A 144,179-nucleotide genomic window follows, 5' to 3' on the forward strand; every position below is an offset into this window, starting at 1 on the left:
CCTTTTTGGATTGCAGACACTATCAGAGATCAGGTCAAAGTGAATAGTGATTAAAAAAAAAAAACAGAATACAGAATGGTATTTCTTTCAATTTATTGCACATCAATGGTATTGATATACTGTATGTATATGTATGTATATATATATATATATATATATATATATTAATTATTCTTGGGACACTTCAGATCCAATTAAATATTGTTGTAAGATTGATTTACTTCTTACATTCTCCATCTGACTTCATCGCCAGCTCCTTTTTCCTGTATTAAAAAAAACAAGATATATTTCATTAGTAATTACATTGTGTGATACATGTCTAAACTTTGCCTTTGTATGACACTTTACTACACTCACAACTCATGCACTGACCCCATTTAGGACAAATATTAAATGTGTAATATTTTCAAATATAAAACCACTCCTGGCTCTCATCATTTTGAAAAAGAAAACTGGGACTTACAGTTTACCAAGTCCAAAAAATTGGCCCCATGCCTCTTTTTAGGAACAAACGCTATGATGTAAAGAAGGTGTTATGACTTTATTGCTACCTATTTTTCTTAATCCACGCACATCTGTTACCATAATTTCATTAAAATAATAATTAAAAAGAGCTAATATCCACTGAGAAATATAGGACACACAGGATCTATAATCTTTGAATGTTGTCCTTCTTCAATGCAATATTTTTTTGGCATGAAAACGTGTGAACAGAACCTAGATTTGAAACCATTTGATAACAAAAGCAAGATAACAGTACTGCATCTGACTTGAAGAAGCATACAGTAATAGATCTGAAAGCAAAGTGTTGTATGAATTGATGGAACTGCAATAACTTCACAACTGTTCAAAGTGAGCAAAAAGAAACCAGAGTAGAACAAAAGGGTTACTGCAACATTGGCCAAGTCCCTTAGTGCTAGATGACAAAGTATTGACAGTCTAACCATCTATTAATATATATTGTAATCTAATCTTCCTGGATATTTCAAATCATGTCCATTTTCTAACCTTTTCCTTTAAGTTCGGATAATAAAATTGCTGTCCTTATTGTACTGAAGCATCTTAATCATACTTGCCAACTCCCGGTAACAAGTTTGCGTCATTTTGGTCCCGCCCCCCCCCCACGATCCCGTGGTGGGGGCGGGGCCAAAATGACGCAATTAGCCTCGCCCCCCCTCCCGCCCTCCAAATTGGCGTGGATCACCGAGAATCGCGTCATTTGACACGATTTTCGGTGAAACCTGGGAAGCGGGAGAAATGTCAGCGACTGACCCGAATTTCGGGAGTCTCCCGGACTTTTCGGGAGAGTTGGCAAGTATGATCTTAATATTACTACAGTATGGAAACCTTGCACAAATTATTACTAGTATATACATCCAGAGACTAATAAGGAAAGGGAATGGTGTCCGTGAAGTATGAAGGAGACACCTTCTTCTACCATTTTCTCTGACCCTGTGACATTTTGTGTAACTTTGTTACAGAAAGAGAATGGACAGAATTACAGATTATTTTTTTTTACCAGGGATGTATGACTTTTATATCCACAAGTCATTTTAACTTGGAGATCCTTGGTGGTCCAATGCACACTCCATAAGCACATACACAACCTGTAGCTGGAGAGGAGGCTAATCACGTTTGAAATATCATGAGGGCATACTTGACATGTGATTTCAGTATTGAACTTTGTACCTTGCTTTTGAGATTGCCTTTCTTTTGTATAAATATGTATGTCGGTGACTGACAGTACAGTAGTACTATTTGTACCTGTTATTTATGTATGTATTTCCTGTACTCACATTTTCATAGCACCACAAAAACTACACTTATTGCCATACGTCTGATTGTCAGATCCACAGATTGGCCTGTAGTCCATAGTGCACATTAATCCATATTTCTCACATTCTTCCTACAGTAAAAAATGGTACAAAGAAGCAGACACTAAGTGAAAAATGTATCATATTGCTAATATACTGTACAGCAAATTCCATTAAAATAAGAATGTAAGTGTATAGTATTTAAGCAGAGTTGGTAACATTAAATATTCTGACAATAAATATGTCAAATATAAGAATTTATAGCAAAGTCATATTTATATATTTGTTTTTCTATTGATCAGACAGCAATTTTATTTGATCTTAGACCAATGTTTAGTTTTGTTACTGAAAAAATGGACCATTTATTGTTTTTAAATTGATCGTGTGTACTCAGTAAGACAAAATACTGCCAAGCAGCACAAAACTTCTGGTTCCAAAGAAAAACACAGGCCTCTTGCATGTGGCAAACACTGAGGACAGAGTTACTTACACATATTACAGGCATCGAACATGTGTCAAATTGATTATGCATTTTCAAGTGTTATTTTCAGAAGGAGCACTTGGCCAATGGAATTGTCTTAATCCATGAAGTGGCATTTGTGATTGGCCAGAAGGAACAGAGGCTTAATAATTTTTAGGCACAACTATAGATTATATTGTCCTATTTATTGCGAATTAGAACATTCTTTCTTCCTATATTTAATATTATGCACTTGGTGGGGAACATGATTGTTACAGGGTAGACTATTATGTTCAGCTCTGAAAACAAAATGAAACCTGAATGGTTTTTATTCCACAAGGGAGACACAGAGCTGTGCTGAAACATCAGTTGATATGTTACAATAAAAATGTTTTTATCTGCATGTGAAGTCTGTCTCTGGTAGCTGTTTTGTATTTAGTATTACTCAGTGGTCGAAGTCGAAATTTAGAAGTGGCAGTATGAAAAATGTAACAAGGCTCAGTACCAAGGGATTGGCGAATAGCAGATGTGGTGCCGTTGTTTAAAAAGGGGACGAGATTACAACCAGAGAATTATAGACCTGTAAGCCTGACATCAATAGTGGGGAAACTACTGGAAGGTATTTTAAGGGACAGTATTCAGGATTACTTGGTACGCAATAAAATTATTAGTGGGAATCAACATGGATTTGTGAGGGATAGGTCATGTCAAACTAATCTAATTAGTTTCTACGAGGAAGTTAGTGGGAACTTAGACCAGGGCAGGACAGGAGATGTGGTCTTCTTAGATTTTGCAAAGGCCTTTGATACAGTGCCACACAAGAGGTTGGTTTACAAAATAAGGGAACTGGGTCTAGAAATCAAAATTTGTACTTGGATCGAAAACTGGTTAGAGAATAGGGAACAGAGAGTTGTGATAAATGGAACATTTTCTAATTGGTCAAAGGTCTTAAGTGGAGTACCTCAAGGTTCCGTGCTGGGACCACTCATTTTTAATATATTTATTAATGACCTTGGTGATGGTTTAGAGAGTAAAGTTTCTATTTTTGCAGATGACACTAAACTCTGTAAGGTAATAAAATCAGAGCAAGATGTAGCTTCTCTACAGAGGGACTTAAATAAACTGGAGGATTGGGCGGCTAAATGGAATATGAGGTTTAACACAGATAAATGTAAGGTTATGCATTCAGGGATCAAAAACAAGAACGCAATCTATAAATTAAATGGAATTAATTTGGGAGAATCTGTAATGGAAAAGGATTTGGGAGTGCTCGTAGACAGTAGACCTAGCAATAGTGCTCAATGTCAAGCAGCAGCTGCAAGGGCAAACAAAGTATTGGCATGCATAAAAAGGGGCATAGATGCAAGGGAAGACAGTGTAATGTTGCCACTGTATAAATCGTTGGTAAGACCTCATCTTGAATATGCAGTACAGTTCTGGGCACCACTCTATAAAAAAGATAATTTGGAACTAGAAAAGGTTCAGAGAAGGGCGACAAAATTGATAAAGGGTATGGAGTCATTAAGTTATGAGGAAAGGTTAGCCAGTTTAGGCATGTTTACTTTAGAAAAGAGGCATCTAAGGGGAGATATGATTACTATGTACAAATACATTAGGGGTCAATACAGAGAGCTTTCATGGGAACTTTTTACCCCAAGGACCATACACAGGACACGTGGTCATCCCCTAAGGTTAGAGGAGAGGAAATTTCACAACCAGCAAAGGAAGGGGTTCTTTACAGTAAGGGCAGTCAAGATATGGAATTCATTGCCAGGGAAGGTTGTGATGGCAGATTCAATAGATATGTTTAAGAAAGGGTTAGACAAATTTTTAGCGGAAAGGTGTATCCAGGGATACGACCGTTAATTTAAAATAAAGGATAGTAGTGGATATAGGGTAAAAATTGGATTGCAATATTGAGTCTGGGGGGATTTTCAAAATTGAAACAGATGGGCGATTGCCTACTCTGGATTAATTTCAAATATAAGTGCAGGATCTCAGAAGATCCAAAATAGGTTGAACTTGATGGACTGGTGTCTTTTTTCAACCTCATCAACTATGTTACTATGTTACTATGTTACAAGAATGGAAGGGAATGTAAATAGATACTTTTACAATGAAGGCAGTAGGAGAAGTGGCGGTATGGCATACCACCATATACACCCCCACTTCTACCACTATATATACTGTATATATAATGTAAGTGACTGGAATGTGATAGTGTTACAATGAAGGCAGTAGGAGAAGTGGCGGTATGGCCTACCACCATATACACCCCCACTTCTACCACTGTATATACTGTATATATAATGTAAGTGACTGGAATGTGATAGTGTTACAATGAAGGCAGTAGGAGAAGTGGCGGTATGGCCTACCACCATATACACCCCCACTTCCTCCACTGGTATTACTTAGTTTATAAGCTTGAGCATACAATATTCCCTTTAGCCATTGTGATTTGACTATTGACTATTACAATAGCTTCATGTCTCTGAATATACAAATTCATTTCTTTTCAATGTTGTAATGCTAATACTTAACCAAACACAAGAGCTTTACACAGAAGAAACTATTCACCCCTTGCAGTAAATGCAGATTCTTGCTTTTAAAATAATTGACAAAGAAAACTTTGAAGGGGAAAGAGAGGGCTGCTCAGCGCTAGTCATATGCTGCCCTCTATGGCACTGAACAAACCCTCCTCCCCTACCACAAGTGGATCCCGAATCCATTGATTATGATTACTCATTAAATGTATTATGACATAATTTGTTATTTCATTTATCACCTTCCGCTCATTCATTTTATATGTATTTGCCATTTACAAACTATACTGATGATCGTCATCTATTGTTGGAAACATATGAGCTAATTAAACAATATACAATATGTAACAAAAATAAAACTCACCTGAATTGTGCATGCCTGTTTGTGCTTAATCCTGATGTCTGTTTTTGTCTTCCTGCAAAAAAATACAGAAGACTTAATATTGATAGGAAGTCTGTGTTATTTATTGTTATTAGTCTAATCTTAATCTAGGCAACATGAAGGCACAATGGTTAGCTTTGCCACCTCATAATGCTGAGGTTATGAGTTTGATTCCAACCAGGGCCCTATCTGTATGAAGTTTGTATGGTCTCCCCATGTTCGCGATGGTTTACTCCTACAGATCAAAAACCTACTGGTAGGTGAATTGGTTCCTGACTAAATGGACCCTAGTCTGTATATGTGTGGCAGGGAATTTAGATTGTGAGCTCCAATGGGGCGGGGACTGCTGTGTATGATTACATATCCTCTGTACAGTGCTGCATAATATGATTGGTGCTAAATAAATAATCTAGTTGCAAACAGTCCAGTTATGCCTCTTTAAAGAGCTAGATTCACCCTTACATTAAATAGCAGATTTCTGTATTTAAAAAAAAAATGTCTGAAAACATTTCACAGTACAAGATGTTCCAGACTATGACTGAATATGAGTTGGAGAATACATAACATGAACTATATTCTTCAGTCTGAAAACCCCTCTTGTTTGTGATGTTTATCCCAGACAACCACATTAAATACAGTCATCCGATATTACAAATAGCTTTTAATTTCTCCATAGGGCTAAACCCAAATTGAAGTTTATACTATTTTATGATTAAAAGGACACAAACATCAACATTATTATCTGTTGTCTATGTATGCAAGTCTATTTAACTAACCCTATATAATAGAGCTGTAGTTTGTCTTCATAGCCCTTTGTCTTCATCTCAAAGCCAAATAAATATATCTGTCTGTGTGTGGATACCTTTGTAAGTAACAAAAAAGTGATTTGTGATTCAAACACAGAATCAAGCTGTTTTTTTTTTTTTATTTTGTTTTTTTTAAAAAAAACCCAAAACCTCTTCTCTCCAGCATAACAAGATCATCTTATATCTTGAATGTCAAAAAGAATAAAGATTTACCTTAATGAACAAAAAAAAACAAAAGACAAGGTGCCCACCTCTTGTCCATAAACTTCTAGCCCTAGCCAACTTATACTGTTTTTTGGGAGCCGCAGTAAGGGCGTGCCAGCATCCAATTCAAGCTTAGTACATCTCTAAGGTACGTGTTTTTTAGATGCACCAGGTACAGGTCTGGTGTAAGTGCTGATTACTAATGATGACCAAGGAGCAACAAAACTAAATGTCCACACCAAAACAGTAAGACATTGCAATAAAATAAGATCATGTCCTTCAACCCTATATGATCAGTAACATCCCATCCAGTTAACAGCAAAACAAATGATCCACTGTCCTACAGCTACATGATGAACTAAAACAGCTAAAATGAAATAAAACTACAATAAATGTAGAGAATTATGTCCCTGCTCCTTATGTCATTTTTTTAAAAAAGCGAAGTGCATTTCAAATAAATATCTTGTGATGTGGACTTACAATTTGGCGGAACACAGCTCGCATTCATTTGAATAGGTAGTATAGTCTGTGCCACAGACTGGGTCATAATTCCTGGTACAGGGCAATCCACCCTCATTCACTTTTTGATGCAAATTGCAGTTAGGCTGTGCAAAGAACATAAAAATAATCATGTGTCTGATATGTTCAATATGACGTATTAATGTTTTGTGTAAATGTTGGGTCATACCGTATACTTTAACAAACCAGATTTACAATTTTGCTATGTGTTGTATAGAGAATAACCTCTTCTCTAATGGGGCAGTGACTGATGTGAATTAGGAAATATTATGTGTACAGAGCTGCATAACATAATTGGTGCTATATAAATAAATAATAATAATAATAAACTACTAATGTCTGTACGTCTATTAGCACTGACACTGCTTCCCCCTTTTTTATTAGCAAAGCCAATAAAATATTGGTTGTGCGGCGGCCCTTGGATGCATTATAGCAGCAGACACCCTTGGCAACTTGGCACAGCTTTACTGCATATTGGAGGATGGAAATGTAAAATAAATGTATAAAACTACAAAATATATTTTATCAATGGTTTTTCTAACAGGTTGCATCATACTACAGCAAAATGGACACCAAAAAAAATGCACTGCTAAGTCGGGGAAATATAGTATAAAAACTATACAATTAATAGAGAACCAGTGCATAATCTATTATCAGAGTTTAAGTTACTTAAACATCATTTGGACACATATATAAAAATTATAAATAAAATCAATACACACAGGATCTCAGTTGAGCCTCTTTCATCCACATTGACAGTACATGAAATAACAATTGTTCATCAGAAATATTCAATAAGCAAAATGTATATTAAATAGCTGCACTGCCTGAAGAAAATGATTGTTAAATGAGGTAGAAAGGATGATTTCAACTTTTAGGGCTAGATTTACTAAGCTGCGGGTTTGAAAAAGTGGGGATGTTGCCTATAGCAACCAATCAGATTCTAGCTTTCATTTATTTAGTACCTTCTACAAAATGATAGCTAGAATCAGATTGGTTGCTATAGGCAACATCCCCACTTTTTCAAACCCGCAGCTTAGTAAATCTAGCCCTTAATGTTTAAGAGAACGTAATCTGAAGATAAAAGGTATCAGTAAGACATAGAAAGCAATATTTTATGCCATTTGTTGCATAATTGCATACATACCTCATGTTCAGTTTCAATAGGGTTACAACAGACACCTAAAAAAAAGCAATTAATAAATAAAACTATTGGAACTCTCCAGTTACAAGATCTTTCATTGTTTTTACAACTCAAGTTAAATTGAAGAAAAAGGTTTCAGTATTCAAGAGGTCTGCAGCTGTGTCAGACTGCAGTGTCACAGCTGTGAATAGTGGTCAAACAAGACGGTGGTAGTGGTTTCATCCAAAGAAGAGTTATATTATTAGTGTACACATAGTTGCTAAGTTGCTAAATAATGATCATGTTGTGTCACAGGGCATATATAAAACAAATGCAGAAATAGAAACTCACAAAAGAGTGCAAACTATAAAAAGAGCATTATTATATATAAAGTGATTAAAGTTTCCTGACCTGAGAAATTGATAAGTGCAACAATAGCAACAACGATGACTCCCATGGATTTCATAGTAGAGTTATTGCTTGGTATCAGTCTGACCTTTGGATTCCTCAACAAATTATTGCTACACTATCACCGTGCATCCTTTTATATTCTGAGGTGATTTACTTAAGGCAGGGCTAATTTGGACATACAGTCAATATTGCACTAAATACATATATTAAACTCATAGCATATCTCCACATCGAATCACTTGGATTACATTCCACAAAAGCTGTAACATTTTCAAATATTAGCTTTCTTTGAGAGGGAGGATAGAGTGGAGAGAGAGATGAATAAGAGAGAAACAGAGAGATTCCCCTAACTATAAAGGAGAAATCCAGCTATGCAATTATTTAAAAAAAAAATCAGAAGTTGTGAAAAGCTGGCAGTGTTCTCAGCAAAACTCATATATTTGGCAATGTGTGAAACCACCTTTTATTAATCCTTATTTAAAACAGATATACACGCAGTAGCACATAGAATGAGCCAAAAAAGGGAACATTCGGATTCGTAAAGAGGTGCTACTTTGTGCACAACAGGGATATGGACCAGGCATGCTTTTCAAAATAAGAGATCATCACAAGTCCTTTGTCCCCCTTTATGTGTTTGTGCGCGCATCCCTGTCTCCTCTTTGAGGGTGTCTGTTCCTTCCTTTACCCCCTCTTTGTGTGTCTGTCTCAAATTTTGTATGTGCATCTTTGTCTCCCCATTATTCTCCCATTTGTGTTTGTGTGACTATGGGGCCCATTTATCATTTATCGGGAAAAACGAGAAATACTTATCAATCCTTATCGCATGGATAAGGATTGATGTATTTCTCAAATTTATTAAAAACGGATCACAGAAACAGCAGTTCAGAAAAACTGCTGTTTCTGTGATTAAAAATAATCATACTTACTCCCCTCTTCGGGATGCGCAGTCTCCGGATCTCCTACTGGTCCTCTTCGTTCCTCTTCTTCCTTCAGAGGCGCATGTGCAGTTCAAAGTTCATGTGCTCGTCGCCATGTATTAGCTGTAGAATTACCACATTTATCCAAGGAATGGGTGGAGCGATCAAATAAACCATAACTGATTTCATGATCCAAGGACAATTTCATCTTGCACCACTCTTCTTTTCTGCCACTGCTGTGTGGCAATGTTTCCTAGATGTGTTATGAACTGCTGTGTGTTAGAGTCATTGCTCTGTCGCTTAGCATCCAGCCAGGTCGCTGCAGTCTTTGTTTGAAAGTGTATGAAAATAATATTGTGACCTTTGAGATGGTCAAAATTGACTGCAAATGAATTAGTGTTATTGAGATTAATAATATTGTAGGGATAAAAAAGCAAAATTATGTGATCTTAGCAAAAAAATATTGCGATTTTAGAAAAAAATAAGGATCCAAAACCAAAACCAAAACATGCAAGGGCGGTTTTGTCAAAACCAAAACACGAAGTTAATCCAGATCCAAAACCAAAACCAGAACACGGGGGTCAGTGAACATCTCTAACCTAACCAATATTCAATTGAGATGTGGCTTCTGGATTTATTACTAACAATTGGGGACTTTTATCTGTAACTGATAACTATTACCAGCAGTGTGCAAAATGTTTTTTTCAGATATATTTAGCTATACATGAGTTCTTAATGTTTTATGAGAGTGTACGCGTGTATATTAACATTGTTCTTATTGTATTCTGTTATTTTGTTTTAACATTCATGTAATTATATTGTGCAACCTTATGGTTACAATATGACATAATAATCTTGTTGGGATATAGATTAATTAATAATAAAGACTATGGACCTGATTCATTAAGGATCTTAAATGAAGAGGTATCTTTTATTTCAGTCTCCTGGACAAAACCATGTTACAATGCAAGGGGTGCAAACTAGTTTTCTGTTTTGCTCATAAGTAAAATACTGTCTGTTTTTTCATTTAGCACATTTTCTGTGTTTTTGTGCTAATAAAAATAATGCAAAAAAAAATAAATCGAAACCTCACTTTATATTGCATTTTATATAGTTTTTTTGTTTACATACCTGGCTGATTGTAATGGTATAATATATGTAGGGTGGTCCATAAGTGTGGAAACACCCTTTTAAGATGGAAAAGAGTAAGGAAATATTGATCCAGTGTCTACACATGATCTGGGTGTGGTGTAAAACTTTTTAGGGCATGTGGCCAGTATGGCGGCCATCTTGAAGATGATCATCTTGGATGGAACTCTAATTTTTTAAAAGTAAAGGTAATCATGTCACATATCACAGGGACGCACGCAGGGAGGGTTTCTGAACTGGCACTAAACAGTGCCTCTACATAGCAGCACTGTACTGTACAGCAGCCGCCGCGGACGCTTCTTTGACAGCGCCACGGCTGCTGTACAATACAGTGCCGACGAAATGGAGCTGCTGCATCTCTCTCTATATTTTTCCCCCTTAAAAATCCTGCGTGCGCCCCTGATATCACGCAGATACATAATTTCATAAGAAAAACAATGGTGTTCCTTGTTTTAATGTAACTTTATTCATTCTTGATTTTTAACATTGGATATGTCATGTTGCAGTGTTAAGACTATTCTCTTTTACCTTTCCTGATGAACCTTGACCAACATCTGTGGCTGAATCTGAACAGAAGCATCAACAGTTCGTTCTTGCAGATGATTAAGATCTTGTATCTTCACAGCATAAACACGTTCCTTCAGGTAACCCTACAGAAAGAAATCTGGGGATCTTGGTGGCCACTGCACTAGACCTCAACGGCCAATTCACCTTTGGGGAAACTGCACATCAAGATAATCCCTGACAATGAGTCCCTAATGAGGTGGGGCACCATCTCAAAATGGCCATACAACTAACCTCACATTCACAAGACAGATGACGAGTGCTACATTCTAGGTTCATTGAAAATGATGCCAGCACAGCAGTCGTTGTTGCTTCAGCAGTTTTTGCTCGTCAACTTTTTGTTTTATCAGCAATTGATCCGGTTTGTTTAAATTTGGCAAGGAGTTTGGCAACTGCACTGTGACTAATGGGTGGCCTATTTGGGTGACGGTTGAAATCATTTGCTATAGTACATGTGCTTCGTTCTCCACATAAAGATCTGAACACATTCTGTTATAAAAGGGTATTTCCACAGTTATATATCATATTATAGCAATAGCTTATATAATAATGTTATATTACAGTACTGAACACAGTGGTCGATTTATAATAGTGCACAAAGCCCTTTGCATTTAAAAATAAATAATGCGTTTGCCAGCATAAAAGCTTCCACTTGAACCACTATTTTCAAATCCTCTGCTGATGGCTCAAGATTCACTCAGGCAATCTATATAATCCCCTTCACCCTTCCTTGTTCTCTTCTCCTGTCCCACAGTTATCTCTCCATAATTACAAAAAAATCTGGGTAAACTTACCTATAGTTATCTAATATATTTTATATAGAGCTGTTCACTGACTGCCATGTTCTGGTTTTAGTTTCACTTTTGACAATGGATTAACTTCACGTTTTGGTTTTGGCAAAACCACCCTTGCGTGTTTTGGTTTTAGATCCCTATTTTTTTCTAAAATCCCTATTTTTTTGGCTAAAAACACATCATTTTGCACTTTTTTTATCCCTACTATATTATTAATCTCAATAACACTAATTTCAAGTCATTTGCAGTCAATTTTGACCACCTCACAGGTCACAATATTATTTTCATACACTTTTAAACAAAGACTGCAGCGACCTGGTTGGATGCTAAGTGACACAGCAATGACACAAACACATGGCAGTTCATAGCACATCTAGGAAACATTGGCACACAGCAGTGTCAGAAAAGAAAAGTGGTGCAAGATGGAATTGTCCTTGTGCCTTCCCACCCACCCTTATGTAAGATATTGAAAAGGACACTCCAGCAACAAGCAGTGCCACTTTCGTGGCTGAAGTGCTTGGTTTGTTTGACCCCCACAAAACAAGCTTAGCTGCCATAATCCTAACAGTGCTGTCAATGAACTCTACATTATTAAACCATGTCTGCTCGTGCAGCATCTTTAATCTCCTTCTCTGTGAATACCTCCCTCTCATCCCTGAAGAACTGCCAAACTTCTGTAGATACAGGAATGGATATTACAACTGGAGTGGCATTAGATCTGCTTCAGACAGACTGTGACACTGAATATGTGGGCAGCATGGAATCTGTCATGTTGGAATACGCTGCATTGAACAGAGATTTAAAGCAATATATAGACGCAGTTGAGGAGGCCGTACTTAAGTTAAAACGTAACCCACCGGATGAGATCCTGGATTTAAGAGAGCTTCTAGATGAGAGATACATTGCGCTTCAGAAGAATAATACAGAGGAGGCCCTAAGGCAGGACGATAAATATGTCCAGTTTAAAGAACAGCTAAGAGACCGGAGAAAACAAATGGGTTTGTCACTGGCCCCTGCAAAGTAAGCTTCGGAAGATGAAGACGAGAAGATCGCCGTCACCCTGAACACATGGCCGATACAGTGAAACTGAGAATGAATCATGAAATCAGTTAGGGTTCATTTGATCGCTCCACCCGTTCCTTGGATAACTGTGGTAATTCTTAAGCTAATACATGACGACGAGCGATGACCCCGTCGGGATGCGTGCTTTTATCAGACTAAAACCAAGCCAAGGTGCCAGACAATACACTAAAAAGAGCCACTGAAATACACAGCAAAAAGTTCATCACTGAGCTTCGAATCAGCCACAATTCCCAAAAAATTATAATATAGCTAGGTACCTTTGACACAAAGTGCAGATTATAAACACTTTGTGCAATACTGATGAAATAGAAGCAAAGTGGAAGGTTTGAGTAATACATATACAGGTTAATGTAGACATCCATGCTTACATTACTTCTGCAAACAATATTGTTCTTTGTTAATTAAGCTGTTCTCTTTATACTGTTCAAAAAAATTAAATATAATCCTCCACCATTCTTTGGATGTTGATAGTTGATAGTAGGATCAGGTGGAGTTACAGCAGACATGTTAAAATGTTGTGCTGAGTCATCTGCATCATCCTTGGGTCTCTTGGGAAAGCAAGGTTTTTTCCTAGCAGCAGTTGAGTAAGAAACTGAAGTAGGAGACGCCATCCTGACACGTAACACTTGAGCTGTCATCTTACTCTCCAGGAGCTCCTTGCACATCTTGAGATCTCGGTCAGCTGGAAACGAAGAGAAGACATAGTTTTTAAACCTAGGATCAAGCACAGTCACCAAAATGTAGTGATCTGATTTCAAGATGTTGATAACTCTTGGATCCAGGCGAAGCGAATAAAGTACTTGATCTACAAGTCTGACATACTTGCCGTTATTGCTTTGTTTCATCTCCTCCTTCAGTTTCTCAAGCTGCTTTTCCAAAAGTCTAATTAAGGGAATCACTTGGCTCAAGCTAGCAGTGTCTGAACTCACTTCACAGGTGACTACTTCAAATGGCTTCAGCACCTTGCACAACATGGAAAGTATTCTCCACTGCGCTTGAGTAAAATACATCCTCCCTCCTTTCCCAATGTCATGGCTTGTGGAGTAAGCTTGGATGGCTTTTCGCTGTTCCTCCATCCTCAGAAGCATATACAGGGTGGATTTCCACGTTGTTACCACTTCTTACTTCAGTTGGTGGCAGGGGAAATTAAATGCTCTTGTAGCTGCTGGAATCTCCTACATGCTGTTGCTGAACGCCGGAAATGTCCAGATATTTTACGGGCCACAGACAGCATCTCCAGCACTTGCCTGTCATTTTTTAAAAAGCTCTGTACCACTAAGTTAATTGTGTGAGCAAAACAGGGAATGTAATGGAATTCACCCAGCTGTAATGCTCTCACAATATTGGTGGTGTTATCAGAAATTACATATCTTGAGGAGAGTCCGGGTTAAGCCATGTTGCAATAACATCACTTAGTGTGTATATAGGACAGAATTATATCAAGAATGGGCGCTGATGATATCACCAAAAAGCTGCCTAAGATCTACAAGAGAAGCCACTTGCTTCTCTAATAAGAACATACAACACACAGAAAGTATACCTTACAGCGCTGATTGGGTCACATACATAGGAATGCCAGTGTCATGAAAAAGGATAACTCATAATATAGAAAAAACATACAGCAGTGTAGTTCGAGCAAGTAAAACTCATAAAAAGTCCCTTGGGTGTTTATCCCTTTATAGTAGTGTGTCTAGAGTGGCCAGATAGATGATAACCACGTGAGGGGGTCCCCAAAGGTAATAAGCTTACAAGAACATTTCTTGCACCACAGCACATCTGATCATATCTGATATGGAGATGATCTTATCTTCCAAAATTTTCCAGCGATGAAATCATGATAACAAAGATAAAAATATCATAGCATAATACCATTATTAATAAATTTGTAATTTTAAATCCCGACACAAAATCTCAGAAAATCAGTGATTTTACAAAAATTAAGGTTGATACATTTACCGCCATGTCCTAAAATATAACCCCTCCTCAATGAATGACACACAAACTACAAACATATCTATATTATGCTAACCCAGATTTTTTTTTAGATTTTTTTATGTAAATGTTGTGTTTTAATGGATACATAAGTTTGAATAATGTGAAATAAATTGCTGCTTCACAGCACTGGGGTCATGGTTTTGATTCCAACCAGGGCCCTGTCTGTGTAGGGTTTACATGTACTCCCCATGTGTGTATACGTTTCCTCTGGGTACTCCAATTTCCTTCCACACTCCAAAGACATATTGATAGGTTAGTTGTCTTCTGACAAAATTATCTCTATTGTGTGTGTAGTAGAGAATATAGATTGTAAGCTCACAGGTTCTGATGTGAATTATTCCTTGTAAAAGTGTGTAATATATGGGTGCTATATAAATGTCTGATAATAAATGAATGTTTATCAAAAAAGAGTGGTCTTCTTGTACACACTCAAGTATTCCCAAATGAGAAAACACGCCTAACAAATAATGGATAACAAAACTGTACTGTAATATAAGAAAGCTCAAAATCTATAAATATTTTTAATTGTCCTCATTTGTTTGCAGTGCTCACTCAAGGGTTCCTCTTCCCACGTTTGATGTTTAATATGTGTTAGGTCCCATAACCAAAATATACGTAACAAGAAGTAATATCACTATTTCACATGATTACTATATTTACCAGTTCCTTAGTTATAACATATAAACCTTTATTAAACAGTGTTTACTGACTTAGAGGAATATTTTGATAGAGGGATTACTGTAGTTGATTTAACAGTAGATAATGTTTACAATGGCTAATAAAAAGATCATAAACTGGTTATCTGACCCTGGAATAAACTTGATAGAGATATAAGTACAGAAGAAACAATTCAATAATTTTAAAGAGACACAATAGCTGCCCATAAATGCAGATATTTGCATGCCCAATTTTGTCAATGTTTTACAAATTTGTGCTCAAAACAAGCAGTACACTGGATCAATCAAAATTGGTAGGAAATCCTTTCAGCCAATAACCACAATCTGACAGTGTGTGAAGTCATCAGCTGACCATAACAAGTGATTTGCCAATTTTAAAAATCCAGGGCCTGATTCATCAAGGAACAAAAAAGAACATATTGTGTATTAAAAAAATAAATGCACATATATCGGTCATACTCACATCCGTAGGAGCGGATCTGAAGATGCTTCTGTTGATGAGTACAGGTCTAGGTCCACTCTGCTCTAACAGAAAAAAACTGCAGGATATATCTAATGCATATGTGAAATATAAAGTCACAAAACAATGCACAGAGCAAATAAAAATATTCAATTAATGTCACGCGATTAATAATATAGTAATTAATGACAAAACATAATAATAATATACTATATTAATGACAAAACATGCTTGAGCGGGCATTTGCGTAGGAGAGACAAGGATAGTCAAGGGCCCTCACATTTCATCCTCAGTAGTGCTCGTTCATGCCTTCATTGTGCTATGCAGTTCTGAATTTAATGAAAATGAATGAGTAACAAAGATTGCTGTGACCCTTTTAAAAAACCAAGTGGAGCAGAGATTGGAAGACATTGGACTATAAATATTAGTGGGTGGGGGAAGCCAGATTTTAAAGCTAGTTTTTAACAAGCGTGCATTTGCCTGACATGTAAGGTAAGTGGAAACCTTATTAAATTAAATATTTAGTAATTTATGCAAACAAGCATTATCATCAACTACATCAGGCTATTTTACCACCCATAACTGCATTTACATACTCCTTTAACACTACACATCTCATTTTATATCAGCCCAAAAGCATCCAAAAATTAGAATGAGTATCCTCCAGAGACCTCTTTCCTTGTGCAGGTGGGTGGCGTGAAGCTTGTGGATACTGAATCTTAAGAAACACTATATAGCACCACAAATTGTCCAGTGTCTAATGGCACTCTTCTGCTGACGCTAAATTCTGGCTATATATTTGTCACGAGCCGCGGCGGTACTCACAGCCGCCGCGGCTCGCTTCTGGCCCCCTCTGGGGTCCCGGCTGTCACCTTGACGACCGGGGCATCACTTCCGGATCCTGGCCGACCGTTGCCAAGGCAATGGTCAGAAGCTCTGTGCCCTGCGCTGCGTCCCGGCAACGGAGGAAGCCGGGTCCGCATGCGCAGAAGGTAAAACTTCCTGTGGCTTGATGTAACAAGCCTGTGGGCTGATTAATGCCTCATACATTAATCAGGCAGGTGGCTGTGTGTGATTCAGAGCTAGGCTCTGATTGGTGGCCACTAGTATTTAAGGCAGTGAGGTCTGCAGCCTCCCTGCCGGTTATAGCTTCTGTGCTCCAGTCTGCTGACCTGCTAGTTCCTGTTCCTGTATTCTGATACCACTACTGACTCCCCATGTATGACCCTTGGCTTTGAATTGGACTTCGCTCGTGTTTCCTGTGACCCTGATCTCTGGCCTGCTTACCGGTTCTGCTATTTGCCTGTGACCCCTGACCTCAGCTTGTTTACCGATACTGTTGTCTGCTGCCAGCCCTTGACCTCTGCGTGGACCTGACTCTTCTTGCCTGGGTTCTCCCCAGCCAGTACACACTTCACGACCCTCTTTCAGTCTGCGGCCCAGTCTGTCCCCACCATCAGGGGCTCCAGTGAACACCTGATTGGCAGAGTAGATTCCGGGTTGTGTTGTGCTGGCTGGAGGGGTTCCTAACAATATTGAGGCTGAGTGTATTGCTCTGACATTCCTTTCATTGCTCCTATGGCTCCCTAAGCATCAATGGCCCACTGTTATTAAAAGTCCCACCATATTGTAATTCTCTTTATCTATCTGGGACTATGCTAATAAGTTAGATGCTTTAGCCCCTACACAGTCACCATTAATCCTAATTTGGGACAATTCCCCTCCTGGGAAACAATCATCTTCCTTTGGCCTGATTTTTTAATTATTTAGTTCCGTTTCCCTGCCTTTGTTGATGTCCAAAATCAATATGCTATATGCAGTAAGATTTTGTCAATATTTAAAACTATGATGCTATTTTCAAGCTATACTCTACTATTATAAGTAGACATCTGATACACTGTGTCATAGAGATATTAGAAATCTCTGTTCCCTCCGCCAAACACCATACACAAAGGTAATAAGACACATTTATTCTGCTACATGTCAGGTGATTGGAAGTCTCCCTTATCTCTCTTGCACCAAACAGAGCTAAATATAAAAAAAAGTATGTTGCTAAACATAATATGCTGTTGTACCAAGTTGTACCATTGTCCCCAGTAATGTGGTACACTGATAAAAATTTGTAAGTGGACATACAACAATTTATTTTTTCTGATTGCCGAGGATATTGGGACCAGTTTGAAGCTTCTACATGAAGTTCATAAGCATTTCAATGGCATGACAGAATAAAAATGAAATAACTTTGAATCAGCAATGATGGCCTGAAGGTGGAAGAGGACAGGAGGATGTGTACAGTAAACTAATCTCTAGGCCAGTGATGAGCAACGGGCAGCTTTAGGGCTGCATTAAGAACTGGCTCTGATTAAGCTGGGGGGGCATATGCCACAGTGGGATACCTTGGGCTGGGTCACTGGGCTACATACATTTATTTTCCCCTAATAGGCTGCTGAGCCGAGACTCACCCCCTCCCCCTTTCCCCCCGGCTAAACAGAGAAGGCGACCACATTATGGTATCCAGAAATAAATGCCTTTGTGCATCTTCCATACGAATGACACATTACTTGTCTTAAATCAAAGCCATCAAGGTATGTTTACATATCTCCTTTGATCTCTGCCGCAGGGCCCTGTCGAAGTCGTATAATTGGATGAACGAAAGCATATTGGTTAATATTGTTTTATCGTGCAATTGCACTCAGTATGCCACGCTACACGTGGCATGGCGCGATCACGCGGTAAAATACGCATGCACACACTCACACTACAACATTTAGTTATTTATATATTTCATATTTATATTGATTCCAATCTACATTGATTTGTGAGCAGATAGTATTTTGTTTATAATTAGTTTATATATTATGATTATATGTACTTTAGTGCTATTTAAGGTTCAGGTTACAGGAAACGTGTCATGTCTGGTATCATTTTAATCCCCTATTCATCAGCAGTTGCCCGGTTGCTTCGCCGAAGAGATCGCACATTGCATACTCTAGTTAGCGATGTTAGGGAATAAATGTTTAAAGAAATGCTGACTATAAAATGCTAATAGGCTAGTTGTAACTGGATTCTTGGCGGGAAAGTCAGAGCACAACCCCTGGAGAGATGACCCCCACCTTTGGATATTTTGGTTTAACCTGGCCTATGACCTGCAGCCAGGGCTGCCGAGAGGGCGGGGAGCGGGTACTAATTACCGGAGCCCTCGCGCCGACTATTTTTTTTTATTTCTTTTTCTTTCAAAACAAATTTTTTTTCAAAGCTATTTATTTATTTATTTATTTTTCCGGCGATGGGGGAGGTAGGGGGGGTGGGCTCGGTCGTTGGTGGGGGGAGCAGGGTAGTTTTTAACAATATATAATAATACTCACGTGAGCGCGTCCCTCCTCTCTGCTGCTCTGCTCCATTCAGACTGCATGCCGGGCGTGATGTCATCATGTCACGCCCCCAGCAGTCATTCTGCATGGAGCAGAGCAGCAGAGAGGACCAAGAATGAAGAGAGAAGAAAAGGAAAAGGTAAGTAAAGGGGGGAAAATGAGGGGGGCAGCACAGAGGGGTTAAAAAATGAGGGGGCTCCAGCACAGAGGGGTTAAAAAACGAGGGGGCCCCCAGCACAGAGGGGTTAAAAAACGAGGGGGGGGCCAGCACAGAGGGGTTAAAAAATGAGGGGGGCCAGCACAGAGGGGTTAAAAAATGAGGGGGCCCCAGCACAGAGGGGTTAAAAAACGAGGGGGGCCAGCACAGAGGGGTTAAAAAACGAGGGGGCACCAGCACAGAGGGGTTAAAAAATGAGGGGGGGCCAGCACAGAGGGGTTAAAAAACTAGGCGGGCCAGCACAGAGGGGTTAAAAAACGAGGGGGCACCAGCACAGAGGGGTTAAAAACGAGGGGGGCCAGCACAGAGGGGTTAAAAAATGAGGGGGTCCCAGCACAGAGGGGTTAAAAAACGAGGGGGCCAGCACAGATGGGTTAAAAAACAAGGGGGCCCCAGCACAGAGGGGTTAAAAAATGTGGGGGGGCAGCACAGAGGGGTTAAAAAACAAGGAGGGCCAGCATAGAGGGGTTAAAAAACGAGGGGGGCCAGCACAGAGGGGTTAAAAATCGAGGGGGCCCCAGCACAAAGGGGTTAAAAAACGAGGGGGGCCCGCACAGAGGGGTTAAAAAACGAGGGGGGGGCAGCACAGAGGGGTTAAAAAACGAGGGGGCCCCAGCACAGAGGGTTTAAAAAACGAGGTGGGGCGGCCAGCACAGAGGGGTTAAAAAACGAGGGGGGCAGCACAGAGGGGTTAAAAAATGAGGGGGGGCCAGCACAGAGGGGTTAAAAAACGAGGGGGGGGCAGCACAGAGGGGTTAAAAAACGAGAGGGGGGCCAGCACAGTGGGGTTAAAAAATGAGGGGGGGCAAGCACAGAAGGGTTGAAAAATGAGGGGAGGCCTGCACAGAGGGGTTAAAAAATGAGGGGGGCAGCATGGCACAGTGGGGTTAAAAAGGGGGGAGGCATGGCACAGTGGGATTGAAAAAGGGGGGGAGCAGCATAGTATAGTGTGATGAAGGGGAGCCAGGTGAAGGGGGCAACAGCAGCATGGAGGGCGCATAAGGCATGACGATGATGATGGGGCACATTATTGTAATGTTGGAGCTGGAGGAAGGCCTAATTATTAATCGTGGGTGGTATTGATTTAACGCCAGGGTTGTTTGGAATTATCTAAATGTAGCCATTTTTTTTTCCAAATAGGACCCCCAGCATTCCAGGATCCAGACAAGCCGCAACTAAAGAGACCTGCAGCCACAGGTGGTGAAAGTGAGAAGAACAGGTAGGAGAGAGCAGGACATTATGTGAAATGTTGTGATTCTAGTAGGGACAATGGCAATTTTTGGTGAGTGTTGTGTCCAATGTAAGGTGCAGGCCAAGACTGAACTCTTTGTGTACACACTGCATTCTTTGTATACTACACTGTGGTGCTAGATGTCCTGAAAGTCAGGAGTGCTTGGACAAATGTGACGCTCTGGAGGATTCAGAGGCTAGTGATTTTGATTTGCTAGCCACGTCCCAATGGCGCATTTCCCACGCCCCCAAATGCATGACCACACCCCTGAAAAATTTTGCGCCGCATACTCGACTATAAGGGGGGCCCCATGAATTTGTTGTACCGGGGCCCTGAATTCCTCTTGGCAGCCGTGCCTGCAGCACTCTGGATCTTCCTGATACCTGGGTCAATAGAAGCAAGCCACACCATCTGCATTGTTTTCACTGTAACACTGAGTGTATATAACACAGCTCTAACTGGCACTGGCACTCAGTCTTCTCTGACCACAGTATTCTGGAGTGAAATACTGTCCGCTGGTACCAGTGGGAGCGCAGCTAGCGCAAACGAGCGCAGCGGTATGTATTTATCTTTTGGTATTGGTTGTACTGTATTATAATTATGTATTGAACTGATAGTATTTGCATCTGCTAAAATAAATTACTTTGTGCTTTGGAAACACAATACAATCGCTTGGGCAATGCTTATTTGAAAACGATAAAATTACTTTAATAGCCCACATTGGTCCATCCTGATCAAGTGGACTTTATCCCAGGCCGCAGATAATACGAGGCGGGCGATTGACTTGATTTCTACAGCTAACATTCTACCCTGCTCCAATTGTGTCTCTAGATACTGAAACAGCCTTTGATAGGGTTTCCTTGTACTTTATGAGAGGTACTCTCAAAGAAATGGGCTTTCAAGGTCGATTCTTATGTGGAGTTGCTGTATTGTACCATAGCCCTTCTACTACCGTCCTCCTTGCTAATGGTGCCTCCTCAGTTCCATTCCTTATTGAGATAAGGTTCCCGTTGTCGCCTCTTCTGTTTGCTCCCTTGATGGAGCCACTGGCATTTAGTATCTGCAATAATCACAATATCACTGGCCCACAAGCTGGCCATGGAGAATATAAGCTTTCCTTGTGTGCTCAGATGATATCCTCTTAACACTAACAAACCCTCTCATTTTATCACTGTTACAACTTCGAAAGGTACCTGTTTCAATCCCAATAAGCACTAGCAGACCAGAGGCGGATTCCCCGGTACTCACCAAGAACCACTGCTAGGCAGAATGAACTGTCAGGAACCCGCAGGTCGCAGCCCTCTGGAGAATTCCTAGAGGTGAAGCTGAGACCACTACAAGGAGTGAAATCAGGAAGACACAATAATCGGTAGAGAGCAGTCAAAGAGGCTAGGATCTGGTACATGGGTAACCAGGCAGAGAATAGTCAGACAGGCTAGGATCTGAAACTGGTACACGGGTGGTCTGGAAGAGACAAGTCAAGTTCGGTACACAGGTGATCCAGTAAAGTGTAGTCAGACAAGCCAAGTTCGGTACACAGGTGATCCAGCAAAGTGTAGTCAGACAAGCCAAGTTTGTTACACAGGAGATCAGCTCAAGGTCAGACAGGCAGGGAACGGTACACAGGGAATCCAGCAGACTTACACTCACATCGAGAAAGGAAGCAAAGCAGGAGTTTGGCAAGGAAAAGAGTCAGACGCACAGCAACAACGCTGCACTGACACGGGTTGAGTGTCAATGTGTTCATCTAAATAGTGAAGGCCATTTAAGACACCCGTTCTGACAGACGGATCATGTGACCCACTACCCGGAAGTGCTGATATCGGCACGTACGGGACGGTGCTGGAGTGTGGAGCAGGCAAGTTTGTTGTAATAACAATCTGTTAATACATTTTGAGCATTGTAGAGTTTTCTAATTTGTTCTGGTTAATGAGATTTTATATTTTTAAGGAAATATTTGACATGTAGGTGTAGTACCAAAAAAAATAAAAAAATTATTCTGGGTGCAGCCCACCTTCGTCTATCTAGCACACATGCCAGGTAATTCATAGGCAAACTACTCTTTTCTCTAAAAAAAAATTCTCCCCCCCTCATGTGCAGGTCGGTGAAATGTTTCACCTCATTGTGTGAACAAAGGGGCACTAGATGCAGGTGAGGATGAATAGTTGATATGTCATTCTCTTGTTGCATTTTTGCCTTTTACACTAAAACAAATAAAATGTTAAAATACATTTTGAAAAATAAAAGATTTTTTAAAGAATTCCTAATTCAAAAATGTTTTATATAAACAAAGCATTTTTTTCATTGATTTTCTTCTGCTAGTTTTCCTGGGACAAGTACCATTGCGATCCATTTAAGACCACAAAAGACACATGAGGGTAGCTAAGGGTACCAAGGGGTAAGCTCAATTGTGGTAATTCCCTCATTCATAGTTTGTTCATATACCAGGAAGAAAGTATTGTCTACGTCAGCATTACTGTACAGTAACCGCAGCACCTAAATAGAGTAGAGGCAGAGCTGCATATCACGGTAAGAGTGCTGTGGAAGTGCAACATGTATGGAAAAGACAGAGACATAGTCAGATAATCTAGGATCAGGACAGGCAGCAGAGGATGAGATCGTTAAACAAGCCAGGTCAATATCCAGGGGAGAGTGTTATGGCAACCAATGCAGCATAAACTTGTAGAACTTTAAGTAGAAGAGGTCTTCACCTTTAGCAGCCACCTTTCCCGTAGAGACTAGTTATGTTCACAGGTACTCGGATGCCCACTAGTACAAGTTTATGTTCACATGGCAGCGCACATGTACAGGAAGTAATACACGGAGAAGAGACAGGCAAGAGATCTACGGACTGGACAGAGCACGGGTGGAGACGTCAGGCACAAGCAGGGTCTGGGTCAGAGGCAAAGGTTCAGAGTCCAGGTGCAGGCAAAAGGTCAGGGTCACAGGCAATGGTTCAGGGTCCGGGTACAGGCAGAAGGTCAGGGTCACAGGCAAAAGGTTCAGAGTCCAGGAACAGGCAGGGGTCATACACAGAGAAATCAATCCAAAGGTTCAACACCAAAATAGCACAGGAGCAGGCAGCAGTACTGTGACAGGACGCTATAACCGGCAGTAAGGCTCAGTCCTCACTTCTTTAAATGCAAGAAGTAGCTAATCGATATCACCCCCAGGCACTTGATAATTAATTGCTGGGATGGTTAATTAGCCTGCAGGCTGTGGGGGGTCCCTGTGCATGCGCCCGTCTGCCCTGTGTTGCCAGGGTGTACATACCTGAGCGATCGGCGTCCGGCCATTGCCATAGCAATGTTCGCACCACAGACTGGAAGTGACATCCCAGTCACCAAGCAGGCGGCCGGGACGCCAGGAGGAAGTGGGGAGTCGTGGCGGTGCCCGCGGCTGCCGCAGCTCCTAACAGAGAGCTGGCAAACTTTAGCCCGGGGGGCAAGACTCGACTCAGCAGCCTATTTTATATGAACAAAAATGCAGCTGGCCTAGTGACACAGCCAAAGGTAGCCCACTATGGGACCGGCACGGAGGGGGGCAAATGCCCCCTATCCCCCAGTCCAGCTGGTCCCTGTCAATAACACAAGATCAAACAGGATTGAGGGGGTCTATTCACCATTATGACCCCCTGCTCTGTAGAAAACTATTGTTTTTTTATCACTGCTCATCGCAGCAATGAAAAATATGTTTTCTTCGGGATTTAACAAGCTCTTCTTGTTGGGACAGTGACAGTGAAAACTGCCTTTCGCTGCTGTGTTTCTCCTGCATACCTGCTGTACGATCCAGTTGACAGGACATAGATCAGTTTTTTATTGTACCAGCATAAAGTAACAGGTCAAAAAATAAATATTTTATTAACCAGATGAAATTGTTGACTGTCACTCACCGGACTGTAAGCGCCTCTTCTCCCGTTGTTAGGAACCGTGGCCGCCCGCCATCCTGACGGTCTGCGCATGCGCAGCCTCTATGAACTCTTCAGAGCTGTTGCTTTTAGTTAATTGGCTGATCAGGCAACACTCCCTATTTAAAGCACCGGTGGTCAATACCTCGTGGCCTGTTCTTGGAGTCTCATTCCCTGTGAGTCTCTGAAGGTGTTCCTGTGTTTCCTCGTGTCTTCAGCTCCAGCTGATTCCTCGCTACTGCATTGCCGGTTTCCAGACCGCTTCAACTCTCCTGTGTTTCATCGTGTCTTCAGTTCCAGCTGATTCCTCGCTACTGCATTACCGGTTTCCAGACCGCTTCAACTCTCCTGTGTTTCATCGTGTCTTCAGTCCTAGCTGATTCCTGACTACTGCATTGCCGGTTGCCTGACCGCTTCAACTCTCCTGTGTTTCATCGTGTCTACTATTCCTGCTGACCTCCGCAAGAATCATCATTGCTCCTCTCGTGTGATGTTCTCTGTCTGTGTGCTTCACAGACACGGATTACCGCTACCACTCTCCTGTGGTCTCTACTCGTGTCGGCGTTCAGCCGCTCAGCTATCCCTGTGTTTCTCTCGTGACAGCCTGCTCAACTGAATCGCGGTATGCTTATCTTTTATTGACTTTACCAGCTTATTGCATATCCGCTTGTACTGTGTTTTGCTCATCTACGGAGTCCTCTATCTCAAGAAGTTATAGATGCTATTGACTTTGTCTCATATGTCCTGGATCTCAGTAGTGCCTTTGTATCTCCAAGCAGCGCTAGTCATTTGCTATTGTATTATATATACCATTGGAATCAAGTTCCTTGTGCTCTCCGTGTTACCTTTGATGCTCCATTCATCTACCCTAGTGCCTATCCTCACCTATATATGCAGTGGTACAACTTGCTGAACGCAGACCACTGACTCCGTTTCCTATTGGCACCAGTTACAAGTTTCCTCACTATAAGCAGTGGTACAACTTGCTATACGCAGACCACTGACTTCCCCGTTACCTACTTGCACCTGGAACCTGTCCCATCCCTACAAGCAGTGGTACAACTTGCTGTACGCAGACCACTGACTTCACTACCCCCTATCTATCCCTGGACATTCCTCTCACTATAGCAGTGGTACAACTTGCTGTATGCAGACCACTGACTTTCCTCACGTCTTCACGTCCATCAAGATCCTCGTGTTCATATTGTTTAACTCATAACCTGTTACTGCTAGTCATAGACTTTCCTCGAGCATCCTCTCACCATCTGCTGATTCTCCTGTTCCGCTAGTCACCCTGCTACCAGAAGACCACTGTGTGCATACACTACTCTGGTAAGACTACATCTGGTGATATCCTGGGCAAAGACTCCTAGTGCCCGTGACATTGACACACATTTTATAATGAATAATCACAACTATTATTTTATCATTGTAATACAGAGTCTTAAAATTTGAATATATAGTTGAACAAAATGTTATATTTATATTTCTTTGTATATAAAGAAAAAAAAACTATCATTGCTTAAGACCGTGACTTCAAACAACAGACAACAGAGTTAATGCTCACTGTCACGAACACGCTCCCAGCTGCCGTGACGTTGGGGTGTTTGCTGTATGAGGTCACACACGATTTCAGCCCGCAGTCTCTCTCACCTATCACACAGGTTCTTAGACCTACGGAATCTTTCATTTTTCCCCCAGAAATAGTCTTCTCAACAATTATGTCCTCTTTAAAATCAGCCTCCTCCAATAGCAAATTCTGTGCAGCATCTGGTAGTATGCTGCTAGCATCATCAGCTTCCCCCAGCAGAGTAAATGGGACCTCTGGATGCAAAATCTCGGTAGCATATTCCATGTTATCTGTAGCTGGCAGGGGTACCTTTTCCTCGTGGGCCACACCGACAGGCTGGGTGATTACTGCTCCAGCTTGTGAAAGAAGCTGCTGCAGGCGCTGCCTTTCGTCAGCCACCCGACGACACTGATCTAGCCAGAATGGGGTATGAAGTCCACCGCTGAACGATACCTCTTCCTGAGCATATTCAAAACTCTCCTCCAGGTAGTCCAGCCATTCCATAAGACTCATCATGTAGCCCGGAATAAGGACCATCATGCGATACTCGCTGAAAGGATGGATCGGGCTTTCCTCTTCCCAGTCGAGGTGTTCGATGATCTCCCTGTGTGTTTTGTTGTGGCAGTAGAAACCTCGCAGCTGAGCTTCTTCAATTAGCTCTGCCATACTCATCATGACAAGTGGATTCTTTGGATTTATGAAAATGTACCTACTTGGATCCTCTGGTTCAGTGACATTATCCACACCTTGATCCTCTGGTTGTGTCTTGCTCCCCAGCTCAGGTTCCATATCACATTGCTTCTTTGCATCATCCTCCAATAATGCGTGAACCAGCTCTTTTTTAGTTTTATCTGTCCAGTCGAGACCTCGCTGCTCACACAGGGCAATTAAAACTTCTTTGGCTTTTTTCTTGTAAGCAGCTGCCATCCTTGCAGTCACTTTGCAAAATAAAAGATAGAAAAGAAAAACAAGAGAGAAGGGAAGGGAACTGCTTTGCACGTATGTCTTCAAAAATTATAGCCCTGAGTTTCGTCCTTGTAAAACTATTGTATTCCTCGCAAGGTTACAATCAGTTTATAAGTGCAAGGGTTAATTGCTTAAACCATGCACTTAATACTCTAAGAAATTAAATCATCCCACCGCTATGCCACCAATTTGTCACGAACACGCTCCCAGCTGCCGTGACTTTGGGGTGTTTGCTGTATGAGGTCACACACGATTTCAGCCCGCAGTCTCTCTCACCTATCACACAGGTTCTTAGACCTACGGAATCGCCCCCAAACACAGCTCTCTCACACCCCCAGACACTTCAGGTACAGCCACCACCTATTGGGTACGGGCAATAGGACCCCAATATACTATCCCACACTGGCACACAGGCTCCTAGTTCCACAAACTAGCAAGACTCACACCAGCACACACAGGGTTAACTCTTCACACCTTCAGACTGTTACACAAATGTACATACAAGCACACACAGCTTGTTAATCAAATGTATCAACAAATCACACACTGGCATTCCAAGGGTTTACCTGGACGAGCAATCTCCTCTACAAAGGCTATGGATTATTTAGAGTATCAAGGACGCAACTTATTAAATTTTAGATTTAATATACAAAAGGTACAGGGCATTCAGATAAAAAGAAAAATAATGAATAAACAAATAATATATTTGACATAACAAGCAAAAACAGTTTAAAATAAAAGAGATAACCTACAGAGCATTACTTACATATAATAATCTGTATGCCTGGGGCAGGCAGAAATAATGGACAGTCCTTCAATTAGATTGATCCCCAAAAGTCTGACAATTTGTTCCCTCAGAACACAGATTTTTAAGCAACCTCAAATGGGTGCAGCATTCACAGGGGCAGGGTTAATGCTAATCGGGGTTGTGTCCTGGGACACCTTTTCAAACCAAATTTACCTGTTGCCTGATTTATTAACCAATTCTACAATGTGATATATTTGTCCTGGACAGCGTTACATCGATCCAATCTTATCATTAACAAATCCCCTATGACTTTGTTCATCTTTTCATATCAAACATGCCTAAGTACAGGGCATTCGCAGAGCTTCCACTCCTTTTCTTCATTTCTCTGTGGGGCAGAATTCTTAATTTACCATATGAGCTGCCCTTCATCATGCTATTGAGGAATAGGTGGTTGATCTCTGCTTTTATTGATTTTAAGTGGCATAATTTAAAACTGAATTCTTTCTGTCTATACAGTACTACATATAGGCTATGTTATCCCCTGGCCTCATTGAGCCAGGCCACATGCTGAGCGGTACCTACAAGTCTATTCAAGTGTCACAAGCAAACAGTGCTATGTCCTGAAAGCTGCTAAAAGTGGCCGGCTTATCTCCTCACACTGGGATGTAAAAACCTCCAAACACCATTACATCAGACGCTGCGTCTTTAACTGTTACACTAGCTTATCAATGGATTCATTTGATACAACCTATTTACCCTGCAGTTATGAATTATCCCTTGTAATTAAATGCAAGCTCTCTAATTTACACCTAGGGGTTAGTTTGTGTTTATACTACCTATTGAAGGGAAGAACTAGCTAGGGAAATACATGATCAAATACAATGGATGTCTGTGATCTGCATATCTAAAGCTGGTCTCTGCACAAAGGGTTTACCTAACTCAATTACAAGTTCTTGGCCTCATTTGGTCACACCTTTATCTGAATTGACCATCAGGTTAATTTAGGTATTCATGCAAAGATTTATTTGGGTCCTGACATCCAATAATCTATTTCAGCATATCAGATCTATGCTTTATCCTGACACTCACTTTTTTTTATTACTGTTCACAGCAATAAATTTCATGTATTTGAGAATGAATTAAGTATCTGCTGCCCTCCAGTGTATGTAATCAGCATGGCAATAAAATAAAATAAACCACAAGTTTTTTTTTTCTTTTTGTACGGGTGAAGCAGGAGCATTAGCAAATAGCAAAGGCTATGTCTTACTGAGCCAAGTAATATATATGAAATACTTGCTCCTGGAAATGCAGGCACCCTCACTGATCCCAGCAGAAGTAGGGCTTAATGACAAGAATTGTGTAATCAGGCCCCACCGCCAGCTCTGTGACACAGTGAATAGCAAAACTGCACACCAGGGGGCAAGGCCACAGTGGCATGATTGCATCACCATGCCCGTCCCTCCTGCTATTGCCACCTGACCTATCCTGGAGGGGAGGTAATAAAAGTTGGCATGTATGAAATAATTGGAGTGTTTATACTTAACTAAATATGTTCAGAAAGGTCTCTTTCCCTTTTCTGAAGCAGCATGCCATGCTAGGAGGATGGTTCTTCTCTAAATAAAAAGCAGACAGTGACTACTATGCAAATTTTGCAGTGTGGATTGGTTGCTTCATACACAGGGGCAGGGGTATTGACGTCACAGAAATGCAGCCTCAGCTTTTGGACCTGTATCACATCCAATCAGCACACTATTGTAACATTGTGGGAGGAATTGCAGCAGTATGCAATGGAGTGAGGAGTTAGTACTATACTTATTAACAGCTGCAGTGAAATGTAATATTAACTGTGGATGTCAAGCAGAACTATAATGGTTGTAGTAGGTGTGATTGCTATGAGGCTCGACGGAGTAGAGCCCAATTTGAAAGCTTATTTTGACAGGAAAAAAAAATAGAGCTTGAGTTTTGCTCTAGGCATTGTTAATGATCAATGATCCTTGTATAAAATGGGATGGAGATATCAAAAATATTGGCAAGGTAAAAAAACAAAACCCCAAAAAACTCATTCCAAATAAAATCAAAATTGCACATTATATTGTGAATTTTGTTTTAGTGATGTTACAGCTACCAGCTATTATCATAAGCTTGAAGAACAAGCGGCAGAGGTCTTCACCTATAGCAGCTGCGGCAGAGGTCTTCACCTATCGCTGGATATGCTCACAGGTACTCAGATGCCCCCAGGTCTTAAACTCAATGTAGTGCAAGCTTACGAGTAATGCCGCAGCGTGGAAATAGGAGGAGATGACAACAGGCAACGAGGTCAGGAAAAAGCCAGGGACCAAGGGCAGGAGAAATCAGCGAAGTGAGGTTCAGGCAAAGAGCAGGGCTGGCAGCAAACAAGGGTATCCAAGTGACAAGCAAAGGTCAGGGTCACGAGAAAATAATCAGAAGTTCAGAAACTAGCCAAAGGTCATACACGGAAAACCAATCCAGGAATAAGCACAACAGGGGAAGAGCAAAAAAGCAGCCAGGAACTGACACTATAACAGGAAGCGAGGCTAAGCCCTCCCTGCCTTAAATACATGAGGGAGCCAATCAGAATGGGAGGCGTGAATCAGCCCAGGAGGCAGAGAATAAAATAATTGTCCCCCAGCACATGCGCCCGGCTGCTCCATCTGCCAGGATGCGCCGAAACAGAGCTGAGCATCCCGACTTTTTGCCCTAGTAACGGCTGGGAAGAAAAATGGAAGTGACGTCCGGTAGTCTCCATAACGACCGGTGATCAGGTAAGCGAGTAACAAGTAGCTCATTTACCCTTTACTATTATATGCACCCCTATATTTTAATGTATATTTTTTAATAGACCAGTGTGCTGCCTTCCATGAGTCAAAGCAGAAATTCAAGCAATGTGATGGACTGATCGGCCATTACTGTAAACATTTGATTGAAATCAATATTAAAGTCTTGGGGGTAAATGTATCAAGCTGAGAGTTTTCTGGTGGGTTTGAAAAGTGGAGATGTTGCCTATAGCAATCAATCAGATTCTAGCTATCATTTTGTAGAATGTACTAAATAAATGACAGCTAGAATCCGATTGGTTTTTCAAACCCGCTGGAAAACTCTCAGCTTGATACATTTACCCCTTGGTTGGGTCAGATGGGGATTTCATTCAGACAAAATCATTAGAGAACAAATGTTTGAAGGAGTTAAGATCTTCTAGAATTCAAGCAGTGTTGAAACTACGCATTACCTTTGTGATACATCCTATTATAGAAACTGATCCGAACAGATATCAGTCACAAACACTAAAAACAGGATTTTGTACCCCTCCCCCAATATCTAGAATAAAAGGACAAATGGCAAGATCACAGCACTGTTGAAAAAGTGCTCGCCAATGTCAAGAATAAAAGGACAAACAGCAAAATTACAGCACTCAGGTGCGCACCCAGGGGGGGTTTCCTAGTCCCCAAAAACCCCTGTCCTACCTGGGGTGTTGTATGCTTACAGTGGCTGGCCCCTCTCCCGGGACCAGCCACTACTGATTGCAATACTCTCCCAGTCAGTCCCCTGCTGTGAGAGCACAGCTCTCTGCCAGCAGTTTGGCTCCGCCCCTTCCTCCCACGGGACCAGCATGGGTGTTATGCAGAAGGCAGCAGCAGAAGAAGGTAAGATTGTGTGTGTGTGAGCCTGTGTTTGTCAGTGTATATGTCAGCTTACATATTTGTGTGTTTATGTATGTGTGTGTATGTGACAGCTTACATATCTGTGTGTTTATGTATGTGTGTGTATATGACAGCTTACATGTTTGTGTGTTTATGTATGTGTATGTGACAGCTTACATGTTTGTGTGTTTGATCCTGTGTGTGTGTCTGTGCTTGTCTGTGTATGGGACAGTTTACATATCTGTGTGTTTGACACGGTGTGTGTTTGTAGCCACGCCCCTACACATATTGGACACGCCCACTTGTATCATGGCGCGGAAACCCCCCTCCTCGAATCCTGCGTTTGCCCCTGGCACTGTTGAAACACCATTACTTGCCTTTCTTACATCCTCTTTCCCTGCTTAACCCTTTCTTACACTTTCTCAATCCCTAGAAAAGATTTGGATAGCTGCACAATCTTCCTCTCTGTGTGTCTGTGAGCACCCTTGTGGTTGAAATACACATAGGGCATTATTCATTAAGGTAAGGAAAGCAAAAAAAAAAAGAGTAACTTTGCACCTTGGCAAAACCATGTTGCATTTAAAATGTGATGGCAGATTTATAGTTGGGGTAAGGCATGTCCTAGATCAACTTTAAGGGGGGTGTTCAATTGTCAGCGAGTTTTTCTTTTCTCCCACAGCGTTAAAAAAAAAAATCTCCTGCGGGTTTTTGACGGCAATAGCGATCGTTTTGAGTTAGCACAGCGGGAAAACTCGTGCAATTCAATTGAAAAAGAGGGAACGCTGCCCCCGCGCGTTAAACATTGTGTTTGCGAGTTTTAATGCAGTCATGTATAACACAAAAAAAAGGTTTTGCATACATTTCCATACATTAGATTGCATTGCACATTGATAATATCTACATTACAGTACTTTCTTTAGCATATTTTTTAATTAAACTATTTTTTACCATAGAATCATTTATACCATGTCAAAACACATTGCTACATTCATATTTGTACCAAAAACATATATAAATATAATTAATTAGTGATTTTATTTTTTTTATGTTTATTTCATTATTTTTTTGCAAGAAAATCAACTTACACAAGTTAGGCATAAGTGATAAACAGTTTTACTTTTTCCCCACATTATTACATGATTTCAAATACTCTCTCGCACAATAAAACTCTCCTCTGGTCTACAAACTTTCAAGCTTTCTCTGAAAACCCACCTCTTCAGACAAGCTTATAATATTCCTCAACCACCCTCTTAACCTCACTACATTACCCTATTACCACCCGTTACACAATTTCACACAAGTCCACTACCCCCTGACCAACATTGTTGTGCGACAGGATCATTTAGCTTACGAGTCAGTTTTACCTTTGCAGTCTGGCTGGACCAAAATGCAAAATGTAGACTTAACCTCATGTATCAAACTCCCATTGTTCCTTGGATTGTAAGCTTGCGAGCAGGGCCTTCTCACCTCTTTGTTTGTTTTATCCAGTTTGTTTATTAGTTTACTGTGTTTGTCCCCAATTCTATAGCCCTACGGAATATATTGGTGCTATATAAATAAATGATGATGATGATACTTTTCAGAGTTTTTTTTATTTTTAACACACCCCAAAGAGGTGCGAAATAAAACAACAGCATATTTTCCTGTTTAACACGCCACGTTAAAAAACAATTGAATAGCTTTTAACGTGGCTGCCTCTCGCACACCCTATACTTTCAATAGACCTTCTACTGGAGCGCAAGAGGACCGTTTCATGAAAAAAAACTGAGCGTTAAAAATGGCATTGAATCGCGGGTAAACTCGAAAATGATAAAAAACAGTGTTAAAATGACTTAATGCGGTCACAAAAAAAAAAAATCGCTGATAATTTAATACCCCCTTAAATTTCATATACATATAAATCTATCAAGAATTTGTGTGCTACATGAAAAACAGCCAATATTTATCTTATGTGCAAATAATAAACTAATTTCCACCCCTTGCATTATAACATGGTTTTGTCCAGGAGAAAACGTACTCATTTCTTGCCTTAGTTTCCTCAATGAATCAGGCCCCTTATGTTTACCCATTAATTTAGTTTCCTCAAAGGACTCCATGGCATCCCTGAAAAATAGGTCCGTTGGTTGAGCAAAGACAGAAAAGAAAACAGCTCTGAACATATAGTGTAGCTCCTCATGCTCTTTGATTAACTTCCCAAGCTGCTTTTGAAACATTTAATACACAAGGGTGAGAATATTGGGGCTTCCATGGAGTCCTTTGAGGAAATTTAATTAAAAGGTAAACTTAATTTACTTTGTGTTCAGACTCCCTGGCAGGTCCTGACAAATGGGATATTCCAAAGTGGAAAAAACATAGGGTGGGCAAATAATTAATGACAACATTGTTAGGAACCCCTCCAACCGGCACAACACAACCTGGAATCTACTCTGCCAGTCAGGTGTTCACTGGAGCCCCTGATGGTGGGGACAGACTGGGCCGCAGACTGGCAGAGGGTCGTGAAGTGCGTACCGGCTGGGGAGAACCCAGGCAAGAAGAGTCAGGTCCACGCAGAGGTCAAGGCCGGCAGCAGACAACAGTATCGATGGAAAGGCTGAGGTCAGGGGTCACAGGCAGATAGCAGAACGGGTAGACAGGTGAGGGATCAGGGTCACAGGAAACACGAGCGAAGTCCAATTCAAGCCAAGGGTCATACACGGGGAGTCAAATAGAGATATCAGGATACAGGAACAGGAACTAGCAGGTCAGCAGACTGGAGCACAGAAGCTATAACCGGCAATGAGGCAGCAGACCTCATTGCTTTAAATACAGACAAGGACCAATCAGCAGTGGAAGACACTCCTGCAGAGTAATTACAAGTATCCAGCAGGGCCAATCAGGGCTTGACCCTGAGCTACCCAGTTGCAGGCTAATGCCTGATAATCAGCCCTATAGACTGACTATTAATGCGCATGCGCCCGGCTACCAGCACCGCTGGGACGCAGCGCTAATGAACTAGCGTCCGCCCGTTGCCCTGGTGACGGCCGGACAGGAGGAGGAAATGACGTCCCGGTCGTCAAGGTGACGGCCGGGACGCATGGGAAGCGAGCCGCGGCGGCTGTGAGTACCGCCGCGGCTCGTGACAGTACCCCCCCCTTGAGGAGGGGTCAAGGAACCCCGACACCCAGGTTTTCTTGGAAATTTCTTGAAGAACTCCTTCAGTTGTTTGGGAGCATGGAGTTGTCTCCGGGGAACCCAAGAGCGTTCTTCTAACCCGCGGTTCCTCCACTGTATCAAAAAGTGCACCTTTACTTGCACTTTCTTGGAATCCAAGATTTTCTGAACACTGTACCTCTGTGGCTTGCGTGAAGACTGGGCTTGAGCTGGATAAAGTACTGGTTTTAACAGAGAACAATGAAATGTGTTCGGAATTCTTAACGAGCCTGGAATTTTTAACCTAAATGCGACAGGGTTCACCTGCTTGATGATGGAAAACGGCCCGATGAACTTAGGGCCCAATTTCTTGCAAGGTTGTCTGAGCCTGATATTTTTTGTAGACAGCCAGACTTTCTGGCCAACCTTAAGGGAGCAGGTGGTACGGTGTTGGTCCGAATTTTTTTTGCAACAAGTGATGCTTGTCTTAAAGATGAGTGTACTTTCTTCCAGATAACTCTGAGATCCCTGGCAGTGGAACGGATCTCCTGGATACCAATAGACTGGAGTGAATGCAAAGAGTTAGATCTGGGGTGGAAACCATAATTGCAAAAAAACTGAGAGGTTTTGGTGGATGAGTGACAGGAGTTGTTACAGGCAAATTCCGCCCAGGGCAACAAGGAGGACCAGTTGTCATGAAACTCCGATGTGTAGCATTGCAAGAATTTCTCCAATGACTGGTTAACCCTTTCAGTCTGCCCATTTGACTGAGGGTGGTATGCAGATGACAAACTGATCTTGATTCCCAGGAGGGTACAGAATGATCTCCAGAACTGCGCTATGAACTGAGAACCTCGATCGGAGACGATGTCCGTAGGGAGTCCATGGAGGCGGAAAATGTGTTGAATGAACAAGACGGCCAAATCTCGAGCAGTAGGAAGCCTAGTTAGCGGAATGAAATGTGCTATCTTGCTGAACCAGTCTACCACGACACAAATGGTATTGTGTCCCGCAGAGGGTGGCAAATCAACCATAAAGTCCATGGACAGATGTGTCCAAGGTTTAGCAGGAGCGGCTAACGGAACTAACTGACCTACCGGGCGAGTCCTGGGAACTTTGTTCCTGGCACAAACTTCACAGGACAGGACGTGACTCTTGACGTCAGCAGACAGAGACGGCCACCATACAGTACGGGAAAGGATTTCCAGTGTTTTGTAGATTCCAGGATGCCCAGCAGTCCGACTGTTGTGTGCTTCAGCAAGGACCGTCTTCCTTCGATGAACTGGGACAAACAAACATCCTACCGGAGTGTTATCAGGAGCCAACCTCTGGAACCTTTGTAAGGTACAGCTCAAGTCTTGAGTTAATCCAGCATGGATCATCGACACAGGAACAATAGGCTCTGGGCTAGTGACCGGAGCATGATGTGCCAGGAAACTTCTGGACAGGGCGTCCGCTGAATATTTTTAGAACCAGGACGATAGGTGATAATAAAATTGAACCGAGTGAAGAACAGCGACCACCGAGCCTGTCGGGGGTTCAGGCGTTTGGCTGACTGGATATACTGCAGGTTCTTATGATCCGTTATAACGGAGATCTGGTGTGCAGCGCCTTCCAACCAGTGTCGCCATTCCTCAAAGGCCCATTTAATTGCAAGCAATTCTCGGTTTCCCACGTCATAGTTAGTTTCCGCTGAGGAAAATTGACGGGAAAAGAAAGCACATGGATGTAAGCGATGGGTCTGGGGATCCTTTTGTGACAAGATAGCCCCAGCCCCGTCGTCAGAGGCATCTACCTCAAGAATAAACGGTACCTTAGGATCCAGGTGTCTGAGGACCTGAGCAGATACAAAAGCTTTCTTCAGGGTTTCGAATGCATTTATGGCCTGTTGTGACCAAAGAGCTGGATCACCTCCTTTGCGGGTCAAGGTGACGATAGGAGCCACGATATCAGCAAAGCCGCCAATAAATCTCCTGTAATAATTGGCGAATCCCAGGAACCTCTGGACCGCCTTGAGGTTATTGGGTTGTACCCAATCCAGAATTGCTTGGACCTTGGTTGGGTCCATGGAGAAACCTTCTGAGGAGATTATATAGCCCAGGAAGGATACCTCCTGGACCTCGAACTCGCATTTCTCGAGTTTAGCGTAGAGATGGTGTTCCCGCAATTTCTGTAGGACTTGACTGACATGACCCTGGTGCACCGACAACGATTTTGAATATATGAGGAAGTCATCTAAGTAGACAACAACAAAGTGTCCCAAGAACTCACGTAGCACCTCATTAATCAAATCCTGGAAAACGGCAGGAGCATTACTAAGGCCAAACGGCATGACCAGATACTCGTAGTGGCCCGAGAGCGTGTTGAATGCCGTCTTCCACTCATCACCTGCTCTAATGCGTATGAGATTATAAGCACCACGAAGGTCAAATTTTGTGAAGACAGTTGCTCCTCTTAATTGGTCAAAGAGTACAGAGATGAGAGGAAGGGGATAGGTGTTTTTAACCGTAATAAGGTTCAGTCCTCGATAATCGATACGGGCTCCGAGTCCACCGTCCTTCTTGGCCACAAAGCAGCACCCTGCTCGTACTGGAGACTTGGATGGCCTGATAAAGCCTTTCTCCAGATTTTCGTCAATGTACTCCTGCATGGATTTGGTCTCTGGACCGGAGAGAGAGAGTACAAGCGTCCCTTGGGTAGTTTAGAACCTGGAATTAGCTCGATGGCACAGTCGAATTCCCGGTGCGGTGGTAGAGTATCAGCAGCCTTTTTGGAGAAGACATCCCATAATTCATGATACTGTGAGGGAAGCTGCTCCGGAATAGACTGAACCACACGCAGAGGTAGTGTCAAGCAAGACTGTGAACAATAAGAGCTCCACTGGACAATCTCTCCTTTTGCCCAATCTATGACAGGGTTATGGCGGGATAGCCAGGGGTGGCCTAGAATCAAAGGAACTGACGGGCATTCGATGAGACGGAAGACTATGGATTCCGAGTGGAGAGCCCCAATGTTCAATTGTAGTAGTGGGGTCTCCCAGGTAACCTTACCGCCTGGCAATGGAGTACCATCTAAACCACATACTGTGATGGCAGATTTGAGTTTAACCCGCGTAATTCCAGCAGAGCGGGCAAACTCGAAGTCCATGAAGTTGCCTGCAGCTCCACTATCAATGAAGGCCGACAGACCCACAGAACAAGCACTGAACGTGAGCTGTGCAGGGATCAATACCGAATTTTTCGGGGAGACAATTTGCAGACCTAAGTGAACTTTCCCCTCGTTCCCTAGGCATGCTCGTTTCCCGGCTTATTTGGGCAGGAACGGGAGAAATGGCCTCTTGTGCCACAATACAGACATAGGCTTTGTGATCGTCTCCTGTCTCTTTCCTCAGGGGAAAGACGATATGCTCCTAATTGCAATGGTTCCTCACCATCCGGGGAAACAGGAACGAAGGGGGATGGAGGTGATGATGTCTCCTTTTCAGTTTTCCGCTCCTTATACCTCCTGTCAATTTTAATGGAGAGGTGCATCAGATCCTCTAGAGAGCTAGGAGACGGGTATTGCACCAAAGAATCTTTGATCTGTTCCGATAGGCCGAGACGGAACTGACTACGTAAGGCGGGGTCGTTCCATCCACTATCAGGTGACCATCTACGGAATTCAGCGCAGTATTCTTCTGCCGACCGCCGGCCTTGTTTCAAGGCCTGTAGATGAGCTTCCGCGGAGGCACTTCGATCCGGGTCATCATACAGTAGACCCAATGCCTCAAAGAAAGAGTCTACGGACTGCATGGCAGGACTGGTCTGTGGCAAAGAAAACGCCCAGGACTGGGGGTCACCCTGTAGAAGGGAAATAATAATCCCCACTCTTTGCTGCTCTGAACCGGAGGAGCGGGGTCTCATCCGAAAATAGAGCTTGCAGCTCTCCCTGAAATTCCGAACGGGGTTCTATTTCCGGAGAACCGATCCGGTAAATTCATTTTGGGTTCACAGATGGGATCTGGAGTAGGTTGTGAAGATTTTGTGGCTTCTTCTTGAACAGACATATGCTCAGCCAATCCCTGCATCATCTGATACAAGGACTCAACATGGCCTGCTAGGGTTTGTGCCGGAGACGGTGTGGATCCACTTGCATCCATTCTGACCTCGTCTCCGTAAGTGGGCCGGTTATAATGTTAGGAACCCCTCCAACCGGCACAACACAACCCGGAATCTACTCTGCCAGTCAGGTGTTCACTGGAGCCCCTGATGGTGGGGACAGACTGGGCCGCAGACTGGCAGAGGGTCGTGAAGTGCGTACCGGCTGGGGAGAACCCAGGCAAGAAGAGTCAGGTCCACGCAGAGGTCAAGGCCGGCAGCAGACAACAGTATCGATGGAAAGGCTGAGGTCAGGGGTCACAGGCAGATAGCAGAACGGGTAGACAGGTCAGGGATCAGGGTCACAGGAAACACGAGCGAAGTCCAATTCAAGCCAAGGGTCATACACGGGGAGTCAAATAGAGATATCAGGATACAGGAACAGGAACTAGCAGGTCAGCAGACTGGAGCACAGAAGCTATAACCGGCAATGAGGCAGCAGACCTCATTGCCTTAAATACAGACAAGGACCAATCAGCAGTGGAAAACACTCCTGCAGAGTAATTACAAGTATCCAGCAGGGCCAATCAGGGCTTGTCCCTGAGCTACCCAGTTGCAGGCTAATGCCTGATAATCAGCCCTATAGACTATTAATGCGCATGCGCCCGGCTACCAGCACCGCTGGGACGCAGCGCTAATGAACTAGCGGACAGGAGGAGGAAATGACGGCCGGGACGCTGGGGCGCATGGGAAGCGAGTACTTCCCTTTACAAGGTAGCGCTGCTTTAAATTTAAGCTGCGAAGACGCCGATCTCCCGCGAGTTCAGAAAACCGGGGTATGATACATTTACTCCCATGTGTCTGGATGAATCTGAAAGCGGCTGAGATCATTTGCAAATATGTTGCTTTTACCGGCTACATGAAAAGCTTTGAATTTATGTTACATTTTGCCCAAGTCATTCTTTCATCTCGTCTTCTCTAGTGTCAGGGTAGTCAGTAATGTTAATTGACTACCACCCCTTGCATCATAACTGCACTCCTTGTTTGCTCATGAATGCGACCACTGATTGTCCTAGAGATGCGTATGCTGTAAGAAAATGCATCATCGCTTTACAAACTACTCAACATTCTAAGATATTTATATGCAGCTTTCGTTCATCTTGAGACCAGGTACCTTGTACCATCTGCAAGTTCTAATGTGCCCCAGCCTTTAGTGTTAGAGTTTGTTGTTAAAATTAGCCATTCTGGTTCTGAGATGGTATTCTCCTAATCCACTGATACATTGATAGATTCTTTTCACTTGATTTTCTGATGCAGAGACTCCCATCTCTGACCCCATTATTTGAGTAATTCTAGCTGCATACCTCTCATGTTCCATTTTGCTCTCCTATGGTGGATACCAAAATACCTAGAGACAGAGACAATCTCTTGTTGAAGGATCCTGTTGAGCTAATGTAAAAATAACAACCATCCTATTTTGTCTATACTTTCCACTGAGATAGTCACTTTGCCCTCTGCTCTATCTTTATAGACCTAGGCGCCATCAGTTGTGATGGTATCAGATGACTTTTCTCTTTGTTCATGATGCACCTGTGGTTTTGCAAAGTCATTACTTTGTCCATTCTTTAAGATATTTCTTCTGATCTTCTTACCACCAAAATATCATTCAGGTGTGGCCAGACCTCTGCTTTCTTTGTGCCGCTATTAGAATCACCAGCACCTTGGTGAATGCTCCTGCAGGTGTTTAAACGCTGAATAGTAGACACGCAAATTGAAAGTGGTGAACACAATATCTGACAAAACAATGATTTAGAACTGCTACTGGGATATTTGGATAGGTATCTTGAATGTGCTTTACTTTTATAAATTTGCTCAATCTTCTTAAATCCAGTACTGTGCTGATGCTCCTGACTGCTTGCGCAATCACTTATCACCCTACAATCCAACTCTGCATATCATTTGATATTCTGCCCCTACCAGACTCTTGGAGCGAGTTCATCTTGAGTCATCGGGATTAATTGGCCGTTTTTTGCTCCTAGGATCACAAAAAAGTAATGCCTACAGGGCAAAATCTTCTAACATACCTAAACTCTTGACAGTCACTTCAGCTCCGGTGGTAAATGGTGGAATTTACCCCAGTCACTTCTTGTACTATCGAATCCAGTTTTACTCCAGACAGTAAAGAACCTTGAAAGGGAAGCATGACCAATTTAGTATTTAAGGATCAGCTGTCCAAGGCCGCAGCCAAAAAGCGCTTCTGGCCATTATTGCTGAGGCTATAGCTTTTGCAGAGAGCGCAACTATATCTAAGGAAGCTTCATATAGAAAATCAATACTCTTCTTCATAGTTTCCATACATCAATAAAACAAAAAAAATCACCAAAAAAAACTCTATTAATCTTGTCTTGGGTATTGTTATACAATTGCCTTCCGCTCCTGCCTGTTAACCCAAAAGTATCCTCTTCTTATGATGTGGTAATCACATCTCTCGTTCTGCCTCGGCTTAAAGTCAGAAGATTGCCCCTGCTCTCTATGACCAAATGGTGATATATGGTGGTCCCGGGGAGTCAACATCTGCCTTGTGTAGCTCCCATCTGCAACATAACCCAGACAACCACCAGATCCTTTTCCAGGCATCCATGTAAGTCACATAGCAAAAAATGAAAAAACATACTACCTATACACTTGGCCTACTCATTTGCGCTAGACACAGGGAAGATGAGTAGGAAATTAACCCATTTGTCAGTACTGCCATAAAGCTTGAAGAAGAGGAAACATTGGACAGCAAATATTTAATCCAAAAATAAGTTGCAGGTCTTACATTTGAGTGAATTTTGCTTGGGGAAAACGGGTAACACCTTGTCAGCAAGCTGAAATCCTACAAGATTTTGTGGCCTGAAGCAAAGCAGAGATACTACTCGGCAAATACCTTAGACTTCCAGAGCTCTAGCTCTACCTTTTTAATATAAATCAGAACTGTTGACTTTCTAGATTAAAATCTTTCTGGGTTTAATCCTGGACTCAGGAGATCAAAAGACTTACTGAACAATCAAGAGTGACCAAACTTTCAACAGATACCACTTGTGAAGATGAACCCTCAACTACCAGACTGGGGATGACAATACTTTGAAATATGACAACACCTAAATCAACTATTCCCTTGTTGCTATTTGAAGATCGGCGCTGAGACTATTCTCTTGTTGCAACTACATATACAATCTCTGCAGCTAATAGTCCTTCAAGCCTGGGACAGATTCTCAGTCTTTGAATGCTACTACAAATATCTCCATTAGTAAGGCCTCTCTTATCTTGGTGGGCCAGATAAAATGTGACCGAGGGAATGCCATGGATATTACAAGACTGGATCATATTTACTACCAGTGCCAGCGAGAGAGGCTGAGGGGTCTAGTTTATAACAATCTGCTCAAGGGAATAATCTCAGCAGGAGTGTACTGCCATCTAGCTATTTAAAACTAGTGGAGAAATGGAAAATACTGAACATTATTATTATTATCCTTTATTTGTTAGGCGCCACAAGGTTTCCGCAGCGCCGTACACAGTACAAACAGTAGACTAAACAGGGTAAAACAGTACAAAACAATAAACAAAAATACCGATACTTCAGAAACTCCAGGCTGGCTAATGCAGTAAACACGGAGCAGAAGAACAGGTAGGGAGACAGGAGGCAAGAGGGCCCTGCTAACATCCTAAGGGATGGAAAACAGAACAGGCACAGGGGGAGCCAGATGAGGCAAGGGGGAGAGCGAGTGGAGGAGATGAAAGGGTTATGTGGATGATTGGTAGGCTTTAAGGAAGAGGTGGGTTTTCAGCGCACGTTTGAAGGAGCACAGAGTAGGAGAGAGGCGGATGGAACGAGGGAGGTCATTCCAGTGAAGGGGGCAGCACGGGAAAAGTCTTGGATTCTGGAGTGGGAAGAGGTGATAAGAGTGGAGGAGAGGCGTTGATCATTGGCTGAGCGCAGGGAGCGGGCAGGAGTGTGAATGGAGAGGAGGTTAGAGATGTAGGGGGCAGTAGAGTGGGAGAGTCCTTGTAAGTCGTGGTGAGGAGTTTGAAAAGGATTCTGCAGGGGAAGGGAAGCTAGTGAAAGGCGAGGCAGAGGAGGAGCGGCGTAAGAGGAAGATGAGTCTTGCGGCCGCATTGAGTACAGAGCGGAGGGGAAGAGATGGGAGTGGGGGAGGCCGGTGAGGAGGTTGCAGTAATCCAGGCGGGAGATGATGAGTGCGTGGATGATAGTCTTGGTAGCATCCTGAGAGAGAAAGGGACGGATGCGGGCAATGTTGCGTAGTTGGAAGCGACAGGCTTGGGCAAAGGAGTGAATATGGGGGGCAAAAGAGAGAGAGGAGTCAAGGGTGACAACCAGGCAGCGGAGTTGGGTGACAGAGGAGATGGTGGTGTTGTTGACGAAAATAGAGAGGTCATGGTGGGATGGGAGTCTGGACCGAGGAAAGACAATGAGTTCGTTTTAGAGATATTGATTTTGAGAAAACGCGCAGACATCCAGGGGGAGATGGCGGAGAGGCAGTCAGATACACGAGAGAGGAGGGTGGAAGAAAGATCAGGGGAGATGTAGAGTTGAATGTCGTCAGCATAAAGGTGATACTGAAGACCGAAGGAGATGAGAGCACCAAGGGAGGAAGTATACAGTGAAAAGAGTAGAGGGCCAAAAACAGAGCCCTGCGGGACGCCTACAGGGAGAGGATAGGGGGAGGAGGAAGAGCCGGACGTGGATGCAGAGAAGGAGCGGTTAGCGAGGTATGAGGTGAACCAGGCGTGGACAGATCCGGATAGGCTGAAAGAGAGAAGAGTTTGCAGCAGGAGGGGGTGGTCCACGGTGTCAAAGGCTGCGGAGAGGTCAAGGAGGATTAGTAGGGAGAAGTGACCCTTGGATTTGGCCTATAGGAGGTCATTAGAAACCTTGGCCAGAACAGTTTCGGTGGAGTGAAGAGTACGTTAGCCGGATTGGAAGGGGTCAAGGAGGGAAAAGTCCGAGAGGTGTCTGGCGAGGCAGCAGCAGACAATCCGCTCAAGTAATTTGGAGGCATAGGGGAGCAGTGAGATAGGGCGATAATTAGAGAGAGAGGTGGGGTCAAGATTGGGTTTTTTAAGGATAGGAGAGATAAGAACGTGTTTAAAAGAGGAGGGGACTACACCAGAGGAGAGTGATAAGTTGAAGAGGTGTGCAAGGTAAAAGCAGACAGTGGGAGAAAGAGAGCGAAGGAGGTGGGAGGAGATGGGATCGAGAGGACAGGTGGAGGGAGGAGAGGAAAGAATAAGGGAGCGAACTTCTTTCCCTGTTGTGGGGCAGAAGGAGCACCAGGGAGAGGGCGGAGCAGAAAGAGGAGAGAATGAATTTAAAGTAAAGGAAGTCAGCCAGGGAACGAGATTTCCTCCAGAGGCGTTCAGCAGTGCGAGAGCACCTTTGAAGGAAGCGGGTGAGTTTGGAGTGCCAGGGTTGAGGAATAAGGCGGCGTCGGCGGAGGCCGGGGCAAAAGCATCAAGGGCAGTAGTGAGGGAGAGATTGTAGAGAGAGGACGCCTGGTCAGGACAGGCCAGGGATGGAAGAGGTGATAGGAGAGTTTCAAGAGAGGAGAACAAAGAGGAAGGGTCAATAGCATCAAGGTTGCGCCTAGTGAGGGTGGCTTTAGGCGAGGCGGGAGTAGGGGAGGAGGACAGAGTGAAGGAGAGGAGATGGTGGTCAGAGAGTGGGAAGGGAGAGTTGGAGAAGTCAAAGAGATCACAGAGATGAGAGAAGACAAGGTCGAGGGAGTGACCAAGACAGTGGGTGGGGGAGGAGGTCCACTGAGTGAGGCCTAGAGAGGAGGGGGAGGAAAGGGCGAGAAGTTTGATGGTGGCGGGGTCAGAACAGTTGTCAACGGGGATATTAAAGTCGCCAAGTATGATGGAGGGGAGGTCAGAGGTGAGGTAGTGGGGGAGCCAGGCAGCGAAGTTGTCGAGGAAGAGGGACGTGGGCCCCGGGGGACGGTAGATGACGGAGACATGTAGGTGGATAGGGGAGAAGAGACGGATGGAGTGAACTTCGAAGGAGGAGAAGGAGAGGGAAGGTAAAGTAGGAATTACCCGAAAAGTACAGTTAGGGGACAGGAGGAAGCCCACTCCACCTCCTGGGCACTCCTCCGTTCTGGTGGAGTGAGTGAAGGAGAGGCCCCCATAGGAGAGAGCAGCAGGAGAGGCAATGTCAGAAGAAGTAAGCCAGGTATCAGTGATGGCAAGAAGATTTAGAGAGTTGGAGATGAAGAGGTCATGAACGGAGGTAGAATGGAGGATAGTCTGGATAATAAGATATTAAACAAGCAGTGAGTTAATAAGATTTTAATGATTTATCTAGCTAGTCAAAGCTGCCCCTGGGTGGAGATCAACAGTACAACCCTATCAGTTATGTACATCAGGGAGAAGGAAAATTCAAAATGTCTTTGAGCATATTATGGACAGATGGGATCATCCCTAGGTTGCTCTTATGCACCAAGTGGAAAGTGCCCTGACAGTGGTATACCACAGATACAGCCAATACAGAAGGTTGTTAAGAAAGTCTTTCAGAACAAGAGTTTACTTAGCATTGTAGTGTTTTACTGGTTATGGAGAACAGGGTTTTCAAACCTGACAGTGTTATCAAACTCCTTAGACTGCCTAGAGAGAAAGATCCTGAGAGACAGGGTCAACTCCAGCATCAGAACGTTAAAACATCAGGGCATGAAGTGCTTTGGAGAGTTCTCTCAGCTTTATCCTTCTAGATAGAATTCTAATGTAGAAAGATCTCAGGAGTCTGCGCATGCTCCGTACATCTGTATAGACTGACTTCAGTCAGAACGTACACAGTGGAGGTACCTGGCCAGGAGCAATGATAACATTACATGTGGCCGATGTACAGCACATTCACATTTGTATAATGACATCATTGCATCGGATTTGAAAAGTGGGGATGTTGATAACTAAATTCTGAATGGTTGCTATAGGCATCATATCCACTGTTAGGAACTTACCTTGTCCCCGTTCCGCTGCGCTGTCAGCGGGAGCTGACAGCGGTGTCCATGTCTTCAGCGCTGCTTCCGTTAGCGCTGCCGCACTTCCTGCTTCTCTCTGCTGCTGATCATGTGACTCCTGGGCGGGTAATTCAAACTCCTATATCTTCCCTGCTCTGACACGCTGCCTGTGTCAGAGCAATGTGTTTCCTGTTCCTGGCTACAGTTCCTGTGTCCTGACTCCTGTGATCCTGCTCCCAGTTAACCCCTCTATTCCTCCTACTCCTGTGTACCTACCTGGCTGTGTGACCGACTATTCTCTGGATCTCCCTCTGGCACCGTATACCTGATACCTCCTGTGTACCGACCTGGCTGTGTGACCGACTATTCTCTGGATCTCCCTCTGGCACCGTATACCTGATACCTTCTGTGTACCGACCCGGCTGTGTGACCGACTATTCTCTGGATCTCCCTCTGGCACCGTATACCTGATACCTTCTGTGTACCGACCCGGCTGTGTTACCGACTATTCTCTGGATCCTGCCACGCACCCATTGCCTCCGTGGATCTACCGGTTTCTGTTCCAGACCTACTACGCCTGGAATTCACGGCTAATCTGGGGGCCGCGACCTGCGGTTCTTCGGCAGCTAAGCCCACACTACCTTGCGGTGGTTCTCCGTTAGACTCCGCGCCCTAGGTAAGCCTGTGCTAATACTGACTAAGGCATCAAGATCGTAACATCCACTTTTCAAACACACCGGAAAATCGCAGCTTGATACATGTACTCCTATGGGTACATTAGATGGATATGTAGATTTTGTGATGACATACACATGGGACTCTGGAGTTTGTGACAATATATGTAAGGACTCCAGATGACAGCGGTCAGAAAACAATTCACAATGACAGCTAGAAACACCTTCTTTAAACTCCTGTATTCTCTACTATGATAAGAGTAGCAATCTAGCTAGTCACCTCACCTGGACTACTGCACAGCTTTTCTTTAATCTGCAACCAACCCTTCAGTGAAAAGGTCACGTCAATCAGAACAATTTATCTCACCTGTTTGTAGTCTTTATTAAGTCCCTCAGTGTTAGCAAAACTTTGCAGGAGCAAAGATTTGTGTTGCATTAATCTGCTTATGATTTGAAGAAGGCTTGTTATTTTGACTGTACATCCCAAGTCTACCTTCTCCAATCCTTTAACCTTGGCTTGTACCTCTCAGGACTAAGCGGATTTATTAGACATGGTGTGTCTCCGGTAGCTACACCAGCCACGTGGTTCTCTTCTGGTAGCTGCCAGCACCATGACAATATAGATACAGAACACTGTGGTTGCATATATGGATCATATGGGACAACTGTGGATGTGGAACTGTGCGTAATAATAGCGTTTTGTACAGTACATAGTTATGTATTGGAATAGTATTGAACTGTAATTTACAATGGAAGTAATGTTGTAGAGCTGTGCACAATGTAGTTATATACTAGCAGGGTGATAAAAGTATTAGGACAGCAGTGGTGATATTAGGACCCTGTATTAAATTACTATACTGCTTATAAGGAATATGTGCTAGATTGTGATATAGTTGATATCTCTGTGCTAGATGGGACTGCTGAGCTAAAGTTACTAATATATATATATATATATATATAGCAATTATTGTACAGGGAACTCTGTGAGGGTTGTATGCTATTTAATGTGGCGAGACTTAAGTAGCTGGCTTACAAGAAAAATAATGTAAGTAATTAACAAGATGGTCTAGGAACCGTGTATGGAAATAGCAAGCACATAGTATTTAATATGTCCTATTCTCTTTAATGGAGACATATGCACTACATGTTGATTTACAATTAATTCAAATGCATACTGTATCCCTATATCTGTAAGTATGCAGGCTTGTACCATACAGTTTAACAAATTATGAGCATTTCACCTTTTTGGCAATTAATGCTTGACCAGACAACCCTAGCTGACGCAAAGAAATATCAATACACAAGTCCGAGAGGAGTGTCATACATTTATTTAAGCAATTTGCTGTGAGTTTTTGGCACAGAAAGCAGAGTTTAATATGGCTTTCCATTTCCCCATGTTCCTCATTTGCATACACAAAGGAAATTAGCTGTTATTGGCTGCACTGGTTTAACAAACTCCATTTGCCTACTGAAAAAGTTTTCTAATGGAGTTTACTCGAACTGTTAAATAGAGTAATAGCAACCAGAGCATAGGTGGCACCTGGCAGTAGTGGACAAATAAACTGTTGGGGTTCATTTAGAATTATGGTCTTCATAGAGTACTGGTCATTGAAATGGGATCTGTTGAGATCATCATATGAGGCAAGGCATTGTAAACTGATCAGACTTGAAAAGGGTGTAACTGACTGCAGTTCTTTGAGACTGCACTTTTTAATAGATTTCACTAGTATGTTAAATTGATACCCCCAACCTGATGGCATTATATTTCTCCCTAGTTTATTCACCATCATATTACTGTCCTATTTATTTAAATATTGGGCATGCAAACCATATTAACATTTATGAAATTCAGAAAAGGCCTTTTTTCCAAAGCCTTTATGTTAATTTTTAAAAATTAACATAAATCACTTTGACATGCTATAAGAATGTTAGTATTTACTATTTTCTTTTGCATTTTTCTTCAGATTTGCTATTAATGATTTATAATTATGTAGGGTTATTTGACTATCATGGCAACCAGTCACATGGCATGAAAAGGCTCTGGAATGTCCCACTATCTGTTTGCACTGTGACATTCTCCCCTGCCTTCCCACACTCCTCTGCTATTACATGACATGCTGAGAGCCTGTAGCAGCCATATTTGAGTGCCCTCTAGAGAGATTTTAAAAAGGAGATAAGAACGATTAATAAAAACTGCTTAAAAAAAAAAAAAAAAAAGAAAGTACTGAATTTGCAGTTTAAAGATGCAAAAAAAATATTTTCAAGATAGTAGCTTTAAATACAACTTTAACTATAGAGAAAAATTTAAATACTCTCATACTTGTACCAAAAGCCCAACATTCAGTCTAATCAGGCTTGTTTAAGAGCCGCACTTATATGAATAATGTGTGTGCTGTATATTTAGCTACAATCATCATCATCATCATCATTTATTTATATAGCGCCACTAATTCCGCAGCGCTGTACAGAGAACTCATTCACATCAGTCCCTGCCCCATTGGAGCTTACAGTCTAAATTCCCTAATATATACACACACTCACACAAAGACAGACAGAGAGGGAGACAGACAGAGACTAGGGTCAATTTTTGATTGCAGCCAATTAACCTACCAGTATGTTTTTGGAGTGTGGGAGGAAACCGGAGCACCCGGAGGAAACCCACGCAAACACAGGGAGAACATACAAACTCCACACAGATAAGGCCATGGTCGGGAATCGATCTCATGACCCCAGTGCTGTGAGGCAGACGTGCTAACCACTAGGCCACTGTGCTGCCCAACAATGCAGGATACTTATAAATACTGTATTTGTTTTAATGTGTCATTTGTACATTTTAATGCTAATTTGCCCCAATAAGTACGCTTTTCCACATAAACCCAATGTGGCTTGCGCAAAATCAATCCCATTGAAAGTTTAAGCCAATTTGGGATCTCTGGCAAATTTTTACCCTGCAAAACAACCAGACACCTACATAACCATAACTTCACCCTAAATGTGCAATTTCCAACTCCTACAACCTTAGTTATAGAACTTAACTATGTAACAAATCATAGAACAAATACTTGTTTTTTCATGTTGGCACAACAAGCAAGACAACCCACCAAGCTCATGTCATGAAAAACGTTTCAGCTTCATAAATCACCTTTTAAGTGTAATATATATGTAATATACCTACAAATAATGTAAAAGGCCACTCACCAGCGCACACAATGCTACAACTGAACACACTCTATTCAAAAGTAGTTTTGAGAATGGAATTAGAATTAAAGTAAATGTTCACTCAAATAAAATATTTCATGCTAAACTCCCACACTCCATGCAGCAGAACAACATTACTAACCATAGAGCTCTCTGTAAAAGTGGTTTTAGGCTATTGCAATAGGCAAATAATAATCATTTAAAATTCTACCACCCTGGTATGTTGAGTGGAAAGCCAAACAGTGGCAAAAAAAAAATGGGCGATTATGTAACCAACGTTTGCCTAGAGAGGAATTCCTCCATCTCCGGAGGGTTCCCATGAGAAACAACATCAGCAGCCGGCAAAGCTCTCACTCACACACAAACACAGCTGACGTCACATGCTCCGCCTTTACACGCCGACTACTTCTAGCCTTAAACCACCCAATCACCGCGCCACTCCTTTACAGCGCTTTGACTATTGCAGTTGAGATCTTCTCTGCTATTGGTCATTCCCACACAGACCGTAGATTGGATGTTGACAGAGCGAATGGCTAGGACTCAGTCAGGAAGTGTTTGTCTGGGTTGTATGCACTCTGCTTCCGGTACATACAGAGCCACAGCTGGGGAACGGCCCGGGGCCAGCTTATACCCTGCAGCTGGCATAGAGGTAATGGCAGGGTGACTGGCAATGGGAGCCAGCAAAACAACACGTGTCCATATTAGTAGAATAAAGTGTTCAGCTCACTGACATATAGGTGACATGGGAATTGACTTGTAAGACTGTTGCTGGTCCAGTGTACACCTTTCCTAAAGGCAGGTATCGCGATTTCCCTTTTTAACTCATTATTAACGGGTCCCATATGGTCATTCTTTCAATGTTTTATATTAAAGAAATGAGCAGTGCTGAATTTTTGTACAGGGTGTAAACTATAACTACGTTTTATTTATTTATATATATATATATATATATATATATATATATATATATATATATATATATATTATACACATACACTCACTCTGTCACTATGTGTGTTTATTACATGTGTAACCGTTTATGTTTTATTTAATAGAATGATGACCTTTAGTTCTTTAACTTTTGAGGATAACACCTGCTGAGACTTCTTGCTCCAAAGCAGTTGGAGAACCAGAGGTCTCCAGTTTCTTTTTTTTTTTGTTCTTCTATGTTTTGAAGAAAAAGCACTACACCTAAAATCTGCTGATCTGGTACAATACAGTAGACACCTGTGTAGATGAAGTTGCCATTCATTTTATTTGGGCTATTTCTTCACTCCTTCAGTTGTAAGAAGATTGATTACTACTGATTATATTTTCAATATGGGACCTCGACGGAAATCGGTGAAACCATGCAGGACAAGCATTGAAGGTATAGAAAACAACAATTCCAGCGATCCTAAGGATTATATGAATCAGCTCTCCCATGAAGTGCTTTGTCATATATTTAAGTGAGTAAGCCAATTGGTATTTCTTGTTAATGAGGTGAATGCAATTTTTTTTTAGCATTTCTTTTTAAGAGTTGCTAATTGGTCAATTATATTTAATCAGCTTATTGTTATTAACTTTGCTGTTGATTTCTGGCGGAAAAAAATAAGTATTTATGTTTATAACCTATCATATTGTGAGCTGGGCATTTCAGTTAATGTGTATCAATTCAGTTTTAAAGATAATAGTCTAAGCACTGCCATCCCCCTTCCTTTCCTGTTTACTACAGTAGATCTTGAAAGGCAGTGAGGACTACTTTTTAAACTTCCTTCTCCTTTAACAACTTTTATTTAGGCCCTTTATTTGCTGTTAGCAAGTAAATGTTTCAGAAAAAGTAGACTAACACATAAGTGCATGTTGTATGTGCATAATTGACAGGCAGTTGAAATGGTAGCAAGGGGAAACGCTGCGTAGAGGACATCTTTTATATGCCTTTGGCTATTTAACCTGTATATTGGACTCTAGCATAACGCAAGATGAGTAGACTTTTTGGTGTTTTTTGTCTATAATTTAAAAATAATTTTACTCTATCACAGTAGGTATGGTGGCAAAGTGGTTAGTATTTCTGCCACACAGTGCTGGGGTCATGGGTTTAATTTTGACTAGGGCCCTATATGTTAGTTTATATGTTTTCCTCTGTTTGCAGGGGTTTTCTATAGGTGATCTGGTTTCCTTCCACAGTCCAAAAACAATCTGATACCTTAATTGGCTGCTAACAATATATGGACACTAGTGTACAAATGTGTGTGGTAGGGGGACTTTGTGAGTGACTAAATATTTCCTGTACAGTGCTGCGTTATATGGTGGCGCTTTATAAATAAATGATAATACTGCATTAGATGGTTGACTTTTCTGCAATAGGGAAACTGATGTGCTGCATAGTACTTAATTCCTATGCTACTTTTGTCCAGTTGTTCATATAGTGCATTTTTATAAAAAATAAAAATAAAAAATATTTGATATAGTAGACATTTTTTTACATACACAGATAAAGTAAGGTTGTTACAGGCTTCTGGTAATATTATCAGACCCTTTGCTGACAGACTCCATCTATAAGTCATCTTCTGCCCAGCACTGCTACTGAAGGATAACTGTTCTGTCAGTAAAGTTACAGCAAGGCAATGGATTACACAAATACTGTCTATTTTCAATTATGTAAACTAACTAGTACCTATGGGCTCCATAAAGATTAAAGCAGCAATCTTGTGAGAAAATGAGGTGCGCTGTTTAAAGTAAATCACTGTGTCAAGCTATAAGTAACAGCTTGGTAATTACATTTTTACTTAATTTGTTTGTTTATTCAGACTCCTATTAATGATTTGTAATTATGCATACTTTCCACATTATAATGTAACTACCATGCAAGCACAGTCTTGTCACGTTATGTAATAAGCAGAGAGGCTTTGGATGCCCGTCTGAGCTCTGTTTTCACCATGACAATCTTCCCCATCCTTCTCCCACTCTGCCATCACATGACATTATGAAAGCCACTGTCTGGCAGCCATACTTGTTTTCCTCCAGAGAAATTTTGAAAAGGAGATAATGATTTGTAGGAGAATAGCTATGAAAATTGACAGATGCATGCTTAAAATGTTCTTAAATGGCAATTTAAAGAAGAAAAAAACCAGCTTTGTGGTATTACTGCTTTAAATGTTAAGATATAAGTAATATAGTATATGCGTTTTCTGTGCAGATACCTGCCACTGCAGGACATCATGTGCATGGAATGCTTGTCACGGAAGCTGAAGGAAGCAGTAACTCTGTACCTGCGTGTTGTCAAAATGGTTGATCTTTGTGCTGGACGTTGGTGGGAGTATATGCCCACAGGTTAGTGCTTCAACAAATTTATATTAAGTATTTTTCTTTGAGTTGTGTTGGTTGCATTTGTTTATTGTTCTTATTGCTAGACTTGGACTTAGCTTTTTTATAGCAAAATATTACATGGTGCTGGAGGTATCTGGCAGAGAACAGTGTGATCAGTATCGAAACTGTGCTTGTTTGAATAATTCTGTAAATTCTGTTTTTAATTATATATCATGTTCGGAACAACAAAATCTTGTCATTTAACTTTTTTTTAAAAAAAAATCTTATTTGCCGTTCCTAGTCTTCGTGGTGGGTCCAGCAATGTCACTATTGGTCCGAGCTGGAGATCCTCTCTTGCTTTGAGCTGGTCTTTTTCAAACTTTGTACTATTAGAGATATCACAGTACTTGTTCGAATGGGAGAGAACAAGTAATACAGTTTTAATATTTTATTGATTTCTCTAAAGTTTTACTTTAACGTTGATAGTTTGAAATGTAATTTTGCCAGTATAGGTACCTGGGTATAGTTGCACACAGTATTGTTTGTTTTAAGTTGAAATGATAATACATATAAATGTATTAATTCAAGTATAAATATGTATGTGTGGCTTGCCCAATGTGAATATGAATTTAAGTGTGCGCCCAGAAGCAAAGACTTTCCTATATCTCAGAACAATACTATTCAATTGAATCGCCATGCTTTATTCATCGCAGTATTGAACGCTTATAATATAATAATTGTACACACTTATTAGTATTCAGTGTACAAACAAGAATTGTAAATTGCATTTAAGGGAGTTACCTGCCCTATATTTAAATTATAAGCAACCACAAATTCTGCAGCGCCGTACAGTCAGCCATATAAAAACCGAACATAATACAAATAACTATTGAGGCAAGAGAACAAACAATTTAGAACATAAAGAAACCTTTAAAAGAGGACAGGGAAGTGAGGACAGAAGACTGGCGGTAGAGAGGGCCCTGCTTGTGAGAGCTAACAATTTACATGGCAAAAAAACTAACTATGGGGTTGGTGGGAAACAAGTAGAATGGGCAGGTGGAGTGTAAGGAGGGAGTTCTCTTAGGGTGGGGCATGTCTGGTCAGGAAGGGCAGGGAGTACCATGGAGTTTCAAAGGTGGGAAGCAGAGTGTGCGAAGTCCTGCAAGCAACAGTGTCAGGTGGTGTTAGAAGAGGAGGAGAGACGAAGGTCTTAGGTGAGATGAAAGAGTGTTTAGGGGAGTATTTCTTGATAAGGTTGGAGATGTAGGGAGAGAAAGGTGTTCAAGAGGGCTTTATATGTGAGGGTAAACAGTAGAGAGGGCAGGTTGAAATGGTGGTCTAGGTAAACTGGAGATGGACGGCTGAGGGGGGGGGGGGGGGGGTGTTAGGTTTGACCGAGAAGAAATTTGATGGTGACAAAGAGGAGACAGCAGTTATGTGCCAATTGTAGTAAAATTACTTTTATAATGCTTTGCTATTCTTATATCATCTTCTCGTTTATATCCTAATGCAGATGTAGCGGTTCAATGCTGCCCCTTTCTCTCAATCTTGATTTCTTAATATATTCCTGTAGGTTTCACAGATTCAAGTTTCCTGAAATTGCTTAAGAAGATGCCAGATATTGAACAGCTTTATGGCCTTCACCCAAGGTATTTGGAGAGGCGCAGAGTTCGGGGCCATGAGGCCTTTAGCATTCCTGGTGTGTTAGAAGCTTTGCAGTCCTGCCCAAATCTCCTGGTGAGTGCCTCTTAATGCTATCCAAGAACATTGTAGCAGACATGGTGTCACATTCTGTTCCTGCTGTGAAGTCATCTGTCAGTTCTGTTCATAGATGTATTCATTTCCAAATTAAAAATACCATTAAATAAAACTTGTATATCTTAAGCAAATGAAAGTGTTTAAAATAGTGATACTCTTCTGTAGCCTATTTTCTACTTCTATGCCTGTCACAAATTGTCTTTTCTGTATGTGTTTATAATTGCAGAAAATCAAAGTTCATGTGATTCAGCGTTTGGAATTTCTCTGTATTGTTTGATTCTGATATATATTTATTTCTCTTTCAACCAATCTGGGGGACAGTGCTACTATTGGATGTAGGAGGGGAGTGTGGGAGTTGGCACTTAACTAGTTAACTTGGTAATTCTAAACATGTTGACAGACCCCCTCCCCTCTGCAAACCCCTTGTAGTTCCTCAGTGTAGAGGAGTTGGGCTTACTACTTTCTCTCTGACTAGAAAAGATAATAGGACTTTTATTTTATTTTATTTATTTTCTTTGATTCTATTTAGAGAGTATCACAGCCTGCTTCAGATACGTCTGTGTGCGATTAGAAAACTGCACACTATACAAAAAAGCATGCTGTGTAACAGCTGTCATCGGATGAGAGTCGACAGGCTCTCACTGGCAGTGCAAATCTTCGCAGTGTGACCACAAACTAGGTGGTCCCTTAAGATCAGCGCTACCTCTGGGTAAAGAGTGCCCTGATTCAGCTCTATGTCGGTCGCCATCTTCTGGCCTCTACTGCGCTTATATAATAGGAGCAGCATTATTTTATGGGCTAAGAGAAATAATGGCAGAGAGCAATGGCTGGAGGGGAGGAACTGGATAAAAGGGCTCCCCCCACAGAAGATTGTAAAATGGTATTTCCTGCTGCATCTGTACTAGTCTGGAGGTCTAAGTACCACTGTATATATTCTTTACAAATATGCATTCTGTTATAAATCATAGGTTTATTCTATTGTTCCAGTTGTGATAGCAGCATATACATTGAATATCTGCATCACACATTCTTTCTGGGTTATAATAGATACAATTTGTATACATATGTCGCCATGAATAGTTCTATGGGATGTTGAATACTTTTGTGTCAAAAAAGACAAAAGTATTATCGGAGTGATACCTTTATTGGCTAACCAAAATAAATTTTTATATTTGCTAGCTTTCAGAGCACAGAGGCCCCTTCATCAGGCAAGTTTACATTTGAGAACTGGTGGGCACTCTGGTACAGCTACTCGGTTGTCAGGCAGGAATTGCGGCGCTGTGTTGCAGGTCCCCCTTCTACCTCGGTAGCGGGGGCACCCCTTACAGCGCTAATACCACAACCAGTCAGTGACTGTCTAGATTTAGAAACAGCTGGGCCTTCATCTTATCTTGCTCTCCAGAGGCCCCGTGTAGGTGAACCTGCATGATCCACATCCTTAGTTAGAGACACAGACAGACTTAACAGATTTTTGGACTAACTGAGATCCCCTCTGTCCAAAAACAAATGGCAAAGGGCAAGTCATCTTCTTCTTTCGGTCTCTGATTCAGAGATATCATTCGAAGAGGAGGGGAAACTCTCTAACAAAACAGACTCCCCACAGGTCACGGATCTCAATGAATCTCTTAGAAGCCAGGGCATTGAGGATCTGGTGGAACTTGGACCTCTTAGACATAGATGAGCCCAGAGCAGCAGACAGGGTCTATTTAAAAAATATTGAGAGACGCACGTTCTGCTTTCCTCCTCCTACAGTATAGAGGGAAATTGCGGAAGCAGGTCGGTCACAGTTGCCGGTCCACAAGGTAGTAATTTCAAGGAGATTCGTGGCCCTGTACTTCTTACAGGCAGATAACGTTGCCCGTTGGGAGCAGGTGGACACTTCCATGGTACGGCTTGCACTCCACAACACTCTACCAGTTTCAGGCACAGCTTCCCTTCAGGATGCTACTGACCGGAAAGTTGAAGGATTTTTAAAATCCACCTACGTGGCGGTGGGAGTCTGATTTAGATAATACATTTAATGCATTAAGAAAGGCAGTCTGCAGGCTTAATAGGAGACGCACCGTAGTCAAACTCTTACAAGCACTCAGGAGGCTTCCTGGATGCTGCAGACAGGGAGGAGTTATTCTAGAGCTCCTCCTGTCTTAATCGGCAAGTTGGTTTCTTCCACAGGGCCAAAGCATGGGCTTGGGAAGGAAACTTTGCAGTCAAACTCAGACAGAAGTCTTGGCTGCTGCTGGACTCCTTCCTGCCTGCTCAACATTAGCCTGGACAGGCTAAGTATTCATTTTCTATATTACACTGTTCTTGCTCTATATGAGGAAGTATATGGTGTTTTACAAGAAATATAGTGTTGTGGTTACATAATTTAATATATTGTTTTCTACTCACTAAAATGTATGCATATGTAATTTGTTTATAAAAAATAAATAAATCTGAGATACTACTGGTGACTTTGTCAGGGATTAGTAGTATTCTTAGGGGTCGCTCTGTGCTTGTGTTTGTATACTATACTTTCTATCCTGTGTTGTTCCTCATCAGTAATTATGTCTGACAAGGGGAAATCTACCAAAGCTAAATTTTATAATTGTTCAAAATGTAAAATAAAATTTCCTGTGGGACAAAGGGACCCAGGGGCCTCTGTGTGGGCTGTGAGGCGAGGTCCCAGGCCGCGCAGGCTCAGGTTACGGCTCCTATAGCCATGGAGGAACCGAAGTGGGCAATGTCTTTACAACATGAAAGGGACTTCAGTGGCCGAACACCCTTCTACCTCGTTGGTAGGGGTAGTCCAGACAAAGCTATTGTCCCAACAAGAGGAGAATGCAGGGGTAGGTCTAAGTGGCCTTCCATTCTCCTTAACTCCTTCAGTCCTTTTTGAGGGGGAACCGGTTTTTAGGTTACCCAAGACCATCAGGCTCTAGAAACAAGAGACACAGAGTGAGCTATCCTCTCTTCTCTGTCTCTGACTCTGAGGCGTCATCAGAGGAGGAGGGGGAACTTCTGCATGAGTCAGATTTCCAGGACAGGTCTTAGACCTGGATTACTCAATCGGAAACCAGGGTATTGACGACCTGGTTCTGGCAGTACGGCGTGCTTCAGACCTGGGAGATATTGACGAGCCTAGACCAGGTAGCTAGGGATTATTTAAAAAGGTTGAAAACCCATGATTTATTTTCCACCTTCTACGGAATTAAGGGAGATTGCCCATTACAGCCAGATGACCTAGCTCGCTGGGAACAGGTTCCTAGAGTGGATACACCGGTAGCACAACTGATGCGCTACATTTCCTGCCCGGCTTTAGAGGTCAGAAAAACAAAGGTAGGTCTTCTGGGTTTAGAGGTCTCTCCCATGGAGGAAGGTCCTCATCTGGCAGCAGGCGTCAGACAGACTCCTGGGAAAACAGGCAGTCTGACTTACACCCTCCTCTACTCGCGGCGCGGGAGTGCGGGGTGTCTGCGACTATTCACAGAACAGTGGATAAAATCCTCTCCAGATCCAGGGGATCATGGCAAGGGGATTTGTCATAGATCTTTTAAGTCAAGCCCCTCATCGTTTTTTTGCAACTGCCCTGCCCCTCGACCAAAACAGAAGGCAAGCGATGGTGCACTGTGTAGACTCTCTTCTTTTAGTGGGAGTAATCTGCCCGCTCCCAGAAAATCAGACGCCAGGGATTCTGTTTAAATCTTTTTCTGGTCTCCAAGCCGGACGGTTCCTTCCATCCCTTTTTGAACTTAAAGTCCCTAAACCTGCATCTGAGAATAGACAGGTTTCGAATGGCGTCTCTTCTTTCAGTGATAAATGGATTGGAGGGGGGAGAATTCCTGGCGTCCGTAGATATGCAGGACGCATATCTTCATGTACCTATCTTTGAAGGTACCAACCATTGCTCCGCTTCACGGTAGGAGCAGGCCATTACCAATTCAGGGCGCTTCCTTTTGGCCTGGCCACAGCGCCCATTTACAAAACTCATGGCAGTAATGGCCTCCCATCTCCGTTCTATGGGGATGAGCATAGTGCCCTATCTCGACGACTTGCTGATCAAAGCACCTTCAGATCTGCTTCTTCGTCAGCATTTACACCTCACTATAGAGACTGCAGCTTCACGGTTGGTTGATAAATGTCCAGAAGTCCCAGTTAATACCTGTCAAGAGGATGGTTTTCTTAGGTCTCATAATGGACACCAGAAGGCAGAAAATTTTCCTTCCACAGGACAAGGTTTGCTCGGTACAAGACCTAGTTACCAGGGTCCTAGACAGTCACAAACCTTCCATGCATGAGGATACTGGGCAAGATGGTCTCGACCTTCGAGACAATCCCCTGTGGAAGGTTTCACTCAAAATGTTTCATGGGGGTTCTCCTAAAGAAGTGGTCAGGTTCAGCTCTCCACTTGGAGCACCAGAGTATACTGTTGTCTCCACAGGCCCGTCTATCTCAGCTGGTGGAAGAGTCAAGAACACCTAATCATGGGCAGAACCTTTGCCCCGTGCTCCTGGATCATCATAACAACGAATGCAATTCTAAAGGGCTGGGGTGCAGTGGTGCTACATGTGCACCTTCAGGGTCTTTGGTCGGAACAAGAAAGTTCCCTTCCAATAAATATCCTGGAGTTGAAGGCCATGTTTATGGCTCTAAAAGGGTCTCGGTCCCTAATTCAGGGATTCCCAGTACGATTACAATCGGACAATGTGTCAACAAACGGGGGGACAAGAAGTCCAAAGGCAATGGGCATAGCAGCCCAGATATTTGCTTGGGCAGAACAGTTTGTCCCATATCTGCAGCTGTATTCATTCCAGGCATTCTAAATTTGGAAGCCAACTTCCTAAGTCGTCACACAGCAATGCCAGGGGAATGGTCACTCCATCCAGAGGTTTTTCAGTGGGGCCTTCTGTATCTGTATCTGATGGCGTCCAGATACAATCAGCAGGTTACCAGGTTCTGTGCAAGAGCAAGGGACTCGGTGGCAGTGGACATAATGACAATGCATTGGAGTTTCCGGCTAGGGTATCTTTTCCCTCCCATTCCAATGCTCCCCCGGGTACTCCGGAGGGTCAAGTAGGGAGAACTCCCAGTTATACTATTGGCTCCCCATTGGTTCTGCAGGGTATGGTATGCAGACATCCTTGTCATGGCAGTGGGACAAGAATTTCGCCTGCCTCTTCGCAACGACCTCCTTCTGCAAGGTCCCTTTCAGCATCAGGACCTGCCTTGGCTGGATTTGACGGCATGGTTGTTGAAGCTAGCCTCTGCTGGTCAAAAGGGTTTTCCTCCAGGGTGGTGAATACCCTGTTACGGGCTAGAAAGCCAGTGTCAGCCCGCATTTACACCATTTAATGTAAATGCACCAGATTCTATGGTAAAGACCGTGTACACAATACAAGTAAATTTCATTTGCCCTGGCTGTTAAGTTTGCTTCAAAATGGTTTTGATGTAGGGCTCCGCCTGGGTTCCTTAAAGGTCCAGGTCTCGGCCCTTTCCATCTTCTTCCAGAGGTGTCTGGCGGACTTTCCGGAAGTCTGTACTTTTTTTGCAGGGGGGTACTGCACATTCAACCTCCCTTTGTTTCTCCCATGGCACTCTGGGATCTGATATTGGTACTATCTATGCTTCAGGAACCTCCTTTTAAACCCTTAGTCAGTGGACCTTAGATTTCTGACATGGAAGTTTGCGTTCCTGCTGTCCATAGCGTCGACTAGATGACTGTCTGAGCTTGGAGCCTTTCCTGGTCTTCCATGATAACAGGATGGTGCTTTGGACTTTCCCTTTCAACCGAAAATAGTTTCCGGATTTCACATCCGTCAAGAAATAGTGGTTAAAGTGTTCCAGGATGCTTCTGCATGTTCTTCCTTAGAATATTTAGATGTGGTCAGGGTATTACGTATTTATGAACTTCAGATATACGACGTACGGACTCTTTGTCCTAATTGATTCCCAAAGAAGAGGTTGGCCAGCTTCCAAGCAAACCATTGCTAGATGGCTACCTTTACAATAAAACAGGTGTATCTTTAGGCTAACCGGACTGTGCAAACCCACATCACGGCACACTCCACCAGGTCTGTGGGGGCTTCCTGAGCTGCATGTAATGGGGCCTTGGCTGATCAGCTATACCGAGCAGTCACATGGTCCTCGGTCCACACATTCACCAAATGTTATCAGTTCAGTGGGTTTGCGTCCTAAGATGCTAACTTCGGCAGTAGCGTGCTACGAGCTTGGCTTCCAGGATCGTTTCTCCCTTAGGGGGGCTGCTTTGGTACGTCCCCATGGTAGCAGTGTCCCCCAGATAGGATGAAGGAGAAATGAGGATTTTTATACTTATGATAAATCCCTTTTTCTGATTCCATCTGGGGGACACTACGTTCCCTCCCTTCTGTTCTTCTGCTGTTTGCTTCTTGTTTGGTTCGATTTCCTTTCCTTTAGGGGTTTAGAATTACACTGACTAGCTACAGGGGGTTGCAGAGGGGAGGAGTCTGTCAGCAGCCGCAGTTTAACTAGTTAAGTGCCAACTCCACACTCCCATGCTACAACCCCAATGGTAGCATTGTCCCCGGGATGGAATCCGAGAAAGGGATTTATCATAAGTATAAAAACACTTTTTTTTTTTTTTTTTTCTTCCTACAAAATCAGTTTCACTATTTAACAATGTCATCACCAGGGTGTGGAGACGTCACATCTGGAACTCGTAGAAGCTATTTGGACATATATGCCACAGGTTCATATTTTAGGGAAATTTCGGAATCGCAATGGAGCTTTTCCAATTCCACCAGAGAACAAGCTAAAAATACCCATTGCTGCCAAAATCCAGACCTTACATTTAGTGGGTAAGCATTTCATCCTTGCGGAAATTGTTCTGTGTGCGTCCTTTTTTTGTAATTCTTTGATTAGGTTTTTATTTTAATAACTCATTGTCTCTATCCAATCTGTGTGAAGGAGTGAATGTTCCTGAAATTCCCTGCATCCCAATGCTGCGTCATCTATATTTGAAATGGGTGCGCCTAACTAAACCTCAGCCTTTTAAGGACTTCCTGTGCATCAGCCTACGAACCTTTGTGATGCGAAATTGTGCTGGTAAGAATTAGCCAGGAGAATTGACTGGTTTACCATTGTACAGCACAGCCGTTCTAACTTTTTTTTTTTTCTTTTTTAAATGTTCTTAAAGGGAAATGCTGATTTTCTGCAAATTTAACTAGTTTATTACTGAATGTAATACAATTTTGTTTTATTTATTGCACTTATGTTTTTTGTTTTTTTCACTCTTGTTGAAATGATATGTAAGTGGCTTAGTATTTTTTGTGCAGAAGGGCCTGGCAGTTATATAGCTATTTCGCATTGAAACCCCTTTTTTTTTTTTTTAAATTTATTTATTTTTTATTCTTTTAAATCCACTGCCGCTCTGTTGGTTGCAAACGGCGTTCATTTTTTTATGACGGAGCTTTCTTAAATAGTGTGTTTTCTTTTAAGAACAAAGTTGAAATGTCATAGAGAATGTCTGCTTTGCATGAAATGCATTATTTTCAGGTATAATATTTACCCCTATTTCATTATTGCTATGTACAGAGAAATAAGGCAATAAGACATTATTTTTGCCTTATTACTTAAGTTTTTGGGATATTTTTCATTACATCTCAACACTCAAGCAATGTTTACTTATATTAGATCCATGTTATTTTTCATCCTTTTTCTTTTCATATGATTCCCTTTTACCTACTTTTTTTTTTTTTTTTTTTTATGCTGAAGGGCCCACAAATTCCCTAAAGTATGTACCACTGGTCACTGGCTTGGCTTCCGCTCGCAACCTGGAGCATTTAGAGCTTGTTCGAGTTCCTTTTCTAGGGGGACTTATCCAACATGTGGTGGAAGACAGCTGGCGGTCTGGTATGTTTGTAATACTCTGAACGGTACATGGAATATGAATAGTGCTAACTCCCTGAAATTGTAACACTATTTAGGTTAAAAACAAAATTTATCTTTAGAGGATGGTTTGGGATCAACATATTTTACATATTTGATTTAAAATAATTGCAACCAATCATTTTTAAGTATTTTAATAATTCTACATTTCACATATATGTGACCTAGTCACAGGCTTATGGCAGCACTATTCACAGCGTAGAGTTGATTTTATTTATGTCTTCCCATTTATGTAAAAATTAATTTTATTCATTTAATTTTTGTACTTCTTTGTTTTACCAATCTCTTAGTTGTCTTGGTAAACAAGGATGAGTATGTTGGATAGAAAAGGAATGGAGCTTGTAGGGACGATATTCACTAATTAATAAAGGGGCTCCAAAATGCCAAAAGTAGTGTCAACTCTAAATACAGCCCTGTGTAAGATGATTTATTTTGTCGGTCAATTAAACCAGTTGCCGCAATGTATTAAAGACAAGTGAAAGGTTCTTTATAAAGTTCATTTAAATACCTGCTATAAAGATACAAGCCTGGGTCAGGCTGTGCTATAAACAATGACTGAATATAATGTGTGTTCTGGTCCATCGGATTTTGACAACAGGTGCTCACCCTGAATAACCAAGTCAACTCATTTTATTTTAATTTTATGTGATTCTAGTCTGGACATATCACATGGACCCTGCATCATTCGGTATGGGCACAAATGCATAAACAATTATAAAATAGTGTTTTCTATTTTCTGTTTGACTCCTATTTTTCATATCTTGGACCTTGTGCAGGGGGATTTCGGAATTTGCACACAATTGTTTTGGGTGCTTGCAAGAATGCTCTGGAAGTAGATCTTGGCTACCTCATAATCACAGCTGCTAGAAGGTGAGTTTTCCACTTGTGCTTGAACCAAGGTTTAATGTAAGGGCACAGAAACATATTTTATTCAAACCTGTATGCCATGTGTTTTAATACAAAAACATCATGAGCCATCTGCAGAATACAGAATAATAAAAAAATGTATTTAATATTATTTTCCTTTTTGGAGTAAGTGCACAAACATTGGTGTGTGTACCTGTCTGTTTACAAACGCACAGACGAAGTATGAAACTTCTCTACATCCTTTTCCTGACTGGTCAAACTCCTTGTGGGTACATTGATACTTCCTGATGCCATCTTATGATTTCCCCCACAGAGGAAGCATCTGTAAATCCACATAATCACCCCATGCCTCTCTGCCTAGGCCTGGAATTTCTCACATTTAACTGTGGGAAGTCAGTTCAAAGTTAAACTTTTTTTTGAGAAAATAGTTCAGAAAGTTTGTAAAAGTATATAAGTAAAGCAGATTTAAGAAAAATAAAAAGTAAGCGCAGGAGCAGTTTTGAAATGTATTTTTGCACACATGCACTAATATCTATCTCTGTTCTGTGCAAGGGTTAGATTTTCATGCCTCATGGTATTTACACTTTTAATTTGTTGTTGTTGTATTTGGCAATGGTAATCCATCTTTGCAAGATTTTTAATTTGCATAGCCTAACAGATGTAAAAATTATACCTATGCTTCTATCAAGGTTACATGAAGTACGCATCCAACCTTCCCTGACTAAAGATGGAGTGTTTTCGGCACTGAAGATGGCTGAGCTTGAGTTTCCACAATTTGAAACCTTACATCTAGGATATGTGGATGAGTTTTTGTTACAATGTAAGTGGAAATAATTTTTTAAATCAATGTTTTGCTCGTGTACTAGGATGTTTGTTTGTATCCTTTATTTTATACCAGAGGTTATTTTACAGTCACAAATCTGGATGTTATCTTAGTGACCCATTAATTGTTTGTTGAATTTTTAAGGTCTTTCTTTTAGTTTACTATTGTCTGCATGATGTATAGTATACTTATTGTAATGAAAGTAACACATTAGAACGTGCATACAAAAAAGGTAATTTCTGAGGAAACTTATTTCATACTCTTTATTTGCCTAGAAATCAGTTACATGTGGATTTTAGGTTGAGGACTGTTTAAAATATTGAGTATTTTCTGCTCATGATTTTGTTCGGCAATATTGGTTTGTGAGACTTTGTTCTTCTCCAATTCAAGGCACATCGAAACTGGGAGTGATTTTAAAATTAATAATACATTGTGCATATGGTGTTATGTAGATCATTTTAAAAAATGTTAATGTTGAATAATTAACACTGACTTTAATTTCCTGTACAACTGGCAGTTATTTACAGCAAAGTCACAAGTGATTTCCACCATTTTTTATTTTGGCTATAAAACTCTATCACTATTTTTGTAAATTAAATATTACATTATACCTATTTTCCCCTCTGTATCTGTTTAATCATTAAATGTCATTTTAGTATGAATGCAAGTTGATGTGTATATATACGCAATTTATACTCTCCAATAACTTCATTTTCTTGAAGTATAGGGCAGCTGTAATAAATGGTATAATCCTTAATTAGATGAGTAGAGACGAGAGCAAAATTTGACACCTCCAGAAGGTATATAGTGTGACTCCCCCTCCTTTTGTTGTCTTTAAGTGACTTCCCAAGCTGTAGTATGAATGTATGTATGTGTGTGTATATATATATATGTATGTATGTGTGTGTATATGTATATGTCAAACAGATACTCCCAAACTTTCTTTCTCATTTTCATAAGATGGCTTAGGACAAATGGGTGGAAGTACAATTTCTTGATTGAGTGCACTTCTTCATCAGTGTACATGTTCAAAAATGGTTCCGTACTCCATAAAGCCTTTAATTGCCACTAACAATAGTACCTTCAGTGTAGGTCATTTAAGAAGTTTAATATAAGTGTTCAAATGATTATTATACTAGACTGTATATAAAAAAAAAAGTATATGGATACCAGCGCAAATTTAGGGAAAATTCTTTCACACATACACACACACACTTCAATTTATTTTATTAATCATTCAGAGTGTGTAGCGAAGGAATACTGTAACTATCACTACATAAAGTCTTGGGCAAATAATGCACCATTTCTCTTTCATCCATCTGGGGGACACTGCTTAACCATGGGGTTGAGTAGGGAGGGGAGGAGTCTGGCACCTAAAGAGTTAACTTTCTTCCTGCTGACAGCATATCCCTCCCACCAATTCCCCACATACCTCAGTTTGAATTGGGTGCCCTAGGAGAAGGACTGTGCATCAGAAGATCTCCGCAGTGAACGCTGTTCACTGCTAATAGGTTTTTTTCTTTCTTTTCAAAGTTTGTTTTGTTGAGAGGAGTGAGAGGCTCTGTTTGCAACAGAGCTGACTCGTGGGAGAAGCGCCTGCTAGCGGGGGTGGCCCCGCAGACAGAGGACGGAAAGCGCTTCTCAAACAGCGGGAAGCAGTCGACAAGAGACTCTCCCCGCTGATAGCAGGACGGGCGCTGCCATTAGGCAGAAAGTGCCATTACTGCTGCCGTTCCCCGGGAGCCAGCTGGAGTGTACCAAGTCCCCTCCTCCTATGGGAGGATAGGAGGAGCTTGAAGGATGGCGCGCTAGTGATAGCGCTGTGCGGGGAACACATTCTAACAGGATTTCCCCTAAATACAAATAGGGCAGATCGCTGTTAATGAAAAACACAAAAGGAGATTCCAGTGGTAGGGGAATGTGTTTGAGGAACACCTCTCCCCCCCCCCCCCCTGCTGAGTGAGCACATGGAAGATCCCTTTTGGCGCCAAAGTTCAAAAGGAGGACAGATGCAGCAGTCATTTGGAGAGAAGTGTACTGTTGACACATATCTTCCACGCTAAGTATCACTTTGTTTCTTCTGTGTATGCATGTGTATTAGAAGACAATGAGGTGTTGAGAGAACTGTGTTTAAGGAAAACTATAAAGCTCTCCAAACCTGTCTTATTTAATCAGAAATACTATGATATGTTAAATAACCTAGTCTGTATTTTCTGATAAAGGTTGTGGAAGTGTTTGGGCGTGCCAAACATATTGTCTGTTCCAAATGTAATGCTAAATGGGCCCAGGTGTTCTGTGCTAATTGCAGTCATTACTGAAAAACCTAAAAGGTCTGGCTAGATTTCTGCCTTCTTACAGTGTGGTTTAGAGGCGGAGCTTAAACTAGGAACCTTAAAGGTTCAGGTATCGGCTTTGTCAGTGTACTTTCACAATAAAAATGAGGACAGAGCAGTTTAAGGACTTTTCCGTCCTTTCTCCCTAAGGTGGTCTCAGGTTCCATATTAATCAGGAAATAGTTGTTCCAGTGTTCAAAGAGGAGCCACAGTCTCCTGGAACGTGAACAAATAAATGTTGACTTTTCTAAGCGGGGATGGCCAGCATCTAAGCAAACTATTGCCAGATGGCTTACCCTGACTATCAGGGAGGCTTATGTCCGTATTAATCTCCCTGTGCCAAAGCGTATTGTTGCCCATTCTACCCGTTTGGGGCGTCTTGGGCGGCACGGAATGGAGCCACGGTGGACCAGCTGTGCAGGGCAGCCACCTGGTCCTCGGTCCATACCTTTACGAAATTCTACCAATTTAATGTATTGCGTCTGGGGACGCCTTCTTTGGCCGTAGTGTTCTACGTGCAAGGAGATCAGAGCGGTCCCACCCTTCAGAGGGATTGCTTTAGTAAGTCCCCATGGTTAAGCAGTGTCCCCCAGATGGATGAAAGAGAAAACAGGATTTATACTTACGATAAATCTTTCTCTGAGTCCATCTGGGGGACACTGCGGTCCCCCCTTTTTCGTTGTTTTCTCTCCACTCCCCCCTCTGTTGAGGGGTGTATCTTGGTTGATTGGCCTCTTGTCCTAGGGCTTTGGTAATCAAACTGAGGTATGTGGGGAATTGGTGGGAGGGATATGCTGTCAGCAGGAAGAAAGTTAACTCTTTAGGTGCCAGACTCCTCCCCTCCCTACTCATCCCCATGGTTAAGCAGTGTCCCCCAGATGGACTCAGAGAAAGAGATTTATCGTAAGTATCAATCCTATCAAACAATTAAGGCGTGCCTCTGGTTACAGGTGAAAAATAGGCCCTCAATGCAGAGGATCTAGCCGAAGCGGTAGAGGCTTTGTATGTTCTAGGAAGATCTCACATGCTAGTGTGAACCATGGCCAGCAAGGCCAAAATGGAAGAACCACTATTACTTTCACTGCCTCTCGTGATCTTCTTCAGTGTGCACTCCGTGAAAGCAACAGAAGTGAACACATACCCCATTTGCAGTCAAAGCATTTTTTACCAAGGTCTTGTTAGAGCAGCTTTTCCCTCTGCTATGGAATATTTGTGACATGACAAATGACAAGTTGTTATCCTTGCCTGCTATGTGAAGAGCTGACAAAGTTCTCCGATTGTTTTCTGGCCATGATATGATTGTTCATATCCTCTGCCATCATGGTTTTGCTCTTGGTACTTCCTTGTTGGTTTATGAATGACACTACTGTCCAGTTGTCTGTAAATATCTTGCAATGTGTGTCTTGTAAATGAGGCAGAAATTATATATTACATACCATACTGGCCTTGCTTCCAGAATGCTTACATGCACTTTTTATTTTTTCGTTTGAAGCCATGCTCCTTGTACAATATCTGTGTGCAGATGAGCACACTGACATTTGGAGGTTTAATCTGTCATTAACACAGTCCATTCTAGTTCCTTTTAATGCTGGATCCTTGTGCTCTCTAAGTCTTGTAGTCTTTTCCTGATATTCTGGACTGTGATCCCACTGATCGGGTACCTCTAACTGAAGATTTCTCATGTCCCATATCGCTCATGGTAGGATGCCTATGGTTCAGGAAAGATAGCTAATAGCTTGAGACAATACTTTATTGTGCTTTGTTACTGCCACTGAATATGTTAAGTTAAATGTTCTCGAGTCTTTCATCTGACACTGATGCTTTGTCTTTCTCTGTGTATCTGTATTCTCAGATACTGCAGCTGTTGAGAAGGTTCAAGGTCACTTTTGTTATGTGTAGTGTTGCAGTGCACCTCCTTCTCTAGCCCTGGCTATGTCCTGGGCGTGGATATAAATGACCAGAGGGTCCCTGCATATACAATTATTTATGCAAAGTGTCTTTAAAGATGTTGGGACACAATGATGTAACTTTGTGGTGCAGTGCAATCAGATGTCTCGATAATTTGGGCACCAGACCATATCTATATTGCAAAATAAACTAAAAATGTGCTGGAGTGAAGGCGTGTTAATAAACGGTTAAAATGATGAATCCGATATGTACAGTTCCTTTCATAAATCTCCCGTCTCCTAGTGCACAGTTCGTAACGGCTGCACAGATAGAATATTAATGGGGAGGTCATACATAAAATTGTCTTTTTAGCTTGCATTCATCTCTCTCAGCACTCCTCTGCAGGGGGGGGGGGGGTAATCTGAGGGATAAATGACCTCAGAATGTGGCTGGATAATATGAAGGAGACAGCACACATTGAAGGGGTTGAGAGTGAGCCCATTCAATGTGTGCTGTCTCTTTACTATCATCCTGCCACATTCTGTAATTTGTCCCATTTCAGTACTATTCTGTCTGTGATGTTGTCTTTTGGCCCCTCGTGGCAGCAGGCCATAGACCCAACTCCCCATAATACAAGGAGGATCCCAGGACCTCCTCCCCCTCATCCTGGGTCTTTGGCTGTTACTTCCTCTCTATAGTCCCTGATCCTCTCATACCAGCCTTAAGATGCTGAGCAATACTTCTGGTGCGTCTTCTCTGGTTCCTAGTACCAGGCCCACACATTGTCACTGGGAGGTGTGAACAATAACACTAGAGGGGGGGGGGGGGGCGTGTTACTTGTATAAAAGAAATGAATTGTGTCTTGGTTAGGGCTTTGTGTTCAGATTTCCCTATCGCCAGAATTTCATACAGATAAGGCCAAACTGCAATTTCTTGCTTCCTGAGAGCATCTGTAAGAATCCCTTGTACCTTTGTAAAAGTTCTGTGATATGTTGAGAAACCAAAAGGCAGAGAGAGTAAATGGTGACCTATGTTGAAGAATCTGAGAAAACTATAGTATTGCAGTACAAATAAGCACCTCGTAAATCTATTGATGTAAGGAAATGTAATTTTTCTATTACTTGGAGAATAGAGATGCAACTAAAGAGCTCTCCTAGCCCCCACTGCTAAAGCTACATTTCTGTCAAAACATGTGATTGTATACAGTGTTGCCTCTCAGAGCAAGTCAATTTCTAATTGCATGTTTTGTTTTCTATATACTTCAACAAGTGTTGCCTTCTTACCTTTTCATGAATGTACCTATTCAGATTATCCATCCCGATTCTCAGTGCCCGTGAGACTGAAACCATGGCTACTACAGATTTATTTATCATTCCTGCGGACATATCAATCGTTTATAAAACATTTTTTTAATTTTCCTATCCATTATATCTCTTAATGGACCTTCTTTTTCTAATGCTATAGCAGTTTTTGCAGAAAGACATGCTACTGCAGCCTCAACTTTCGGTACAGAGTCCCGGTTAGCCTTTATTCCCCTTCAAGAAATTTAAATCACAATCAAAACTTTTCAAAAATTGCGTTGATCCCATTCATTATCCAGAATTTCTCTAATCACCCAGTATTTTATAAACCCTCTACATTTGTGCTGCTGATCTCCAAAAAAAGCATTCTGTAATGAAGCTGGGACTGGCATATTCTTTATTTCCATAGCCTTATTAATTTGTCTAATCAGTGCATCCACTATTTCAGGGTTAAATGTCATGTTCCTCTTTAGATTCCCCTTCTTAATTATCAGATTTGTCTTCACAAAAGGAATCCATACATCCACATGAAGAAAATCTTGTATACTCTCCAAGTCTATACACATCTGACACCTTGTCCTATTAACCCCTTGACATACTTGAAGCTCTCCTTTTGATAGAAAATATTTCATAAGCTTCTTTTGTTTTTGGTGTTTCTATGAGGGTTACAGTCCATTCATAAAGCCTTTTTATAATCAAGATGAATAGTTATCAAGATTAATACTTAGTACATATGCATTTTTGAGTCCTACTAGGGAAACTAGGACAAGAAAACAAACTAATCTAACTCTGAACAAAACACCCTTAGCTAAGGACATATCCTCTAGAACAGGTGTCTTTCAGCCTTTTTCAGGTCTGCTTCTGGATCCATGCTGCAGGCTGAGTACTCAGCAATGCAAGCTACTATCAAACTCCTCTCCATGGAAGTGATGACCTGGTAGTGACATCCTTCGCTCTGGTCACATTATCTAGTGATGCAACGGCTGCTCATATCTTTTGAATTTCTGTTGTTGGGCAGAACACACATTTACTACCTAATGATAGTAATGAACATCCCAGGTAGCCACCCCTCTCCGAGTGAGCATACCCATAGTGATTGATCCTCGAGGTCTTACAAGGAATCATAGATAAGTCCCCATATACAACAATACAAAAGATCTTACTACACTCATTGTTGCCTTACTCTGCTTTGAAGATACAGAAAATGGAAGGAAAGAGTTGCGGGTGTAAATTTTGTTCCTGTTTCTACTCCACTGCTTAAGGATTAACCTATTCATTAGGACTCCCATGGAGTATGAGGAGGAACAAAGAGCTACTAGTAGCATTTACAAATATATGTATAGAAATGTCAGGCGCTTATAATACAGAACTATATATTGAGATAAAATTTACTCCTGTCAACCTATTATGATGGGCTTTTTTTTTTTTTTTTTTTTTTTTTTTTTTTTTTTAAGGTTGTTTTTAAAGCAGTGGTTTCTTACTTGCTTCAATTTAGTGTGTCCAAGACTGTATTTCCCCTTTAGTTGCACTCAACTGCTGTCATCTCTGTTGAATATATTTTACAATAGTGGTGCTTAAGAGTGCAATAAAATTCACTAGTTTTACTAGATACCATTAAAAATATAGGTAATTTTTTAATGCAAGTACCAGCTTGAAAGCAGATCATCTTACTTCTGTTACCTATTTACTCCTATGAAACTTGCTTTTCTATGATTATCATTGGTTTTTAATGATCATAAAATGCTTTTGTATATGCTTTACATTATCAGCAAATAATATTTACCTAAGCTCCGTAGTTGCACCTCTTCTTATCGTTCAAATTATGTCTGTCGAGGTCTGGCAATACTCTATTCGCTCATGTTGAGTCAAGCTCTTACCATAGAGACAGCATATGTTGATCAACAAACTCACGAGGTAAAGGAGTAAAGCATCTCCAGACCTCGACAGAGTAAGAAATTTATTGTAACCCCCCCCTCTTCCCCTCCCCTCTTAGCTTTGGGCAGCGTTATCTTGTAAATCTATAAACTTCATTTCACCTTCACTGTAATGTAAATGCCTTTGCTTGCTCAGGTAAGATGACCAATGCAGATCTAATGAAGTATGGCTTGGCAGATGTGGCTGAGAATCCTGGCATTATCACTGATATTGGGATGAAAGCAGTAAATGAGGTCTTTTCCTGCATCAAGTACTTGGTGATCTACAACTGCCCTCACCTTCACAATCCAAAAAATTGGATCACAGGTACTAAACAATAACTGTTCCACTGATATACTGATGGCTACACTGGCCAGTCAGTCCAAACTTGTATGTCACAGTACTAGGCTGGAACTTTCAAAAGAATTTATAAGTAATGGAAAATCTATTGATGAAGATTCGAATGGAATGGTATAAAATCTATTACCCTACAGTCCTACTAGTGGCTTAAATATTTGTTTAAAAATGGCTTACTATTGTATTCCCTAAAAACTTAACATTCTCTTGTGAATTGCTTGTTCTACATGTTTATGTTGCAGAGATAATTTTTTACTCATATGGTCTGTTTCTCTATGAAACCTTTTGTTAATAACATTTAATTTCATACCACTCACCTGGTAGAAAGTGCATACTGCCATTTTGTTACTATTAGTTACTTTAATATACAGCTGCATGCATAATGGAAGTTAAATGGATACTGTTAGTGCCCCCAAATAGTTTTTTTTTTTTTAGACTGTTTATTTTCGCCATTTAATTCAGTCTAAAAATTGTCATTGAGAAGACATGACCACACCCACTTTTCTGTCACATCCTGAAAAGCGGCACTAAGCCACATTAACGGTGGTATTTCTTGCATTGTCACTTTTGTGAATTGGTATTTTTTTTTCGACCAGTACATGATGAATCGGGTATTATTCAGTACTGATATTTATTCATCATTTTGATTTTATTTATTTCAGTAATTTAACAGTGACGTGTCTCAAAAAAAATGAACCATATGGCATCTGTATCAACAGGTGTGTCCTAACACCAAAAAGGTTGGGAACCACTGGACTCAACACCCACTCTTTATGTTCCCTGGTATTATGTGACTTAACTTTATGTAGCATATATTTGGATAGGTAAATAATGTGTATATATTGTATTATTAGGTGAAATAAAACATCTTCATATGAATTGTGTATCCACATTTATTACTCCCTCTGCTTCCTTAAAGATCACTCCCGTTGGAACCGTCTGGTTGATCTCAGTTTGGTTCGTTGCCATGCCATAAAGTTGGAATCCTTCAGTCAGTTTGTTGAGTTACTTCCCAGCTTGGAATTTATCTCGCTGGACCAGATGTTTCGGGAACCTCCTAAGGTGAGTTCTTATGACCGTAATCTTTGCCTATTTGGCTTGTTGCGCTAATCACCTGCAGCTATCGGGTAATCAGTGAGTAGTTTAGATTGAAACACTTTTGGTCTATAACTTGTTTATAGATTACTTTGGCAGACTTTCCATAATTTTATTTGCCTGTTATTTCTGCTCAGCTCATTATTTTGCGAATGTCTTATAAATTTCTAACTTTCATGACAGCTGTTAAGCCTTTTACTAAGATGTGTGATTTGTGTTAAATTTTTAAAATTGCAGCTCATAAAACAAATCATGATAAATAAACCTTTTTTGAAAGGACAACTAAACCTGTATTTGAAACATGAACATAAAATGAAATCTTAATCTTACACTGTCTTTGTCAAAGTGAAATGTAATTGTTTCCTCACCACAAACTAGCATTACCGCAAAATAATTTTTAATTTTTTGTCATGGTCTTAAAGTGATGCTGATGTTCCATAAATTCTCCTAATGATGGGTAGTTTCCATGACAACAAGGAGTTTGGGACTGGATTTATTTACCAATTTCACTCCACATGTGCTCTATCAATTTTCCATGTCATGAACAAATTAAAATAAACAAAACATTTATGACTTGGCAGTAGACAGTAGTAGAGCTATATTTTGCACATAGAAGTATATAATGGAAAACGGTGTATATGTGGTGGTTTTAAGGTTATGGCGTCATAAATGATAATAAATAGCAAAATAGAGAGCCATGCTTTCAGCGTCAGTTGGTATTGGTCAATTATTAAAGAGTTGTAAGGTAAATCTGGCTAAACGTTTAAAACATTCTTTGAATATGAGACATCTGTTTTTCAGAAACATAGCATTTCAAGATATGTTGACTACATGCACAGAAAATAGAGCTGTTGAGTCAAACTGTCTGATATGTATAGCAAGATTCAGCACTAATATTATTATACTTTATTTATATAGTACATATTACACTGCTTTACTGTCAAAGAATGTTTATTCATATCTGTCCCATGCTTACAGCCTATTTCCCTAACACAGACAGATACACTTGGACCAATTTAGTATGACCAATTAACCTTCCAGTGTGTATTTTTGGACAATAGGAGGAAGCCAGAGCATCTTTGATAAACTCGCATGAACAAATCCGTAGTGCAAGCGGGGCAAGAATGCTTAAACACCTAGCAGCCATGCTTCCTACATATGAAAATCTGTACACACATAGAATACATTATTATATTACTTATTTCTCTGAGACGAGTTGGACACGTATATCTACAGGCGAACATAATAATTTGTGATGTATATATGTTCACATATCTGGACTGAAGTGTACTATGTCTGTAGTGCAGATTAGCTGGACTTTGGTCCCAAAGACAGCTCTGTTTTCAATGTTCTGTGTATGAGGTCCATGCAAACACACTGCACCACATAATAACACACTTATGTGTAATATATAAATGGGGCTTCCGAGCGTGGTTTAGACCATGCTAAAGGCTAGGTAGCCTGTTTTGCACAGGAATTATCTCAGGGTCTGGTAGACATACATCTCCTGGTGCAACTGAAAGAGTTTCCTACCTCCCCTTTTTTAGTTGGTCCATTTATTTCTCTTCTGGCAGGAGGGTCTGGAAGTCTTTTTCTATGATTTATTTAGTTATTTTTTATTTTAATGTATTGTATTTTTTACTTCCGTGATTCACCTGGCTTACATTGGGGGGCATGTAAGCCTGTCTCCAAAAAATGCGTTGACACATTCTCCTAGGTTGGTGGATGCTTCCTGGGCTTTGTTGGGCGGCCACTTGTTCTTTGGTACACATTTACTTTAGTTCTGCCAATGTAAAATTTTTCATGCAAAGATGCTAGCTCTGCACAGTAGGTGTTATGCATCTCAATTTTTGACTATACCTTCCCTTAGAGACAGCTTTGGGATGTCCCAAGGATATTCAGTGTCCCTTCATGGATGAACGAGAAAATGGGATTTTTGTACTTGTGCTAAATCCTTTTTTTTCCAATTGGGGACCCTGGACACCCACTCTTAAAACTCTTTGTTCATTTCTTGTTCTTTACTGTGGGGATTAATGCAAAAAATTAACCTAATGCTTCAGGCGATATATTTGTAGTATAGCGCCAAAATATAAAGTAGGAATCAGGAACAGCAACTCCAGCCATGGACATTAGGCTCACTGTACGGATTGTTGCGCAAGAATATTAAACTTAGATTAAATATTGCATATAACTACTGTAATACGCTGCCTAGTTTTTAAAAGATTTGCTTACTATTTTTCTGAGCTGGAACACTTAGGAGTTTACTTACACTGATTTATTCTGCTTTTTTTTTTTTTGTTAAGGGTTGTGCCCGTGTAGGTCTTAGTGCAGGGACAGGGATTGGAGTGTCTTCAGCCCTAGTAAGCAATCAGAACTCGAACAATGAGAATGAAAACAACAACAATCACCAAAATAACAACAACAACCTGCAGCACAATAATAACCAACAACCACACAACATTCCTCCTCCACAACAAGAGGAGGGGAACGACGAGCCAGATGTAAGGCCAGAGAACCATGTAGAGGAACAGCATATTGCTGCTGAGGGTGAGATTTACCTGTGTACTTATATACGAAGTTGACATGTCACAAACATTTTATTATAATGTATGTTGTTTTAGTTCTAAAAATAGTCTGTTTTTCTCTTTAAGCCAAGGGACTGACATGTTCGCACTGTGGGTAAACACCACACGCAGGAGACGGGGCACTTGATTAGCAAAAACAATGCCCCTCCTGTCCCTAATTAGCCCCCTTCTTACGACTATTTCTATGTCATCTTTTTAGTGGAGTTTTCTTCACTCAGACCCTGTCTGAGTCTGGAAGCATGGCAGGAGAAAGACTGTCATCATTCCACCAATTGCAAACTGTGCTGGATTCATGCTTTTATCCCACTTCCTCTAGGGGTAAAGCAGGACTGTAAGGCCAAGAGAGATAACAGGGAGTCTGTATCAGTTGCTTTGCAGTACATTATAAAGACCTGCTCATCTGATGGCCACCAGTCCTGCAGACAGCTGATTGGCAGCCTACTCCCTGTCCTGCTTCCTCTCTTCCTAGATGGAATCAGGGCATTCCATTTATCTCCAATGCACTTCAACAGGGAGAGGTGGTGGTTTTAAAGGGGCTGTTTTGGTCCCCTTTCCTCTTATGTGGACCAACCCTGTTCAAAGGAGTCTGGTCTGCTGTCAGTCTACTTGCGAAACTTCGGCCACACGTTCTACTCGCATTCATTCCTTTAATAAGATTCACAGCAAGTGTCTGAATCCTTGCTTGCAGCTGACTTCATGAACTGGGACTTCATCATCATCACCATTTATTTATATAGCGCCAGTAATTCCACAGCGCTCACAGAGAACTCGCTCACATTAGTCCCTGCCCCATTGGAACTTAGTCTAAAATTCCCTAACACACACACAGACAGACTAGGGTCAATTTGTTAACAGCCAGTTAACCTGTTTTTGGAGTGCGGGAGGAAACCGGAGTACTCGGAAGAAACCCACGCAAACACGGGGAGAACATATAAACTCCTCACAGATAAGGTCATGGTCGGGAATTGAACTCATGACCCCATTGCTGAACTTGAGCTTTTTCCTGCAGCAAGGTTGCACACAGCACCAGTCACAGTTCTAGAGGAGGTTACACACTCAATGGACCCTCGGGTTGGAAGAACCAAAGCTAATTTTGCCATTTGAGTTACTTTTATAGCGCAGGGGCAAACAGATTACATTAGATACCCGTTTTAAGTGACCACTAAGAGAACATAGATAACATTTTACTAGTCTTTTATCTATGACACCCAGGTTTTACTTTCTTTTAGCTGAATCTCTTTTATTGCTTGTTGCCATGTGATAGAGAGAGAGCCAATCATTCATCATCACTATGTATGTTTTCTAATATATCAATAGCTAATATTTCAATCCATAATGGATATGTTGTTTATATATCTGTTACCACCCAAATTAAACCAAATATATACGTACTGAGCAGTGCACCCTTGTACACTGATTACAAATTTAGTCCAAACAAGTTTAGAGAAAATAGTAATGAGATGGGACACTCAATGAATGTATATTTAATTACATTAAAATATTCGATTTTTATTGTCAAATTATTATAAAATAGGCATGCCTTGACAAAGTTGTATTCCAGTGAAACTCACGTTGACGTTTGCCGGCAGTACTGCCTCATATGCTCCCAATAAGAATCTTTTTATGAATGAGTGGGAATATCTATTCACATTATTCATTTAACAGAGCTTAGAATCTGACAACACAAGGCAGGAGAGCTAGAATAGATGTATGCATCGTTGGTGCTGTGTTACCACTTCTATGAACAAATTGAATCGGAAGGATATATTGAGGAACAATTGAATTAAACAGGGCGCAGAATATGCCAACACATAGCAGGAGGGCTATAATAGGTGCTTGTATGGTCAGTGCTACGTTACATGCTTCCATTTAATACATTGAACTGTAAGTATGTTAATATAAGTATGCATGCTATACTCTTAACATGATTTTATTTAGAATCTGCCAATTGGCAGGAGGCCCAGATTAAAATCATTATATGAGTGCTGATGGATTGGTGAGTAACTAATTAAAATAAACAGCAGTTACATAATTTGATATCAGGTGTTCCGAATACTCATGAGCCCCATAGCCTGATTAAGTCAACTGTACTTTTAACTAATATATATATATATATATATATATATATATATATCTCCTGTACTGATTTATGAGATGCATTCTGAAAGAACAGCTCTCTGAGTCGTAAGATATCTAAAATAAAATGTAATTTCTGAAGCAGAACTATATTATCTTAACTTAATATTATGAGTAATACTTCTTTAATATCATAGTTACTTCCTCATTGTTAATAAGTTAAGGATATTCACACTCAATGAATAATAAAATGTTTAATAATATTTGATTTATAATGCTCCCTATTCAAATGTATGTATGTGTTATCTGTGTAAATTACAGACAGCACACAGCATTGCAGTATAATCTGAAATCTTAATTTCACAATCATTATATTGTACACATAGTCACATTGTCACCATTTTTTATTTTTTGCTGTCTACTTTAGGAATATTGAGACACTGATACTAAATATTTTTAATAAATTGACAATAAAAATCTACTGTCTTAATCTAATTAAAAATACGTTCATGGCGTGCCCCATTTAATTATACTTTTTTCCTCTAACTTTTTTGACTAGAATTACTTATTGCCATGTCTGGCAATGAACTCTCTTTTGGAATGAGGATCCTTACTGCTTATGGGCAAACATTTCAAAGGAAACTGACAAGATGGGCTTATTCTGCCACGTTGTCTGGTGAAGAGGTTTAACAGACTTGTCTTGGTGTGTTACTGACTACTCCTACTGGTGTTTCTCTGCCACCAGTAGGTACTTCACTAGCATCTGGAACTGTCTGATTCTGTGTGTGTCACTGCTGCAGGACTTGTTTGCTGCTGACTGTGGCTCGTTCCTCCTGACCACTTACTTTGGATCAGTGATGCACTGCAGAGTTGACTTGGGGGCCTGGGTACAATACCCAGGGCCCATACTGTGGGATTTATTAGAGTGGCAGCTTGTATCTGTAGGTCACAGTGGGGTAGTGTGAAAGGGGGGAAGTAGAGGTTAGTTAGAAGGAGAGCTGGCAGACTTTGTAGAAGAAGGTTTTTTTTTTTTGAGCCTATTTGAAGTCTTTTAGAGAGGTGGAGAGCTTAATTGGAGGAAAAAGTGCATTCCAGAGGAGGTTGCAGAATGTTTTGAAGGTGGAAGCACATTCTTGAGACTGATTGAATGTGGAGAGTAAAAGAGAGGGAGGTTAGAGGGGTAATTCTTAGGCAGCGAAGTGTGGGACTGAGGAAATGGTAATGTCAACGGTTAGAGCGATAAGGGGAAGACACTCGGGAGAGCGAGAATATGATGATTTCAGATTTAGACAAATTAATTTAAGGTTATCTTAGACGAAGGCAGCAGAGAGGTTCAGAAGGATGAGAGAATCACCTTTAGATTTGGTAGCAGAAGGTTGTTGGTGACCTTGGTGAGGACGGTTTCTGTGGAGTTGAGGTAATGAATTCCAGATTGAAGTCGGTTGAGGAAAGAATGGTGGTAAGATAATAGTAGACAATCCACTCAAGGAGCTTGGATGAGAAGAGGAGCCTGATGGGAGGTGATGTACTGACAAATGATCCGCTTTTTGGGTGTGAAATGGGCAGAGAGGGAGGAGGGAATTAAAGGTAGCGAAGAGGTACGAGGGTTGGAGAACTGAGAAGAGATCAGAGACTTGAAATAGGTCTGTTTAGAGAGCGTACATTGCAGAGGGATAGGAGTGTATGAATTTGAAATGTAGGAAGTCTGCAGGTGAACAGGAACTCCTGCAATGCCGCTTAGCCCTATGATGACATTTTTGAAGGTATATGGTGCGTTTGGAATGCCTGTGTTCAGGCTTGTAGTGACAGTCAGGGCAGAGGTGAGGGTGCTGTTGTAGAGGGAAGTGACATGGTCAGTGCAAGAGAGGGGTTGGAAATGGGGGAGAGAAGTGAGGCCATTGAGTAAGAGAATGTATGGGGGTCAATGTTCTCAATGTTACGCATGGTGAAGGTAGTCTGAGGAGGAGGAAGGAAAAGGCTAAAAGATTGGAGCTGATTGTCACAGAAGGGGAATGGTGACTTAAATCGGATATCACAGCGGTGTAAATACCAGATTGAGGGAGTGGCCACTGGAAGGAGGTCCATTGAGAGGCTGAAAAGCTGTGAGAGAGAGTAGTTTAGAGGTAGCAAGGTCAGTGGGGACGTCGGTCAGTATGTTGAAGTCGCCAAAATGATTCTAATAGAAGACCTTTGTGAGCTAACAATTCTAAGACCGCATAGATTTCCATTCTCTGTATAGGGACCCCCAATTTGAAAAAGGTTATCTCTCGGGCCACTTGGGGGAGGGTACCTTTTTGACATAGAACAGAACTTGTCACTATCTTGTTCAAAGTCCAGTTTCTTTTGTAGCTTTTTGTGCAAAATATCAGCAGAAGTAAGCTCAAAACAATCTCTATACAAGCTGACATAAAACTTCTTTGGTAATTGAAGAGAGCTGTGGGTTTCTTCATTATTGATCCTTGTCTGGAAATCTGTAGAAATTCTTCCTTGAAGTGGTGGTTGACATTTGCCCTTCTTTTAAGCAACTTGTCTAGCATGACTTTATTTGATCCTGTCGGCTTTCTTTGGGCCATTGTTAGAGGTAACCCTGAAGGTTCCCGCTCCTTTGTGTAATATGTTCTGCCCATGGATCGCAGTTGGTCGATATTATCCTCTGTTTCCTCCATAATTTTCCACAAGAATAAGGTGGTTTTGAAGATTAATCCATGTTTTCTCCAAAAGGTGGTTCTAGAATTTTCATATCAATCAGGAGATCATTAACCCCTCCTGCTGTTCGGGACTTGCTTCAAACGTTGTGTTCCGTCTCCACCTTTTGAATGTACCAGACTCTCCTGCTGCTCCAAGTTGCTCTTCGTTTTGTTTGGCTGTCCAGGTAAAGGTAAGGCAGGCTGTTTGCAGTCCATCTCTGGTGGATGTGCGAGACAATTTTATTTGCCTGCAGGGGGTTGTCAAGTCGCCTTTCTTCATGATCACAGCTCACTCCACATGTTACTTTAGGAATGGAGACTGAGCTGAGCAGGTGTGTAGAGCAACCATATGGTCCTCTTTTTCACAACTTCACCAAGTTTAACCATGTGCCCAGTCTCTCAAGGAATGTGTCGCAGGCAGCGATTGTGATTGATTTCCCGCCCATAACGGCTTCATTTGAGATATCCCCAGTGTGAGTATCTTTGCCACTTGGGTAATGGTGAAAATAGGTTTTACTTATAGTTATGTGCCCAGAGGGATACATAAACCATTATGATGTCTCTACCTTATGCCCTGTTAGGAGTTGTTTTTTTTTTTTAAATTTCTTGTTCATACATGGTGTTTTGATACAGTGTTGTGCCTTTCTTGTCCTTGGATGCTGTATGAAAAATTTGAGCTCACTTGCTGGAGGAGACCACGGTCTCCCCTGATATTCTTTGGGAGCCTGGCAAGGCGTGACTGAAGAAATCTGTAAATAAACAAAGGCAAGAAATTGGCACTAACCTTCTTGTCAAGGACACTTAATAAATGGATACCTCTGACTGTAGAAGGAAATTAAGCAGGGATAGCAAAAGCATTTTCCTTTGCTAACCAAGTGCCCTGGCTCCTTTTGTGTAGTGCTTAACCCCAATGTGTACCAGTATTGGTCCCGGAAAAGTGTTTTCAGATATCCCTTACTGCTCTTTGATATCACAATCTCTGAGTAATATGGGCACCTGTGCTGCTCACTGTTAGTCATATAACAGCATGTGGAACATTTTAAGACCACACGCTCTTTTATCCTACTTTTTATGGTAGAACTTGCATTTGTGCCTAGCGTATATTGCACTTATCCCTTAACATTAATTCTGTTATCCTCAAATGCACAGCTCTGAACGACATGGAAGATGTGTCACAAGATGAAATTAGACCAGCTGAACTAGAAAATGAAGTTGCAGCCCCAAATTTGGCTGTTATACCAATGGATGTGGATGAGGAACGGGCAGGTCTTGTAATTTTCATATACGTTTCTGTTACATTTACAAATAACATATGGAAAACCTTTTCTCCCATGCAGTTTTAATGTGTGGTCATAAATATATGGCCAATATAGTATACGCTTGTGATATTAATATATGCTAAAACATTTGTGTATTACTATATAAACAGTGAGTTTTGATGTTATTGCTTATTGGTAAGTTCTGATATCACGTAAGTGTTCATTAAGAAACTTTGCATATTCTAAAGAATAATGCACCCTCTTTTATAATAATTAGGATAATACAAGTCATTTTAAATATTTGTATAAAAGCATTCTGTCTTCATCTTCATGCGTTTTATGGTCAGTAAACTCTTTCTTGACTTAAAATATTGATATAATGTGTACAACGTGTATAAGGCTTGTGGCGCTTAGAAAAAATTCCCAGTGAACAATAGACACCTTGACACGTGTCATATAGACAGACAACATAGAGACATAGAGCTGCCTCCAGTTAGTTTAGCACCAGCCTGTTGGTGCAATACCTAAAAAGAAATTTAAAAAAAAATGAACAAGGGGCATCCAACATAGTGTAGTAAGATATAGGGAAAATGGATCTTTTAATATGAATAGGGTGGCTGCATACCAAAGATCATATATAGTTAAGCTTATCTGATATTTCCGTTCGAACACCAGAAGTAATCATCCCACAAACATTAACCTAGGATCAGGTTTTGGAGCCTTATCCTTTTACTTAGAGAGCGATCTGATTCAAATCTCAGACAGACCCTCAGAGATCAAAGATATAGGACATAGTGTAGTATGTCTACAGGTGTTTACATATATCGTATGAATTTGTAACAAAAATGATAAAGAAATCAGTACTGTATGTAAAACTTTAATAAGTAAACCAGTACATAAATGCTAGTACATTCAGTTAAAAAGGAAAAGCTTATCTGGATCCCTTGTGGATTAACGTTGTTACTAAGATGTAGTCTCTGGCCAAGAGATCCTGCCCACAGGAAAACCGATAAGTAACAGATAATTAGGTAATTCAAATATCTCACAACAAGGCCCTGATGTGTTTCATCCATAGGACTTCCTCTTGGAGTATGAGACCTCCATATATTGTTTAAATACGTAAAAAGTTCATTAGCCGACATGTGGGTCATTCCACATCATATCGCCCAAAAAAACATGAAAAGTCCACCACCCGTCTCAGATTTTTTTGAAAATTTTTTAGTTGAGAGGAGGTCAAAACAACTATTTCTGCCGAATATCTAGACTGTCTAACAGTTAGTTGATTAAATATTGATTTTTCAATTTATTAAATAATTTACTAATCGCGGCTTCATTATCCAGTTTATTTGAAGTACTGTGGGTGTTTATTAAGGAATCACCACAAAATTTGAACCCTTAAGGTAACTCTTCCTCCCGAATCCAAAAATCCAAACCAAATTACTTCATCTGCCTCATGCTTTGCATTACGGCAAAAACGCACATTTCTCTATCCTACCACTGGGGGACACTGCGTTACCTTGGGGTATAGTAGGTGGGACTGGAGTTATTCACTTATAAACTTGTTTGTTTCCCTGACTTCTCCCCCACTATGCCCCTCCTCTGTAGCTGACTTCAGTTGTTGTAAGTGCCTTCTGGAGAAAGATCACTTCTGTATAGGCTCCTGCCTATACTTAGTTTAGCATTAGGTTTTCCTGTTTTTATTTTTCTTCCTTTTCAGGTGCAGCGCTGGACTCCATGCCAAGACCCAGAGGAGTGAATAGTCCTGGGGATTAATTCACTCTGAGTTCCAGCGCAGGTAAGCAGCTCTTCAGCACGCTTCCCTCGCACCTCTGCCGGCAGTCTACCATTAGAAAGAACGAGCAAAGGGGCCATTGTTTATGTAATTTATTTTAAAGTATGCCTTTAAAGGCAGCTTTATTCGGGGCATATATATATTTATTAATTTCGGCCTTATAGGCGGCCGCGGCCACGTTTAAACAGGCGGGCGGGAGTGAGGGTGTCTCTGCCTCTCCTCCCCGCCCGCAAACTTGCCGGAAGCCTCCCCCCCCCCCCCCCCTCCTCCGCCCCTAGACAACGAGCAGCAGCGGGGGAGAAGGACAAGCATCGCGCTCTGTAGAGGCGATGAAGTCAGTGAGACCGCACGCACCCTGGGCATGGCAGCGCGGCGGTTCTCACTTGCTGCAGCCATATTCTGTATATGGGCTGAGCGGTGGTGCGCAGAGGCGGACATGTTAGGAGAGGGGAGTGCACCTCCCCCCCCTCTCTCTCTCTCCCTAATGGCGCGAACGGCGGCCATCTTTGATCCGGAGCAGACACATCAAGTGCATGCTGTTCCAGACTCTGCCTCTCTTCACTGGGTAATGTAGTATCGTTTTTAATTCTGTTTTTAAACAATTGTCAGCCTGTTTGCCACACAGTCAGGACCTTTATTTCAGGATCCTGTGACTGCTGTTTATATTATAGGATTACCTATTAGACAATATGGTAGTTTCCTATTCTCCTGTGACATATTTTGCTTTTCAGGCAGATGTACATTGATATGGGAATACATATCTGTATAATATTCCATATGGTGACTGTGGATGGACTTTTGCCATAAGTCTGGGAAAGGGAGTTCCGTATATATACACAATCCCTTTGGCTACGTATAGCCTGTGTTCCCAAGTATTGTGGTTAACTTTTATAAAGTTTTCCAAATATGCGGTATGTCTGAGGAATTACCTGAGGGGTAATAGACACGCTGTTTTATATGCTCTACATTATTTATGTGGTACAAAAATAATATACAGTGTTATCCCGTGGTAGGCTGGTTGGCCTGTATTGCATTGTGTATATGTGGGCATAAATGTATATATGTATGTGTACATCAGGAGCTGGGGCTCATCTGAGATATACGCTGTTTTGAATACATGGTGTTGTGGGTTCAGTCTCCCTAATAGCACATGTATATATTACCTGTTTAAAAGATAGAACAGATTTATTCTGTGTCTTTTTACTTGCTGGTGTATCGGGTTACAATAGGTGAGTCTTCCAGGAGTAGAATACTCGCTGGTTGGCATACTCAAAATATGTATGTATGTATGTATGTATGTGTCTTCAAATTAATTGTTAGACAATCTCATTACCTGTTACTTGGCCTACCATTTCCTTATGTTTTCTAATGGATCAACTGGGAAATAGGAGTGACATTATATATGTGCGAAATGTAATTTTTAAATTATCTTTTCCACAGCTTAGCCCAAATGCCTCGGCACAGACTGCAGGGCTAGGGTCTACAAACAGGGTGCTCCCATTTTGGTGTCAGCTGTTTTGCAGAAACAGGTCTGGTCTAAATCACTATCGCTTCTGGTGGCCGAATATATTAAGGTGATTTTTAAGTGCGAAATGGTACGTGAGTATACCCTTTTTCATGCTTCTACACAGGTTTACACTGTGCTGGTTAAGTACCCACACAGCTTATATCTGTCCGCTAACACAGAAGCGGCATTACGCTGTTCAGGTATAAAACCATCCGGACAAAGATGCACCATCTTCCACAGATGAGAGGATTTTATCTTGGACTGTTGCCACAGTCAGAATAAGGATGTAGTTTATTCCTCACCAGAGGATGTCTATCTCCATCTTCTTTGACTGTCAAGAGGAATGTTCTTGCTGATTAACCTCTCGAGGTGGATAATCCCAGCTTAAACTGTACACAGTTTTCGCAGTTGCAAGACAACAGTCTATACTTGGTTTTCAATTTTCAACCTAAGCCTTAGTGACATCCTAGTTGGGAAAATGTTTTTCCTCATATCTTAGACTCGGTGTCGGTCTTTTGTCAAAGACCAGGTAAACAGTAATAGACTGGCTATGTTTTCACCTCCCCTAACTCTCCAGACTCAACACAAGGGAGGTAATCCATGTTGGTGACAATTCTGTGGCTCTTCTGTTCTCTTGTTCTGCTGTCCCCAGGGGGAGCAGACAAAGAAGTCATCCTACACACAGCAGGGGCTGGTAAAAGGGTTTTATCTAGTGGCTTTCGGACAGAATAAGTGCTCTAGCCTTTATTCACATTAAGGGTTAATGGGGTGGTTTGTATTCATCCTACAGCATCATAGCTGGTAGGCATACAGCTATTCAGCTATGATACCTATTGTTAGCCACATGCTTACAGCACTTTGTTCCAATATCGGAACTCTCAATCTGCACTATTACAAATGAGTATCCAAAGGCTTCTAGCGGTAGGTGTGCTTTCTTTTTTTATGTCAGCGACACCAGGCCATGATGTTTACGTGTTCAATCCGTTGATCCTCTCTGTTGATCTGAGGTCAGGGTGCCACATCCCGAGTCAGGCTTAGCCTTACAGGGGTGGTTATAGTTTATGTGCTGTGGAAATCAGGTAAACATTCATAGGTTTGGGGACACTCCCCGTTGGTGGAAGTTATTTATTACACCCAACGCTTAGCTTACAGCTAGACGTTTTCAGCCAGAATTTTATACTTTCACTCTCTCAGCAAGAAGCAGGGCTGCATTATTGGGTTCACAAGTGGTCTCTTTGAGCCTACCCAGGTCTTCGCTTATTCTACCACACTAGAAACATTGGCTTAGGCCTTATATTCTAGTTTGGGGTTTTCAGTAGCTTCCTACCGAAGAATACTCTCATCTCTCTTCTACACAGTTCCAAAATGCTCCTGGCAGAATTTCCTTTCAATAACAGGAGTTTCTGTTTTGCAAAATAGGATACCAAGTTTCTACTTGTATCTTTGGCTCTCCTTATTAGTAACATCTCCCATGTCTCAACAGGGAGATTCTCATCAAGGAAGGCTGCTTTCATTGTTTTGGACGTGCATAGCACCCCTTTGCACTGATTCACTAAATTACCTTTCGGGTGGTGCTTAGTCACAATGCTTTTATTAGTGTGTCAGTTGCTCTTCTTGTACAGAAGATCAGAAAACCTGTAGAGATTGTCTCAAAATTCAGTGCTGTTGCATATTTGTAGCACTTATGCAATTCCCGTATCCTAATGCAGGATAAGGGTCGACCTGTGTATGGTCGGAGGGGTGTTCCTTGTGTACTTCCTTGGATAGTAGGCACTTCCGTTACACAGAGGACGTGCATACAAGGAACAAAACACTTATCTCTTGATGGCCAGGACAGCACATTTGTTGATTGGTTTCGTTTCATGGAGTGTACCAGCATATCTTGTTCCTCCTCATTACATTGAGTGATATACCCAATGTGCCAGATATTATCATACACTGCTGCTATGTATGTTCCAGGTTGCAGATCGCTTTTGCCCACATTTTTTATGACTGTGGTGATAGTGACACTAACTTTGGTTTCTCCTGTCTTTATGTCGTCAGATGACAATCGATATATGTGTAGCTCATCATTACTAATAGGCCAAAATCTGTGATGAGAACGTGTTCCTGCCACAGTGTTTGCTGTTTCTAGACGGCTATGCAGCTTGGTTTTGCAGTCTTGTATTTCGTTTTGTGACACGTAAAAAGACTGCATGCCATGTACATTTTCATTTGCCCAGGTCCAAAGGCGTCAAGATGTGATGGGTTTCCACTGCTTGCAGACTGGTGCGTGTGGCTAGACGTTTATCTGTCCCACCAATGCCATCACATGGGCTCTTACCATGAGATGTGGCAAAAAATTCATTCTGCTTGAATGTTGAAGTCATCCTTCTAAGAAGCATAAGTTAATAAAGTTTTTGCAGTTCTTGAATTGTGCACTAGCACCATCACTAAAGTGGTAAATATACTCCAATAGTTTTGGTAAGTGTTTCATAACTACCGTAATGAAGGCATGCACAGTTATAGCTACATGGTCATGGGTATCGCTAATAACGCACAGGCTCACATAGTTTGTCAGCTTGTTGTATATTTTAGGCATGATTGTGACACTTCAGTCACCATGTTCTTTGGTCCACCTCAGTGAAATAACTTTTAAGCTTTTTCTGGCTCCTTTTTTGTAAGACAATAAAGGATTACTGCATGTTTTCTGAAATGTTTCATGTCTTAGCAGCAGAAGCTTTTCATGATGGTAGCAGACTGAGGTTTCAGGATCATTGGTTACTGCATTTGAAACTTTAGTTCTCAGAATCAAAAGATCTTTTTCTTCATCTGTAAAGTGGTCCCAGCTGTGTACTTCAATGGTTTTTGAGTAGATAGTAATATGGCAGTCTGTATTTAAAAGACTACCAAATGAGCAGCTGCCATGATTGACTCTTTCTGTGTCTCCCTCTCTCTTTCTCTGGAAAGTTTCAGTTTTGGTCTCTCTAAAGGGAATCCCCTTCCCATCAGTTTCTGTTTGTTTCATTTCCTGTAGGAGTTTTATCAGATTGCCTCAATTTAGTTCACTTTTTTGGTATGGTTTTTAACAATGTGTAAAATTATGTATGCGGTACAACAGTAATCGAACATCAACTTTTTTTTTTCTCCACTAAGAAACAGAGGACCTGGCTTATTTTTTTTTTTTTTTTTGTGGTAGTAATGTATGCCTTTTTTAACCCCCCCCCCCCCCCCCCCAAAAAAAATGGGATCCCAAATGTCAATTGAACCTAGCGTTTTTAATTCTATTAGAAAAACGTGTGTTTTTGCCGTAACGCAAAACATGAGGCAGATAAAGTAATTTGGTTTGGATTTTTAGATTTGGGAGGAAGAGTTACCTTAGCGGTCTAAATTTTGTGTTGACTCCTCAATAAACACCTGCAGTACTTCAAATAAACTGGATATAGAAGCTGCGATTAGTAAATTATTTAATAAATTGAAAAATCAATATTTAATCAACCAATTGTCAGACAGTTGAAATATTTGGCAGAAATAGTTGCTTTGACATCCTCTCAACTAAAAAATGTTCGTAGAAATCTGAGATGGGTGGTGGACAACCCTGGTTGAACTGACATGGAATGACCCATTTGTCAGTTACCACATAGCATGGAGGTAACATAATAACATAGTTGATGAATTTAAAAAAAGACACCAGTCCAAGTTCATCCTATGTTGGATCTCTTGCGATCCTGCACTTATATTTGAAATTAATCCAGCACTTATATTTGAAATTAATCCAGAGTAAGCAACCGTCAATCTGTTTTCAATTGTGAAAATCCCCCCAGACTCAATATTGCAGTCCTATTTTTACCCTATATCCACTACTATCCTTCATTTTAATTAACGGTCGTATCCCTTGATACACTTTTCCGCTAAAAATTTGTCTAACCCTTTCTTAAACATATCTATTGAGTCTGCCATCACAACCTTCCCGGGCAATGAATTCCATATCTTGACTGCCCTTATTGTAAAGAACCCCTTCCTTTGCTGGTTGTGAAATTTCCTCTCCTCTAACCTTAGGGGGTGACCGCGTGTCCTGTGTATAGTCCTTGGGGTAAAAAGTTCCCATGAAAGTTCTCTGTATTGACCCTTAATGTATTTGTACATAGTAATCATATCTCCCCTTAGACGCCTCTTTTCTAAAGTAAACATGCCTAAACTGGCTAACCTTTCCTCATAACTTAATGACTCCATACCCTTTATCAATTTTGTCGCCCTTCTCTGAACCCTTTCTAGTTCCAAATTATCTTTTTTATAGAGTGGTGCCCAGAACTGTACTGCATATTCAAGATGAGGTCTTACCAACGATTTATACAGTGGCAAAATTACACTGTCTTCCCTTGCATCTATGCCCCTTTTTATGCATGCCAATACTTTGTTTGCCCTTGTTGCTGCTACTTGACATTGAGCACTATTGCTAAGTCTACTGTCTACGAGCACTCCCAAATCCTTTTCCATTATAGATTCTCCTAAATTCCATTTAACTTATAGATTGCGTTCTTATTTTTAATCCCTAAATGCATAACCTTACATTTATCTTTGTTAAACCTCATATTCCATTTGTCCGCCCAATCCTCCAGTTAATTTAAGTCCCTCTGTAGAGAAGCTACATCTTGCTCTGATTTTATTAGCTTACAGAGTTTAGTGTCATCTGCAAAAATAGAAACTTTACCCTCTAAAACATCACCAAGGTCATTAATAAATATATTAAAAAGGAGTGGCCCCAGCACGGAACCTTGAGGTACTCCACTTAAGACTTTTGGCCAATTAGAAAATGTTCCATTTATCACAGCTCTCTGTTCCCTATTCTCCAACCAGTTTTCGATCCAAGTAAAATTGTTGTTTCCTAGGTCCATGATTTTGTAAACCAACCTCTGGTGTGGCACTGTATCAAAGGCCTTTGCAAAATCTAAGTAGACCACATCTACTGTGCTGCCCTGGTCTAAGTTCCCATCAACATCCTTGTACAAACTAGATTAGTTTGACATGGCCTATCCCTCACAAATCCATGTTGATTCCCACTAATAATAATATTGCGCACCAAGTAATCCTGAATACTATCCCTTAATATACCTTCCAGTAGTTTCCCCACTATTGATGTCAGGCTTACAGGTCTATAATTCCCTGGTTGTGATCTCTTCCCCTTTTTAAACAACGGCACCATATCTGCTATTCGCCAATCCCTTGGTACTGAGCCTAATATCCAGTTTCCAAGGGATAGTTTGTGGTGTTCAAAAGGAGACCAGAACATACAAACACTGAATGGGTCTCGTCATATCACTTCTGGAATATCGCAAAGGAGCTCTTTCAAAACATTGGGCACCATTTTCGTGGAGTTCCAGTGTTCATTATAGAAGCTGAAATTTTTTAGGAGCCAATTAACATCCCAGTATATTTTTGAACTGTGGGTGTTAACTGGAGAAAACCCACACAAACATTGGACTTTTTTGAATGTGCTGGGCTGCTTATTGTTTTGAGACTGGAGTACAGAACTTAGTCTGTCACAGTAACATAGGAAGCCAGCACTCAAAAATTCAGTATAAAAAATATTTATTACATATAAACAGCAGCAAACTGTAGAGCAGAAGTCAGAACACGGATACAACCATGGACTGTTTGGTGCTCCTATGTCATGTCACCTTTTATCATAGCTCTTGATTAAGGTTATATAGATGCACTCAAACTGCCGTTGGGTATATCAGTGTACAAGTATAGTTTGAGATATATTGGTATGTGTGTGTGTGTGTGTATGTATATGTATATGTATATGTGTGTGTGTATGTGTATGTGTATATATATATATATATATAATTTTTTGTTTCTCTTGCACACTTTCTATATGAAAGACTGTGGAAGAAATAGAATTAAAGGTGCAATGTTATCTTTTATGGGTATGGGAGACCTTTTGTTATTTGTCTGTTCTGCAGGACCTAGTGGTTTGCAACCTGTTGTAAAGGCCGCACCAATCACAGTCCACGATTCTGATAGTGAGGACGAAGATGATATTGTCGGTGGTCCCAATGTTGGTAGCACTTCTGTCAGTTATCCCCATGAGGAAGATAAAAGTGACCAGTTGACAGAATCCCAGGACAACTCAAGTGAGTATGGTAGATTTTTAACATTGCTTTGAATTTCTTTCCTTCATTCTACACTTCTAGGAAAAGTGGACCTGCTCCCCATTTGTTTATTTAGTGTGGACATTATATAGAATAAGTAACTTTTTTTTTACAGAACACAAAGCACTTTGGGAGTGATGATATAAACATCTGATTACAAAGATATCCATTGCTAGTAAATGGGTAATCAATTTAAATTTGTGTCTTTGCATTGTTGGTGGATGGAGTATATGTATGAGAATAATACTTTTTACAGCAGCACCGCTGGGATAACAGCAACTCCTATGCAGTGAATGTGTATTTCCGTCTACAGGATCTTGTGCCTGTATTAAAGACTGGTTCAGCCTGCCACAGCAGTCATTACAGTCAGCTCTCATCAGTCCAGACTTCTTAGGGCGCACAGTTTAACTGGCAGGGGGCAACAGAATATTGCTTTTTTAACATAAAGGGTTTCAGAAACATGCAAGTGTTGCAACTTGTCTTTAATGGCTTAGCTTGATCATTTACACAGACAACATGGCTTTCAATTCTGCCAGATTAGCAGCCAGATCCTCTGTCATTTTGGTGGTGAAGCATCTGTTTCAAATCTTGGTCAGTGGACAATACCTCCATAAAGGTCATTGTGTATACTGCTTTTTTTTTTTTTAGGGAAAGCTATTCATTCCTTCCTCAAAATAAGACTCAAATGAGTTAATTTCTGCAGCAAGAGTTCCTTCTCTTTGTGGGTTAAATACAGTCTTGGTTCTGTTTCTTGAGGGCCCAAATGGACTACTTGGTAGCAGCACAGGCCAATAAGATATTCTTTTCCTTCATACAATTTATTCATTTCAGAGACCTGGAGCAGAGGAATACTATTCACTTAACCTCTGTATCCATCAACCCTTGAATGGTTGTTTGTCCTGGATCATAACATATTGCAGGTTTTTACTCCAACCTCTTTTTGGTACCCAAGCGGTACAGATCCTTTAGATCTAACCAGTGTTGGATCTAAAGGCATTCCACAGATTCCTTCCACAAGAGCAATTCAAGAATCTCTCCCATCTGTGGTTCAGGCCTTGAGGGATGGTAATTATCTGGCAACCCTTGATATCAAGAGGACCTCTGCTTTATTTTCCTGGATGCTTTCTTTTGATCGAACATCCGCTCGACAGATCTTTACCAAGGTCAAGCTCCTTGTGTTGCTAGGTGGTCAGAATTTTGTTTAGGATCTGTATGATGCCCTAGTAAAGGCCCGATTCAGGGAGCTGGAGATTCGCCAGCTTGCTTTCCAGCTCCTAGAGTCGCATGTCTAAATTATCATTATCAATAGGCCTAAATTGTTTTCAATCTCCATCGTATACCTGGACTTCATCCCTTGATGCGGTGCTTTAGAAAGTCTTGTTCCATGGAACAAATTTCACTTTATTAGAGGTAATTTTCTCTTGTCTGACCAACCTGTGCACTGCCATGCAATAGTGCTTAAGGACAGCACATCATAAGGCATTGACGGACTGAGTTTGTAGTATAATTAACTGCTCGTCCCATTTCATGAGCCATAGATGCCTCAGTTGGCTTATTTCTATTTCGTCCCCTACCATTAGATTTGCACTTGTTTTCAGTCATCTATTTGTATTTTTGTTTTATCATTTTTTAATGGAAATACAAACCATTATCCTCCTTTTATGTTGGGTTTTCCAATATGTGCACATATTTATCTTTCCTATTACATTCTCTTCCTGGAACATGTATAAGGATTACATATAGCTTGAACCACTCTTACTGATTTGTGTTTATATCTTAAAAATGTCATATTTTATTTGAGTCCTTTCAAATAATCCAAACTACCTGCTTTTCACAAAATTTTAAGTTAAAACAATAGAATAGGGTACTGTGGCTAAATAGAATGCAGTGAAATTCTTCTTACTCTAATACATATCGGTGGTAGTCACATTAGCGATACTCAGATTGCTATCCGTTAATTTCTACAAAATATTGCGATTATTATCGGGCTTATTACAATGAAATGTAGATTTAACTTAAAGACGCAGTAGATCCCCCGACATGGCTGGACTCCGATATTTTGAGGTACTCTGTCGGCAATGTAAGCATCGGTTTTACCCAACCCATACATATATTAATCATAGTACTATAAGCAATACCCTTTCTCATTGTTTGTATTCTCCCTATTGTTTGTATTCTCTCCTATGTCAATATAATTAATGTTCTAACAACTTGTTTGTTATGAACTACCTTGTTGGCTAAAAATGTCTTGTGTTCTAACTCGCACCTTATAGTGTCTATCCCAACATTGTTTCTAATTTTATCAAAGTAGTATTTAAGCAACATTCATTTGTGTGTGTGTCTATATATAGACACACACACACACACACACACACACACACACACACACACACACACACACACACACACACACACACACACACACACACACATATGCCCCTCTCTCCCTCCCTTCCCCCTGGTGGCTTCACATTGACCACGTCGGGTCTGGTTCGCAGACATTCAAGTGTGGCGTCTACCACTTTGCAACGAACTGCTACTACAGGGCCTGTTTCGGTTCCAGGGCCTTCATTGGCTGGCTTTAACGGCGTGGCTATTGAAGCCAGTCTTTGGCGGGCAAACGCTTTATCCACCAGAGTAGTGGACACTGTGTTGCGAGCTTGGAAGCGAACTTCGGACATTTGAAGACAGGTTCCGTCTGTGTTGTTGCTGGCTTATAAGAGAGGACGGCCGGCTACTAAGCAGACCATCGCCAGGTGGATGACATCCACCATTAGGCAGGTCTATGTCACGACAGATCAACCTGTACCTAGGCATATTGCCGCCCATTCTACCTGCTCAGTGGGTGCTTTTTGGGCTGCACGAAATGGAGTTTCAGCGGATCAGCTTTTCGGAGCAGCCACCTGATCCTTTGTCCATAACTTTACTAAGTTTATTGTTTTTGCGTCCTTTGATGCCAGTTTTGGCAGCAGTGTTTTGCGTGCCAGGCTCTCAGACCAGTCCCTCCCTTAGTTGGCTACTTTAGAAAGTCCACATGGCAGCAGTGTCGCCGAGATGGGATGAAAGAGAGAGGAGGATTTTTACACTTAATAAATTCTTTTCTCTGAGTTCATCTGGGGGACACAGCGTTCCCTCCCTTCTGCTCTTTTCTTGGTTGTCTTGCCAGTCCTTGGGGTTTTATAAATACACTGAGGATGCATGGGGTTGCAGAGGGGAGGAGTCTGTAGGTTAATTAACTGTTTGAGTGCCGACTTCTAGCACCCTTCATAAAACCCTATGGTAGCAGTGTCCCCCAGATGGACTCGGGAGGATTTTATACTTGTGATAAATCCTTTTCTCTGTTTACAGATTATAAAAATAAAAAATAAATAAAAAATAAATAAAAAATAGATTTTTTTTTTTTATATAGCCGTGTGGGCAGCATGGTTGCTCAGTGGTTAGCACTTCTTTGTCACAGCGGTTGGGTCATGAGTTTGATTCCCGAACAGCACTTTATCTGTGTGGCGTTATTATTTTCTCCTTGAGTTTGTGTGGTTTTCCTCCGAGTGCTCTGGTTTTCTCCCACGCTCCAAAAACATACTAGTAGGTTAATAGGCTGCTGACAAAAGTAACCTTAGAATGTGTGTGCGTTAGGGAATTTAGACTGTAAGTGCCAATGGGACAGGGGCTGATGTGAATTACAAATATTGTACAGCGCTGCAAAATTGGTGGCACTATATAAATAAATGGTGACTATATAGCACCAATAAATTTATAGGAGAGATAAAATACAATGGGGCAGCTTCTGACTTTACTTTTAATATGTAGGTATATTCGTTTAAGCGCTATAATGTTTGCAACTTTGTTGGCAAGATGTCTATCATTTTCATAGATTGCAATATATTAATCAGTGTCTGCTTTTGTCTTTTGCAATAGCATTTTGCATCTGTGTTGGTTCAAATGTTAGTGTTAAAACTTTGTTGCCAGTGTGTCTATAATTTGGGCCAGTCACTTCCTTGTGCAATGTTCCTGCCTTTTACAATACCTCAGTATAGGCATATTTGTTCAAGTGCTGTAATATTATCCTCCTTTTCAATCTACAGCTGCACGTCAGTGATGTTTCTTTTATTCTTTCTCTGCTGATTTTTAGACAGGTTTTAGTTTGTGTGTTCATGGCCTAGGTATCTGGGCAATTCATCTTGGTGAGCTCCATGGTGACTTGGACCCCTTTTTACTTCTATGTGCTACTGTAAGTTTTGTCCAATGCCCAAGATTTAATCTCTAATACAGAGGGCTCCAAACCCTCCATATTCAGTGTGCATACCTAATCTGTGCTAAGTGCATGATGAAATTTCCCTTGGGAGAGCCTGACTTTGCTCTATACACCGCAGCTGCCAATTGCACCTTCACGAGCTATATACCTTGCAGTGGTACCGGAACTATTACTTCTCGTCTTCTCTGTTTCTCATTGCAGATGTGGGGAGAAGGTACTAGCACAACTAATCTTACCGATTATGCACCCTCCTGGGAAGATCATTGGGCTAGTCTGATTCAGAATTTTCTAAGTTATGGAAGGCCTGTAGCTAAAGAATAAGCTTTCTCCCACTCCAAAATTATTAGACTTTTGAAGAGTGTATTGGATGAATATGAGGGTGATGAAAACAACCAGAGATGAGGGGGAGGAAGCTATAGTTAATTCAGCTGGTCCTTCGGAGTCAGACAAGTCTTTTCTGTTACCTGATTCAGTGAACTATATGAAGACAGCAGTGCTTATGTCTTACATATCGAGGCTGGGCCTAATCTTTGCAGTCCTGACTAACACCTTTTTTAAGAAAAGGACATATCAGTTGGCTTTCTTCTGTTTCCCCCCCACACTCCTCCCCATGCTTTTTAATGAGATTGTTTTGAAGGTACAGATGCTGTGCATTGCACTGTTCCTGTGCACTCTATCTCTTTGCCCAGGGATATCTGGAGTTATGGGAGACTTCACCCACAGTTGCCTTTCCGGTATCTCACTCCCCTAAACAATGCTACAACCCCTCTTCTTGTTTTGACATCCTTCAAGGACTCAAATGAGAGCTTGAGAGAACTTCTCAAAAACCTCATTCTGCTTTGGACTCAGCACTTGGTTCAGACTGACCCAGAAGCTCTTGGAACTGATTGACTTTGTCAATAATTCCCGATGGCTTCCTATTCTGCCAGACCTGAGTTCTAAAGATATCTTGGGGTTTGCAAGAGGTTTTTCAACTGGTAACCTTCTTTTTTTCCTGAATGCTCATCTGCTAATATTGTGGCTATATTTGTGTCAACACTCTCTCCGGAGGTTAAAGTATTTGCATTAAGTGGTCCATGCCAATAATTTTTTGCAATGTTAACTTTGTCCTGAAGGCCCTAAAAGGTGTCCTATTTGAACCTCTACATTAGGACCCCTTGTCGTTTTATGCTTGAAATCTTACTTTTTGCCTTGCTGTTGTTTTTGCTATGCGTGTTTCTGAGTTGGCATCCCTGTTGCACTAATCCCCTTCCCTATCATTTCATGAGGATAAGAGTTTATGACCGTTTCTTACAGCCTAAAGAAGTCTACGTTAAGCAGGAGTTTGATGTTGCTCTGATGGAGGCATCAGATTTTTACAGCAAAGACATAGCGCTTCACATCTTGCATGGGGTCCAGTGATTGCAGATATACAACTCCAGTACCCTGTAATGATGCATACAATTTTACACCTCTTGGACAGAAAGGAGGTGTATGTCTCCATTTGTAGCAGGTGGATTTGTTTCATGGATTGAGAACCAGTGCCCTCCAGGTGGTTTCCTTTTCCTGGGATGTGCGTCATGAAACTTTGGCAGTATATAGGTCTGCAGAGTGACCTCCTAGTAGTCTCTTCATACTTTTGCCAGATTTTAGTAGGTGCCTTCTGCTGTAAAGTTCTCAGATGGCCTTTTTGACCTTCAGCATTCCTTCCCTTCCATTTATGGCTGGGTTTAGGACATCCCACCCTGTGAGATTGTATTATATACTGTTAAATTGTTTTCTCCGATGCTTGCAGGGGGACACAAACTGGCCCACCCAAACGTCAGAAAAAAGTATTTAATGGTAGAAAAAAAAACTGCTTGTGCAAATTCGTGGTTAAAAGAAAGTGTAAGACTTTACAACTCTTGCCATTTTTGTGTCAGTTTTTTTTTTATGCATTTTATTTTCTTACCATATATTAATACTCTTTACAGCTGTAAGTGGTAAAGGGAAAGCTCCCTTGCGTAAAAAGTGTAATGTTGCAATCAAGATTCCGACCGAGCAGACGGTGCCAAGTGAAGAGAGTAGCTGCGAGAAAGGCTGTCAAGTAACCAGTGAACAGATTAAAGCTGACATGAAAGCAGCCAGTGACCCTTCTGAGAGGATCAAAGGTAAAGATTGCTCCAGTGAGGTAAGTGCAGCTGGCGGAGTAATAAATGCCAATGACCCTGATCCCCAGAATATGGACAGCTATCAGTCTTTGAATGAGCGTCATGATGCTGCTGACGAAGAAGATTTATGTACATGTAATAAATCAGAAGACTGTGAGCTCAGTGCTGCTCAAGGACAAGAACCTGGTGTATTTTGTCCCCATTGCTCTAAAAATATGAATCAGGAACAGTCCGAAAGGCGAAACAGTGGCAGTTGTGAAGGACAGAAGCCCTCAACTAGTCAGTCCCCTCCAGGAAATGGATGTGAATATACACTCAGGACTCCACAAAGTGGGGCACACAGGACTAATTCAGGTATAGGGGTGGATTCTAGTGCATCACCTGCATGCTGCCGGACAGAGCAGGACGTACAGAACTTGCAGAGGCCTCTCACAAGAGCTCGGACAAGACTTTCTCAGGTGTCACTGATGTCTGATGGGGGTGAGCTTCTTACTTGTTTAACTATTTAGCAGAAAACTTTTGGCAGTGTATCTTGATTTATTTATTTTTTCTCCTTTAAGCGTCTATAATGCAATTTAATTTTTAATATTCTTGTTTTTTTCCAAGAATCAACACCAAGAAGTAGAAAATCTGTGAAGAGAAAACGTACAGCAGATAAATCCACAAGCACCAGTGATCCAGTCATTGAGGATGACCATGTGCAGGTAAGATTGTTTCTAAGCAGTATAAATTCCTTTCAGCTTAGCACATTTTGTTATTTGTTATAGAATACAGCACGCTTACCATGTATGCACTATCCTACTCACAGTGGAAGTGCTTATGTAGCACTAGGTATGACACATGCACTTGTACTAATCTTTTATAATAGGTTCCCTATGCTTCTACCTCCGGTTCTCTTTAGGCTTTCACTGTATAATGTTAATAGGTTTACTCTATAGTTGAAGAGATCCAAGCAAGGATTGCTAAGAGTAGTATATATTGTGGCATCTAGGTTAAAAGAATAAATAGTAATAAAAAGATTCACTCACGAAAGGGGTTTTTTTTTGTCTGGGGGGAAAACATGAAAATCAATTGCTCTCCTGTCCTGCAGCGTCTTTATGCTCCCTTCGTAACCCAGATATGTCTTCTTTCTCTTTCATCCTATCTGGGGGACACTGCTACCATGGGGTTGTGTGAGGGGAGTGGGGTGTGGCACTTAACTAGTTAACTTTGTTAATGCATGCTGCTGACAAACCCCTCCCCGCTGCAACCCCCTGTAGCGTCTTCAGTTTTAGTTGAGTGCCCAAACAAGTTACTCACTTATGCTAGATTGAATTTTTTTTTTACATTTAATATGCTTTATTTGACTTAAAAATTTTATATTTTTTTTTATTCCCTTTCGGAGGTGTGCTCTGTCCTTCACACAGAGCACACTCATTTACGAAAAGAAGCAGCTGTCAGATAGCCGGACAGCTCTCACTGACGGCAGACAGTTTTTTGTTTGTTGAAGCTCAGTCTCACTGCCGACAGGTGGCTTATATAAACCGCTGTCACACTGATCGTTACTAGGTTACCGGTGCTGCCACAAGTGGTAGAGCTCCGGTAACCGCTGGTGTCGGAGGCTGCCATTGTTGGACTATACCAAGTCCTCTCCTCAGAAAAGGAGGGGGGGGACTTGGGCCTTGTTTTCAGCGGCCGGCTGAAGCGGCGATTACTGCTTAGAAGGAAGCAGTAGATCGCCTTTACAGCCACGGTGTTATAAGATGGAGCAAGTGCAGGATGGGGAGAGCTAAGATAATGGAGCTTCCCCGCCTGCAGAGAAACTTTGGGCTCTCCCAAAAGTGCCAAAAATCTGCCTGGAAAAAAGGCAGCAGATTCTTCTCAGAGAATACCAGAGCTGCTGACAGACCTTTCCTGCTTCAGACAGCTTAGCTTTGGGAAGGCCAAGTGCCAATAATCTTTTTATATACTCACTATATAGAGATAGGGGGGTATTATCCGTACTATCCTCTCAAGCACCTCCTACTGGAGAACCGGCTTGATCGACATCATTGTTCAGGGGGCCTAGATCGGTTAAACTATTTCTTAGAGGCGCTAAGGCCTTTACCCAAGAAAAAGCAACACAGACCTGCTAACCCTCTTCTGTCCCTCTCTTATTCGGAGAGATCCTCAGAAGAGGAGGGTGAGGTATTAGAAGACTCTGATCCCGCACAATTTATGGACCCAGAGGAATCTCCCGGATATCAGGGGATTGATGACCTGGTGGTAGCAGTACAGCAGGCACTGGGACTTCTAGACCTAGAGGAGACTAGACCTACAGATCGTAATCTTTTTAAAAAGGTCAGAATGCAGGCGATCCGTTTTCCTCCATCTGTGGAGTTGAAGGAGATTGCAGAAGAATCCTGGAAACAAACTCACGCAAGGTTTGTTATTCCATGAAGGTACCTGGCTCTCTACCCACTGCAGGAGGATGATCTTAACCATTTGGAACAGGTCCAAATGGTTGATACGCCAGTGGCACGGTTATCTCGCCACAACACTCTCCCTGTTCCAGGGACAGCCTGCCTGCAGGATTCCACTGACTGGAAGATGGAGACTTTCTTAAAGTCCACCTACATGGCAGCAGGTACTTCATTTAGACACATGTTTTCATCTGCCTGGGTTGCCAGAGCTATGGAAACATGGGCTGATCAGTTAGTTACAGGTCTGCAAGATTCAGACTTTCTTCCCCTTGCCCTTCATCTCAAGGAGGCTTCGGGGAACGTATATGAGGCTGCCCAAAACGCGGCTTCCATCTCTTCCTCTTTTTCCGCAACAGCAGATGCGACCAGCCCTATGGCTGAGATCCTGGGATGCGGACACTGAATCTATGAAATCTTTGGAGTCTCTCTCCCTTATTCAGGCGGAGTGTTATTTGGGCCTGAATTGGACAGCATAATTTTCCAGGCCAGAGGAGGCAAAAGTACCTTCCTACCAGTCAATATTCCAAACCCTAGGACACCCAGGTTTGGCTCATTTAGACAGGCCTTTCGGGGGGGCTTGTCTGGTCGTAGCCAGACTCGCAGGTCCAGACCATCGGGCAACAGAGGACACTCGCACAGAGGTTGACCTTCCTACTCCTCTACAAATCGTCCCTCTTCCAAGCTCCCGGATAGACCGGCAGCTTGACGCTCGCCCCTCTCTTCTCGCGGCGGAGGGAGTGTGGGGAAGTCTGCTTCCGTTCAGAGATCAGTGGATCATGATGAGAGGTTACATTATAGACCTATCAGGCCCAGCCCCTCATCGGTTTTTTGCAACCACCTTGCCCCATGACCCACAAAGAAAACAGACAATGCTCCTCTGTGTTGCCTCTCTCCTTACCACGGGAGTCATCTGGGAAGTTCCAGAACACCAAAAAAGACAAGGTTTCTACTCCAACCTTTTTTTGGTCCGGAAACCGGATGGCTCCTTTCGCCCTATCTTGAACCTAAACAGTTGAACCTACACCTGCAGGTGGTCAGATTTCGGATGGAATCCCTCAGGTCGGTTATCAATGGACTGGAAGCAGACCAGTTCATGGCATCGATAGACATCAAAGATGTCTACCTCCACGTTCCTATCTGAAAAGGACATTAGGCTCTTCACAGATTCACAGTAGACCTTCTCACTACCAGTTCAGCACTCTTACATTCGGCCTTGCAACAGCACTAAGGATGTTTGCAAAAATAATGGCGGTGATGGCGGCTTGTCTTCATTCCAGGGGTGTGCAGATCAAGACTGCCTCGGCTCACCTGCTTGACCAGCATCTACAGCTCACCATCAGGATCCTGGAGATGCATGGGTGGCTCATAAATCGGGCCAAATCCCAGTTAACGCCTTGCCAGAGAATGACTTTTCTGGGACTGATAATGGATACTAGCAAACAGAATGTATTCCTTCCAGAAGACCATTCACGATCCTTGCTGGACTCTGCAATTCGAGTTTTGTCCTGCCGCAGACCGTCGGTCCTCTTATGCATGCGCTTGCTTACTAGGAAAGATGGTGTCGACCTTCGAGACTCTCCCTTACGGTCGAATTCACTCTCGTTGTTTTCAATGGGAATTCTTAAAAAAAAAAATTAAAAAAAATGATCAGGATCCAATCAGAACTTAGAACGCCAGTTGATTAGTTTGTCACCACAGGTGGGACAATACCTCAGATGGTGGATAGCCCTGGACAATTTGCTAGTCGGCAGGTCCTTTGCCCCATGGTCTTGGATTTTAGTATCCACAGACACCAGCCTTCAGGGATGGGGGGGGGCAGTGGCTCTTCATTTGAGACTTCAGGGGCTCTGGTCCACTCGAGACCTCTCTCCCCATCAATATATTGGAACTGAAATTCATGTTAAAGGCCTTACAGGGCGCCCAGTCCATCCTACAGGGCGCCCAGTCCATCCTGCAGGGCGCCCAGTCCATCCTGCAGGGCCAAACGGTCGTCTGCAGTCTGACAACGCCACAGCAGTGTCGTACGTCAACAGACGGGGGCACCAAAAGTGCAAGAGCAATGTAGTTGGCGACTCAGATCTTGACCTGGGCCAAAAACCATGTTCCCTTAATCTCCGCAGTCCTTATTCTACGCATCCAGAACTGGGAAGCCGACTATCTAAGTCGGCATGCAATTCTGCCGGGGGAATGGTCTCTTCACCTGGAAGTCTTTCAGTCTCTGGTCATTCAATGGGAGACGCCGAACTGAGACCTAATGGCATCTCGTCACAACCGAAAGGTCCTACATTTTTGCTCAAGAGCAAGGGACCCCTTGGCAGTGGCCGTCGATGTGCTGACAATACCCTGGGACTTCAGGTTAGGATACCTAATAGGGCGGTCCTCAGAACAGTTCCTACTTTCCTTCCAAAAGTAGTGTCCGAGTTTCATGTTAACCAAGAAATAGTTCCAGTGTTCACCGAGGAACCACAAGCGTCTGGAACAGGCTCTATGGAATTTCTAGATGTGGTCAGAGCTCTAAGAATCTATGTCCATAGGACATCAAAGATTCGCCGCACGGATTCTTTCTTTATTTTATTTGACTTCTCAAAACGAGGATGGCCGGCTTCCAAGCCATATATTGCTAGATGGCTTACGTCGACTGTTAAGCAGGCTTATATCAATGTTAACCGACCTGTGCCAGATCGTATTGTTGCCCATTCTACCCGTTCGGTTGGCGGGTAGAATTTACCAATTCAATGTCATTGCGTCGACAGATGCCAGTTTTGGCTGTAGTGCTCTACGTGCTGGGCTGTCAGAGCGGTCCCTCCCTTAAGGGGGCTGCTTTAGAAAGTCCCCATGGTAGCAGTGTCCCCAGATAGGATGTAAGAGAAAAGATAATTTTTATACTCACGATAAACATGTTTCTCTGATTCCATCTGTTGGACACTGCGTTCCCTCCCTTCTGCTTTTCTGCTGTTTGGTCTTTAGTTGGTTATCTCCCCCTTCCTTGGGGCTTTATACTTAAACTGAAGAGGCTACAGGGGGGTTGCAACGGGGAGGGGTTTGTCAGCAGCATGCATTAACAAAGTTAACTAGTTAAGTGCCACACTCCACTCCCCTCACACAAACCCATGGTAGCAGTGTCCCCAGATGGAATCGGAGAAATGGATTTATTGTGAGTATAAAAATTTTTTTTTTTTTTTTTTTTTTTTTCTTTTTTTAATTTCTATCCAGATTCGTTTATCCTTGTAATGTACGAAGTAATACATTTAGTATCTGTGTCCACCAGGTGGCCATGGTCAGTAGTTCTGATATTATTCCTCTGCTCTGTACTCTGCATTATTTTACACAGCTAGCACTATGTATAGCAAATTCTATAAACTTAATTTTGTTTTGTTTTTTTTTTGTAGGTGTTGAACCTTAAATCTAAAAATCTTGTGGGTATTACACTGACTAACTGTGGTATCACAGATTTGGTTCTAAAGGATTGCCCCAAAATGATGTTCATCCATGGTGAGTGCATTGCTAGCGCCTTTAAAGTGGACATGTGTGGCAAAATGGGGAAGTGGTCCTATTGAAGGATGACCACTATAAATGTTTTTCTATTAAGATGGTCGAATATGGAAATAAATGCTATGCAAGTTTACTTGAAATACGTATGTCCCATGTGAAATTTTCTCCTAGATGAAGTAGAAAAAGTCAGATAAAGATAATTCCTGGACACTTGTAGCAGACATTAAATTATTTGATGTAAACTCCACGCATTATAAATAATAATGCACCTCTTCCCCTAACTAAAAACCTATATGATTACAAGACATGTCAGTGGCTTCTGTTGTATTTCCAAATTACACATTATGTGCTCTGTTTCTAGTAGGTTGCTAAGAGAGAAAAAACAATGATCGCGACCATGAAAACTTATTTCTCTGTCATCCTCTGGTTTAGACTGATCTTCAGAACACAGCTGAAATCAGTCAGGGAGGAGGAGAATGATATGATGCAGGGGTCTTTTTTATTTTTACACCTCCCCCAGGAGCCAGCATCCTAGAGGACAGTTCCCCTGTGCTGCGACTGTGCGTAGTGCGGGCCTACCTTTGATGAGGTGGCCCCACCTGACCCTGCTTTCCAAGTGGAACTCTGGCTCTGCAGCGGCCAGGCCCCACCAGACAGAAGCTGACCATCTTTTTAACATCCTCTTCCCAGTGCTGGGAAGGAAGACTTACCGTGCCACTCTCCCGGTGCGGTCTGGTGTTGCTCTACCTACCTGATGGTGCAGTAACAGCATCAGGCCCCCAGCTACAACCTGTGGCGGAAGAGGTGCAAGGCCCCAGGAAACATCCCACGCTGGGAAGCAGGGTTGCGGCAAACTGAACTTACATGGTACTTTTTCCCAATTCAAGTTTGCAGACAGCCCTGCAAGACTGTCTGCACTAGGGGACCAAAATTCAAATAAAAAAATAAAAAGAAACAGGCTGCCAAGGCAGCTCGGCAAAAATACACTCTGTCCTGAGGGCACTCTAAAAAAAAAAAAAAATCCCTGCAGGATGTGGAGGTATAAATAATTCTAGCAATTAAATGCTCCTCCCTCTTAAAGTGCCCATATCCTGAAGGAGGCTCTATACCCCATGGCCCAGTGCCCCCCATGTACTAAGAGAAGGATTTAACGCAAGTATAAAACCTCATTTTTGCATTTATATTTCAGCAACACGATGCCGTGTCCTGAAGCACTTAAAAGTAGAAAATGCTCCTATTGTCAATCGCTTTGATTATGCACAGTGTAAGAAACTTAATATGGAACAAGTACTGGACCAGATTCTTAGAATGCCCCCTGAGAGAAACCGCATCATTTATCTACGTCCCATGCAGCAAGTAAGTCTCTTACAGATATCATACAGAAACTTGAGTTGTTCTAAAAACAGATTTTGTAGAGCTCTTCTTGTTGATTAAATTAAAGAGTTTTCCATGTATGAGTGATGCTTCAGACTGATTCACAAGATTTTGTTATACACTAATTGAGAATTGAGCTAAGATGTGCACCTTTCCGAACTCCGACTTTAATATCTGGTCACACATTATGATGTCTTAAATAAAGAAAAGAAAATTCCTTTTCCTGATCATTTTAAAAACAGTATGTGCAACAAATTAAATAAAGTGGTTCAAAAGACCTTAATTCAAAGAGGTCTGATTCCTTGGATACATTGACACCATATATCAAATCCCCTAAAAGGATTTATTGACACAGCACCCAAACACATTAGTGTTTCTGTGTAGAATATTCCCAGAAATCACGAACAGCACAAAACAAAATCCGCAAAATTCAGTCCCAAAACTATGAGTGCCACCTAAACCTTGTATATTTAATTAAACCATGTAAGCTAAAGAATAAAAGAGTGGCTTATAAGTTTTAATTTTTCTTACTGCAGTGTCGAATTTTTTGTGTGAAAAATTGTACTTTTGACTTAAATTTACAAAAACCCTCAATACCAAATGGAAAACCCCTGAAATATAAAACCATAGACATGCTGAGTGCATCGGTACCATATATTTCCAGGTTTAAAAGTGTGTGTCTGGCAAAATGAACGAAATATGAATGTCACAAAAAGGCTTAGGTACATGCATTGGAACAATGTTGCTGGTGGATACATGTTAGTGGGTCTTTGGGATCATTGATTTGGAAGGGTGGGTCCAGGGGGAAGGGATACCCTCATTACTCAAGAGGGATAGTAATTAAATAAACGTTACTGCTCTAGCCTCTTCTAATGCAGTCGATTGTGGAGTATATTTGCAATTTTACTTTTTACAGATTAGAAGTTACTCAAAAGCAGTTACTGTTACTAAAAAGTAATAACACTCATGCATCCGTTGCTTACTAACATACAAGGCCATCAACAAAATTGCACCGACATACATCTCCTCACTTGTCTCAAAATATCTCCCAACTCAACACCTCTGCTGTGCACAAGATCTGCGTCTCTTCCACTTATCACATCCTCCCATGCACGGTTACAGGACTTTTTTCTGGCTGCACACACTTTGTGAAGTTCCCTCACTCACACAATAAGACTTTACTCTAGTCATCAAGCCTTCAAACATTCTCTGAAAGCACACCTCTTCAGGCAAGCTTATAATATTCCTCAACTACCCTCCTTATCTGGCTTGGGCAATGTAAAAAGTTCAAAATCGTATCTTTTTTATTAAAATTTTTCTTTTGGTATGCTTTGGTGTGGGGTTCAATTATGCAAATGAATCTGACTGTAGCTGAAAGGTACAGTCTCATTTTCTGCAGTAATAGGATTTGTCCTGGTGATTTAACTGAATTGGGGCATGACTTCAGTGTGAAACCTGAATGTTCTTGATTTAAAGCTGAATATATTTTGTGACATGCTTAAGGAATTGATAGGTTACATTCTCATTCATATTGGCTCATTGCATACAATGGTTGTCTCCACTATGTGTAGGTAACAAGTGAACATATGAAACATTTGAATTATTTGGCATCCACAATTTCTTTGACAACTGTACTTAGGAATTCCAAGTCTCTGCCACGGGTCCAGACTCCCTATTTCTCTTTCCTGCCATTGGGGGACACTGCAAGACATTGGGGTATAGTAGTGGGCTCAGGAGTCTTGTCACTTTAACTGCTAGATCTTTGGACTCCTCCCCTGCTATGACCCTCCTCTCCAGAGAGATCCTCAGTTTTTTCTAAGTGACTTGGAGCTTAGGTCAGTGGGGTATAGGCCCCTGCCTATACTCGGTTAGTCTTATAGGTTTCCATGTTTCTATTTTCTTTTTTCCCTTAGGTGCAGCGCAGGGTTCGTTGTAAAGACCCAGAACAGTGAGTAGGACTGGGGACCCCAGTGCAGGTAAGAGAAGCCTGGTGCTCTTTCTTACCTGGCACCTACTGCCGGCATTCCCATAGATAGTGGAGGGGGGCTGTTTGAAGAGAACCCTGTTTTAGTGGAGGAAATCCGCGGCCACAGTACCCTGCCTCACTAGCGGTCAGATGGAGGGAAGCTATATCAGCCTCTCCTCCACTGCCGCTTCCTATGCCGGCAGGTCCCCGCTCGCCCCTATGGCAACGATCAGATATAGGAAAGGGACATAGCGGCGCTCACACTCATTTGGAGGTGAGTTAGTCCGCTTCAGGTAGCGCGCGCTCCTGTGCATTTTTATTAATATAGCGCGCACCCAGCATTTCGTGGTCGGCCATTTTGCGCGGTCTTGATTGGGCCAGGATGCGGAGGCAATCAGGGCGGGCAGAAGCAGCAGGAAGGGGAGGAGATGTACAATAACTTCCTTCCTCACAGGCTGTTCTTCCCGTGCGTAGGACCGAGTCTGCTCGTGGAGACACTGAAGTGAACAGTGTGTCAGCGCTGCCCAGATTCTCTGCTTTGCCTTTCCTCTGCTGACAGACTTCTGATGCCTGCAGTTGTACAGGCTTGTTTTCTATAGTCATTTGTGGAGGTTTATAATTGTTTTGTGAGTTATTTCATGTGTAAATTTTCACAGACAGTACTTTACAGGTTTTTGTACTAGGAGGAGTGCTTATAGTTTGAGATACTTTCTGGCATAAGACTCCAGAATTTAAGTCTCCCTTTTGTCTGCATTTCTAATAATTTTTTTAAGCAGTAGGACAATGGCTGAGAAGGGGACAGCTAAGAGAAAAGGTCACTCTGTGCCTTCTGCAATGTAGAAGCTTGTACTGCGGACGCTCAGGTGCAAAACAGCTCAGTCTAGGAGGTATCTTCAGCAGTGGTAGAACCGCCTTGGCTGCAATCCTTCTCTTCGGCTGTGGAAAAACTGACGACTGTTATGCTGCAGGTAACAAAGGTACGTGAAAACACTACCCCACTTACACTTGCAGGCAGTCAGTCTGACGAAAATGCTTCCACATCACAGGCGGGGTCTACCCACAGGGAAGATAGGTTATTATCTATTTCCCATAGGGGTAAGAGCTATTACGGATACGGTTCTGGACCTAGATCAGGAGTCTGATCTCTCCTTGGCAAAGGAAGGGGAGGTAGATGTAGACCCGGAGGGGGAGGGCTGTTATGACTCTGACTCGGTTTCCACGAGTGTGGTTAGTCTAATTTTAGGCATCAGGCATACCTTAGGGTTTGCTGATCTTGAGCCCTCGGCACCCACGGGTGTCTCATTATTTAAAAGAGCGAAGGCTCAGTTAGCTACATTCCCTCATTTTCCAGAGATGTTGGAGATTATTTCAGAAGCTTGGCATAAGCCAAATAAACAATTTATGATGCCGGGAAAATTTAAATCCCTTTATCCTCTGCCTCCTGAGGACACAGTAAAATGGGAGTCATTACCTAGGGTTGACACCCCGGTAGCCCGTCTAGCTTCATCTTCTGCTATTCTTGTTCAAGAACGGATAGCCCTTAAAGATTACACGGAGAAAAAGTGTGATTTTGCTCAGCATACACCGCTGTGGGAAGCTTGTTTAGACCAAATATGGCAGTAGCCTGGGCTAACAAGGCTGTACAATTATGGATGGAAGCTTTGATTAAGGGTCTTAGAGAGAACACTCCTCGTACAGAGCTCTTAAATCTAGCAGAGCATGTACTAGAGACCTCGGAGTATGTGGCAAATGCAGCCATGGATGCTGTATCAGTGAATGCTAAGGCCCCCGCTCTTATTGTAGCGGCTCGTCGTAACCTTTGACTACGGACATGGTCAGTTGATGCGGACTCTAAGAGAGCATTCAAAAATTTACCCTTTGACGGCTTAACCCTATTCGGGGTGGAACTCGAAAGGGTTATTCAAGAGACTACGGGGGGGAAAAGCACTTCTATCCCTACTGTTTCCAACAGGCCCCGTCAGGGCAGATTTCGTTCCTTTCGGAGTTTTGCCCGTGGGGAAGGTACCCTTAATAGAGGCCAGTACTCAGCGTCGAGGGCATCTGCTAATAGAAGCAGAGGAGGTAGAGGTGCGGCGCGAAGAGGTTCTACTCGCCCAGCAGATAAGAACTCCGCGTGACAGAGCTTCTCGGGGGAAGCAGCAGGTAGGAGCACATCTTCAATTCAGAGATCAATGGTGGAAGTCCACAACAGATCCCTGGATTCGAGGGATAGTGTCCCGGGGCTATGTTATAGACCTAACCCACTTCCCCGTCACAGATTTTTCATCACCCCTCTCCCCTCTTGTCCTCTCAGACGTGTTGCACTTCAGGAAGGTATTCAAAGACTTCTAGCAGCGCAGGTTATAGTTCAGGTTCCTCCCCTAGAAAGGGGTCTAGGTTTTTACTCAAACCTTTTTCTGGTACCAAAGCCAGATGTGTCTTTCCGGCCCATTCTGAATCTTCAGTCGTTAAACAGACAACTAAGTATTCAAAAATTTTGCATGGAATCCCTGCGCTCGGTGATAGCAGGGATAGAGAAAGGGGCGTTTTTGACATCCATAGACCTCAAGGATGCCTACCTGCATGTTCCGATATGTGAAGGACACCAGAGTCTCCTTCGGTTCGCAGAAGGAGACGCAGTTCCAGTTCAGGGCTCTCCCCTTCGGCCTGGCTACCGCTCCCAGAGTCTTTACCAAGATTATGGCCATCATGGCCGGTCTTTCGCGCCAGACGGGTATAACCATTATCCGTTATCTAGACTACGTTCTCTTGAAGGCACCATCTGCAGTTCTTCTATCCGAACATATGCAGACAGGTATGCAGTTACATCAGAGTCACGGCTGGGTGTTGTATTTACCCAAGTCATCTCTAGTTCCAGCTCAACAAATGCGTTTCTTGGGTCTGCTTTTCGATACTCGGTCACTGAGAATTTTTTCCCAAGGGAAAAAGTCCTAGCTCTGCAGAAAAGGACCAGAGCCATTCTAGGGAAAAAGAAGGTCTCGATCCTCAGTTGCATGAAACTTCTAGGGACAATGGTCTCGGTATTCGAAGCAGTCCCTTTTGCGCAGTTTCATTCCCGTCCACTTCAGGCAGAGATCTTACTCAAGTGGGCAGGGTCTCAGCAGATTATTCCCCTATCGAATTCTTTTCAAACTTCTTACCCTCACCTACAAGGCCCTCTCCCAGTCTACTGCCCCCTATATCTCCAATCTCCTCTCCATCCACACTCCCGCCCGGTCCCTGCCCTCGGCCAATGACCGTCGCCTCTCCTCCACTCTAATAACCTCATCCCACTCCAGAATTCAAGACTTCTCCCGAGCTGCCCCCTTGCACTGGAATGACCTCCCTCGCTCCATCCGTCTATCCCCTAACTTGTGCTCCTTCAAACGGGCACTCAAAACTCATCTCTTCCTCAAAGCTTACCAGCCCTCCACTTAACCCTCTTTCCATGCTCGCTCTCATCTCCTGGATCCTCCTTTAAAAAAGGGTGCGCTTGCTCCCCTCCTCGGACTCCCTCTGTGCTGATTGTCTGTTGCCCTCCCTTTAGGATGTAAGCTCTAATGAGCAGGGCCCTTCTCCCTCCTGTCTCTCTACCTTCTCTTCTGCTCCAACCTCAATATTTTTACTTTTCCTGGAGCATCTGAAGTCTTGGTATTACTCGTTTATTCTTCTGTACTGTTATTCCCTGTACTGTCCATTGTTTGTACTGTGTTCGGCTCTGCGGAAACCTTGTGGCGCCTTATAAATAAATAAATGAATTAATAATAATAATTATTCGTCTGTCCACGCCCACAAGGCTGTCCCTTGTCTGGTGGACGTCCCAAACCAACTTTGAGAAAGGCCAGTCACAACAGACCTGGTCTTGGACTCTAGTCACAACAGACGCAAGTCTGTTGGGGTGGGGGGGAGTAACAGGAACCCTGAGGCTTCAGGGTCTCTGGTCCCCTCAGGAAGCTTCTCTTCCTATAAATATTCTAGAGCTCAGAGCAGTATACAATACTCTGATAGGAGCCCAGAAATTCCCAAGAGGAAAATATCTTTAAATTCAGTCCGACAACGCCACCGCGGTTGTGTACATAAACCACGGGGGTGGCACTCGCAGTGCGGCTGCCATGCGAGAGACCAATCGCATTTTGTCCTGGGCAGAGCATCAGGTTCCTAAGATTTCAGTAATTCACATTCCGGGGGTAAAGAATTGGGAATCAGGCTTTCTCAGCAGACATACCCTTCATCCCTGGGAATGGGCTCTAAACAGTCAGATATTCTCCCTTCTGGTGGATCGTTGGGGCTGTCCGGACATAGACCTGAAGGCGTCCAGACTGAACCATCGAGTTCCGCGCTACGGCGCTGGAGCTCGAGACCCATGGGCGGAAATAGTAGATGCAATGTCGGCCCCTTGGCCATATTGGATGGTGTACATTTTCCCTCCCATACCAATGATTGCGCGGGTCCTAAAGAAGTTGAAGAGGGAGAGAGTTCCCGCTATTCTAATAGCTCCATTTTGGCCACGCAGAGCGTGGTTCTCGGATCTGCTATTGTTAGCAGGAGCTCCTCCATTCCGTCTTCCCAATGCAAGCAGATCTTCTGGTTCAGGGTCCATTCTTTTATCAAGGTTTAGATCATCTGGCTTTGACGGCCTGGCTATTGAAACCCTAATACTTAAAGCCAGGGGTTTCTCTCAGGATGTTATAGCTACCAAGATTAGGGCCAGAAAGCCTTCTTCGTCTTCCATATATTACAGAGTGTGGAAGACAAATTTCGAAGAGTGGAATCTCTTAGACTCACACCACAAAATATATAAGCTTTCCCGCTTACTGGACTTTCTACAGGATGGGGTTCAGAAGGGTCTACGTCTGGGTTCCCTCAAGGGCCATATATCCGCCCTGTCTGTCTTCTTTCAGAAAAAGATTGCTGATTATTCAGACATCAAAACATTATTGCAGGGGGTGTTACGTATACAACCTCCATTTTGCCATCCGGTCGAGCCCTGGGACCTCAATCTGGTTCTACGCGCTCTTTCTTGAACCTTTAGAGCCTATTGACTTAAGGTATCTTACGTGGATGACTGTATTGTTTGCTCTAGCTTCAGCTCGCAGAGTTTCGGAGCTTGGAGCTCTTCGCTGTGACCCCCCTTTTATTATTTTCACTCTGACAGGGCGGTCCTTCATACCAAGCCATCTTTCGTTCCTAAGGTTTCCAGGTTCCACCTAATTTAGGAAATTGTTGTCCCTGTGTTTAGAGTAAAGAAAGACTCCTTAGAAGGGTCTATGCAGTACTTGGATGTTGTACGAACTCTGCAGTGCTATGTAGACGGTACGTCTCCGATCAGAAAAACCAGAGATCTTTTTATTCTGTATGACGCCATTAAAAGAGGGTGGCCTGCTTCAAAGCAGTCAATTGCATGGTGAATCACGTCCACGATTCGTGAGGCTTAAATTTCAGCCTCTCTAGCCGTTCCGGAAAACTTAAGGGCACATTCTACTAGGGCAGTGGGTGCCTCCTGGGCGGCTAGGCATGGGGCGTCGATGGAGCAGTTGTGTAGAGCGGTGACTTGGTCTTCCGTCCACACGTTTACTAAATTTTATAGACTTCAAGGCTTTGCATCGGCTGATGCAAGGTTTGGTCGCAGGATTATGCGGGCAGCTGGTCCAGAGCATTCCCGCCCTTGAGGAAGCTTTGGTATATCCCCAGTGTCTTGCAGTGTCCCCCAATGGCAGGGAAGAGAAAATAAGATTTTTACTCGCCGTAAAATCCATTTCTCTGACTCCATTGGGGGACACTGCGCACCCTCCCTTGCTCTGTATATAGTTCTGTGTGTGAAAACTGTGGTTATGGTTCTTTTATAAGTTTTAAGACCTTTCCAGGTTATATTACCTCCTTTACGCTCACTCTTGGTTATTCAAAACTGAGGATCTCTCGAGAGGAGGGACATAGCAGGGAAGGAGTCCAAAGATCTAGCAGTTAAAGTGACAAGACTCCTGAGCCCACTACTATACCTCAATGTCTCGCAGTGTCCCCCAATGTAAAACATAAACAAGTAAAAGGAATTTCAGCGCTGTCAGAAACACTAAGCAAGCCTGTCCAACCTGTGGCCCTCCAGGTGTTGTGAAACTACAAGCCCCAGCATGCTTTGCCAGTAGACAACTAGTTGATAGCTGGAAGGGCATGCTGGGACTTGTAGTTTCACAACACCTGGAGGGCCACAGGTTGGACAGGCCTGCCCTAAAGTGTAACTTGTAAATATACAAAGACGTATTCCCATCTGTTGTGACGTGTCAGAGAAATTTTTTTCTCACTTCCAAAGTGTCCTTATTTTTTCATCAGCCTTTATATACTTCTGCGATCCCATTTGCTCTCAGTTGACTCTACCAATATACATTCATAGTGAAGGAGAAATAGGGGATCTAGTGCATTACCGTGTTTTTTTTTGTTTTTTGTTTTTTTTAAAGCTTCAAATTTTAATAGATTAAAACACACTCACAATAGTAAAAAGAGATATGTATAAAAAACGCAGTTGCAAGTCTCGCTACTTGAATAGAAGTTGGATGTTATAACCCACAGGAGGAGTGGGGAGTTTTACAGAGTCTTCCAGTTGGTTATAACATCCATTGAAGCCAATATCCGGTGAGAATAGCATCCCAGGAGTTTATCTTCTTAGCACTGTGATATTGAAACTTCTATTCCAATAGGGAGACTTCTAGCTGAGTGAATTGAGAACAAATGGGATCGCAGAAGTATAAAAAAGGCTGCTTCATCTTACAGAAATAGAAAAGTCTAACATACAAGAATATATAGTAAGTGCATCACCAAAAGGGGAAACAACCTCAATGGAGAGACCCTATCGCCTCTGGGAGAACACCTGAGTCAAGTCTCTATTGGATACATTTGGCACTTACTGGGGTTTTTTTAATGTAACACATGGGTCAAGGTGTTTTATTTTTATTGCCTGTACTACACTATGTTGTTTTTATATGGTTTTTATTTACATGTTGGGAAAAATAGGACACTTTCTAAGTAAGAAAAAAAGAATCTTGACAGCTGGCAATAAGTATTTTTATTTGTATATTTACATGTTACACTTTAGGGCTTATGACAGCGCTGAAATTCTCTTTATTTGTTTATGCTTTTATATTGTGGGATTATTAGTTAAAATGTAACTGATCAAATTTGTATAAAAATAACCTAGCTATGTTTCATACAGCAGTTCATCCATTCATGGCTAAAAGTATTTGTAAATATGAAAATCTGTTGCATTTTGAGAGCATGATTTTGACTTAAAATGAAAAAGCTCAAAAACTGGCATAGAAAAAAACTGACATAGAATGTAAAAATGTGCTGCCAGTTTCTTTAGTGAGACAATCATCATCTGTCCATTTCAAACAATATTGTTGATGCTTGTCATTGTTTGACCTAATTATCCTTTGTTACAATCCTGTGCTAGTCAAATGAGCAAAAGCTATTGTTTCCGTTAGACTATGCGGCGTTCTTGCAGGGAAATGCAGACGGAATAGTTTACAGCTGTAGTCCTCTAAAATTATGTGCAAGGTTTTCACATAAATAATCTTTATTAGAGATGAGATAAATAGAAACAGCATCTCTAGTATACAAAATGCTGTGTTCATAATAGAATAAGGAACTAATACTGAACGCACAGGTCACGTTGTTGTGTGACATAGGTAGAGGTTAGTTGCCTCATTATTGCCAAACTGGTATATCTGTAGTGCCGTTGTGCACTGTTCAACGAGTGCACCCTGAAATTCCTTTTAAACTGTAAACTAATTCGGACAAAGTAGTGGTGTTTTTTTTATTTTATTAAACTAATAATGTGAAGCCTTGCAGACACAAGATTTACACATTTTTACCTTTACTTTTGCAGTAAGGTTTTTCATGGCACAACTGGTGTAATATAATTAGAAAATCTGTTAGTGTGTGTGTGTGTGTGTGTGATTGCGCGCACGTGGTGAAGTAGAAACCTTCTTTTTTTTTTTTAATGTATATTTTAGCACTAATTTTCTATATTTTCCAAACAGGTAGACACACTGACTTTAGAAAGAAAAATATTCAGCGGACCATACCCTTATCACATGTGCATCATACATGAATTTAGCAACCCACCTAATGTTAGAAATAAAGTGCGCGTTCGAAGCTGGATGGACACTATAGCAAACGTTAATCAGTGAGTATCTCCATCCATGTTCTAATCTCATTTTAATATGGGATAATAGCATTGGCAGCTGCTTTAACATCTGTAGAAGAGGACCATTCTGTTGTTCTAAGAAGCTCTTTGCTCCTTAATACATACACATAACCTGTTGCTCATTTAGTCATTGTTGCTCATCTACTTCTTTGGTCTCTAAAAATTCATTGTGCTGCAGAGGAAGTTTGTTACATGCACTGACTCAATCAATGCTGCATTAAACTGGGAGATGAGATTCCATGCACCTCTCCCAAAATTAGCCCATATGATCTAACTGTTGTCATTATAGCAAGCAGTATTCATGCCAATACTCGCAGATCTTCTTGCATAAAATAAGGTCCTCTAGATAATCTTGTTTCAATACAAAAACATTTAGCTTTCAAACAACTGTTAAACTTAGACCCAATTGTTCTAGCACTTACCTGTACTGCAGCATTTCCTTCTTTGGTACTCTACAAACCCCATGTAATGTAAGTTTTAATTGAGTAGTGCAAAATGCTATTGACCTAGTATGCAGATGTACTACAGATATGAGATATTAGAATTAGAAGTGAAATTGAGTATTGTAGAACAGCTTGTCCTAATAAAATAAATAACAATATCCACTCATGCTACTAGGGTGTACTGAGCCATGAACAACCTTAAGTTTAAAGTTGGGACAAGACGTCGCAAGGTCAACCTCTGGTGTCCCCTATATGTATATGAGCTGCTTAAACTTTGCCCTGTTCAGAATTTTAGTGGAAGCTATCACTTTCCTGCCCTTTGTGCTACACTTTTTATTTAAATAATACCCTATTCGGCTACCATCGCGTGATGCTTTAGGGTTGTGGATCAATGGAGAATGAAATAAGAGATCATTGTCCTTTTTTGTGATCTTAATGGGAAGGAGTTATTTTTTTAGGGACTGAACAGTAAGGGTAATTAGGATGTCACCCATAACCCAACAAACCTGTGGCTGTGGACACCAGACACCTCAAGGACTAGTTCAGAGCCTTCTAAGGATGGATTTTGGTGTGACCTCTATCTGTAAAGGGACACTCACACTGTGAGACAGAATAATTACTGTTTAGGTAGTGATGAAAGCACTCCTGCTGTCAGAAAATGGCCATCCCTACTATAGATCTGATCAAAGAGTACAGGGCCACCACCATCATTCCCAGAGCCTGACCCATACTTTGATTATAGGGTCGTCCAAGTAAGGGATCAGATTGATCACCTTTATCCTTAGTAAAGCCATTACCATCACCTTCATAAACACCCTTGATGCAAGGGAAGGGCCATAAATTTAAACTGTTGTTTCAGGACCGCAAATCACAGGAACCTGTAATGCTGTGGCCAGATTAGGAGCTGAAGGTGCTCACAAATATATTGAGATACTGCAGATCCTTTATAAATGTCTGGGGGGGGGGGGCTGTGTGAACCTCAAATAGATTTGAGCAATACTCATTGAAATGTTCCTCTGGTGGCACCACCACACCCTGAGAAACTATGTGAGCCAGCATCCTAAGAGGATGACAGGGAATAGTAAGTCTGAAACATAATTGGCCTGATTTGGAGCCCTATCCTTTGGACAGCCACGGTTGGGGGGTAGTATAATCTCTTGCAGCACTACTGCAAAGGATGGGTTGCTAAATCTTCAAACTTTCTGAAGTTTCTGCAATGATGGCTCAAGCAATTGATCACATTGTGATAGGGGAGCCACCTGCAATTGTGCACATTCCTTTAATGAAGCCTGGGAATTTGCAGGGCTGGAAATGCGTGGCAGTACACAAAAAAAAGGGGCAGATAACTGCCAGCAAGAATACTTAAGGTAAAACTAAATAAAATAAGTATAATCTTGCACTTGGTCTAGTTACATTTTATTAGGACATGAATTAAGACTATGCTTGGGGGTACAGCATACAGGAGAAGGAGTCTGCTGTTTATTACTCTAACATAAAGTACAGTGCTTTTAATATAGTTTACCTACTACATCCTAAACAGAGACATCTTCCTGCAGCTTCTCATATGTTTTTCTGTTTGGCCAATATTGGGATTTCCTATCTTTTTCTTGTTCTTTTCTCCTTAGAGAGCTTATAAAATATGAATTCTTTCCTGAAGCAACCAGAACAGAAGAAGATGCAAAAAAATATACAAAATATCCCTGGGGTCGGGACATTTACACCCTGGAAGGTAGGCTGCTTGCACAATGGTTAAATGACACCATCCTGGCACGTTTTCTTCTAGTAACTCTCTTAACCTGATCTTCTTATCTTTTATTTGAGACCACATGCTGGCTAGCTGTGATAGGAGAATAAGAAAATGGGCTTACTGGTAGAAATGTGCCATGGTGGCTTCTGCTTATTTAAAAAAAAAAAAAAAAATGATTGACTAGACTAGTTCTATGGGATATTAGCATCCACACAGTTGGGGTTCATTCTGCAAGATGTACTACCTTTTCATAAAGAACGATCACTTAATTTTATTTGTATTTGTAGGCCACTTGCTTTCATTATTTAGAGACGGATCATTTAAGTAGTGAATATCTAGCTTGTCTAGCTTATGGTATTGCCGCTTGTGTAGAGTCTTTATATTGCACCAAAACCTCTTCATAGAAATAAAGAGAATGCCATACCACTCCTAAGCAATTGGAGTTACGCTGTAGGCAAAACTTCACAACTTGTGACTCATGCCTGTGAGTGACTGTCCAAATGGGCACACTGATAAATGCAGTTGGAAGATAAGGATCAGCCTTTATGTGTGGTTATCTTCCATTCACACTAACAGGCCCCACAATAAGCTGAGAATGAGCTGATTTCCCACCCCTAGCACTAAATGGCTAGATCTCATCCAGATCTGTCACCCATGTGCTTGGCTAATCATTCAGTGATCCTGTTGCTCAACATGTGTGTGTGGTCAGCTTTCACCTGCTGTGACCCATTCTGTGTGAAACAGATATGCATACTATTTTCATATTTGTAAGACTTTGGTAGTATGATTTTAGACAGAATGGTCTATACTACAAGAGAGCTTGATCTAATGTGGGTGTATTTTTTTTTACCTTACTAAATCTGACTAGATGTAGCTTTGGCCTTTGAATTTTAGCTGTCTCTGCTCTGAATGTTCCCCCAGGTGTTGTGGATGGTGCTCCATACTCCATGATCACAGACTTTCCATGGCTGCGCTCACTCAGAACTGCAGAACCAAACAGCTATGCAAGATATGACTTTGAGGATGATGAGAAAAGTAAGTTAATGAATACAGTGATGTATAAATTATTGGGGATGAAGCACAATGATTGCAGAGATGCTTCTGTATCACTCCAAAAGTACTTGGTATGACTACTGCATGCACTGAGCTGTATTATTTAATAAGCATATATTATCTTTTTTTTATTTTCTTTCTTTATTTTTTTTTAATATCAGCTACTATATATGCACCAAGGAGAAAAGGTCAACTTTCAGCTGACATTTGCATGGAAACAATTGGTGAAGAGATCTCAGAGCTGCGACAAATGAAGAAAGGGGTTTTCCAGCGAGTTGTTGCCATATTTATCCATTACTGTGATGTTAATGGAGAACCTGTGGAAGATGACTACATATAGGAAAATGATCGCAATCATTGTGTGCGTTTCATTTCCAGCTACTTAGGCTGGAGACACAGCGAGAAAAGGCATGATCTAATGATAAACAACAAGATATGACGTTGGATCCCCTTGTCGCAAGCTATCCATCCAGTTAAAGGTCAGGCAGCCATCTTTTTGAAGACCAGCAAAGAAAATGGTACACTAAGGCAGCTCAGCACATTTTTGTCTTTTTTCCCACGGACATTGCGTTTTCCCGTAAGCTCGGATACGATGTTAGTGATGTTTCGAAGAGGACAGTGATGCAGTTACTTTATAAAATATTTGAAATTTGATTTCCAACCCTACTTTGGAAACTATTGTTTTCATAGTCATCATACATTTGCAGTTTCCCTTAACCAACTGGCTACTGAATTTTCACAATGAAATTTATACTGTTTGATAATTATATACTATAGCATTCTAGCTTTGACCTAAACCATGTGAGATTGTTCATTATGATCTAGTTACCAATAATAACTAGGCTTTCTGTAAATCTTAACTGTAGACTACTTAGATGTCAATGCCACATTAAAGAATATATTGATTTAAGACCAGGAAGACGGTGTGTATTATAGTACTTCTCTTAGTGACTTAGCTGAATGGGTGCAGTGAGCCATTTAATGGATGTGGTGAAAAACGGAGGACTGGGGCCTTAAGATATTGTCCAGTTTGCAAAATATTAATGGTCTTGAGTAATACACACAATGGTGAACATTTAGTTTTACAGTCTTCATTGTTGTGACCCCAGCAATGAAGAATGTGTACAAATAAGTCACTATTTGGGGTGTTGCAAATGCAACATGCCAAGTTAGCAGTATTGATAGCCCCATGGGTCACATAGGTTTATTTGTTAAATGCAAAGCATAATATTTAAGCATTTTGTTGTAATTTTTTAAAAACAATTCTTTGCACTGAACTGAAGCTGCCATCTGCAAGGCAAATCAGGATTTAAAGGAGGACTGAAAAAAAGTTTGTATTTTTTTGTATTTGTTTTCTAATTGCACAGAGCAGATTGTAAAATGTGTGGCAGATGCTTTCTCTGGATTTTTAACTTTACCTTCTACACCCTCCCTGAAATGAGACAGTCAGTGTCAAGTAAAAACTCATTGAACTGTTAAATGTGTTCTCGTGTTTTATTCCTTTATTCCTGAATCTTATATAAAAATGGATTGTTATTCTAAGGTTTAGGCATTTTTTACACAAAATTGATTAAGAGCAATTCTGGGACTTCATAAAAAAATGCAGTCGAAAGCTAATTAACTCTTGCAGAGGAAAATCTGTTAACTCACAAGTGCAGTTGGCTTAAAAAAATGGTAATCACAGGATGTGTTGAAAGTGGATGCTGGGTACGCTGTTTAGTGTGATCAGTGAGTGCCTATAGTTAACTTTACAGCCAATCATTGTTGAGTCATGAGACTAGGAGGATAAGCTAGTGTTTTATAATTATATATCAATGGGCATGCCAATCATACCTGGTTATCCTGGAATATATATGTTACTGATATATACCAATCAGCCACAACATTAACCCCTGATAAGTGAAGTGATTAGCATTGATTATCTCGTTACAATGTCACCTGTCAAGGGGTGGGATATATTAGGCAGCAAGTGAACAGGACTTGGACTTGGTTTCTTTAAGATACAGTTTAAGTTGTGCTATTGTGCTTGGCTACTATTTTCAAGAGTGTCAGTGTGCGATGCACGCCTAGAGAACCTAGAAATTAAGTTTATACTAATCTGTACGTAACCGCTGCTTGTAGGAGATTGTCGTGTTGAAGTTACACAGGAGCTGAGGTTTGTATATGTGGAGATGCAATTATGGTCTATAGAAGGTGGCCAGATACACCTTATTTTCTTGCTGCTCACTAAGGGGCGTATTCAATTGTCAGCGTTAACGCTGCAAAACGAGCGCTCGAAAAGTCTTACCGTTAATACGGTAATTACTCGCGGAATTTCAGCTCGCAGCTCCCTGAGAAATTCCGCGAGTAAACTAGAAAGAAAATTAACTTTTTTCAGGATTTGGGCGTTGGATTACCTGTGAATTCCACAATGTAGAGAAGGTTTTGTAAAACTAACAAGTGAATCTTTATCACTGTTGAGACAAAAATCCATTATCCATCCTTATAGAATCTGCCTTCTGTGCGGCTAGTTTCTAAACCATATCATTCCATTTGAGTTCCTCAGTACCACCTACTAAGGTAAACAAAAACAAGGTTTATGGGTTTCAGATTTATCCAAATACAAGATGTTGTAACTTGCAGATTTGTAGAAGTTTCACTGCTTGCAAAAAAGGGCTTATTTAGGAAGGTTTTATAAGTTCAGGAGCTAGAAAGCCTTATGCTGCATGAGATTATCAAGTGTGCCCAATTACTAGCTTCTCACACTTTGTCTTCTCTGCATGTTAATACACAAACTATTATTTTATCACTTCATCCAAGCTGGGTATTTAACAGTTAATAAGATTTTGTTTGTTAATGAACATTGAACACTGTAGTGTTCCAACTCTTCTCCAGTTTGTATACTGAAGGATAGCAGGTCAAAATGTAGTTCAAAAAGCACCTTGCTGTATTTACTTCAGCACAAATACAAGTACTGTGAATGCGGAAGGATGCCAATGTTTGACTGAACAGCAGTGGAGGCAGAGGGGAGTAATATTGTTTCACTCAGTACATAATATTTTTTTTTTAGGTGGACCAACCCTTTAATTTTCCAATGTAGAGATTTTTCTGAAGATAGATTATTAATATGAGCCTTTTATACTATATGCAAAATATATCAAATACATTTTCTTCTCTTTTCTACACAGTTCTGTTGGTCCCTGTTTTTTTTGTGTCGGCAAGTTGTCTAGTCTGTCCCCCTTGTCACTTCCATACATCTGGGATGTTAGTGCAGTGGACATAGTCTTTTTAAAGAGAGATCTACCGCATATATTTGCTATTTAGAGCGAAAGATAGATCTGTATATACATCCTTTTTAAAACCCCTCCTTTTGGTTCATTCTATAGGCCCATTGGTATAGCCCACCATATTCACAGCAGAATCAAGCCCATAACAATGTATTTAAAATCGAAAACATAAAATGATTTTCCTTATATTGGAGTGTCTTTTAGCCATTTGTGTTGACATTAAAATATCCCAACGCTAGATGTAGCTGCTGTCCAGTAAGTCTTTTTTTTTTTTTTTTGTTTTTGTTCAAATATTCTAAATCCCTGACATCAAGATGTGACCTTTTGTAATACAGTATAAAATAATTTGTGTAATTGCAATTGATGTGTTCAGCGCGAGTAACATGCTTTTTGCAATAGAGCAAGTCTGGTTTCAATTTGTAGATAATGTTTTAACTCTTTACACCAGTGGCTCAGCTAAGTACACTGCACCTGTCAATATACAGTGGGGGTAACTTCACAACTTCATCAAGTTGGCTCTTTAAAATGCTGGTAGATTTGGAACAATATTGCTTGTTTCATGAAATTGCCCTTTGCCCCTGGAATTGTATAATAAGGAAGGTTGAGTGTTTGCTTTTATTCAAGTGACATTTTTATACTTATTGTTTGTTTAGTTTAACAAATGCATTATTTTATGTAGGACATCTTAGTTGCTTGCTTTTTTATGCCTCTGTTATAATATTTTGCACTGGAATAGTTAGCTGCAGGTGAGAAAATAAAATGCAGAGACTGCCACTAACCTAGTTAGTTTTTTTTTTAGTTTTTTTTAAGTCTTCAGAATTTGAGGGTGTAATATTAGAACTAACTCCGATAAAGACCTAAGCATACCAACAAATGTTAAGAAGAGAAAATGAATACAAATTTAAATATTGTCAAAGCAGTTGGCTAAAAAAATTACAACCAATGGGCAGAGGTATAGCATGGTGCCTGGGGCAAGAGCTCCTTCCGTGGCGCACTTTATTACTGGGGCAGCCTGAAGCATTTGTAGGTGGCAATGAAGCAGTTTGTGTATTATATGGCAGGTTGGTAGGACAGACTGTTCTTTGTATTATAACAACACTGAGCCAGAGAAACTGGTAAAAGTAGTGTGTCTTTGACTGAAGGTTCTTTTACCTTGCAGCTTATATTCTGGATTGTCTGCTTCTCCTGTGTAACTTCTTCAGATCAGCAGGGGAGCGAAGTCCATCCACGAGGAAAGCTTGTATTGCTATAAAAAGTAAAGTCTATCTTACTATACTAAAGTGACAAGAATTGCTTCATTTTGATACAGCTTGTCTTAAACTTAACTTAGGAAGCAAATAATTTTATTTATATTGAAAGAGGCTGTTTCAATATATAAAGATCTATTTATGATGAACAGCCCCTTTGTGACGATATTTAACATTTTTACTTGCCATTTGATTATCAACATTTATTTATATAGCGCCAGCAAATTCCGTAGCGCTTTACAATTGGGAACAAACATTAATAAAACAATACTGGGTAATACATACAGACATCTTGCAATCTACCATTTTGCCAGGCCAGTCTTTAAGCTGGCTGTTTAGGTTTGGGCTTTCATTTCCATTAAAGTGGAGAAAAAGTTTAAAAACAGATAAAAATTATTTTAAAAAAAATACTTTATAAATTAAAAAAAAAAACGTGTAGGGCAACAGGGAAAGTGGGGGGTTGGGGCACATGGTAGAGAAAGGTGGGGGATAGATATAGTAAGGAGTAGAAAGAAAGGCCAGATACAAACACAAAGAGTAAGGCAAAGAGAGACAGGTGCAGATACAAAGTGGGGACAGACACTCATTGGGAGGAGAGGGCATAGGCACACATGGGGGGAAATAGTACACAATAGACCGAGCGGTAAATACAAACGGGGGGCAAGGGGTGCTAGAGACATGCACACTATGGGGAAGGCATAGAGTCAGACAGCTAAGCAATAGGAGGGAGCAGAGGTTAGGATAGTGCACATATCAGCATGCTGCTTCAAGGGTATAGGCAGCATGAGGTTGTATCATTTCAGGGCTGCCCCAATGCTTATTTACGAACGGCACACAAAATGCAGGTAATCGGAGCACCTGTTCCGCCCATGCTACGCTCCTTTCTAGAGGATAGTACAAACAAAAGCTATCTCTCCAGACAGTGAAACTTTAACCCCTATAGCAAATTTTCAGTTAAGTAGCAACATTATACACTTAGTTGAGAGAGGTTGATGTAGACCTTATGAATTGTCATTTGATACTCCGTGGAGCATGTTTACCAGAGGATTGATAGGCAAGGTAACTGGCTTCAGATTGAGATAGTAAAAAAGGGAAATTAAATTAAAAGTTTCTACTACTACTTTTTTGAAAATGGTGTTGTAATGTACTAGTACTTTGATACCAAACTAAACAGGTGAGAACACATTTGGCATCCAGACATTCAGCTCCATGGCTAAGATTTTTGTTTTTTAAGGAAACAATGATAGAAGATTTGACTTTGGGGCTGATGCTAGAAACAACTAATAACACAACTTCATAGTGTAGTGTTTATGACTCTTTTCAGGATAAATTTTGCTGTTAGCCACATCTTGCAGACACTTTTGCAACCAAGTATTTAGTGGTTATTTTTTCCCCTGCTATATATTTTCATATCTGCTACGGGTTTAGTTTCAAAGATCATACTTTACTGCCTTACAGTAACCAAATTGTCATGCTTCATAAATTCAGGTAGAACACATGCCCTTTATTTCATAGGATACAGAAGTGGTAACAGACGGTGTGCCCAAAATAGTGTCATGCCTGTGGATTTGTCTGTACATGGTCTGGGTTGTGACTCTCGAGCAGAACTGGTGACTGTACAAAAAGGTGGGTGACTTGATTAGATTCCTTTGCATAGAAGAGAAAGGACTGGTACAGATGGTGGTTGAGGTGAGTGCAGGAGACTAAAGAATATGAATGCACTGGAGACTGGCAAGTAATGAAGAATAGCAAGGCGGTGGTCATATTTAGCAAAGGAGACCGAACTGAAATAGTGAACCAGATTGGAACCAGAATCCTGGACTGGACTGTAATACTGGGACTTGGATTGCTGGACCGGACTGGGTCTGGATTGTAGACTGCAGTCTTCTCAGTTATTCCTGCTTAGACAGTGCAGACTGTTATAAATAAATGATGATGATGTTGGGAACCAGGTTGGCGTCTGTAGAATCAATGTTGCATTGGCAAGATATGGACATGTGGAGCATGTACATCACTGGCTTTAATACAAGCTTGTTCTTCTGGGCCATAAGCTTTCCAATCGATAAGATACTGAAGATCACTATGACGAATCTGTGAATCGAGTATCCTTTCTACATCATACTCAACTCCTCATTGAGTTTAGATTTTAGGAGTCTTGGAGTGCAGCATGAAACCTATTCAAGGATATGTGGAAGGTTTTTTGCGATTCATAGGAATGGAGGAAGTTTGAGTTTGTGAGCTACTTGGTTGATGACTCACTCTATGGGAATGAACCAATGTAGCAAGAGACAAACTTCATGGAAGGCACCTTAAGTCTCAGGTTGCGGGTGGAAATCCCCTGGTTTGAGCCTGTGTGTTACTTGACATTTGCAATCTGCAATTTTTTTGTAGTTGGAGAAATCCTTTAAGAGGGAACAATGAACCTCATTCCATATTTTAGTGAACTGATGTAAAGTATTATCAACAGCAAGTACAATGACAGAAGGAAAAGGCTGGAACTCGGGTATTCTACGATGTAAACCATAGACCATGAAAAAGGGTATAGACCCAGAGGAGGAGTGGTACTCATTTATTGTAGGAGAATTCTGCCCAGGGTAAAAGTTATTTCCAGTTGTCTTGTGAAGATGAGACAAATATGCAAAGGAAAGTTCTAATTCCTGATTCACCTTTTCAGTTTGACATTTTGGGGGTGACAGGCAAACGAAAACTTAAGCTTCATTTGGAGATCTGAACACAAAGGGCTAGATTTACTAAGCTGCGGGTTTAAAAAAGTGGGGATGTTGCCTATAGCAACCAATCAGATTCTAGCTGTCATTTTGTAGAAGGTACTAAATAAATGAAAGCTAGAATCTGATTGGTTGCTATAGGCAACATCCCCACTTTTTCAAACCCGCAGCTTAGTAAATCTAGCCCAAAGACTGCCAGAACTTGGCCACAAACTGGACCTCATGATCAGAGATTATTTCTGAAGGCAAGCCTTGGCATCTGAAAAACTTCTGAATAAACAACTTTGCCAGTTTTTGAGCGGATGATAGGTCAGTGAGGGAAATAAAATGGGCCATCTTGGAAAACCCGTCAACTACAACCATGATGGTACTGAACCCATTAGAAAATGGTAGATCTGTAATGAAGTCCATAGATAGATGAGTCCAAGTTTGGTGAGGAATAAACAATGGTTGAAGTTAGCTGGCAGGTGTCTGACGAGATATTTTATGCTGGGCATGCTTGGAACAAAAAGCTATGAATTCCTGGCTGTCCTACTTGAGAGTAGTCCACCAATAGGATCTTTGAACAAGTTTGAGTCTTTTGAGTTTCCTGTAGAGTCGGGAAGCGTGAACCCATTGAAGCAATTTATGGAGTGATTTTTCCCTGCAGGCGAAGTATGAACAATATTGGTGGTGGAAAAGGACACCGGATTGATGATGGCACTTTTTTTTTTTTATTGAGGCAAAGATCCTCATCTTGAATCCTAGTACGAGACAGGGCATCGGTCTTACAATTCTGGGATTATGCCTGGTAAGTTACCTTGAAGTCGAACCTGGAAAAGAACAAGGCCAATCTAGCTTGTCTTGGATTGAGACACTGGGCTGACTTTAGATAAAGAGGGGTTTTATGATCTGTGATGACAGAGATGGGATATTTGGGACAAGTGTCTCCATTCCTCCAAAGCCAACTTAATGGCTAATAATTCCTAATCTCCTATAAAGTAGTTTTTTTTTCTGTTGGCAGAAATTTGCAAAAAAATAGCCACAGGGATTCCATCTTCGGAGTGCTGGGATAAAACAGCACCTACACCTACTGCAGAGGCATCCACTTCCAGGATAAAAGGCCAGGATAAATCAGGCTGGTGAAAAACTGGAGCAGAAATGAAAAGTTTGATGCATTGGAATGCTGCTTTAGCTTCTTCGGACCAATTGTAGGGATCGGACCCCTTTTTTGTAAGGGCTGTGATGGGAGCCACATAAGTGGAGAAATTTCTAATGAATTTCCTGTAATAGTTTGCAAAGCCCAGAAAACATTGATCTGCCTTGTAAGTGGCTGGGAGAGGCCAGTTGAGAATCACCTTGAGCTTCTCTGGGTCCATCTGTAAGTCAGTATCCAATATAATGTAACCTAAAAAGGAGATGGATGGTACTTTGAAGGTGTATTTCTCTAATTTGCAAAAGAGCTGGTTTGTACGGAGTCATGAAAGAACCTCTTTAACATGGGCATGATGTGATTCTAGATTGTTGGAGAAAATAAGAAAGTTGTCCAAGTAGACAACAACTGTTTTGTAGAGGAGGTCACGGTACATTTCATTGGCATAATGCTGAAATACTGCTGGGGCATTACTCTGAATGGCATGACAAGGTACTCATAGTGCCTGTCACGCATGTTAAAAACTGTCCTCCATTTGAATTTCCATTTCTCCCCTTCACAAATTCGAATTAAAAGTCCCTCTTAAATCTAGTTTGGTAAAGATGGTGGTAAAAAGACTTCTGATACGATCAAACCGTTCCATGATAAGTGGGAAAGGGTAACTATTTTTTATGATGATAGCCTTCAAACCTCTATAGTCAATGCAGGCACGGAGACTGCCATCTTTTTTTCTTGACAAAAAATTAACCTACTCTGGCAGGTGAGAAAGATGGACAGATAATCCCCTTCTCAAGGTTTTCCAGGATATATTTTGACATGGACTTGATATAAGGGAGAGAGAGTGGGTAGGTACGTCCTCAAGAGGTGTTTTCCCTGTCATCAAATCTATAGGACAATCCCACTCTCTATGTGGTGGTAACGAATCAGCACCAGGTTTACTGAAAACATCTGAGAAGTCCCTGTAAAGTAAGGGTGAACGCTCTTGACCAGTGGAGACTGTGGTATAACACGCTGAAGGCAGGAGTCCTTACAAGGTGCACTCTAAGATGTAATCTGTGACGGAGTCCAATCAATCTTGGGTTTATGTAACTGGAGCCAAGATAAACCTAGAACTAAGTAATGTGAAGCTTTGGGAATTATAAGTTCTAGCAATTCTGTGTGCAGAGCCCCCACTCTAATCATGAGAGGGTAAGTCTGGTGGGTGATAATACTATAGGAGATGCAAATTCCATCCACTGCCGTGATGTAGAACGGTTTGGGTAATGGGTTCAAGTTTGGCGATAATCAAGTTTCCAGTGGCACCTGAATCAATAAGAGCTGATAAGTTCTTGGTTCTCTGTGCATGTTCAAGAGTGAGTGGTAGTACACAATCAGATTTTTGTGGAGAAATATTAACTATTCCTATCCTGGCTTCTTCATCACAAATTAGGAGCTGGAGTTTCCCAGAAGCTTTGGGCAGGAATCAAGTAAGTATCCTGGAGATGCACAGTAAAGGCATAAATTCACTAGTCGGCATCTCTGATGTTCCTTTTGGGTTAAACGAGAACGATTCACCTGCACGGGCTCATGCTCGGCGGTGAGGGCTGCTGCCGCAAAAGGTGGTGATGCGGCTTAACCCTTACACCCCTTCCTTTCTCCAGGGCACATTTCTGAAAGCGTAAATCAACTTTGGTACACAGGGAATTTTATTTATCAAGTATAGAAGGCAGGTCACAATTAAGGATAATTCATCCTTAATTTTATCTGACAAGCCACCCTAGAAGGTTGTGATCAAAGCCTCATCATTCCACTTCAACTCGGAAGACAGTATTTGGTACTGCACCAGGTATCGGCCCACCAGACGAGAGCCTTGTCGAAAGTGTAGGATATCTAACGATGCTGAAGTGGTTCTACCTGGCTCATCGAAGATCTGACGGAAGGCTGCTATGAATCAAGAACATGAGGAAAGCAGGGGATTGCTCTTTCCCATGATGGAGATGCCCAAGCTAATGCCTGTCCCAATAGGAGGGGGATAATGTACACAACTTTTGCTTTCATCATAGGGAAACTGCTGGACTATAGTTCAAAGTGGGTCTCACACCGATTCAAAACCCTCTGCATATTTTTAGGTCTCTATCAAACTTGTCAGGAGTTGGCAGATGAAGAAGAGAAGCAGATGCAGGAACTTGAACACGTGGAGCTTGTGCAGGATCTGAAGAGGCTCACTTGAACCATTGAGTTCTCTTGCTATCAAGGCAAGAGAACAATTCCTTGAAGGAACTGCATGATTTGTCTCTGTTCAAAACAGAGGGGTGGTCCTGCACCAGGTTAGAGACCATCCTCCTTGGTTACATAATTTGTAACCACAATGGAGGGGGTGCATGTGCAAAACAAATCATTTAAAGAAAAAGGAGAGATTGCACTGAAAGCACTCCAGTCTTTAGCCACACATAAAGCAGGTAAAACAACTTTTATTAGTAGTATAAAAAGCACTTGTAAATGGTAAAAGTTAGGCGAATTATTAAAATGATGAGGTGAAAAAGTAAGAAAAAAAAGTGATTAAAAGTAGACAAAAGGGGAGGGATTGGTCTTTTGGAACCAAAGCTCATATCATATTAAGTAATAATTATATATATATATGTATTTATATTATGGGAATGCTAGTTTGCCAAATGAGGATTCTGTCTAAAAAAAAATAGGGTATGAAAAGAAGTGAGAGAGTGGCAGGGATCAGGGGTCAGAGGCATATATCGAGATTGGTAATTGGGGTTTAGACTGCACGTGTCTCTAAGTACACACAATAGGATACATGTTGTCAGAAAAGGGTAACATTTTCTGAATGTTATTGCCACCCTTGAAATTGTTAATGGGGTTTTAACATTCCATTCAGTGAAACAATATGCTAAATAATGTAAGTCTGTCCTCATACATATGGACAGATTAATATAAACGAGTTTTGTGCTGTGAGGGTACTGGAGACTGGCAAGTAGTGAAGTGCCAGGGTTGGGGTTTGACTTGCCATAAGAAATGTGCCATAGTCTGGTCGCTAGTGCACTCTTGAGCTGCTGGGAGTGTGGTGTTGTAGAAACAGGTAGCAGCATTAGGGCAGGACATGTCACAATAGGAGAGAGGAGTGGTACAAGAAGGGTTGAGAAGAGGTTAGGGCCGAAGCCATGCAGTTGTCACTGTGTGTGCGTAGATATAGGTACAGGTGAGGGAGCTGGAAGCAAGGTATGGATGGGGTCTCAAAGCGGTAAGGCTGAGTTATAGAAGCCGAAATGTCACAGAAATGGTAGAGTACAAAGTCAACCAAGAGACTATCGCTATGTGTGGGAGATGAAGTCCACTGGGAGAGACTGTAAGATGTGTGTGAAATAAACATGTACCTTCGTGTTATTCTTGGTTATGAATAATGTCCTCCATTTTGGCTAATTTAAGGGAACATGAATTTACTTGAACGAACACCATCTCAGCAAACTCACATGCTATGTGCCTCCAGCCAGGCTTTTATTTTTTTTCTGGAATGAAACAGGTGTCTTTATAAATCCTATGATCCTGCAACACTCTGCCTGCTGCACCCTGGGATGGCATCTTGATACTCATGGAATATTACCTTCCACAATAAAGGGGGTAATACTTGTTGCTAAGAACTTTGACATTTTGTCATTAGCCTGAAAGAGTATCCCTCAACCTTGGCTCAAGCTTCCAATCTGTGTAGCAACATAGAGACTATTCTTCTTGGCGAGGTAACATGGACTTTATATGCAACTAGAAGTAATACAATCAATAGCATTGCTTAGAAATGTTCTATCATCAGATGTCTCCCTTATTAATGATGATAATATGAATGTATTCTAATTCTATTAAGGTACCACATTGCAATTTCGTATTAGCAATTTTCTATTGCCTTAACCTATGAATTTACAGCCCTTTATCCTGTTTATTCATTTGTGCAGGTTTTTTGCTGTGTCTGTGTAAATATCCTTGCATAATATGGGGGGTCCAGGATAGCCGATCCCTGTATCAGTTGCGTCATCACCCCTGGGTGTGCACCTAACATTTGAGATTCAAGGCTTTTTTAAACTTGTGGAAACTTCTGCATGTTGATATTTTCTTATTTTCTTCATCGGCTTTGAGGATTCTTTGTGGTTTAACTGTACTTGACATATACAATATAGCTTTCATTATAGATGCTTGAAGCAATAATAGAACTTTGTAGGTAAATATAGAGAGATGGTGTTACTGTTTCATTGCTTTATAAATTGATAAAGGCAGCACAGTCATGCTTTTTTTTTTTTTTTTGCAATGTTTAATATATATTATATATCTGGAATTTAGGGCTCTATTTTTTAAAGAGGAAAAACTTTGACCTATACATCAAGGGTACAACACCGGCAATAGGAGTGCTGTTGCCGGAGATAGCCCCTGCTGGCTGTAAGATTTGCTGAGTGTCGCTGATTATAGCTTCCCTATGTAAAGCAGGGGAGGAATCCATTTCACAAGGATCTTCAGAACGGCGATAACAGAAGAAAATGAATGAAAAAAATGTTTTCCCCCTTTTTTTAAATAAAGCATTTTTTATTGGGGAACAGTTTTTCATTTTACTTTTTTTTTTTTTTTTTTTTTTTTTTTTTTAATTATTCTCAATCTATATATTTTTTCAATATGCATTGATCCCCTGAGACTGGCTTGGCGAAGGAGTAAGTTAACCCTTACTGCTCCGGTCAATGTTACAGAGGCAGCTCAGTAGACAAAGCTGCCTCAACAAGATTTTAATGGTAAATTGCGGCCATAGGTGATTTTTTTATTCGAAAATCACCCTTTATCCTACCATTTTCATAAATAGTCCCCTTAATGTGCTTCATAGGAGAGATGTAAAGGAACATTCATCCACCTTTAATTTTCCTGAGTGTTGTGGTGGTGATATTGTTCTTTAAGATCTTTGTCTCAATATGGCAACTTCCATAATGCAAGAATGCATTTGTAAATTTTTAGGTAGAAAGAAAACGGTACAAAGTATGAAGCCAATTTTCTTTTAGTTTATACGCTCCTATACTCTGTTACAGTGGCGGGTAATGAGTGCCAGGAGATCATGTCCCTGAAAAGGGTCATATTAGACTTTCCTGATAGATAAAAGGTTCATCTATAGTCCTCTTTCTAGTGATTCTAATATTACAGAGTGAGCACAGGTCATATAGTTTATAATATTAACAGAGCGATTTATGTGCTGTAAACATGGTCTTTGAACGTGCACCGCCCTCTATTAAAAATGTAATCTTTGCCATCATTTTAAAATGCCAATTAGTACATTTGCTTGTATATCAGATTTGCTGCTAAATTCTAATCTATCTAATTGCTGCTAATATTTGATGCTAAAAATAAAGTCTATTCTAATTTGTCTATCATACTAGATTCAATTTCTCTCCATTGTCAATGGCAACTGTATCGTATGCAGCGTGTAACGTCAGTCATTTTTAGGAGAGCATAAGATGTAAAGGGATTGTGCTACTCCATCTATATCTAGCTCAATGATGGCTCATCTGCTTGTTATGCTTATGACTGTAATGTTATATCACATAGATGTGAGTATATTAACTAGAGATGTTCACTGACCCCCATGTTCTGGTTTTGGTTTCAGCAAAACCGCCCTTGCGTGTTTTGGTTTTGGATCCCGATTTGTTTTGCTAAAATCACATATTTTTGATTTTTTACCCCCTCCCTACATTATTATTATTATTAACCTCAGTAAAACTAATTTCAAGTAATTTACACTCAATTTTGACCACCTCATAGGTCACAATATTATTTTCATACACTTTCAAACAAAGACTGCAGCGACCTGGCTGGATGCTAAGCGGACAGAGCAACGACACACACACGGCAGTTCCTAGCACATCTAGCAAACATTGCCACACAGCAGTGGTAATCGTTTTTACGGTTACCACCATTATGACACGCACAATTCCTGCAACAAAAACCCAAAAGACTTAAAAAAAACTAAAGGAAATTAACCAGATTTACCTTGAATTCGATACTGGAGATGACCGATGGACACATCATGGTGACAGCAAGCTATTCCGATGAAATAACTGTGCGGAAATGCAATTTGACGTCATTGCGATGTCTGTCAATCTACAGCTAATACATGGCGACGATCGCTTACGTCACCCCCCCCCCCCCCCCCCCAACCGGGATGCGTGCTTTTATCAGACCCAGACCAATCCAGGCTGCCAGACAATGCACTATAAAGAGCCATTGTAATTCACAGCAAAAAGAAAGTTCCTCACTGAGCTTCGAATCAGCCCCAATTCACCAAAAATTATAATGTAGTTGGGTAACTTTGACGTAAAGTGCAGATTACAAACACTTTGTGCAGTACTGATGAAACAGCAGCAAAGTTGAGGCTAATACATATACACATCTATTTAGACATCCATGCTTACATTACTTCTGCAAGCAACGTTGTTCTTTGTTAATAAAACTGTTTTCTTTATACCATTAAAAAAAAAAATTTAATTATCCTCCAACATTCTTTGGATGTTGATAGTTGATAGTAGGATCAGGTAGAGTTACAGCAGAGGTGTCACTAATTCTGGTCAATTATTTTACAGTAGACAAGACCAGATGTCAAAATGTTGTGCTGAGTCATCTGCATCATCAATGGGTGCCTAAGATTTTGCAAAGCACACAACACCACATGTAGGTAACATTGGCACACAGAGGTAGGTGAAAGGAAAAGTGGTGCAAGATGGAATTGTCCTTGGGCCCTCTCACCCATGCTTATGTTGGATCTTAAAAAGGACATGCACACTTTAACAAACCAAGCTCTTCAGCGAAAAGGAGTGCCACTTTTGAGGCTAATGTGCTTGGTTTGTTTGGGCCGCCACAAAACAAGCTAACAATGGGGTTAAGGCACCTAAAGTAACCGTGCTGTTAATGAACTCTACTGTGGCAAGATGTTGTCATCAGCCTCACCCTCATCAGTTTCCACATCATCCTCACACATTATTAATTCATCACCGCTGGAATCCACCATTACAGAAGTCTCAGTATTTTGAAGTAATTGGCCTTCCTCGTAGAACTTGTTCATTTTTATGACCATCATCTTTTCCACATTTTGAGGAAGTAGCCTCCTATTCCGAGCGCTGACAAGGTTCCCGGCTGTGCTGAAACCTCTTTCTGAGTACACATTGGAGGGTGGGCAGCTTAGGCAGTGCAAAGTGGGGTTGGTACATGGGTCTCCACATTCCCTTTTTTCCCTCCCAGTATGTAAAGGGACTGTCTGATATGTCTATTTCTATGCTGTCGTGAAAATAATCCTCCACCATCCTTCAGATGTTGATAGTAGGAACAGGTGGAGGTACGGCAGAGATGTCATGTTTTACGGTCAATTCTTTTAGACCAAATCAGATGTCAAAATATTGTGTTGAGTCATCTGCATCATCCCTGGTTCTCTTGGGAAAGCTAAGTTTTTTCCTAGCAGCAGTTGAGTGAGAAACTGAAGGAGACGCCGTCCTGTCACGTAACACTTGAGCTGTCATCTTGCTAGCCAGGAGCTCCTTGCATCTCTTCAGATCTGGGTCCGTTGGAAACAAAGAGAAGACATAGCTCTTAAACCGAGGATCAAGCACAGTTGCCAAAATGTAGTGATCCGATTTCAAGATTTTGATAACTCTTGGATCCTGGCAAAATGAATGAATCACTTGATCTACAAGTTCGACATACTTGACGTAATTGCTTTGTTTCATCTCCTCCTTCAGTTTCTCAAGCTGCTTTTCCAAAAACCTAATTAAGGGAATCACTTGACTCAAGCTAGAAGTGTCTGAACTCACTTCACAGGTGACTACTTCGAATGGTTTCAGCACCCTGCACAGCATGGAAAGTATTCTCCACTGCGCTTGAATAAAATACATTCCCCTCCTTTCTCAATGTCATGGCTTGTGGAGTAAGCATGGATGGCTTTTCGCTGTTCCTAAATCCGTAGAAGCATATACAGGGTGGAAATCCACCTTGTCACCACCTCTTCCTTCAGTTGGTGGCAGGCAAATTAAATTGCTCTTGTAGCTGCTGCAATCTCCTACATGCTGTTACCTAATGCCGGAAATGTCCCGATATTTTACGGGCCACAGGCAGCATCTCCTACACGTCCCTGTCATTTTTAAAATACTTTGCACCACCAAGTTTATTGTGTGAGCAAAACAGGGAATGTGATGGAATTCACCCAGCTGTAATGCTCTCACAATATTGGTGGTGTTATCAGAAATGACGTATCCTGAGGAGAGTCCAAGCGGGATAAGCCATGTTGCAATGACATCCCTTAGTTTTTGTTACAGATTGTCAGCTGTGTGCCTCTTTGTGTATCACCGGCTTCACTGAGTAGCCTGCCTCTGACAAATGTGACATACTTTGGTACATGCTGCTGCTGTTCCTGCTGGTGAATGCGAATCAACAACCCAGTGGGCTGTCAGTCATATAATTTTTAGTTTGCCCAGTTCCGCTTGTCCACATATCTGTGGTTAAGTGTACAGTGGGTAGAATGGCATTTTGTAGCCCAATAATTACATTTTTACAATCCTTCTGGTAGAGGTGAGGATTAGCTTTTCTAGTAAAATGGTGTCGTGATGGAATTTGGTAACTGGGACATAATTTGTCTAAAACCAGCTGCATTAATAGTGGATATTGGATGCAGATCTAACACTAGCACTAATACTTGCTTCCTCTTGCAAAGGATTGTTTAACAGTCAATTGTTGTAAACTACTAGTAGTCTTCTTCTTGGTCTCCTTCTGGGATGGAGATTCATCCCCAGCAGCAACAGCAGTGGGACTAACGCTCAAGAATTCTTGTCGGTGTAGATTGCATGTGTCGGGATGTAGCTGAGAGAAGGGACCTAGCTGATGATGGACTGCTTGTTGTTATATTTTTTTAGCATAATTTCTCATTTTCCCAACAGTTTGCCATGCACTCTTTTCAAATGACTCATGCACACATCTGCAGAAATGCTGAAAGGGGCTTTCTTTATGGGTACACTATCAAAATGGTCAGGATTACACATAGCACTCGTGGATAGACTCTCTTCAGGGATTTGTATCATTTCTGAATCTGAACATACATTTTCCTCTAATACATTACTGTTTTCTTCCAGCTCTGTTTTTACACGTAAAAGTATTTGATCACCACTTTTGGAGTCCGAATGACAAGGTCTTGCTTGGTCATGACTGACCTTACAAGAAGGTGCCTCAGTGACAGTTGCAGAACAAGCACTCGTAGAGAAAGGCGAAGGCCTCATTCTTTCCTTGCCACTGTGTGTGTGTAGAATTGCTTGTTGGCAATTTTATTTTTTACTGCATTTTTGTTTCCCTGACTTAATAACATTATGCACTTTTACATAGGCTTTAGCATATGACGTAGAGGGATAACTATCATCATGACTGGTACCAGCAGCTGCTTGGTGCTCCAGGTCTTCTGTGTACTGCTGTGAATCCATTTTGATAACACAGTACAATGTGATTGCAGATTGAGAACAACAATGCCAGCCCTTTTATTTCTATTTCAGCAATGACAATTAGCAATGAAGCAATGGAGCTCTCCTGAATGTCACTGGGGACTTTGAAGAACACTGCTACCCCTCCTCTTTCTTTTCTTCCTATGACACTGATAATAATAAAAGACACAGCAAGTTCTGCATGTACAATTGTTGCTGTAATTAGTTACAAATCCATATCCATATAACACAAATCACGTATTACAGAAAACTACGCCCCAAAAGGTTTTAACCACTCATGCTTCCTTTACACAGATCTTGCTACATTCTCATATTTTCACACAGGAATTCTCCCCTTGGGGGGGGGGGGGGTTGGTTTATCTCCTGTTTGCTATATCCAAGGTTATGAATAACTCCTACAAGCTAGCTGTATCTAAGCTGTCTTTGATTTTGCTGAGCTGACGCCATCTTGTTGCCTTATAGCCATTTTATTCTCTCATTTCCCATCTTTTTATTCATTATTTGCCCTAACACTAGCTATCAGAGATCACATTCTTGCTGTCGCTTTTAATGGGTACTTATACACATACACCCTTCCAACAGAACACATGAATAGGGATGCCTAAAACTGAATACATAGAACAACTCATCCCCCACCAATAGCAAGTCCATGATCCCTCTTCTAGCTGATATGAATAGATGGTCAATGAGTCGACAACCATCTTGTACCCGCTGCATGTCCTGATGTCATATCTTCATATATATAAGTGAACATGAGAGGCTATGGGGCCTCTTGCGCTTCCTTTTTGTCTTCTAACTATGGATTTCTTAGGGAAAGAAAAAAGGAAAGGGAGAGAGAAAATACACAGTGCGCTCGGCAAGTGTTATATGTCACTTATGTCACAATAGAAGGGATTGTCCATTGTGCTGTATATCTTCATAAGGATAGGCTTCAGTGACGAGCATGTGGATTCCATGAAAAAGTTTCTTGGTTTCTGCACTGATCACAACTGGCAGTTGTACTGAGAGTTCCATAAGGTTCACACATTAGATGGGATGCACAGTACAGCGGTTAAGACAGGTGTGGTAACTTTAATTTTTCTGGAAGAGAAACACTTAGCTTTAATACACTTGTTAATAAGCCACATCATCAGTTTTATTAGTGTGTGTGTATGTGTAATATATATATATGTGTATATATATGTATATATATGATTAGTAACAGCCCTTGAAGTACAACATGTATAGAACTGATACCCATCCGCCTATACCCTTAATCCAATTGGCCAGGTACAGCCATGAAATTTTTCCTTCTAGATAAGCATCTCCAATGTGCTCCTTTAATTTGATGTCTTATATATTTTTTTTAAATGTTCATCAATTATTTTCTTTGGATCATCTGTATCATTAATTACAAATGTGCAACCCTGGGCTTCAATTTGAATATTTAGGGTCAGGCAGTACCCTCAAGACTAAACTTTCAGGTAGTCCAATATTAACCTATTGTCTTGTGTAAATGTAATAATGTGTTGGGCCTCAATACTCACAAATACATTTCTTTATTGGGTATACAGTCATGGGTTGCTCTTTTCGTTATTTGGTTGGGTTAAAATTTTTAATATTAGAATTTTTCTCATTATGTATAATCTCTACATTACTATTGGCGTGAGTCTGGTTCTTCCAGACCTGGCTTTCCTTTCTAGACTAGTACACATCTAAAGCCTACAGCAAAGGAAAATAACGTGCAATCAATATTTCTGCTGCTAATATCAATGAACACCACTCTCTGGTGTCCCTTGGACCTTTAATTAACTTGTAAAATACATTTTACTCAGACTCCCCTTGTCTGAAGATCTTGCAGTGGGGTGTGTGTATCCAGGTTTCATTTCACTGTACTGCCACTGCCATGGGAGTTGTCAATAAGACCTGGAAAGGACTCTCGTATATGGGTTCAAGACTCCTCCTGACGTGCTTTTTCACGACCACCCAGTCTCCTGGTTGCAATTTATGGGTACCTGCATCAAAACTAGGGTCTGGAATGGAAGAGAAAACTTGACCATGTATTTCAGTTAGTTGTTTCTATAATAAAGCAACATAGCAACTACACCATGTACATGGTGATTTGTTGAACTATGTAAAATAACAGCCTGTCCTGTTTGCTGTGGCATACACAATCTCATTTGGTGCAAAACCTGTGTCTTTTCTAGGAGTGTTTCTTACTGAGCACAGGGCCATAGGTAAACATAACATCCATGGCAGGCCTGTTTCAGCCATTATTTTCTGCATTTTCAATTTTAGAGTACCATTAAGGCGCTCCACACATCCCGAACTTTGGGGTCCGTAGGGGGTGTGAAGGGCAGATATGATTCCAATGTCTTTTAACAGTTCCTGGAATCCTTGCCCCATAAAGTGTGTCCCTCTGTCACTTTCAATGACCTCTGGTGCCCCATATCTGAAGATTACCTCACTCATAATTTTCTTGGCTACTGTTTTAGTATTTGATTTCCTATACAGCCATGCTTCCGGCCAGTGACTGAAGAGGTCGACACAGACTAGCACTTTCTCAAAGCCCAAGCATTCAGGAAGTTGTATAAAGTCTATCTATATCCTGTTATAGGGATACTGTGTCTGGGGTGTGCTTTTCTGTGGAGTTGGGATAGACTTACCTGGGTTGTTCTTTGCACAGATTAGGCATCCTGCCACTAACGCCTGTGCTGCTTGGGCAAACCCTGGTGCTATCCATAACCTGTTAGTGAGTGCAACCATAGCATCTTTCCGCGGATGCACTTTCCCGTGTGCTATATTCGCCTTAATGGGATAAAGGGCTTTTATCAGATACAAACGCTGACCTTTACACCACTCCTTGCACTTCTAGTGCTCCATGTTTTGCCCAAGTTTTTTTCTCACTCTCTGTTGCTTGTCTCTGCATAAGTTGGAGTGTGGTTCGGTCAAACTTGGGGTCAGGGGGTCACCATGTAAATAGACTCCCCTAGGGGTACTGGGGCTATGGTGGTTTCTAGTGCTGCCTGGTTTACCAGTCTATTTTCCTTAGCATCTGGGGTAGTGTCTCTGTGTGTGCCTTCACTGTCATCACTGACAGTTTGAAGGCAGCTGGAATGCGGTGAACAGTGCCCTGATATGTTTAGCATGTTGACTGGTTTGCTTGCTGAACCCATAAAGTCCCTACTTTTTTATATAGGGCCATAATCATGCGCAATTCCAAACTAATAACTTGAATCAGTGTAAATGTTTACTCTTTGTCCTGCTGCATATATGCATGCAAGTGTCAGGGCCTTCAGTTCAGCTGGTTGTGCGGACATGTGACTCGGTAGAGTCTGTTGAATCACTATTTCTGTGTGTGGTTATAGCACACCCTGTATAAGGAACACCATTTATGTAGTAGCGTGAGATGTCTGCATTTGGTAGCAGTGTATCTTTAATTTCAGATAAAAACAGATATCCTTGTCTCATTAGTTCTACACAATGATATTCAGAAAAATGTTGTGTTTATATTGTTTCTATTTTTCAAACTGGTATTCCCCCGCTAGAGAAACCCTGATGTGTGTCCTCCCATCTTTTGAAACATGCAAAAATAATGCTACTTCATATTTAGTAAGTCTGGCCAGTGACAAATGTCTTGTCCAATTTGGTTGTGCTTGGTTTCAGACTACTCTCGTTAGACACCTCGCTTAGTGTCTGCAAATCACTCAACATTTTCTCAACAAAATCTCCCATCACCAAATATTCACACACATTTCCAGATTCTGTGATTTCCGTGTCTAAAGTACAAATATATTCACTTAAACAAGTCTCGTTCACAGACGGCATTTTATCTCATAACATTTGTTTATGGGCATAACAAACCCTCCTGATTTCTGAGAACTTTCATCAGTGCCATTTTTACACAGATTAAAACCACTTGTAATATCTGCATGTAAAAGCTCACTCCCACAATTCTCAACTTCAGAAACAAAATTATTTTGTTCAAATATAGAAACAGCTTGTTGGACCCCAGCCAGCTGAAAGTCACTGTTTTTTTTCTGACACTATCTGTACATTATTTACAGTCTTTTCCATCCACTGAATCGTGCAGTGACGGATTTTAAAACTTCTTTTGCATCTCTTCAAAAGCTTACAATTAAGCAATGCAGGCATTACATTTACAAATGTACAACTTTTCCGACCTTGAAACATGTCTCTTGTAAAACGGTCAAGACAGACAAACACGGATCTCCCTCACACGCAATAAGACGGAGACAAAACTCGCATACAGAGGAAGAAACATTAACTGATATTTTCCAGCCTACTGCTGTGGAACTACAAGTCCCAGCATGAGACTAAATACAAGTCAGCTTCAACATGTTATTACCACTCACCACTCCGGACACATTTTAGTTACTTTTGAATTATTGAAGCATACTCGAAGAACCTTTTTATCAATGTTGCATACATTGCCAGATAACAAAATACAGAGTTCTTCTTATCTCAACACACTGAAATCTTTTACACAGAATAAAGGGGGGGGGCACATTTCACTCTTTCAGATGTGCAGCATCAATCATACATTTATAGTACACAACCTACTTGATTCATTATTTTAGATATTATAGCATTCAGATGCATTTAGCATATCGACTCAACACATATCAATTCATTCTTTGGCTATCCCCATTTTCTTGAAATATTACTTGCAGACCTTCTACTCCCCCCATTTATTAGAATTTTTGCACATCATTTCTATGGGGAGTTGCTGTCATCTATCTGCTTACTGTCTATATTCCCCTATATTGACAGTACTGTTGAGTCCCAATAGAGACTCTGATCTAGTTTCTGTGTGTTGTCATAACAGTTGGCATCCCGTTCTGTGGACTCCTTGGGGTGGATATTCGGTTCTGTTGGGCTCCAAACACTGGATGCCCGCTTCTGTGGACATCCTTACACTGGATGCCCCTGTGCAGAATAGTCTTTCTGACAGTATCTGGGACGAAGGTCTGCAAAATTCATCTAAGTTCTTTGATACATTTCTGGGGATGGTTTTGGTGTGTCACACATGCACTAAAAATGCACTCATCTTTCATAAATCTAATTACCAATACAATTAGAGTAAACAAATTGAGCTAGTAATTACTGTATAAATTTGAGACTTACAGATCTGCATGCCTGATACATTAGACAGACATGAGCAAGCTCTAAACAGAGGAGCCTGACGAGTAGAAAACTCTACTCACTTGGGTTATAGTCAGAGTCCTGTGTCCAGGGCGACCTCCACTTCTTTTTGGCTCAGGTCAGCAATCTCGGTGGAACATCCAATGCTGTTGAATCTAAATCAGATGGTTCACCTGTAAGTGTCAGTTTAGCAGTTTATGAGCTCATTAGCCGGTGAGAATAAAATACACTGCAAGTTCTGCATGTACAATTAGCTCTGATTTATTAGTTACAAGTCCATACCTATATAGCACAAAGTCACGTATTACAGAAAACTACGCCCCAAAAGGTTTTAACCACTCATGCTTCCTTTACACAGATTTTGCTACATTCTCATATTTTCACAAAGGAATTCTCCCCAGAGGGGGTTGGTTTATCTCCTGTCTGCTATATTCAAGGTCAGGGGCATAGTTTCTTGCAAGCAATGAATAACTCCTACAAGCTAGCTGTATCTAAGCTGTATTTGAGCTATAAGAGAATAAAATGGCTATAAGGCATCAAGATGGCATCAGCTCACATTTCTCACTGCCCAACTGCACTAGATACTGCCAAAAACTGTTACCCCTTCTGTGTCCCTCTGTAAAATGGCGCTAGATCGCCGTGGAGGGCGGTACTTATAGAAGCCAAAACGTGCGAGATCCGACGGCGTAACAATGAATTTCGAGGGCGCGCAAAGTGCCGACTCGGATCTGCTAAGTTCTCTTGTATTCGGTTCTCGGGAACTGTGCCTGAGCATCTCTAATATTAACTAAAAGGAACCATAATCAGATTTGGTTAAACTGTGTAACTCATAAAGAAACTCAAGAAATTTCCACCTTTTTTATAGATTTTTTTTAATTTTGGTGCATGTGTGCACTGCACAGAAATCACATTGCACTGCGTACACCACTGATAGACACTTTTGATGTTGAAAATGTATTCTATGTGTATTTATACAACACGTTTCTCCCGTTCAAATGAGCTATAATTTCTGCTGTTTAGTTTGACAGAAAAGTTTTACAAAATTAAAATATTAGTAAAATACTCAAAATGTTCCTTGTGTGAGTTGTCAACTTGGCTCTTCAAGGCTCATCAGTAAATCCAGGTACTGTATTAACAGGTGACCAAAAATAATAATCTACTGTATTTTGTCTGCATTTGAAAGCATATTGGGGAAGGGCTTTTTAAGACAATTTGTCCTCCCAATCATCTACTTTTACAGTGAATGTTTATGCGGTAGCTACTCTGTACATTGGTACTGCATAACATTCTCACTCCATTCAAAATGACTAATTTATCTTGGCACACAATTATCCGAGCTACGGAGCAAGTATTTGTCTCCTTTGTGATAGAAATAAACTGTCTTTTTTAACCTTGTGCCCAACTGGCATCATTTTTCCAAGTAATTAACATGGAAAGGAAGTTATTTAAATGTAACAAGTGCACATGAGCTTGTACAGAGTTGTCTGTCCCAGACACAAGTCCATCTGTTGTGTGGCAGTGTTGTAGTGCCAGTTACTGTGTCCGTATGAGCCATGTTCAAGAAATGGTATGTTTGCCAATTACTGGTATTTTGGCAGCATTAGTTGTCTGTTGTCTGGCTAATAGGACATAGGGATTATTTTACCTTTCTTGATATATTATTTACATTGGAACCAGAGATCATGTGCAAATTTAGAGACAAATACAATTAATCCAGTCTGAGAAAAAATAATCATGCAAAATATCTAATTATATTCCTAGTGGGTGGCCGCTATTGAATAACAGTGTTATCTGCTGCATCCGTGATTTTAGAATTTCTTTATTTTCAGAATAAAAATATTGTTTTACTTTTGCTGCTCAGTAACCGCCCCATAAAACAACATAATTAGATTCAGGATATTTCAACGTAGAAAAGAAATACTTTATATCTTTAATTTATTTTTAACTTATGACCCACTTAGACATGAAGTGTATTGTTCTGGGCTAAAGTTAATTTATAAGTGTGCATATTTACTGTTAAAATAGACTGGCCACACCACAGAAAAACACACACTTTTTATTTACCTCCTGAAAGCAACACAGCCTGGGGTCAAAGGTTGCATCAAAACAAACATGGATGTGAAGGTGCCTTGCTTAACAGCCATAGGGAAGTAATAAAGCAACAAAATCCTCATTCAACACCTCTATATGTGCAAAAGGTTACATGGCCACTCCAGTACAAAAGCATAGAGAACACAATTCACAGACTCTTGGCTACATTCAAGTAAGCTATTATCATGGCTTTAGCTGAGCTAATATCTGACCCCTGGAGTTTCTGTCTATAAACACCCTGGAAACTCAGATGGGGGAGCTCTCCCAAAACCATGCTGTGCGCTAGATTTAAGGATCTAATCTCCCAACCCCAGGTATTTGTTCAAATTGGGCTTTGATGCCAAGCAATAATTATGGGCGGATGAATTATTTTTTTTTTTTACTCTGCTATTGTGTATATGCAGCTCTTAAAGAAAAGTCATTTGAAAACTATTTGTGTGTATTTACTTAGTTTTACTCTTTGTGTAATGGGTCTTAGGTACCTGTGTCCAGTGCACTGGGACCATTGTAGTGTCATTATTGCTGGTCACTACTAAACTAGAAACCAACAATGATGCCTATATCTCAAACACTGGAGCTCAAATTAGAGGCAAGGAACTATGTATCTTTTAGCTAACGATTTCCATTATTTCCAATGGAAGCTGGTCGTATTGCAGAAATATTTTTTTTTTTATATAAATAATCTTTCTTAAACATTAACTATTATTATGGTTTGTTTATTATAAAAATAGACAGAGAAGCTCCCCTATAAATTGTGTAACT

General features: G+C 41.3%; 2 protein-coding genes across 2 annotated transcripts; one reads left to right on the forward strand and one right to left on the reverse strand.

Annotated features, from left to right (window-relative positions):
* Positions 1 to 179: 179 nt before the first annotated feature.
* LOC142150809 (serine protease inhibitor dipetalogastin-like) lies at positions 180 to 13,472 on the reverse strand. The gene is made up of 7 exons (XM_075205994.1): positions 13,413 to 13,472; positions 10,857 to 10,978; positions 7,876 to 8,008; positions 6,690 to 6,814; positions 5,182 to 5,233; positions 1,797 to 1,906; positions 180 to 263 (listed from the first exon to the last, which is right to left on the reverse strand). The coding sequence occupies exons 1-7, from the start codon at positions 13,470 to 13,472 to the stop codon at positions 218 to 220; spliced, it is 648 nt and encodes a 215-aa protein (XP_075062095.1). The 3' UTR covers positions 180 to 217.
* Positions 13,473 to 50,215: 36,743 nt separating this feature from the next.
* On the forward strand, positions 50,216 to 119,808 carry FBXO38 (F-box protein 38). The gene is made up of 22 exons (XM_075209599.1): positions 50,216 to 50,315; positions 50,949 to 51,114; positions 52,845 to 52,978; positions 54,528 to 54,691; positions 61,362 to 61,527; positions 61,637 to 61,774; positions 62,444 to 62,581; positions 63,394 to 63,487; positions 64,174 to 64,304; positions 71,899 to 72,069; positions 73,019 to 73,161; positions 75,498 to 75,741; positions 81,692 to 81,808; positions 91,046 to 91,216; positions 97,439 to 98,095; positions 98,222 to 98,319; positions 103,446 to 103,548; positions 104,738 to 104,904; positions 114,919 to 115,064; positions 117,154 to 117,257; positions 118,197 to 118,310; positions 118,490 to 119,808. The coding sequence occupies exons 2-22, from the start codon at positions 50,987 to 50,989 to the stop codon at positions 118,666 to 118,668; spliced, it is 3,507 nt and encodes a 1,168-aa protein (XP_075065700.1). The 5' UTR covers positions 50,216 to 50,315; positions 50,949 to 50,986; the 3' UTR covers positions 118,669 to 119,808.
* The last annotated feature ends 24,371 nt before the right edge of the window (positions 119,809 to 144,179 follow it).

The sequence above is a fragment of the Mixophyes fleayi genome, chromosome 4 (assembly GCF_038048845.1).
Source record: "Mixophyes fleayi isolate aMixFle1 chromosome 4, aMixFle1.hap1, whole genome shotgun sequence".
Lineage (NCBI taxonomy): Eukaryota > Metazoa > Chordata > Amphibia > Anura > Limnodynastidae > Mixophyes > Mixophyes fleayi.

Bases quoted from the DNA above. Each gene is read 5' to 3' on its own strand.
- FBXO38 (XM_075209599.1), top strand. From the start codon at position 50,987: ATGGGACCTCGACGGAAATCGGTGAAACCATGCAGGACAAGCATTGAA. The intron at 52,979-54,527 runs GTTAGTGCTTCA...ATATTCCTGTAG, and splicing joins GTGGGAGTATATGCCCACAG to GTTTCACAGATTCAAGTTTC. The intron at 104,905-114,918 runs GTAAGTCTCTTA...TTTTCCAAACAG, and splicing joins ATCTACGTCCCATGCAGCAA to GTAGACACACTGACTTTAGA.
- LOC142150809 (XM_075205994.1), bottom strand. From the start codon at position 13,472: ATGTCTTCTCTTCGTTTCCAGCTGACCGAGATCTCAAGATGTGCAAGG. The intron at 1,907-5,181 runs GTGAGTTTTATT...TTTTTACTGTAG, and splicing joins AACAGGCATGCACAATTCAG to GAAGAATGTGAGAAATATGG. The intron at 264-1,796 runs GTGAGTACAGGA...TTTTTAATACAG, and splicing joins TTTTGTGGTGCTATGAAAAT to GAAAAAGGAGCTGGCGATGA.